The 144,179-nt window shown below is 39.0% G+C and overlaps 3 protein-coding genes across 8 annotated transcripts; all 3 read left to right on the forward strand.

Annotated features, from left to right (window-relative positions):
* The first annotated feature begins 19,617 nt into the window (after positions 1 to 19,617).
* LOC117328931 (SLAIN motif-containing protein 2-like) lies at positions 19,618 to 47,592 on the forward strand. Of its 3 annotated transcripts, XM_033886556.1 has the most exons (10): positions 19,618 to 19,998; positions 26,937 to 27,082; positions 29,206 to 29,223; positions 36,307 to 36,444; positions 36,747 to 36,938; positions 37,337 to 37,381; positions 38,540 to 38,647; positions 40,402 to 40,500; positions 40,857 to 41,187; positions 41,628 to 47,592. In XM_033886556.1, the coding sequence occupies exons 1-10, from the start codon at positions 19,706 to 19,708 to the stop codon at positions 41,701 to 41,703; spliced, it is 1,446 nt and encodes a 481-aa protein (XP_033742447.1). In that variant the 5' UTR covers positions 19,618 to 19,705; the 3' UTR covers positions 41,704 to 47,592. The 3 variants fall into 3 exon arrangements, with proteins under 3 accessions (XP_033742447.1, XP_033742449.1, XP_033742448.1); XM_033886558.1 differs by lacking the exon at positions 38,540 to 38,647; XM_033886557.1 differs by lacking the exon at positions 29,206 to 29,223.
* Positions 47,593 to 51,468: 3,876 nt separating this feature from the next.
* LOC117328933 (sushi domain-containing protein 2-like) lies at positions 51,469 to 90,452 on the forward strand. 4 transcript variants are annotated; one of them, XM_033886561.1, is made up of 19 exons: positions 51,469 to 51,874; positions 64,327 to 64,454; positions 64,977 to 65,309; positions 65,862 to 65,963; positions 67,477 to 67,642; positions 67,883 to 68,140; positions 73,021 to 73,193; positions 73,909 to 74,075; positions 74,502 to 74,783; positions 75,126 to 75,397; positions 75,880 to 76,017; positions 77,044 to 77,238; positions 78,855 to 78,997; positions 80,742 to 80,868; positions 81,444 to 81,677; positions 81,795 to 81,980; positions 85,784 to 85,927; positions 87,482 to 87,502; positions 88,390 to 88,487. In XM_033886561.1, the coding sequence occupies exons 1-17, from the start codon at positions 51,805 to 51,807 to the stop codon at positions 85,909 to 85,911; spliced, it is 3,102 nt and encodes a 1,033-aa protein (XP_033742452.1). In that variant the 5' UTR covers positions 51,469 to 51,804; the 3' UTR covers positions 85,912 to 85,927; positions 87,482 to 87,502; positions 88,390 to 88,487. The 4 variants fall into 4 exon arrangements, with proteins under 4 accessions (XP_033742452.1, XP_033742454.1, XP_033742450.1 ...); XM_033886559.1 differs by having other exon boundaries at positions 51,470 to 51,874; positions 85,784 to 85,907; positions 88,390 to 90,452; XM_033886563.1 differs by lacking the exon at positions 87,482 to 87,502 and having other exon boundaries at positions 88,390 to 88,499.
* Positions 90,453 to 96,831: 6,379 nt separating this feature from the next.
* LOC117328934 lies at positions 96,832 to 101,155 on the forward strand. Its single transcript, XM_033886564.1, has 7 exons — positions 96,832 to 97,231; positions 97,695 to 97,820; positions 98,215 to 98,350; positions 98,655 to 98,905; positions 99,137 to 99,359; positions 99,792 to 100,122; positions 100,382 to 101,155. The coding sequence occupies exons 4-7, from the start codon at positions 98,814 to 98,816 to the stop codon at positions 100,621 to 100,623; spliced, it is 888 nt and encodes a 295-aa protein (XP_033742455.1). The 5' UTR covers positions 96,832 to 97,231; positions 97,695 to 97,820; positions 98,215 to 98,350; positions 98,655 to 98,813; the 3' UTR covers positions 100,624 to 101,155.
* Positions 101,156 to 144,179: the final 43,024 nt, after the last annotated feature.

Raw genomic sequence — 144,179 nt, forward strand, 5'->3', positions numbered from 1 at the left:
CAAATAGTAAATCAGTAGTATCATCATGTATATCGTAGTCAAATAGAATATAGGGGAACATGATTAAAATATATTTTTCGGCCAATATATGCTCCCAAAAACAGAACTTGTCTGTCTGAATGTCTGGACAATCTAGGTCGACATGCACGACCACGGCATCTTTGATTCGTTTTGGACATAGTGACGCAATAGCCTCCTTCGATCAAAATTGTTACTCCTTGTCGTTGGCACTTAAATGTTAAAAGGCAACAGTTCGCTGATGTTTCCCGTTCTTTTCACATAACACAAACAGTCTTTGGTACCAAGTGACAAGCTCACAAACCGGAAAAGGTTCAATTAATTCCCAATCAGATATTCCGGTCTTGTCCGGCCTTTACTGCATCCCGCAAGTGGATTTGAAAGGGCGCTGGTGTATGCTGAGTGAACGGTTTTGTGTTTGAGTCTTTCGTAAGCTTTATGACAGACCCATTCATAAGTAATGAAGTCTGATGTTCACATGTGTTAGACATGCATTGCTCCAAAAGGTAGTCCTTTAAGCGATCAGCATTTTCCGCTGGCTGTAGCATTTTTTCAGAGGCGGTGGTGGCTGTTGGCATGTAGGGCCAAAGAATGCCGTTTCTTGGCAATTCGGTAAGAAGGAATTGGCATCTATGAATGCTGAATGGACTTTGGCTCCGACGGTTGGGAATTAATCAGGGATAATACCGCAGGCACTGAATACTTCGCGACAACGGAAGTAGTTTGTCCGATGAATCTGTTATGGATGCCATCTATCTGGTCTCCTTTGTGTTACCTATCTTGTCTTTGACGATCAAGCGAAACATGGTCGCACCAAGAATTTTGATACCACCATACGTAGTATCTGTATCTTTATAGCCAGAGTCTGATTGAGACGCTGCCTGTGTCTCTTGCAAATGTAAAGCCTAGAAAAGCGTAATCCGCAGAGGTGACTTTAGCCGCTTCGTCAACAAATGGAGGTTTGGAGTGTTGCTCCAGAAAGTGTATCATGGTCTGTTTCTTTGGATTTGTCCTTGCTTCTACATACAATTTCAAAATGATGTTCGGACTTATCATGCCTACTCGTTTGTCTGCAGACTTTAGACTCAGATTTACGTATGAGAGCATATGCAGGGGCATATTTGCCGTGACCCTTTTTCCTCAATGAGCACAATGCTCCGCTTTCTTGGTTGTGTCGGTCTTTAAGTCTTGCATTTCCGGTCCAAGCTACTGACAGCTTCAACTGGATGATAATATAAAAGCCTGGAAGGTGCACGCTAACCGTCTTCTTTTTTGCCTCAACAAATTGAACACGTCGTCGAGGATCATGTTCTGTTTTTGTGCCCTAGAAAATCGAGCTGCATTTCTGGATATGTGATTCCCCACGTACATTAATGTACGTACAGTTCGTCATACGTGATGGCTTTGAGTGTAATTAACATTGGCTGTACAACCAGGGGCAATTAATCACAAACTTGCATATACCGGAATTTCCTTAACGTTTAGCACCGTAACTCCAGTTTCATCACGATCTTCTCGCATATTGTGTAGCGTCACTCTCCCTACCATAGTGTTTTCCTCGCGTATTTGCTTAATGGCACCTGAAACTTCGTCCACGATTTTGTCAACGAGACTATCGCTGGTTGACATGTGAAGTCTTTCCGCAATTGTTCTTAAAAGCATTTTAGTAGCTGGACGACTTTATCACCTCCTGTGATTCATGTGGCACTGACATAGTCCGGCCACAGCGAAAGGAAATACGCCCACTTTTAGCTAAATTCTCTGGCACTGAGCTTGAGTCGCTTAACATACCAAAACCAGAACACGCTGCTAAAGTTGAGAATGATTAAAATGAAGTGAGTGCCGTGATGATAGTGACATCCTGGTCATCAATGACATAGTCGCAGTCCAGGGTAGGCTACAGTTGTCGTGAGATCATATGGCGATGATTGAGTTGAGTGATCACACCGTGTTCATTAATATTCCGTTTACTTATAAAGGTATTTAGTCAACAATGAACACTGTCTGGAAAGACAAAGTAATTGTATAACGTCTAATTACAACATAAAATGCTGTAATTGTGCTTTTGACACATAAAACGCCTTTCCTGTCTTTAAGTGGTGTAATCCACAATTGTTTAGAGAAGTAAAGAAACCAGACGCACCACAGGACGGACGGCATGCCTCAAGCTAATGTAATAAAAGACGGAAACAGCATATATTGGCCTAAAACTATATTTTAATCATGTTCCCCTATATTCTATTTGACTACGATGTAGATGATGATACTACTGATTTACTACTTCTCTCCAATATTACAATTGTTGGAAAGATGAATGCTTGATATTGAATTATTAATATTTGCAGAAAAAGTAGCATCATATCAACAAACTTATTTTGTGTGGTAAAATTTAATATTCCACTTTTATTTTCAACAAAAGTGCTACCGAATCAGCCTCGTAACTGTTGTGCAAGCCTACATCATCAAAAGATACGATATGTTTGTCGGGCCAACAAACGGCAGAGGAGTGGTAATATAAAGCAATCATGGTGTAACTGTACAACAGGTAGAACTACAGCCTAGCTGTAAAGAATACGTGGCATGCACCATCAACCTTAACGAAAAGGATACTCTACGATTCTACGCTGCCTATACAGAAACCCAAACAGCACAGAAAACAACAACAAAAATATCAACGAAGTCTTCCCTGAGTAAGGAAAACACCACGATTCATACAAACTTGTCGTAGGAGACTTCAACCGGAAAGAGATAGACTGGGAAAATAAAATCACTTCCGTAGGAGTAAACCACCCAGCGAGCAACTGTTTGACGCTGTTATGGATAACTACTGGTACATGTACCAACACGTAAAAAAAACATACAAGATAGCGAGACAACCAAATCCCATCGATTCTGGACCCACTTTTACAAATAAGGAAAATGTGATAAGCAACTTAGAGTACAGGAAAGTCTTGGAAAAAGTGACCATGTAATCATAACATTCAACTTTATATGTTATTTAAACTCAACGGGGGAGACCCTATGCCAGATGGAAATAACAAAACCTTCCACAAAGGCAACTATTCCTTCGATTAGAAATGAAATCCTTATGATCAACTTGTCTGAAATTGAACATAAACAGGATGTAAATGAGGCGTGGAAAGCCCTTGCTGTAACTCCCAACAACATTATTGAAAAACATATACCCGAGAGCAAGAGAAACAACCTCACCGTCAAAAGTTTGCCGAACCTGGACTAAACATCACGTGAATCGAGATAGGAAAAGGCCAGAAAGTAGGACCAAGTATCTACACTGTAAATTATCTGCAAGTTTTGAGAGATACAAATCGGCTAGGAATAATCATATTAAAGTGTCGAGAAAATCAACATACAACTACGAAAGGGATCTGTCAGGAAAAATTAAGACCATCCCAAAACTTTTCTGGAAACACGTCAGAAGTAAAACCAAGACTTTGGTGCAGCGAGTAAGCAAGAAAAAATGTAGACCTATCTAAGAATAACAAAGAAACTGCAAATGAGCTAAACGATTTTTTTTCCAGTGTATTAGTCCGAGATGACAACAGTGAGCCAGCAGAACTAAGGGAGAGAACCGCAAACAAAATTGATTCCTCAGATCTGACATATGTACAAACCCTAACAAAGCCCCGGAACCTCCAAAATGTATCATTGAAACCTGTGAGGAAATTGCCAAACCACTATAAAAAAAATACAAGTCGCTAGGGGCCTCATTACCACGTGACTGGAAAGAAGTCAAGACAGTTTCATGCAAATTCTACATATATATATATATATATATTTATTGCATTTTTTGCCAGTGAAATATAGAAATTTATCAAACTAATAAAACTTATATTTTCACTGCAGCGATGAGCAGTGAAAATATAAGATTTTGCAGTGAAAATATGTTTTCCGTTTTTGACCAATCAGAGCGGACCTTTGTATTCACCTCGTTGAAACTTGCCAATTTTTCCAATCGAAGCGGAGATAGATAAATTGGTTATTTTGCTGTATTTCTGAAATTTTCAGACTAGTTTGAGACAAAATACTCACTTGACATTAGCTTTTCATGCACAGATTCTCCTATAACAGCAGAAAACGCTTAAATTGCGTTGATCAGGCCTTTCAAAATGTTGCCGTAAAGTTGACGTTGAGTAACGTCACAAAGAGATGACGTCATTACTGATTCCCGCACTTTTTAACACTATTAATTTTCGATGTTTTTAATTTTGTTTTTAGGTTTATGAAATGCAATTAAAAGAAAATTGAATGGTTTCCCTTTAAATATAACATATATTTCACTCGTATGACAGAATAATTCGATATTTTTCACTCGTGCTTCGCACTCGTGAAAATATCGATATGCTGTCCTACTCGTGAAATATATGTTATATTAAATGGGAAACCATTCAATATCCTGTATATTTGGAGGGAAACAATCTGCTATCAAAACACCAACACGGTTTTCGTCCAGGTAAATCAGATACCACATATATATTAGAAACTTTGGAAAAACTGGAGCAAATCACTCCGCGAGGGACAAAATGTCGATGTCGTCTACCGTGATTTTAGCCAGGCATTCGACAAAGTCTGTCACGGGCTATTAATCTACAAACTATAAAACTACGGAATCACAGGACAAATTCTTAACTGGATCAGATCCTTCCTGTTTGGGCTTCCCAACAAGTGGTAATTAAAGGAACTCTCTCAAAGAAAATACCAGTGCTTAGCGGTGTACCACAAGGGAGTGTACTATGGTCAATACTGTTTCTCGTACACATCAACGATCGATATGCCAGAGTTACTGGGATGTACCGTAAAACTATTCGCAGACGACGACAAACCATCAGTCAGTAATTCAACCGAAGAGAAAAAAAAACAGACAGCTGGGTGTGACCCATATGTGTGTGTGGATAGAGAATTGGACGATGGAACTTAACATTGGAAAATGCAATCACACCGAAATTGAACAAAATCCTAAATCGTCATGTTATACTAGTACACTAAATCCAAACGGAAACACCACAACCATCACGAAAGTTACGACTGAAAAAGACCCTGAGAGTTCACATTGACGACAACTTAACTTTTCCACACATGCTAAAAAAACAGCCAGTATTCAAGCTAACCGGAAAGCCGAGCAAGTCTTCATGAGTTTAACATTTATGGAAACCAACATGTTTGTTACATTGTATATATACCCAACCTGGAACATGCCATTTGGTCACTCCTCGTTATCAAGGACAAAATCGCTGTAAAAAATAGTTCAGAAAAGAGCTACCAAGAGAGATTTAGGTCCTACTCAGCAAGGTCCAGAAAACTAGGTCTACCTACCCTAGAATACAGGAGAGAGAGCAGATATGATGCATGTGTACAAACTCATCACTGGCATCGATAAAGCTTGGAAGAGTCAAACTATTTCAATATTCCGACTATAGTTCAACAAGGGGTATTTCCACACACACAAAAAAACTAATCAAAAGGCCGTTAAAGAAGCAGAGCACCGGCAATTTGTTCAATGACCGTGTCATCCAGCCTTGGAATAAACTGCCAGAAGAGGTAGTATCGGGGGTTCATGTAAGGCACCAACCATTTAACTTTAGGGGGGGAGGGGGCTGGGACTTTTTTGAAAAAATAGTTTGTTGGCAGTTTTGACGAAAAAAAAATTGTTTGTAAATTGGAGCTAAAAAATGTTTGCTCCTTTAAGATTATGATAAAAAAAGTTTGATTTGATACATTTAAAAGATTTAAAGAATCCAAAAATCAATTTTTTTTCGGGGGCTTTACCCCAAGTAGGTCATAATGTTTTTACTATCTAATACATATGTAATTTGTTTGTGAATTTCTTCATAATTATATATCAAAAATTATTGTGTCAAATCCATTCTTACAATAGCATGATAAAAGTGATCGTGATGTATTAAATTGTTGTTTTGTTTCAATCTGTTAATACTTAATATATAGTATCGCTTTATTTTATTAAACTTATTGATCACAACAAAAATACTTAATTGTCTCCCTTTACTAGGTGAGCAATCAAGATATTTTGCTGATATTTGACATACATTAGATCTGTATCCTTCTTATCAATTAAAAGATGGACTGCTGTACAGGATGAATTATCAAACTTTATAAACTTATATAGATAGCAACAGGTGATGAAATCACAAATATTAACACTGTATTTTAAAAACGAATGAAATATGCAAAATGCCAATGGAAAATTAAATATATAAAAAAAATGAAAAGTTCAAATGGAAGTAAAAATATTAAAGAGTAATTAAACATTATTATAACGGATTGATGAAAAAAAATGTTTTTGCTGAAATGTTTTGAAAAAAAAGTTTGCCTTTCATTTTAGGCAGAAAAAAAATTTCAATGTCAAATGAGAATTGACGTTTATGCTTTTATAAAGTAAAATCTGGTCAAATAAGCGCTCGCACTACCTGCTATAGACACTTGTGACCATAACAGCATGGTTATTTTGTGCAATATGTCTGATCTATATGAGCTTTATTTGTTTTCTTGAAACTTGCATTTTACGCTTGTTTTGCCGAAATTAACAGGTAGCTTAATAAATTAAATGTCAAAATCAAGACCCATGGATAACCATGACACATATTAACAATTGGTCAAGTTACTTCTGTTTAATTGCAACAGAATAGTGATTTTACCTGGATAAATATCACTTGATTTACTATTTACATGAACCTTAAGGAGAGATTCACACAAACATTCTCACCATCATTCTGGCCATAAAACAAGCTGCACATACTCTACCGATTACAACTACTACAACTAATAACAGTAACTAAACCAACGTTATGGTATATGTCTGTTTAAAAAAGGTGAGGACCCAACCCTACAAATGATGAAATGACAGATGGACAATATTTTTAACCGTTTTTTAGCTCACCTGGCCCGAAGGGCCGGTGAGCTTATGGCATGGCGCGGCGTCCGTCGTCAGTCGTCCGTCAGTCAACCTTTCCTTTAAATCGCTACTAGTCCTAAACCACTCAGAGGATTTTGACCAAATTTGGTCTGAAGCATCCTTGTGTAAAGGGAAACCAATAAACGGTGGGTCTGGCCCCCCAGGGGCCTTAGGGGCGGGGCACAATAGGGGAAATATAGCAAATTCTTTAAAATCCTTCTTCTTCTGTAGAAATGAAGGGATTTGATTCATATTTAGTCTGAAGCATCCTTGGGTGAAGGGGAACCAATTTTGTATAAACGGTGGGTCTGGCCTCCCAGGGGCATGAGGGGCGGGGCCCAATAGGGGAAATAAAGCAAATTCTTTGAAATCCTTCTTCTTCCGTAGGAATAAAGGGATGCATATTTGGTCTGAAACATCCTTGGGTGAAGGGAAACCAATTTTGTATAAACGGTTGGTCTGGCCCCCCAGGGGCCTGAGGGGCGGGGCCCAATAGGGGAAATAGGGTTAATCCTTTAAATCGCTACTAGTCATAAAGTTATAAATGAATTTGAACCAAATTTGATCAGAAAATTCTTGGGAGAAGGGGAACAGAGTTTGCATAAATTTTTGCTCTGAACCCCAAGGGGCCTGAGGGGCGGTGCCAAATAGGGGAAATAGAGCTTAGTCTTTAAATCACTACTAGTCATAAAGTTTTTAATGGATTTTAACTAGATTTGGTCAGGAACATCCTTGGGGGAAGGGGAACAGAGTTTGTATAAATTTTTACTCTGAACCCCCAGGGGCCTGAGGGGCCGGGCCAATTAGGGGAAATAGGGTTAATCCTTTAAATTGCTACTAGTCATAAAGTTATGAATGAATTAGAACCAAATTTGGTCAGGAACATCCTTGGGAGAAGGGGAACAGAGTTTGTATACATTTTTACTCTGAACCCCCAGGGGCCTGAGGGGCGGGGTCAAATAAAGGAAATATGGTTAATCCTTTAAATCGCTACTAGTCATAAAGTTATGAATTAATTTGAACCAAATTTGGTCAGGAACATCCTTGGGAGAAGGGGGAACAGAGTTTGAATAAATTTTTACTCTGAACCCCAAGGGGCCTGAGGGGCGGGCCAAATAGAGGAAATATGGTTAATCCTTTAAATCGCTACTAGTCATAAAGTTATGAATGAATTTGAACCAAATTTGGTCAGGAACATCCTTGGGAGGAGGGGGAACAGAGTTTGTATAAATTTTTACTCCGAACCCCAAGGGACCTGAGGGGCGGGCAAAATAGGGGAAATAGAGATTAGTCTTTAAATCGCTACAAGTCATACAGTTATGAATGAATTAGAACCAAATTTGGTCAGGAACATCCTAGGGGGGGCCAAGGAAATGGGTTTTTAATGTTCAAAATTTGAAGAAAATTGTAAATTCTGGGAAGGGAAAGGGAAATTTTTGAAGGGTTTCGGGAAAAATGAAGCCTTTCGACGTTAAAGAAAGATTACAATTTCGGAACCCGGGGGGAAGGGGAAATTTCTGAAGGGCTTAGGGGCCGGGGAATAGGGGAAAGGTAACCAATTGCACTGGGAAATTTAAGATTGAAAATTTTCAAACCCTGGGAAGGAAAGAGTTTAAAATTTTTCCTTAAAGGGGCCGAAGGGGAAAAAAATTGTCAATCCTGGAAAGGAAATTAAAATTTTTCCCCGGGGGGGGCAATTTGAAATTTTTTACCCCGGGCCAACAGTCTGGGTAGGTTATCTTTTTTTGCAAATTGAGAATTGGGAGAACATTGAAAACAGAAATTTTTTGACCCCAAGGGGGGGTAAATGGAAAAGAATATTTAAATGTACAGACATTGAGAAAACCTTTGTAAAATAATTTTACTCTGAACCCCCAGGGGCATTAGGGGCGGGACCCAATAGGGGAAATAAAGCAAATTCTTTGAAATCCTTCTTCTTCCGTAGGAATAAAGGGATGCATATTTGGTCTGAAACATCCTTGGGTGAAGGGAAACCAATTTTGTATAAACGGTTGGTCTGGCCCCCCAGGGGCCTGAGGGGCGGGGCCCAATAGGGGAAATAGGGTTAATCCTTTAAATCGCTACTAGTCATAAAGTTATAAATGAATTTGAACCAAATTTGATCACGAACATTCTTGGGAGAAGGGGAACAGAGTTTGCATAAATTTTTACTCTGAACCCCCAGGGGCCTGAGGGGCGGTGCCAAATAGGGGAAATAGAGCTTAGTCTTTAAATCGCTACTAGTCATAAAGTTATTAATGGATTTTAACTAGATTTGGTCAGGAACATCCTTGGGGGAAGGGGAACAGAGTTTGTATAAATTTTTACTCTGAACCCCCAGGGGCTTGAGGGGCCGGGCCAAATAGGGGAAATAGGGTTAATCCTTTTAATTGCAACTAGTCATAAAGTTATGAATGAATTAGAACCAAATTTGGTCAGGAACATCGTTGGGAGAAGGGAAACAGAGTTTGTATAAATTTTTACTCTGAACCCCAAGGGGCCTGAGGGGCGGGCAAAATAGGGGAAATAGAGATTAGTCTTTAAATCGCTACAAGTCATACAGTTATGAATGAATTAGAACCAAATTTGGTCAGGAACATCCTTGGGGGGAGGGGAACAGAGTTTGTATAAATTTTACTCTGAACCCCCTGGGGCCTGAGGGACGGAGTCTAAGAGGGGAAATAGGGGTTAATCCTTTAAATTGCTCCTAGTCGTAAAGTTACGAATGAATTTGAACCAATTTTGGTCAGGAACATCCTTGGGAGAAGGGGAACCGTGTTTGCATAAATTTTTACTCTGAACCCCCAGGGGCCTGAGGGGCGGTGCCAAATAGGGGAAATAGAGCTTAGTCTTTAAATCGCTACTAGTCATAAAGTTATTAATGGATTTTAACTAGATTTGGTCAGGAACATCCTTGGGGGAAGGGGAACAGAGTTTGTATAAATTTTTACTCTGAACCCCCAGGGGACTGAGGGGCCGGGCCAAATAGGGGAAATAGGGTTAATCCTTTCAATTGCTACCAGTCATAAAGTTATGAATGAATTAGAACCAAATTTGGTCAGGAACATCGTTGGGAGAAGGGGAACAGAGTTTGTATACATTTTTACTCCGAACCCCAAGGGACCTGAGGGGCGGGCAAAATAGGGGAAATAGAGATTAGTCTTTAAATCGCTACTGGTCATAAAAATTTTCATGGATTTTAATTAGATTTGGTCAGGAACATCATTAGGGGAAGGGGAACCGAGTTTGTATAAATTTTTACTCTGAATCCCCAGGGGCCTGTGGGGCCGGGCCAAATAGAGGAAATATGGTTAATCCTTTAAATCGCTACTAGTCATAAAGTTATGAATGAATTTGAACCAAATTTGGTCAGGAACATCCTTGGGAGGAGGGGGAACAGAGTTTGTATAAATTTTTACTCCGAACCCCAAGGGACCTGAGGGGCGGGCAAAATAGGGGAAATAGAGATTAGTCTTTAAATCGCTACAAGTCATACAGTTATGAATGAATTAGAACCAAATTTGGTCAGGAACATCCTTGGGGGGAGGGGAACAGAGTTTGTATAAATTTTACTCTGAACCCGAAGGGGCCTGAGGGGCGGAGTCTAAGAGGGGAAATAAGGGTTAATCCTTTAAATTGCTCCTAGTCGTAAAGTTACGAATGAATTTGAACCACTTTTGGTCAGGAACATCCTTGGGAGAAGGGGAACCGTGTTTGTATAAATTTTTACTCTGAACCCCCAGGGGCATTAGGGGCGGGACCCAATAGGGGAAATAAAGCAAATTCTTTGAAATCCTTCTTCTTCCGTAGGAATAAAGGGATGCATATTTGGTCTGAAACATCCTTGGGTGAAGGGAAACCAATTTTGTATAAACGGTTGGTCTGGCCCCCCAGGGGCCTGAGGGGCGGGGCCCAATAGGGGAAATAGGGTTAATCCTTTAAATCGCTACTAGTCATAAAGTTATAAATGAATTTGAACCAAATTTGATCACGAACATTCTTGGGAGAAGGGGAACAGAGTTTGCATAAATTTTTACTCTGAACCCCCAGGGGCCTGAGGGGCGGTGCCAAATAGGGGAAATAGAGCTTAGTCTTTAAATCGCTACTAGTCATAAAGTTATTAATGGATTTTAACTAGATTTGGTCAGGAACATCCTTGGGGGAAGGGGAACAGAGTTTGTATAAATTTTTACTCTGAACCCCCAGGGGCTTGAGGGGCCGGGCCAAATAGGGGAAATAGGGTTAATCCTTTTAATTGCAACTAGTCATAAAGTTATGAATGAATTAGAACCAAATTTGGTCAGGAACATCGTTGGGAGAAGGGAAACAGAGTTTGTATAAATTTTTACTCTGAACCCCAAGGGGCCTGAGGGGCGGGCAAAATAGGGGAAATAGAGATTAGTCTTTAAATCGCTACAAGTCATACAGTTATGAATGAATTAGAACCAAATTTGGTCAGGAACATCCTTGGGGGGAGGGGAACAGAGTTTGTATAAATTTTACTCTGAACCCCCTGGGGCCTGAGGGACGGAGTCTAAGAGGGGAAATAGGGGTTAATCCTTTAAATTGCTCCTAGTCGTAAAGTTACGAATGAATTTGAACCAATTTTGGTCAGGAACATCCTTGGGAGAAGGGGGAACAGAGTTTGTATAAATTTTTACTCTGAACCCCAAGGGGCCTGAGGGGCGGGCAAAATAGGGGAAATAGAGATTAGTCTTTAAATCGCTACAAGTCATACAGTTATGAATGAATTAGAACCAAATTTGGTCAGGAACATCCTTGGGGGGGGGGGAACAGAGTTTGTATAAATTTTACTCTGAACCCGAAGGGGCCTGAGGGGCGGAGTCTAAGAGGGGAAATAGGGGTTAATCCTTTAAATTGCTCCTAGTCGTAAAGTTACGAATGAATTTGAACCAATTTTGGTCAGGAACATCCTTGTGAGAAGGGGAACCGTGTTTGTATAAATTTTTACTCTGAACCCGCAGGGGCATTAGGGGCGGGGCCCAATAGGGGAAATAAAGCAAATTCTTTGAAATCCTTCTTCTTCCGTAGGAATAAAGGGATGCATATTTGGTCTGAAACATCCTTGGGTGAAGGGAAACCAATTTTGTATAAACGGTTGGTCTAGCCCCCCAGGGGCCTGAGGGGCGGGGCCCAATAGGGGAAATAGGGTTAATCCTTTAAATCGCTACTAGTCATAAAGTTATAAATGAATTTGAACCAAATTTGATCACGAACATTCTTGGGAGAAGGGGAACAGAGTTTGCATAAATTTTTACTCTGAACCCCCAGGGGCCTGAGGGGCGGTGCCAAATAGGGGAAATAGAGCTTAGTCTTTAAATCGCTACTAGTCATAAAGTTATTAATGGATTTTAACTAGATTTGGTCAGGAACATCCTTGGGGGAAGGGGAACAGAGTTTGTATAAATTTTTACTCTGAACCCCCAGGGGCTTGAGGGGCCGGGCCAAATAGGGGAAATAGGGTTAATCCTTTTAATTGCAACTAGTCATGAAGTTATGAATGAATTAGAACCAAATTTGGTCAGGAACATCGTTGGGAGAAGGGAAACAGAGTTTGTATAAATTTTTACTCTGAACCCCAAGGGGCCTGAGGGGCGGGCAAAATAGGGGAAATAGAGATTAGTCTTTAAATCGCTACAAGTCATACAGTTATGAATGAATTAGAACCAAATTTGGTCAGGAACATCCTTGGGGGAGGGGAACAGAGTTTGTATAAATTTTACTCTGAACCCGAAGGGGCCTGAGGGACGGAGTCTAAGAGGGGAAATAGGGGTTAATCCTTTAAATTGCTCCTAGTCGTAAAGTTACGAATGAATTTGAACCAATTTTGGTCAGGAACATCCTTGGGAGAAGGGGGAACAGAGTTTGTATAAATTTTTACTCTGAACCCCAAGGGGCCTGAGGGGCGGGCAAAATAGGGGAAATAGAGATTAGTCTTTAAATCGCTACAAGTCATACAGTTATGAATGAATTAGAACCAAATTTGGTCAGGAACATCCTTGGGGGAGGGGAACAGAGTTTGTATAAATTTTACTCTGAACCCGAAGGGGCCTGAGGGGCGGAGTCTAAGAGGGGAAATAGGGGTTAATCCTTTAAATTGCTCCTAGTCGTAAAGTTACGAATGAATTTGAACCAATTTTGGTCAGGAACATCCTTGTGAGAAGGGGAACCGTGTTTGTATAAATTTTTACTCTGAACCCCCAGGGGCATTAGGGGCGGGGCCCAATAGGGGAAATAAAGCAAATTCTTTGAAATCCTTCTTCTTCCGTAGGAATAAAGGGATGCATATTTAGTCTGAAACATCCTTGGGTGAAGGGAAACCAATTTTGTATAAACGGTTGGTCTAGCCCCCCAGGGGCCTGAGGGGCGGGGCCCAATAGGGGAAATAGGGTTAATCCTTTAAATCGCTACTAGTCATAAAGTTATAAATGAATTTGAACCAAATTTGATCACGAACATTCTTGGGAGAAGGGGAACAGAGTTTGCATAAATTTTTACTCTGAACCCCCAGGGGCCTGAGGGGCGGTGCCAAATAGGGGAAATAGAGCTTAGTCTTTAAATCGCTACTAGTCATAAAGTTATTAATGGATTTTAACTAGATTTGGTCAGGAACATCCTTGGGGGAAGGGGAACAGAGTTTGTATAAATTTTTACTCTGAACCCCCAGGGGCTTGAGGGGCCGGGCCAAATAGGGGAAATAGGGTTAATCCTTTTAATTGCAACTAGTCATAAAGTCATGAATGAATTTGAACCAAATTTGGTCAGGAACATCGTTGGGAGAAGGGAAACAGAGTTTGTATAAATTTTTACTCTGAACCCCAAGGGGCCTGAGGGGCGGGCAAAATAGGGGAAATAGAGATTAGTCTTTAAATCGCTACAAGTCATACAGTTATGAATGAATTAGAACCAAATTTGGTCAGGAACATCCTTGGGGGGAGGGGAACAGAGTTTGTATAAATTTTACTCTGAACCCCCAGGGGCCTGAGGGACGGAGTCTAAGAGGGGAAATAAGGGTTAATCCTTTAAATTGCTCCTAGTCGTAAAGTTACGAATGAATTTGAACCAATTTTGGTCAGGAACATCCTTGGGAGAAGGGGGAACAGAGTTTGTATAAATTTTTACTCTGAACCCCAAGGGGCCTGAGGGGCGGGCAAAATAGGGGAAATAGAGATTAGTCTTTAAATCGCTACAAGTCATACAGTTATGAATGAATTAGAACCAAATTTGGTCAGGAACATCCTTGGGGGGAGGGGAACAGAGTTTGTATAAATTTTACTCTGAACCCGAAGGGGCCTGAGGGGCGGAGTCTAAGAGGGGAAATAGGGGTTAATCCTTTAAATTGCTCCTAGTCGTAAAGTTACGAATGAATTTGAACCAATTTTGGTCAGGAACATCCTTGTGAGAAGGGGAACCGTGTTTGTATAAATTTTTACTCTGAACCCCCAGGGGCATTAGGGGCGGGGCCCAATAGGGGAAATAAAGCAAATTCTTTGAAATCCTTCTTCTTCCGTAGGAATAAAGGGATGCATATTTGGTCTGAAACATCCTTGGGTGAAGGGAAACCAATTTTGTATAAACGGTTGGTCTAGCCCCCCAGGGGCCTGAGGGGCGGGGCCCAATAGGGGAAATAGGGTTAATCCTTTAAATCGCTACTAGTCATAAAGTTATAAATGAATTTGAACCAAATTTGATCACGAACATTCTTGGGAGAAGGGGAACAGAGTTTGCATAAATTTTTACTCTGAACCCCCAGGGGCCTGAGGGGCGGTGCCAAATAGGGGAAATAGAGCTTAGTCTTTAAATCGCTACTAGTCATAAAGTTATTAATGGATTTTAACTAGATTTGGTCAGGAACATCCTTGGGGGAAGGGGAACAGAGTTTGTATAAATTTTTACTCTGAACCCCCAGGGGCTTGAGGGGCCGGGCCAAATAGGGGAAATAGGGTTAATCCTTTTAATTGCAACTAGTCATGAAGTTATGAATGAATTAGAACCAAATTTGGTCAGGAACATCGTTGGGAGAAGGGAAACAGAGTTTGTATAAATTTTTACTCTGAACCCCAAGGGGCCTGAGGGGCGGGCAAAATAGGGGAAATAGAGATTAGTCTTTAAATCGCTACAAGTCATACAGTTATGAATGAATTAGAACCAAATTTGGTCAGGAACATCCTTGGGGGAGGGGAACAGAGTTTGTATAAATTTTACTCTGAACCCGAAGGGGCCTGAGGGACGGAGTCTAAGAGGGGAAATAGGGGTTAATCCTTTAAATTGCTCCTAGTCGTAAAGTTACGAATGAATTTGAACCAATTTTGGTCAGGAACATCCTTGGGAGAAGGGGGAACAGAGTTTGTATAAATTTTTACTCTGAACCCCAAGGGGCCTGAGGGGCGGGCAAAATAGGGGAAATAGAGATTAGTCTTTAAATCGCTACAAGTCATACAGTTATGAATGAATTAGAACCAAATTTGGTCAGGAACATCCTTGGGGGAGGGGAACAGAGTTTGTATAAATTTTACTCTGAACCCGAAGGGGCCTGAGGGGCGGAGTCTAAGAGGGGAAATAGGGGTTAATCCTTTAAATTGCTCCTAGTCGTAAAGTTACGAATGAATTTGAACCAATTTTGGTCAGGAACATCCTTGTGAGAAGGGGAACCGTGTTTGTATAAATTTTTACTCTGAACCCCCAGGGGCATTAGGGGCGGGGCCCAATAGGGGAAATAAAGCAAATTCTTTGAAATCCTTCTTCTTCCGTAGGAATAAAGGGATGCATATTTAGTCTGAAACATCCTTGGGTGAAGGGAAACCAATTTTGTATAAACGGTTGGTCTAGCCCCCCAGGGGCCTGAGGGGCGGGGCCCAATAGGGGAAATAGGGTTAATCCTTTAAATCGCTACTAGTCATAAAGTTATAAATGAATTTGAACCAAATTTGATCACGAACATTCTTGGGAGAAGGGGAACAGAGTTTGCATAAATTTTTACTCTGAACCCCCAGGGGCCTGAGGGGCGGTGCCAAATAGGGGAAATAGAGCTTAGTCTTTAAATCGCTACTAGTCATAAAGTTATTAATGGATTTTAACTAGATTTGGTCAGGAACATCCTTGGGGGAAGGGGAACAGAGTTTGTATAAATTTTTACTCTGAACCCCCAGGGGCTTGAGGGGCCGGGCCAAATAGGGGAAATAGGGTTAATCCTTTTAATTGCAACTAGTCATAAAGTCATGAATGAATTTGAACCAAATTTGGTCAGGAACATCGTTGGGAGAAGGGAAACAGAGTTTGTATAAATTTTTACTCTGAACCCCAAGGGGCCTGAGGGGCGGGCAAAATAGGGGAAATAGAGATTAGTCTTTAAATCGCTACAAGTCATACAGTTATGAATGAATTAGAACCAAATTTGGTCAGGAACATCCTTGGGGGGAGGGGAACAGAGTTTGTATAAATTTTACTCTGAACCCCCAGGGGCCTGAGGGACGGAGTCTAAGAGGGGAAATAAGGGTTAATCCTTTAAATTGCTCCTAGTCGTAAAGTTACGAATGAATTTGAACCAATTTTGGTCAGGAACATCCTTGGGAGAAGGGGGAACAGAGTTTGTATAAATTTTTACTCTGAACCCCAAGGGGCCTGAGGGGCGGGCAAAATAGGGGAAATAGAGATTAGTCTTTAAATCGCTACAAGTCATACAGTTATGAATGAATTAGAACCAAATTTGGTCAGGAACATCCTTGGGGGGAGGGGAACAGAGTTTGTATAAATTTTACTCTGAACCCGAAGGGGCCTGAGGGGCGGAGTCTAAGAGGGGAAATAGGGGTTAATCCTTTAAATTGCTCCTAGTCGTAAAGTTACGAATGAATTTGAACCAATTTTGGTCAGGAACATCCTTGTGAGAAGGGGAACCGTGTTTGTATAAATTTTTACTCTGAACCCCCAGGGGCATTAGGGGCGGGGCCCAATAGGGGAAATAAAGCAAATTCTTTGAAATCCTTCTTCTTCCGTAGGAATAAAGGGATGCATATTTGGTCTGAAACATCCTTGGGTGAAGGGAAACCAATTTTGTATAAACGGTTGGTCTAGCCCCCCAGGGGCCTGAGGGGCGGGGCCCAATAGGGGAAATAGGGTTAATCCTTTAAATCGCTACTAGTCATAAAGTTATAAATGAATTTGAACCAAATTTGATCACGAACATTCTTGGGAGAAGGGGAACAGAGTTTGCATAAATTTTTACTCTGAACCCCCAGGGGCCTGAGGGGCGGTGCCAAATAGGGGAAATAGAGCTTAGTCTTTAAATCGCTACTAGTCATAAAGTTATTAATGGATTTTAACTAGATTTGGTCAGGAACATCCTTGGGGGAAGGGGAACAGAGTTTGTATAAATTTTTACTCTGAACCCCCAGGGGCTTGAGGGGCCGGGCCAAATAGGGGAAATAGGGTTAATCCTTTAAATTGCTACTAGTCATAAAGTTATGAATGAATTAGAACCAAATTTGGTCAGGAACATCCTTGGGAGAAGGGGAACAGAGTTTGTATACATTTTTACTCTGAACCCCCAGGGGCCTGGGGACGGAGCCAAATAGGGGAAAAAGAGATTAGTCTTTAAATCGCTACTGGTCATAAAATTTTTCATGGATTTTAATTAGATTTGGTCAGGAACATCATTGGGGGAAGGGGAACCGAGTTTGTATAAATTTTTACTCTGAATCCCCAGGGGCCTGTGGGGCCGGGCCAAATAGAGGAAATATGGTTAATCCTTTAAATTGCTCCTTGTCGTAAAGTTACGAATGAATTTGAACCACTTTTGGTCAGGAACATCCTTGGGAGAAGGGGAACCGTGTTTGTATAAATTTTTACTCTGAACCCCCAGGGGCATTAGGGGCGGGACCCAATAGGGGAAATAAAGCAAATTCTTTGAAATCCTTCTTCTTCCGTAGGAATAAAGGGATGCATATTTGGTCTGAAACATCCTTGGGTGAAGGGAAACCAATTTTGTATAAACGGTTGGTCTGGCCCCCCCAGGGGCCTGAGGGGCGGGGCCCAATAGGGGAAATAGGGTTAATCCTTTAAATCGCTACTAGTCATAAAGTTATAAATGAATTTGAACCAAATTTGATCACGAACATTCTTGGGAGAAGGGGAACAGAGTTTGCATAAATTTTTACTCTGAACCCCCAGGGGCCTGAGGGGCGGTGCCAAATAGGGGAAATAGAGCTTAGTCTTTAAATCGCTACTAGTCATAAAGTTATTAATGGATTTTAACTAGATTTGGTCAGGAACATCCTTGGGGGAAGGGGAACAGAGTTTGTATAAATTTTTACTCTGAACCCCCAGGGGCTTGAGGGGCCGGGCCAAATAGGGGAAATAGGGGTTAATCCTTTTAATTGCAACTAGTCATAAAGTTATGAATGAATTAGAACCAAATTTGGTCAGGAACATCGTTGGGAGAAGGGAAACAGAGTTTGTATAAATTTTTACTCTGAACCCCAAGGGGCCTGAGGGGCGGGCAAAATAGGGGAAATAGAGATTAGTCTTTAAATCGTTACAAGTCATACAGTTATGAATGAATTAGAACCAAATTTGGTCAGGAACATCCTTGGGGGGAGGGAAACAGAGTTTGTATAAATTTTACTCTGAACCCCCAGGGGCCTGAGGGACGGAGTCTAAGAGGGGAAATAGGGGTTAATCCTTTAAATTGCTCCTAGTCGTAAAGTTACGAATGGATTTGAACCAATTTTGGTCAGGAACATCCTTGGGAGAAGGGGAACCGTGTTTGTATAAATTTTTACTCTGAAACCCCAGGGGCATTAGGGGCGGGGCCCAATAGGAAAAATAGGGGTTTATCCTATGAATCGCTATTTATCATAAAGTTATGTATGGATTTGAACCAAATTTGGTCTGAAATATCCTTGGAGGAAGAAGGGAAAGAAAGGTTATGTAAATATTGACTCTGACCCCCAATGGGCCTGAAGGGTGGGGCCAAATAGGGGAAATAGAGATCTGTCTTCATATCGCTCCTGGTCATAAAGTTTTAAATGGATTTGAACCTAATTTGGTCAGAAACATCCTTGGTGAAAGGGGAACAGATTTTGCATAAATGGTTACTGTGACCCTCCATCCCATAACTATTTATAATATCGCTGGACATTAAGGGATAAACACAAAATTATGATGTAAAAATAGGCCCAAGGGTCTTTCCCCACCCTCAGGGACTTAGTTTCTTCAAATACAATTAGGCTGTAAAAATAATCCATATGGTCTTTCAGTCCCTGAGAGAGTATGTGTATTAACAAATTGAACATGAACATTATTTTGGCACTTGGTCAAATCCAACCAGGTGACCGATACAGACCCCATGGGCCTCTTGTTAATCATAATTGTACTAAACTTGGAACCTTTAAAGAAATATAGTGCGCAACTGGAATAGTAAGTCGCCAAGTATAGAAAAAAATATCCATGCATCTGCATAAGCTTGAAAGAGCTTGCAACTACATGTATGCCAATTTAGCGAATTCGGTACATTGTATATGGTGATTTCTAAATCACGGATGAATTAAATGTAAGCGTTGTCTCCCTTTATACGATCATGGACTTGCAGGCTAAGCTCTCTGCGAGCACCTGCTACCGGAAGCTCTGTAACATACAATTAGCGTTACGCATGCTCGACAACAATATCAATATGGCGACTAAACATTGAAGTCTTACTCATGTTGTGTGTATTTCGGCGTTGTTTCTGGTATTTTCAACGCGATGGATTCAACCGATTCAATGATCGACCCTCAGGCAGAAGTTCAAAAGTTGCAGGACCTTGTGAAGAAGCTTGAGAAACAGAATGAAGTGTTACGAGGCCGACAAAAACTTCAACTTGAGTCATTGCAAAATGGGGAAATAGAACCAGTGAAGATTTTGCCAAACCATAACAATAATATATCAGATAAATTCAATAATGACAAAGCAAGGACAAAATCTGACTCTAGTGATATTTTTGAAGATGAAGTGATAGACCTGGAAAAGCTCTCTTTTAAGGATGACGAAGACAGCTGGTAAGTTATATACAGTATTAAAGGCACAAAACAGTATCATTGTCTAGACATATCAACAGATTTAGTATATGATGAGAAAGTGTGCTATCTTCGAGTAGACCAAGTACATATAAAGACCCCTTCCAACTTACATCTGATCGTCGTTCATAGCAGTAACAACTCGGATCTGATCGTCGTTCATAGCAGTAAAATAACCATAATTGTTTCTCTGGCTCAACATACACGATATATGTATAAGATAGTTTTGACAGATGTCTATATCCATATATTATGACACAATAAAAACATTCTAGTCTCTTATATGAGTCGGATATACAATATTTTCTCAAGTATGATCATGTTTATATATAAGTGTGTCCTTACCTTTAGCTTTGGCCCCATGTAAAGGCAAGAAACATAACCTGATAACAAGTGCTAGTGCAAAAATATTAATCGAGATTCCTTGCAACTTGTCAAGTATCTATACACTACACAGCTGTATTCCTGTATCATATCAATATCACAACATATATTCTGATGTCACTTGCTGTATTTGATATATCTTATCTATATATTCTGGTGGTGGGGTGGCACGATGGTAACACAAGTACATGTACACTTGCCTTTCACCAAAATAGACAGCCAATTGCAAGATTCATTTCTCTGGTCAGACATGGAAAGGTATATACAGTGTACCCTCGACCTATCACCACCCGAATCTACCGCAACCCTCGCATATCGGTACCGCCACCTACACCCCTAGAACGGATTTCCCTTCTATATAATTCCCTCGTTAAGTTCGCCACCCTCGCATACCTCCGCTACGTTCATAACAATACAAACGTCCCGAATCCCTATATATTACCCTCAACGATATCGCCATTTCTGCGATCGAGGAACTCTTTAGTGTTTAGTGGAAATCGTTGTAAGATTTTTCAAAACATTTGATAAAACCACCGAATCGGACTTGATCCAGTGCCGCGTAATTTCCAATAAAATTTGACAGATTGTAACAGATGGCATGAGACAAAAGCAAAGTAATGACTTTTTTCAGAAATTACATATATGTACACAACTGTAAATGTGTATTTGTAAGCTACGAAATGTACGGTCATTACCATGGTGTTTTATATGTTAACTCATTGTGTATTTATTAAAACGTTGGTACAACATTATCTTTTACTGTTGTATTTTTCATGATTCGATACTAACGCCACCCTCGTTATACCGCCATAATTGACACAGACGAAATGTGGCGATATAACGAGGGTAGACTGTATATATATAAGGAGAACAGTGACTGCTGCCTGACCATGAACATGTTGTCTCTGAGTACTCGGGTCTCCTCGAGCTCCTTTTGCTTCCATTTGGACCAACAAGTGATTTATATAAGTTTTAACTTTGTTTTGCAATTATTACCGTTGTAAAATAATTAATATAATAAATTAAGTCTATATTTACAATGTATATTTGAAGCGGCTCGTCAATTTTATAAGTTACATCTGAAACTTGTGATAATATGCTTTAATTGAACAGTGGCATGCATGAGCCGCCAATACTTAACTAACAATCTTCACTAGTACTTGCCCTTAATTATTTCCTTTGAAGATCTTTTGTGATTTATGTATAGAAGTCATTTCAAAATACAGGTGGACCCCATGTTTAGTCTTGACTGTAGAGGTGGGCGGTATTGATGTGAAATGGTTGCGATCAGAGCCTTTAAATGTTCATCATAAATTTTAAAATTTTGTCACAATTGCATTAAGCCATAATAAGATTTCATGATATAGTCAAATTTCAGCTTAACAATCTTCATTGATGAACAGATCATATATATCAATGACAGTTTTGCCATTAATAATTAAATGGCAAGATAAAGGTAAAATATAGTTAAGAGTATAATGATGTGGAATTCCTGTTCTCTTTTGAATTAAATGAAAGTACATGAACATAGAACTAAACTTTCCGGATTTTAAAACAACCATCATTGTTAATGTTGACATCTCATAATTGATTGTCGGAAATTGGTTGCCTTTTAGATAAGATATAATCAATTATAATCCATCATTGGGACAAAACTAAGTGTTATACACTTTCTTTTGGACAGCTAGCGAATCTTCACTTATCTGTTAGCTGTAGGGCCAGACTAGATCAATATTTTGTTTAATCCCTCAGAGCTCAAGTATATAAGTAATATAAATTAATGATAATCAGACCTTTAAGGAAAACTCACTGGCATTTGACAGTGGTTTATGTAATTATGTTTCTTGATCTGACTGTATATACATTGTACATGTATACAGCTAGCTACTGGTAGATTGTTTTACATCAGCTGATTTTAGTTCCCATACATGTTTGTAAATTGTGTTGACATATATATATTGTGCATTTCTATATATTTTTTCATGGTATATACATGTATATAATATTCATCAGAATGCATTGAAATAAGCTTCTATTTTAAATTCAAGGGGCAATAAAAAATATAACTCTGTAACTGACAGCTCTCAGAAGATCTGGATCATGAAAAGCTTGAATATTATAATCATTATATCTTATACCACTGTACATGTACAGGAGCTATTAGTATTACATTGTACATGTGCATAGATAATGTGCCATGAATGAAGCCATGTAATGTTGTATGACTAGCTTTAGGGAATCTATATAACTTATAAATCTGATCAGATATGATATCAGATCATTTGTAATGAGCATCACAATCTACAACAGCTCTTATAACACCATTGCAAGTTAAGGCACTTGTAGATGTATATGGTTGATAGAATATGTATGTTTAGAGATTGTACATCAGAAAAGCAGAAAGTATTTGATGCAGTTAAGAGTCCTTATATTAAAGACATATATATACATGCATGTATATACTGTTCTAGCTTTTGAGGCCAGATAAGGAGCACACCGCATCAATCCCCTAATTTAAAAAAAAATGCCACATACCCTGCCCTTATATCCTGAGCACCCTGTCCCTATATCCAGCGCCCTGTCCCTATATCCAGCGCCCTGTCCCTATATCCAACGCCCTGTCCCTATATCCAACGCCCTGTCCCTATATCCAGCACCCTGTCCCTATATCCAGCACCCTGTCCCTATATCCAGCTCCCTGTCCCTATATCCAGCGCCCTGTCCCTATATCCAGCGCCCTGTCCCTATATCCAACGCCCTGTCCCTATATCCAGCGCCCTGTCCCTATATCCAGCGCCCTGTCCCTATATCCAGCGCCCTGTCCCTATATCCAGCGCCCTGTCCCTATATCCAGCACCCTGTCCCTATATCCAGCTCCCTGTCCCTATATCCAGCACCCTGTCCCTATATCCAACACCCTGTCCCTATATCCAGCGCCCTGTCCCTATATCCAGCGCCCTGTCCCTATATCCAACACCCTGTGTCTCTAGGTTTTGTGTTTAAATATATAATTTGCTCCACTCCCCTGTCAGTAATACTTACTTGAGAAGCCACATGTAGTCAGTTACTAATTCGGTAATTGTCCCCTTATATTACTGTAATGTGTAGGATAGATTTGTTAGCATGTGTAATTTACTAGATAGGTTACAAAGATGAAGTCACACACATTTACTCACATTACGGTATTGGAATAGTATTTAAGTTGTGGAATTAGTCTGCATACATCACTGTAAAGCTGTAGGTATACAAATTCGTGATCAGTTAAATATATACAGTACAGCAGTGCTGCTGACTGACTGTGTGGAGGAGGTGATTAACAGGTGCTGTGTTTCTAGTAATTACTGACTAATTGGGTCCGACCACATCTGTTTGGATCATTGCTGTAGTTTTACATAAACATGTACAGTGTATACCGAGAAAGCTATCATTCCAACAGTTGGGATAAAAACTGTCTTGTAAGAACTATGTTCCTCGATCTAGCGCTCTATAGCTAGATCCACTACTACTTGTAAGCAGACACAACTGAAGGTTTTCAAATTTATATTGCTCTACATGTTTCCGATCTCTTGTCTATTTTCTGTAATTATCTGCTTTGTAATTAGGTTGTTTAAAGTAAATATTACTTATTAACATACACTAGATATATCCAGCACACATGGCTTAAAATTATAGATTTGGTACATAATGTTATATTTTGTAGCTCCGATCATCACCAGGCAAACTTAATTGTACAGTGATATATGTATAAATTAAAGAGGCAAAACAATTTTTTATATGAATAATAATTATATAAGCATATGGCTTTAAATGCTTCCTTCCACCATCAACTTTTAATCTTTTAAGGATACTGATTTGCTTAATATATAATATAAATAGCTAAAATGACAAAGAGTTTTGAGATACATAATATACCTGTTTATATATATATACATGTATATCTATATGCACAGGCCTGTATAGAAAGCATCTACATGTTAATGCATGTTTACACGGTATATATTTTTGCCAGCTGGCTCTTAGTTAGGCAGTGTGGCAAGTGAAATTCATAAGAATAAATGATGAAATATATACTTGATAGATTAACTATGTACCACTGCATGTACAAGTATATATTTTAGCATCCTTGGGTAGGTATTGATAAACTGTTTTTTATCAATTAAAGCTCAACATTTAGTTCCGTAATCGTGAATGAGCATATAAATATATTTAGCTTATGATCAGGAGCTAGAGATCCATTGAATTATGGAGTATGACTTTTTCAGAAAATTTTTAACTCTAGATCTCTTTAGTTTCAATTTAAAAAGGACATGTACTATTTTGTATTTATTTTGACAATGTTTTGACTTATAATAGATTTGTGATCATGATTTGACTTCTAAAATAATTAATATTGTCACAACCAAATTCTAGCACTGTGTAATTATAATGATCTAGGTTCCCAGATGGTTCCAAGTTCATGCATGCATTCACATTGCCCAAGTAAAATACACATAAATTGTACATATAGGGGAATGGGGATAGTCATGACACTTTGTATTATTGTGGAAAAATCAACAGAATTCTTGAAAAACAAAACTTATTGTGAAATCCTATTCGTATCGAGGAGCTTATATATGTTGACTCTAAAACATTGAGTGATGTCTTCCGGCAATTCAGTGGTTGTTTTTTTACACAGTTGACCTGGTATTCCAGTTTGCATTGTCACACATTTGTGTATAAGTATACATGATCATCTGAACATATCAGATTACCCTTTTGTAAATTCAATTGAGTTTTAGTTTTGTTCATCAAAAAAAGAGAATGGTCAGTTGAAGTACTCTACGTGAATCATAGCATTGTTGTTAAGTGTTGTGTTTAAGTAGTGGTTATATACATTATATAATTACAATACATTGACAGAATGTTACAAAACTTCCCAAGTTATCATCAGTCTTGTGCACATGGTTATCCTCCAGTACATTTATAAGATGTCTTCATCATCAGTAGGTAATTATAAAATCAATCATAGACTGATCATAATCATATTTCATGATGAAAAATCATGCACGGAAATTTAACAGAGTTTAATTTGACTAGTGGATGAATGCATATGGCACTGACTAGATCTGTGAGTGTACATTCCGGTAGGTATACGTAGATTAAAGGTTAAATGTACATGTATCGATTACGTTGTCAATACATATATATACTACATAATTGGCAATTATTTGTTACTGGATCACCTAATATCATATAATAATCATTAAATTTATCTAGTGATAACATTAAGTCATATGACTGACACAAACATAGATGTATCAGTATGGTGTAAACAGATGTAGCATTAATATAATGGTGTGGGATATATATATTGTAATAATGTGAGACTGTATAATTATAATTACTGGGTATTGGAGATAATGGAATTGGTGGGTTGTTAATACATATTGTAATGGTTTTATACAGTCTGTAGTTCTATCTGCAACAATTTTTTGTTGGGGTCAAATTAAGTAAAGGGCAAGATATAAAATATAGTACATACTTATCTAAAGCCAATAAAACGAATTAGCGGAATCATCGACAGATAAATTAGTGCACCAACAATGCTAGCCATATAAAATATTTAAGGTAGCACCATATGCATTAGCCCATTAGATTTAAGTGAAATTTAGATTTGTCCAGCACGAAAAAATGCTAAAATAAGATAATACTATTAAAATGTGTACTTTTACAGTTATGATACAGGATACACACTAATTAGGAAAAACAATATATACAAGATGTTTGTACATGTTTATGATCATGTTTCTTTGTGATTAATTACAGACGAATGATGCAGATTAATTTTAAGGTGTTTCTTTTATCAATAAAACATACCTGTAGCATTTACATATATATTTCTGTAAGATTAAAGTTCAAATTTCTGATTGTATCTGTAATATATATATTGACAAAATATACCAGTCAGTATCTGTGCATGTGCAGCTTGATTTTTATCAAAAGTGTAGTGTACCGTACGTGTGTTAAATGAGAATGATTCGATAAAACAATGCAAAATACTATACATGTATATACATATATATAGCTGCTTCATGAATTCCCTACAACTCAAAATCAGCTATAGCTATATAGATATAGAGAGATTTTCTCTTTAGCTTACAAGTGTTGGAACACCAGATGATCCGAAAACCAAATGTCTGCAGGGAATGAAACATAACGTCTGACACAAGAATGTCCAGACATCAGAAAATTAATCAACTAAACAAAGCTCTGTCTTAAATTGCTGTCATAGCTAGATATGTTACTTCTATAGCTTGAAATTAAGTACCGGAATGTTGATGAAACTGGGGCCAGATGAGATCTTCCAGAGAGAGAATTCGAATACATGTGTCAACCAGTAGAATTCTGGTCAATTCTATAATACTGACTCTGATAAAGAGATATTTCTTGAGCTCAAGCTTTTATAATGTCTGACAAGTATATATCAGAACTAAGTTCAGTAGGCATTGAAGAAAAATAATGACATGTTAAATAATTAAACACGATTTCATTTGCAGGTTGTACTCATCACCTAAGCCCCCTACGCCCCTACAGTCACGAGTCAGTCCATATAAATGGGTGCGACAGGAGTTTGACCATCCAAGTCCTGAGGTGGAGTCAGTACGCAAATCTCTCATCCACAGACTGGATGAGGCTGCTCGCAGTACGTATACATTGTATACCAAAACACTTGGATGTATTGGTCAAGCAAGTCTTGTATTTGTCAACTTAAGAATCTCCCGTCTCGGGTTGAGATCTCGTTTCTCACCTCCGAGGGCTTGACATTTCTATTAATCATTACACATGTCTGTCGATTATAACTAGGTGCACGTTTAAGGTGAACTATTTATTTTTTTCATGATCGAGTCCCCTTTCCGATGATGTCCTTGCAATTAATTGTCTTTCATGAATAAAAGGAAGTTGTTAATTATTCTACAATATCACATAGCTAAAGTCATGTTTTTGTAATGGAATAGAATATCCTATGTTATTACTGTAGTTGTGTTGTGTACCTACTACTCATATTGTGTTGTACTTAATTGTCTTTACCATCTGATCAGATAGGTGATATATCATAACTAGAAGCTGACTTAAGGATTGGGATTTCTGAAATAGAGGGAATTTTGTTGTTTTAACAACAGAGTTGAGACAATATTGAATAATGAACATAGGTATAAAGGTATGGTGATCGTTGTTGAAATTGCTCTGTCGTAACCTTTAGGCTTAGTGTATTTATATTCATGTATATTGCCACTTGTGAAAATCATGAAGAATTTGCCAGTTATGCAGGTAAAATTTGCCATGTATGTATTAGATATCATATAATTATATTGTAACTTATATTATGGTTTTATCAAAGTGGGCGTTACATACATGTGTAGGGAGATGTCCTTGGAGACAAGATCAGAGCTCGAGCTTGAGGTATAGCTAGTGATTTTCACATGAGGGATAGCTAGAGCAGATATGTTCTGTCTGCTAGCCCTCTCGCTTTATCGTATTATGGTGAAATGTATAGTTATTACAGAAATTATGACAATTGGTTTTACCCATCATGATATATAGAACTCCTCTGTGGAATTCAGGGAAAGCTGTTACACTGGCTGAGGATTGAGGGAACATTGCAATGTCTGATATACATAGCAGCAACTGAATCAGATGTAGACTGCAAATATATGTTTCTAAACACAAAGAATAAAACACAGAGTATACATTTCCAGATGCAATGGAAATTCCAGGCTATTTATTTCCTTCACAGATTAGGTAAACTATAGGCATATTAGTCTCACAGAAAGTAAAACACTAGACTAAATATTTCCACTCAGAAGATATGGTATTCTTGACTAAATATTGCCTTCTCCTATACACAGAAAGTAAAACACTAGACTAAATATTTCCACTCAGAAGATATGATATTCTTGACTAAATATTGCCTTCTCCTATACACAGAAGATAAAACTCTAGACTACCTTGATAAAATATTTCCACACAGAAGATTAAAGCAGGTAATTATATAAATCTCTGGACTATATATATATTTCCCACACCGAATCTAAAAATCAAGACTAAGTGTTTCCACAAAGAATGTGAAACTCTTAACTATATATTTTCACATCTTAAAGGAGGTTAAACTCTAGACAAAATTATTTCCCATGCTAAATATAAAAGTCTATACTATATATAAAACTTAACTATATATTTCTACACAGAAGGTAAAACAATAGGAGGCAACAACACAATATCATGAGGCCAAATTAAAGAAATAAGGGAAATATTTTCAAAAAACCAAATACCGGGTAATGATAGATATCGGCTTGAAATTTTTTTCTTTTTTTTTTAAACATTTGATGTTGTGATAAAAAGCGTTTTATTAATCAAGTGCTTTCACTCATGTACTGTCTGATAACTTAAATAAGTTCTGAGATGTAATTTTTCACATTTTTCCATGATAGAAAGATGAAAATAGCTTTCAAAATGGATCAATAATACATAACTCATGATCATGACCCTTTTCAAAAACAGTGACTCCAGGTCAAAAATCCTACGAAAACTACTGTTTTTTATTAAAAAAGGACAATAAAAGGACTAAGTCACAAGTGTCAAGCTGCCTGTCCCTGTGAATATTGATAGATCCAATAAGGAATAAACCAGCTCATTATAAATGGGAAAAACCACATGTACATGTACACCGTTCAAAAAATAATTACTACAGGATTGTGGGATATTGTGGGATACTTTGATTCATTCTCTATTATATTCAAACTATAATTGAATATATTTGAATTTCAGGAGAAAGTGAGGAAGCCAGTAAGTGTATTGTGTGTCCTAGATATTGAACTCTTTTCCTCCCCTCCACATGAATTATCTCCTGAGTGCTGTTCTGTAGTCTGTAGTTTTCACTCACACGGGAAATGCCCACCTACACATGTGCTACAATCAATACAAGCTGCTTTACATGATGGGTGACAATATAAGGGACGAGAAACCCTGCTGTACATGGAGGGTGACAATGTTAGGGACATGAAACCCTGCTGTACATGGAGGGTAATAACATTAATATTAGGGACGTGAAACCCTGCTGTACATGGAGGGTGATAATATTAGGGACTTGAAACCCTGCTGTACATGGAGGGTGATAATGTTAGGGACTTGAAACCCTGCTGTACATGGAGGGTTACAATATTAGGGACGTGAAACCCTGCTGTACATTGAGGGTGATAATATAAGGGACGTGAAACCCTGCTGTACATGGAGGGTGATAATGTTAGGGACTTGAAACCCTGCTGTACATGGAGGGTGACAATATAAGGGACGTGAAACCCTGCTGTACATGGATGGTGATAATATTAGGGACAAGAAACCCTGCTGTACATGGAGGGTGACAATATAAGGGACGTGAAACCCTGCTGTACATGGAGGGTTACAATATTAGGGACGTGAAACCCTGCTGTACATTGAGGGTGATAATATAAGGGACGTGAAACCCTGCTGTACGTGGAGGGTGACAATGTTAGGGACGTGAAACCCTGCTGTACATTGAGGGTGATAATATAAGGGACGTTAAACCCTGCTGTACATTGAGGGTGATAATATAAGGGACGTGAAACCCTGCTGTACATGGAGGTTGATAATGTTAGGGACGAGAAACCCTGCTGTACATGGAGGGTGACAATATTAGGGACGTGAAACCCTGCTGTATATTGAGGGTGATAATATAAGGGACGTGAAACCCTGCTGTACATGGAGGGTGATAATGTTAGGGACGAGAAACCCTGCTGTACATGGAGGGTGACAATATAAGGGACGTAAAAACCCTGCTGTACATTGAGGGTGATAATGTTAGGGACATGAAACCCTGCTGTACATTGAGGGTGATAATATTAGGGACGTGAAACCCTGCTGTACATGATGGGTGACAATATAAGGGACGAGAAACCCTGCTGTACGTGGAGGGTGATAACATTAGGGACAAGAAACTCTGCTGTACATGGAGGGTGACAATATAAGGGACGAGAAACCCTGCTGTACGTGGAGGGTGATAACATTAGGGACGTGAAACCCTGCTGTACATGCATATGGAGGGTGACAATGTTAGGGACGAGAAACCCTGCTGTACATGCATATGGAGGGTGATAATATTAGGGACGTGAAACCCTGTTGTACATGGAGGGTGACAATGTTAGGGACGAGAAACCCTGCTGTACATGCATATGGAGGGTGATAATATTAGGGACATGAAACTCTGCTGTACATGGAGGGTGACAATGTTAGGGACGTGAAACCCTGCTGTACATGGAGGGTGACAATGTTAGGGACGAGAAACCCTGCTGTACATAGAGGGTGATAACATTAGGGACGTGAAACCCTGCTGTACGTGGAGGGTGATAACATTAGGGACGTGAAACCCTGCTGTACGTGGAGGGTGATAATATTAGGGAGGTGAAACCCTGTTTCTGCTAAAATATTGTAGTTTTAGTAAATGATGGTATTATGTCTATTAATGTGTACTACAATGCGTGGAGTAATACTTAACGTATGTAGATCAGTGTTTTTATGTTACCCTGTCATATAATAAGGTAAGATTATATAACAGGCAGTAATTGTTTGGTATGTCTGTGGACAGTTTGTCCATATATTAAACACTCCTCCATTTTAGTGAAGTTCTACATCAATACTTTTAGTGAAAAAAAATACTTGAAATATCAGTAATTATACAATGCACATGCCACATTACAAGAATTTCTTATGTGTTCACAATTTCAGTAAATTAAAAGTGATTGTATGTGTTAGTAATTTTAACTATTTGTTTCCTCTAAATAATTTATTGATTCTGCTAAAGATGTGCATACATATCAACACTTTCAAATTTTTGCACCTTGTATTTTCAAGCAAATTATGATATATAGATTTCAGAAAAAAGTATTACTAAAATCTGTATAGTTTATCACTTGAAAATATGAGGTGCAAAACTTGAGAGTACATGTATATACAATGTACAAATCTTTAGAAAAATCAATTTTCTCAAATTTGTAATTTGGATAAAACACATTTATATTAAAATCCTCCTAAATGAAACATACATGTATATACTTGGTATCTTCAATGCATTGAATATTTAAAGGGAAATGTGGATTTAATGATTGTTTAATTTGATAGGAAATGTTCTAATAGCTATAGCCTAATATCTTATATGTTATGATGTATGTTGTAAATTGATTTGTGTAAGATTGCTAGGCCATAGCTACTACACAATGCAGGGAAAATGTACTTAATTATACATGCTAAACCTGGTTTATTTCCTTATATTGTTTCAAACTTTAATTTAATCAATTCATTAAAATTAGATCAATTAAGATAATCATCAGTAATCATCCATTTAATCTGACAATTCTGAACTTCTAAATTTTCTACCTGAAAAAGATAGCAGATAGAATGGTTCTGAAAAAAAGATGTAGATTTTGAGCCAGGTGCTGAGCAGTTGCCATGCACGTTTTTTCCTATATCACACCTAATACATACACGAAAACACTGTTATTGATTCTTTACTGTGGCTAGTACATATAAACACACTGGTGTTTTAGAGGTCTCAGAAGAGATTTAGCAATCATTGATTTGTTACAGATTCCAATTAAAACGAAGAAGAAAGAAAAAAAATAGATGGAAAATTTTGTTTTAGCTATACATGTTATAATGATTAATAATAACTTATACATTGATCAATAAAAAAACTGCAGTATCTCAAAAATGTTGTAAATGCAATGACAAGTATGTTGATATGTATGTACCAGATTATATTCTGTCCAATGTTTCCATTAACGTTCATTAATGTGGACCAGGAAATAAATGCTTCAATTCAAGAAGTGGTGATCACATTCTGAATGACTGGTGACATATCAATTACCAGAACATTTTTGGTGGTTAAAATTCTCAAGGTTTTACCAAAATCCTGAAGCTAAAAGGATATAATCATAATGATTGTAAGATTTTTAGCCCACCATCATCAGATGGTGGGCTATTCAAATCGCCCTGCGTCCGTGGTCCGTCGTCCGTCCGTCCGTCCGTCCCTCCGTCCGTCCGTAAACAATTCTTGTTATCGCTAATCCTCAGAAAAAACTGAAGGGATCTTTCTCAAATTTCATATGTAAGCTCCCCTTGGTGCTTAGTTATGCATATTGCATTTTGAGACCAATCGGAAAACAACATGGCCGACAGGCAGCCATCTTGGATTTTGACAATTGAAGTTTGTTATCGCTATTTCTGAGAAAGTACTGAAGGGATCTTTCTCAAATTTCACATGTAGGCTCCCCTTGGTGCCTAGTTATGCATATTGCATTTTGAGACCAATCGGAAAACAACATGGCCGACAGGCAGCCATCTTGGATTTTGATAATTGAAGTTTGTTATGGCTATTTCTGAGAAAGTACTGAAGGGATCTTTCTCAAATTTCATATGTAGGTTTCCCTTGGTGCCTAGTTGTGCATGTTGCATTTTTAGACCAATCGGAAAACAACATGGCCGACAGGCAGCCATCTTGGATTTTGACAATTGAAGTTTGTTATCGCTATTTCTGAGAAAGTACTGAAGGGATCTTTCACAAATTTCATATGTAGATTCCCCTTGGTGCCTTGTTATGCATATTGCATTTTGAGACCAATCGGAAAACAACATGGTCGACAGGCAGCCATCTTGGATTTTGATAATTGAAGTTTGTTATCACTATTTCTGAGAAAGTACTGAAGGGATCTTTCTCAAATTTCATATGTAGGTTTCCCTTGGTGCCTAGTTATGCATATTGCATTTTGAGACCAATCGGAAAACAACATGGCCGACAGGCAGCCATCTTGGATTTTGACAATTGAAGTTTGTTATCGCTATTTCTGAGAAAGTACTGAAGGGATCTTTCTCAAATTTCATATGTAGATTCCCCTTGGTGCCTAGTTATGCATATTGCATTTTGAGACCAATCGGAAAATAACATGGCCGACAGGCAGCCATCTTGGATTTTGACAATTGAAGTTTGTTATCGCTATTTCTGAGAAAGTACTGAAGGGATCTTTCTCAAATTTCATATGTAGGTTCCCCTTTGTGCCTAGTTATGCATATTGCATTTTGCGACCTATCGGAAAACAACATGGCCAACAGGCAGCCATCTTGGATTTTGACAATTGAAGTTTGTTATCGCTATTTCTGAGAAAGTACTGAAGGGATCTTTCTCAAACATTTTTGCAAGTTCTCCTTGGTCTGTAGTTCTGCATATTGCATCTAATTCTTGGGACCAATAGGAAAACAACATGGCCGACAGGCAGCCATCTTTGATTTTGACAATTGAAGTTTGTTATCGCTATTTATCAGAAATTGCTGAAGGGATCTTTGTGAAATTTCATTTGTAGGTTGCCCGCTGTACCTAGTTATGCATATTGGATTTTGAGACCAGTCAGAAAACAACCTGCCCGACAGGCAGCCATCTTGTATTTTGACAATTGAAGTTTGTTATCGCTATTTTACAGAAGGTAATGAAGGGATCTTTCTCAAATTTCATATGTAGGTTCCCGTTGGTCCCTGGTGTTGCATTTTGGGACCAATCCGAAAACAACAGACAGCCATTATCGCTAAATCTTAAATTTTATATATAGGTTCCCCTTGTTTGAAAAGTACTAGAGGGCTGTTTCTGAATTTACACAGATTAGTAAGACTTAGAGGAAGGGAAAAGTAGAGAAAAGATCAATCTGACATGGAACCTATAAAGATCATTCAATGGTGGGCGCCAAGATCCCTCTGGGATCTCTTGTTAGGTCATCTGACCCGAAGGGTCAGGATGACCTATAGTCATCATGCTTCGTCCGTCGTCGTGCGCCGTCCGCCGTCCGCCGTGCGTAAACTTTTCACATTTCAAACTTCTTCTCAAGTTCCATCAGTGGGATTGAGTTGAAACTTGCCTGAAATGATGCTGGGATGGTCCTGACCAAGTGTTGTTATTTTTCGGGTCAGTCTGAAATCCAAGATGGCCGCCACAGCCGCCATTTTGAAAACACATTTGAAACTTCTTCTCAAGTTCCACTGGTGAGATTGAGCTGAAACTTGCCTGAAAGTATCCTGGGATGGTCCTGAGGAAGTGTTGTTATTTTTCAGGTTGGTCAGAAATCCAAGATGGCCGCCATGGCAACCATCTTGAAAAACACATTTTAAACTTCTTCTCCAGTTCCACTGGTGCCATTGACCTGGAAATTAGTGAGGATGTTAAGGAAGGAGAGCCAACAAAGTGTTGTTATTTTTTGGCCCCGTAAAAACTTCGACATGGCAGCCATGGCGGCCATTTTGTAAAATGATTGCGCAATCATGGTTCTTCTAAACAACACCTATTTAAAACTTCTTCTCAAATTCCACCAGTGGGATTCAGCTCTTACTTACCAGAAATGATCCTGAGATGGTCCTGAGGAAGTGTTGTTATTTTTCGGGTCGGTCAGAAATCCAAGATGGCTGCCATGGCAACCATCTTGAAAAACACATTTTAAACTTCTTCTCCCGTTCCACTGGTGCCATTGAGCTGGAAATTGGTGAGGATGTTAAGGAAGGAGAGCCAACAAAGTGTTGTTATTTTGCGACCCCGTAAAAACTTTGACATGGCAGCCATGGCGGCCATTTTGAAAAGTGATTGCGCAATCATGGTTCTTCTAAACAACACCTATTTAAAACTTCTTCTCAAATTCCATCAGTGGGATTGAGCTGCAACTTGCCTGAAATGATGCTGGGATGGTCCTGACCAAGTGTTGTTATTTTTCGGGTCGGTCAGAAATCCAAGATGGCCGCCATGGCAACCATGTTGAAAAACACATTTTAAACTTCTTCTCCAGTTCCACTGGTGCCATTGAGCTGGAAATTGGTGAGGATGTTAAGGAAGGAAAGCCAACAAAGTGTTGTTATTTTTCGACCCCGTAAAAACTTTGACATGGCAGCCACGGCGGCCATTTTGTAAAGTGATTGCGCAATCATGGTTCTTCTAAACAACACCTATTTAAAACTTCTTCTCAAATTCCATCAGTGGGATTGAGCTGCAACTTGCCTGAAATGATGCTGGGATGGTCCTGACCAAGTGTTGTTATTTTTCGGGTCAGTCCGAAATCCAAGATGGCCGCCATATCCGCCATTTTGAAAACACATTTTAAACTTCCTCTCAAGTTCCACCAGAGCTGTTGGGCTGAAACTTGCCTGAAATGATCCTGAGATGATCCCGACCAAGTGTTGTTATTTTTCGGGTCGGTCCGAAATCCAAGATGGCCGCCATAGCCGCCATCTTGAAAAACACATTTTAAACTTCTTCTCAAAATTCACCAATGCTATTGAGCTGAAACTTGCCTGTAATCATTCTGATATGATCCCGACCAAGTGTTGTTATTTTTTCGGGTCGGTCCGAAATCCAAGATGGCCTCCATAGCCGCCATCTTGAAAAACACATTTAAACTTCTTCTCCAGTTCCACTGGTGCCATTGAGGTGGAAATTGGTGAGGATGTTAAGGAAGGAGGGCCAACAAAGTGTTGTTAATTTTTCGGCCTCGTAAAAACTTTGACATGGCAGCAATGGCGGCCATTTTGTAACATGATTACGCAATCATGGTTTTCCTGAACAACACCTATTTCAAACTTCTTCTCAAATTCCACCGGTGGGATTCAGCTGTAACTTACCAGAAATTATCCTTAGATGGTCCAGACCAAGTGTTATTATTTATTGGGTCGGTCAGAAATCCAACATGGCCACCATGGCCAACAGTGCCACTATATACTTGCTACAGAGAATGCATACTACAATAATATAAGGGTTTTAATTTAGAGTCAGATGACCGTTAAGGCCCCTGGGCCTCTTGTTTTGTTCATGGAATAATGGTTGTTTTTCAGTGTCGAGGAGCTGTAGTACGCCAGCCTTCCAGAGCCTAACCACACCCTCCCCCACACGAGGTTACTCCCCTATGAGCCAGTCAGCTGATAGTACCCCTCTATATAACCACAAGCCTGTGGTCAAAAAAACACATGCTGGTGAGTTGTCAGGTGTTTGACTCCACAAATTTCCAACTTTATATCAATTTAATTTTTAAAGGTTTCAATTGTCCTGTGGTGGGTTTTTTTTTACAAAGAAAGTGATAGTTTCAGCTGTAAGAAAGGAAACAGATCTAATGATTATGATAAATGCAGTGAATATAAAATAATATATTATATAATAAAACATGACTTAGGGGAAGAATAATTTAAGTTTTGCATTATAACAATACCTGTTAGTGTATGTGCTGCCCCAGCCCAGTGATTGATATTCCCACTATACAGAGGTTGATAATTTACAGGTAAAATCAGTCGCCTTGATACAGGAACATTTACACGGCCAAAGAAGAATAGAGAGCCACCACCTCCTATTGTCACCCAGGGTAGCTGGAGTAGCCAAGAGGATTCGCCACGGAGTGCTGACAGTTACCGTGACGATGACAAACATCCTGATGTGGCAGACATTGAAAACCTTGCAAAACAGCAGGAAGAAAGTATGTGTCCACTTAGTATGGCAGTAATGAATTCAATACATACAATATTTTACAAGGTAGTCAAAAAATACATAGAGAAGTGACCATGTAGAAAAATTACATGGGCCACATTAATATTGATACTGTAATGATACAAAACCAGTGAGGCTAAAACCTTTCGCCCCAAGTAGAGTATAGACTTATTGCAGGACAATAAAATATTGGTAAACTTATTGATTAACGGGTATTGGCTAATTGTCAGATAAATATGGAACTCTTTTAATTTGATTTGCTAAAAACTTGATATTTCATAATTCATCAGTTTTCTTGTGAAATAAATGTGAACTTGTTTTCGTATTTTGAGTACTTTAAATGATAAATGTATTATAAAGGTAATTTATATCATTTGTCTTTGCCAGGTTTACGACAGAGTTTGAGCCAGACCCAGTCTTCCCCGCGAAGAGGTAACAATTCCTCCTGTGTATATATATAGGTGCTAATTTAGAACATTGTGGGATTAGACAAATCATGTCATTTGATGTAGATGTCATATAGGTCAGAGGACTTCCATTTAAGCTGCTTGAGCTTCTTGGGATGCACAGATATTGTTTAAATAAAAGAGATGAGAAGATAAGCTATTTCTATTAATGTTTCTGCAAATTACCTTATTTTGTATGTTTATCCAAAAGAAAATTTCATTTACGTCATAGGGGAAGTAACTCTTCCAAACTTTTGACGATAAAATGATATAGAGTTACTTCCCTTCTCTACTCAGTAGTTCCTTGATACAATATAAAAGTACACTTAAGTTGCAAATAATAAAAATAAAGTAAGAAAATAGCAATCAGACAAATTTAACAGTGTATAGGCTTTCTTTATGAAGTAAAATTGAAGCAAATATTAATAAGAAAATCCATAAGCTGTCTCTTTACAATGATAAATTTAAAGACAATACACTGACATCTTATTGTCACTTAGAGAGTTGAACCAAATCAAGTGCTATAAAAATCAGTTACATAGTTCATGATTGATAAAATATGCCTCATCAGATCTCAGTCATCACCTTCAGGCAGGGTTTTACTTAAACATAGAAAATCATAGGCTACTAGTATTTATCATGAAGATTTCGTGTTTGGATTTCCGCAACGTTAACGCTGCTCATTATGTTCCTTCCAATATACATCTATAATGTACAGTAGGAAACTTTTGCCACAATTTAACTCGTGCTTCTTTTGACACTTTTGACATGTGAGAATATAAGATTGTTTTAAAGTGTGATGTTAAAAGGAGGTTGGATCAGAGACCCCAGTTGTTATACTTGGTTCCCTTAACACTTCCTAAAAACAGAAGTTTTATGTTATTAAGGAGTAGAGAAACCTGGGTGAAGGTTTACTTATATACTTATATCTATACAGTTATATTAAATCAGCATTCTGTAAGTTCCTCAGATATTTTTTTTTTCTTCAAATCTCTGGTAGCAGACAAAGACAACTTTGATGTGCTCCAAATAGTATCCTGAACCATTTCACCTTCCCGCCAAATATTTCCTTTGGTACGGTTTTTCATCGTTTTGTATTTGATGATTTTAGACTCTTTTATTCCTCTTTGTCCTATCATCACAGGAAAACGGTCTCGGCAACCTGCTCAGTCTGTTGCCGTGGGTAACAATGATATAGATAACAGTGCCTCAAATATGGGTTCAAATCGCTCAAGTCCCTGTAGGCAAGATGGTAAGAGGTCACAGGATCGAAAGGTCCCTGCATGATTATAGATGCTTCAGTGGTTCGGTGTCCATATTGAATGATTTGTGTGACCTTTAGGTCCCAAGCATGAGACAGTTACCAGGTATAAGGGTGCTTGCAGTAACATAGAAATGCTTTACTCGTGTCTATTTGTAGTTTTAATGACATCTAGTTATCGTTTTGTATACGTTATGTATTTTCATTTGTATGTGAACACTTTGTGATGTGTAATACAACCTTCAAACATGAAAGCAAACCTTTAATGTCTACATTGTCTGATATTATATACAAGTTTAAGGCCAGAAAACAAAAGCTGTTAAAACACAATGAACATTTCATGTTAAACAGTATTCCTTTGATACATATGCAGTGCATAAATTTATTCAAAAGTGATTAAAGACATATGAATGTAGTAAATGCAAACACTGGAAAAATCAATCACAGAAATATTGTTTTAAAGAGAAAAAAAATCAACTTCAATTTTAATAGATTATTTAATACAGAGCTGATCACTGTCAAAGGAATGTAATTTCCTACTGTTGTCAGAATAAAGTCTATATTAAGACAGTCGTCAAGGATCAAAGTCAGTGTCCTGTGTGAGATAATCACAAACAACCACAGATCGAATTCTTTCTGAACTCTCCATAATTATATTTTGAAAGCTCTTTTTGGAAAACAAGTTTCTGAGATTAACCAGATTCCTTTGTGTAATTAATATAATTGTAGAGTATTGGACAATCATGGGGTCTAAAAATCAAATTAATCTTGTAGACTTATATATTATGTTGAATTTTTGTACAGAAATTGTTGTTATTGTAAACATTTGTTTTGTCTGTACAATGAAGTGATGTTGTGCCTGTAGTAGTCTGTGTAGTTCCTATATTTGTGTTGTCATAGTGTTATAGCTATATATAGGCTACATATATCATGTTGATTTATTGGTACGTAGAGTTGAAGACAGAAGGATAGTTGGTGGATAATCTGTTCTACAGTACTATATATATAACATTAAGTGTCCATGACTGAAAACTTGACTTCCACCTATGTACCTCTTCCACTACTAATTCTGGAACACACCTGTGTTATATACCTGTAGTAGTACTGGATATATAAGGATACATGGCAACATTACAAGTTTTGACTTTAAAATCAGATTAAAACATTCATTAACTGGTATAGCAAATTTTACTTTGAAGGTGATGATATCATACAATCAAAATGTGTTCTTTGGCAAAATAATTTTGATATTAGTCCACAAAACACCATGTTTATATTGTTATATTTTGATATCATACAATCAAAATGTGTTCTTTGGCAAAATAATTTTGATATTAGTCCACAAAACTCCATGTTTATATTGTTATATTTTGATATCATACAATCAAAATGTGTTCTTTGGCAAAATAATTTTAATATTAGTCCACAAAACACCATGTTTATATTGTTACAATAATTCCAATTTTCAGAAGTCCGATATTTTAACATTTATTAGATTTAAATCTGATTTGATGAACAAGAGCCTCATTGGAAAAAACAGAACTGTAGGTTACATTTCTCGGAAACACAAACTGCAATTTAATTACCTCACCTTGAAAACCGAACTAGTAGAATACCTTTCTGGAAGGCTAGATTGGATTTGAAATATATTTATGTTGTACTCAGATATACAAACGCTGAAATAAGAGTTGATGTCAAGATGTTTATTGATATAGAAGTAGTTGAGGTGTGTGTTTGGTTTCTAGGTGAGCGAAGGAACAGCCAAAGTAACAGTATAGGGTCAGACATAAGTAGTCCTCCAGACAGTCCTTATGGGAGTCAGTATCTGAATCCTCCAAACCAAGGTGGGTGTAGACAATTATCTATAACACATCATAGAGGAAATGTTTTATTGATATTGTCTAATATTTGAGGATTCAAATAGATTATACATGCAAGTCTTATTTTTAAAAATGATTTCAATAAAAAAAGCTTCTCGACACTGCAGTCATGCAAGGCCAAAATGATCCAGTAATGTATACCTTTTTATTTTTCACCAAAAAGTAAGCAATGAAAATACTTAAAATTTCTTTTATAATTCCTTTATTTTCTGCCAATAACTTTCTTTTATAATCCCTTATTTTCAGCCTATAATTATATTAACTTTCCAGAGATTTCATACATGTAAAATAATACATATTACCTTACATATGCTACACAGGAGAAACACCAGGGTTACGGAGAAGTTTACCAAATGTCTCTAGAATAAACCAACCGCCTGGCTTCCACTCCAGTGATCCTTACTTAGATAATAATTCATCTGGAGGTAGTGATGACTATGATCGTACGGCTCCAGAGCCCCGCCAGTTATCACGCTTACAACCACAGGTGCGACCCGCCTCTCCCAATGTGAGTGGTCTGCGACAGCCTAACCAGGTACGGAGAGGCCTGTCTCCACAGAGGACTGGGCTCCCCCAGCCTGCCCGAAGGTCCATACCACGCCCTGGGAGTGCAGGAGCTGGAGGAAAGTCTGGGATAGCCACACCCAGGAGGTCAGTATCACAGAGAGTGTGGGAAAAGCTGTAACATTGTAACAATTGTGTGGCTAGGCTATCAGTGCATTAGATTGAAATGCTGCAAGCATAGTTTTAACTGCAACAAAAAATGTGAAAATCAACTTTCAATTTTGTGAAACTTTTGTTTTTGTTTTTTAATTCTGTATTTTAACATTTCTGTAATATAATTGAGGATAGTGCTCTGTCTTGCTGTGACATTTTTATTTTACATAGAAGTTTGACAGTTTTTAGAGGGAAAAAATGTTTGCTTTTTAGTTTGCTTAACTAATTCACCATACAGATGACATATAATTCTTATTGTGTATTGTAATCATATAAATCTGGATTCATTGTCCCTAGTTCAGTGAGTTACACTGTAGTTGATATCGGTAGTTGTATTTGTCTTTAGAGATTTGACATAAAGGCTTTATTTACAGGTCGGCTATACCGTCACCACGTCCGACTGCTGCCTCTAGATCGAGTGACGAGAGCTGGAAAGATGGCTGTTTCTGATAGCCTGGGTACTGTATATGCTGTTCTGATAGAACCTTTATGATCTTTTGATCCGACTTCATTGTATGTACAGTAGCAAACTCGGACAATCTGGAAAAGACATATTTTTGTGATTTCTTTCGAAATAAGTTTTCAGGAGGCTTTTACATATGAAACTATTAAGTGTTGTCTGGTTTTATGGATTTATTTCATGGGATTTTTGAAGACTTCTTAACTGAACAGATGTGCGGCCAATCAGAACTTACAAACAGGAAATGGGAGTGTCACCCAACACTTGGATTAGTGTCAGAGGTATTGAGTAACAATGTCCGACCATAAAATGGTCATCTATGGAATGACCAGTATCAGTAGAAAAGAGCGACCCTAGATTGTGATGAAAGGCATGTGGAAACATCAGATGAAGAAGTGGCAGAAATTCTAACTTCTGTTTTATATCATTGTTTTACTAAGGTTTTTAGTAGAAAGTATATCATTACTAACAATGTTTAATAAGTGCAATACTTTTTCATCAGAAATTTTAACCAGAAATCCCAGCTACTTCCTGCAAGTCATGACATGGTCGACCCAGTATGTCTGACGGACATGGTCGACCAAGTATGACTGATGGACATGGTCGACCCAGTATGCCTGATGGTTTGTTAAGGATGATGTCATAGTCAGGCATGTCAGATATGTGGGACAAATCCAGTGATGGAGTCTTGCATTATTCTAATGATAACATGCTATTGGTTACTACAGGCTTGCTACAATCAATTCCATTTTAAGGGAAGAGGTAAATTATCATGAACTCATTTTACCTGTATAATATTGTGTATATTGGCTTCAAAGTTTTGTGATATGTTTGGATTATAGTTTCACGATTTTTAATTGCTTCCAGATCAGATTGTACATTTTCGTCTATATTCCTGCAGTCATCAATGTTAGATTTTTCCGCTCCAGTAATGATACCCCTGCTCGCCATCGAGAGAGCTTCTCTAGGTTTGCCCTTTTCTCTGTAAATGGTTTCTGCATCCTTTTGAAAGCCGTATCAAATTTCAGTACTTAGCACAAAGTAAAATGTTTAATATGTTGAAAGAAATTAATTTCAGTTACAAATATTTTAAAAGTACAGAAAATTTTACAAGGAGGAAAACAGCAGGAGGTATACTGTAAAGCCAGAATAAAGGGTGATTATCTATACCATGTACAATGTACATACCTAATCGGGCCAGTTAGATAGTAGGCTGAGTAGCTCAAACTACACGGGTAATTGTCTGTAAGATGTATGTGTAATTTTGTCTGGTTTGAGTGCATATTTAATATTCAGTCTGCTTCCATAGATATGCAGAAGCTACCACACAAAGTTATTTAACCGCTGCACATAGATTTGACATGAATCACTTAAAACAAATAACCATTGAAAGAAATATTTATTCCATGATATAAAACAATTACAGATGATCCAAAACCTTAGATCTAGACAAAACCCAGAAGGAGTCAGATATTTTGCAGAGTACTTTATTTACGTATGATTACCGGTAATTTATTGTGTATTGGTGAACTTTTATTGTTGTAGATATACTAGTGTATTGAGTACAAGGCTACACGAACAAAAAAAAACTAATTTTATACTTCATCCTGTGAGTAAAGTGAGTTGCCATATATGTATATGTAATTATTATTCTCAATTATTTGAGCTAAATTACCTTTCAAATATAACATTATTAATTATGGTTTGTGTATGACACATGATAATGACATCAGGAGTATATTATTTGAAATTGCTTCAATTTTACATAACGATTTTAATGGCAAACCCGCAACAGTAATATGTATTATGTTTTATTGATATAAGTTAAAGTTGTTTTTTTCATCTGATATGATAAGTTTTATCATAATATTACAACATGATTACAGCATATGTACAATTGATAATTTTTTTTTTTTTTTAAGTCTTGGTTTTTATGCAAGTTTTATCATGATATCACAACATGATTATATCACATGTACAAAACTTCACCAGAGACTTGAAGTTTCTTCAGATGATGTGTTTTGTGTATGTTGATCCTTACCTAACAGAAGTAATCGTACAAGGGTAATTTAGATTTAGTGTGTGCATATATTATATCCTGTACAATCATGTCAAGACAAAGTTTGCCTTTCATTGTTCAGCAACTTGTGATATTCATTAATGATCAATAGTCGGAACCCTTCCTTGGTCAAATCTGTTGTCCTGGTCAGGTTTCATACTGTACAGTTTTTTTGTAGGTATCAGTTTTGTATCATAGTTAGAAATGCTGCAAATCCATGACTCTATGTCAGTCTTTTAGCTTGAAAGTATTATATAATGTTATAGCTCTGAATGTATCGGTAAGAACGGTTCCTATAAGGTACCAATTTCTCCGGATCATACATGAACTTTAGAATCCTTGTTTAGCGGAATTACTCAATTTTCCAAAACTGCTGTTAAGGTTCCCAAAAGAAGCATTTCATGAGATAAATACTGATGTATTGCCATGATTGTGTTAGAAAGTCTCTAGTGTATATATTCGAGACATGAAAGTATTGAAACACTTCCACATTACCACATTGCTGTAAATATTAACTCACTCTCGCTGTATGTTAGAGCTCTATAATGAAGAGCCTGTTTCTAATTGTGAATGCATGTTGAAAAATTGTGTGAAGGTTGGATGATTTAAAGGGAGGTAACTATGGACACTGGTATAAATAGTCATACATAAATTATTGAGTGTATCAACACATTGTCTCATTTTCTACAGAATGGTTTGTTTGTGTTATTGATGGGTAACCTCTATATATATGGCAGATATCAAAATACTTATTTATAGCATCAATTAGTGAAGGAAATCAAGTCATATTATAATATGTAATTATTAATATTAATTATAATCTAATAAATACATGGACTGATGAAAACAGTGATTTAGTGTGGATGTCTTACTTTAATTTAGATATTTAATCCTCTTCAGTACAGAATCATTAGATGTGTAAGTACGATATATTCCAGATAGAGAAATTGATCTAATATCACTAAAATATCAAACATGTACCTACTTTTATCCCACTTTAGTTCTTTCCCTTTACATTATTTGAAAATTGGTGAATTCAAATGGGGAAATAATACTAATTTTATATTTTACGACTCGTAAAACAATTTATACCTTGTGAAAGTATAATTATGACTTTACTGAATATTTGTACGAAAATACAACTCAAACCTTTGCTCATCTTGCCATAAACAAACTCTCACCACAATTTAAATGTTGTTGTAAACATGTTGATCGTGTGAAAATGCTTTGTATTTCTCAGAAATTCTTGATCTTTAAGATTTAGAAAATTATCAAAATATCAACACCATGTTGATAATTCTTGCAAGGTTATTCGAAATTGTGTATATAAAGTTGGGGTTCGACTCAATTCTGACAAGTTTAAATGTTCATTTGATCAAATATAAGTGTTTTATCACCACCCACAGTTTTGTCTCTGTCAATGCTAGATTATTACAGATTTGGCTCCGGAAGTAAACATTATTATTGAAGGAATAAGTATAAATAATTTGAGATCTTACTGTCTCTTGCAAAATGATAATATGAACTTTTCAAAGGTACGATTTGTACTACCTTGACAGGAAACTATACTCCCATAAGGATGCAGGTACAGTTGAGCCCTCCTGATTACTGTGTTATCAAACCCCACCCCATTTCCCTGTTTCAATGTCAGTTATCTTAAAATACCTTAAAGTATGATTATAGTAAATCTTTCTTAATGTCCACATAATGTGATAAAAAATACATTACTACAGCCATGGAATTGATTCTAGATCCATTTTCAATTAGACTTGAACATAGAATTAGGATACTGGTATCATGATTTCATTTAGTCAAGTATTTATAACTTATATTTTACATATCATTTATATTTTATTGATCATGTATCATGACTTATGTAATTTTGAGTTCCTGATAAGTATAGTTTCACATCAGGTCAATAAGTATACATTTTGTATATCTATTATTTGGATCAAGAATAAGCCTTCAGAGTAATATACCCAACACCAGCTAGGGAGGGAGGTATTGTCATCAGCATTATTGAAGACTGTTCACTATATAGATAGCTGGTGTTATTGGTAGATTTTGACTCCCACTTATCATTCATATGATTTGTTAATAGAGTGTAAAAGTTAAAACCTCCAGTCTAATTAAAATAAGATCCGTCATTGTTCATCATCTGTTCTTTGTTACGAAGTACCAAACACAGGCGTGATGAGATATGATAATCTAGACTGTATTGCATCAAATATCATTGCTAAAGTTTGCTTTAATCATTGAATAATTGTATATTATAATCCTACCATTCTGAAGAATATTTTATCGTAATTAGCTTATAAAGCAGGGGATTTTCTTATGTCCTCCAGTCATTAATCACTTATGGTTTAGCTTTGCTATTTTCGTCATCAGGGAAAATGTGAGGAATTGAGGTCATCCATAGAAATAGTGCTTTTACTTGGATTATGTAGGTGTATTTTAAAGTCTGTATTACGTCATTTGTATCTTTAAAGGTTTGGATATATATTCCATGGTTATGTTTTAATTCCCGCTTCCTGTATTTCACGTGTCACCAACTGGTGTGGCGTGCAAGTGTCACTATAAGGACATTTATATTATTTTAATCACATGATCTCATTAATTTAGGTAAATACATTTTATTTAGCCAAGGAACTGTCTGTGTGGAGAGAATCGGTTAAAGATGTGTGGAAGAGGTTTAAAACCAATGATTAATTATGACTAATTGGAGAGCAGTTGTTAGGTAGATTGGCCTCTGTCTACCTTCTGAGGATTTTACAAAAACACAACCAAGTAAGACAAATAAGGATGTGTTACTGGTAAGAAAATATAATGGGCATTTTCAATACCATTTAAAAGTATTGCACGAAAGTTTTCAGACAGAATTGTAAAATACGAAAGCTACTGTACATTAGCAGTCCTGTTGATAGTCGTTACGTATGTTTGGTGTGAGTTGAGTAATCGACAGTTCCATGGTTTCATATGTTTTACTATTTACGTTGGTATTGTTCTATATCAAACACCGGGGCCGACTCTTCATTGCCTCGTGGTATATAGACTGTTTGGACTGTCACATGTTAAACATGTATCATTATATGAGGTAGTGAAGTTACACCCATCCCAATTAAATCTCGGTTGGTGCTTAGATTCGTTACGAATTATGAATATGTCCGTAAAAAATAACTGTCCGAGATAATGAAAAGGAAGGAATTGTGAAAATTAGAAAGTGAAATTCAATTTTAACATTTAAGTAGCTTGAAAATATTTACCCACTTTCATTTTTGGACAAAAGATGTTGGTTAATTTACCATGTTTATATGTTTGATGTTATCCAGTGGTGAGTCCTTATCTTCCTCCTTTTTGTTTTGGTTGGAGGAGAATTACATTAGGCTCGTATAAAGCATACCTTGTGTCGGAGTCGTTAAAAGTAATAATTCGGATCCGAAATTGCAAAGACGTAGTTCTTATCAATGATTCCATATATTATATTATAACATCAATGTAGATTTACTTAAAATCCTTTAAGTTGTTAGAAAGGACAAAATGAAAGACCATATTCAGTGATATAGACAATGCCACTGACTTTCTATGAGCGCGACGACGTAAGAGTCGGCCAGGTGCTTTGAGATGTGTTACCCCAATGTGTGTGGCCGGTTACTGTGTTAATGACCTATACTTTAATCATAGTATACAGTGGTGGAAGACCTTATAGTAGACATACCGAGAAAACCTCTGTAAATGAACAAATCTATTATAAATATGGCGAGGCTTCAGGAGCTTTGTCATCAAATCACATGTCAAATAAACATGTACTTTGAAAACCCTCTCTTGAATTGTTAACTTGTTATTTCAATGTCTTCCCTTTCGTTATCTGCATTGCTGGAATTACTCCCATGACAGCCTGTCAAAAGCTTCCTGTCGTGTTAACCTCTAATGTTATTGGAGTACACTGGAATGTGTCCATCCGCGTTACTCAATTGTTTGTTTGTTTTTGTTTAACGTCCTATTAACAGCCAAGGTCATTAAAGGACATGCCAGGTTTGGAGGTGGAGGAAAGCCGGAGTGCAAGGAGAAAAACCAACGGCCTACGTTCAGTACCTGGCAACTGCCCCAATTAGGTTTCGAACTCGCAACCTAGAGGTTGAGGGCTAGTGATAAAGTGTCGGGACACTTTAACCACTCGGCCACCGCGGCCCCTCGTTACTCAAGGGGTTACGTTTATTTTCGCTCCCTGCCCCCCTTGAATATGTCCTACCTCGATAGTCCAGGGATACATTCACTATACACATCCTTTATACTGCATGAGGTTGCGTTTTCTTTCGCTCTCTGAATAATAATCGTGAATCTCATGGCAAAATCGAAGGTTCAGTCACCGCCATTTTGTGGATAAAAAAGAATGACTAGTTTGTTCCTTTGATGTACAATAACGGATGCCGTGAAAGCTATTAGTTGTTTCTCCTCTTTTCCTAAACGAAGTATATCAGCTAAGCGATTTGTCAGTTTTATATTGACACCGATGAAATAACTTATCGCATGCCTTCAATTTTGCCATGACATATTCCAGTGGCACAGAGAGCGAAAATGAACGTAACCGCTGGAGTATCGAGGGTGACGGACACATAGATTATTGGAATCTCCCCTAATTTGAGGATGTGGCAGAACTAGAGGAAGAATATCACCGCGAGGGTTGGGGATTTATCATTCACTACCTCAAGGTAGAAGATGGTTATTTATTTCTACCATCATGCTATCTTATTTATATATTGCAATACAACGCGATGTTGACGTGCCATGATTTAATTTTCGACATGACGTCATTGTATTGTTGCCAGCACGTGTTTTATGTCACACCCTTTTAGGTAAACAGAGAAATCACACCTATGTGGTGACAGAACAGGTAAAACGAGAGACAAATATGTGAATGATTGCAGAAAATGCCACTCTTTGACATGATAGCATGACACTCTGGTACATACATGTACGAACAACAGACGAACCTGTCCTTACCGCCAGAAGTTACCGTTTAGAAGAAAGAAAAGATAAGAGCCTTAATTCATTTCCGCCTTACGAAACGTCACAACAGGACAAAGTGTATCTATCGCAGCGCAAGCACAGACACCCAATATACCAGAGAGTGATTGTGCGGACAAACTAATAGTTATTTCTGTATGTAGAGTATCTCCAATATGTTTATTGTTGTACATGTATAGATAACGCCTTCTACCCGCTCTATTAAAACCCCATCCAACGATGAGTCAACAGATAGTCGTTGTTTATCTAACGAATACAGGAGACGTCATATTTGAGATAAGGTTGAGATAATAAAGTGAAGTGTTAGATTGGTATGCAGATCCTTCATCGCCATATAAGCCCAAAAAGTTCTTGAAATGCACACACAGAAATAAAAGTTGACAAGAAATTATACTTTTAAGAGGAAAGGTTCTAGAGTGCCTGAACTTGACGAGTACGTTCTATTTTGTCGATATATTTTGATATCTTGGCTTATCCTAGTAGAGAGTACAACACGAATTGAAATCAGACAACGCGAAAGCTACCCCAGATATAGCAGATACTGCACAAATTGTGACGTGCTTCACATTTTGTCAACTTGATCATGGTTTCAAATGTCAAACATATGTTCAAGTGTAGTATTTTACGTTTTGCAGAACAACATATTTCTAGTAAGCATGAACATTTTTATTTATTCCAACCTTAACTTTAACTTTTCTTGCGATAAGCAAATTGTCATCATCATCGAGATGTTTTTGTGAGGATTATACAAGAGACACAAGCTATAATTTTTTCGAAACAAAATGAATTATACCCATACATCTATTTCGTCCTTCTAAGACTCGTCAGTGACGCTGAGGGTAGTAAACGTTGAAAATAGGCGACGACCAAAATTTGAAATAGAACAAAGGAAGTGTCAAAATATGAATGGGAAGGTACAAAACATAACTCAATCAATTCTATGATCTTCAATGTTTTTATAATAACACACTGTTTATTTGTACAGATAAAAATTTTAACGCCTGAGTGTTGATGACAATAGATACAACGGTCAGACAAAATCTTAGTATAGGTAAGATAACTTCTATTCAATTTTAACGATGACTAACAAAAGCTAACAAATCTCAAAATAATGAGAATATGACTTGTTTATCATTTCTGACTCAGATCATTTAGATAATTCAGTCCATGAACGTCCCGGTTAGGGTTGGTATATTTTTGTTTAACGTCCTATTAACAGCTATAAGGTCATTTAAGGACGGACTCCCGTACATGTAGCATGTATGTGTGGTGAGTGCGTATGTGTGTTTTGGGAGGGCTGCGGTTTGTTCGAGTCTCCTTATGATTGTCCAGATCTTTTGTCGATTTATAGTGCTATGACACTAAAGCATACTGCCGAAGACGACTAGCAGGACATCCCACCCGGTCATATTATACTGACAACGGGCAAACCTGTCGTCCCACTCCCAAATGCTGAGCACTAAGCAGGAGTGGCGACTAACATTTTAGAGACCCTTGGCATGTCTCGGCCAGGGAGACAGAACCCAAAGCCTTCCTCACAGGAGCGAACGCTCAACTAAAGGTCAAAAGTGAGGCATTGTCAAGGGAGACATTAGGAAAAATAAAGTTAGAAAGAAGTGAAAAGATAAGGTCCCAAATTTGAGGACAACAGGTACAAGTCTTACGCCCTACCTGCAGGGCATTCCCGGTTAGGACACTGTTGACTAAATTGTCTTTATCAGTTCTCTCTCACCCTTGTATCCAGCCGACCTGCCATAGATATAACGAGATAGTCTAAGCTGGTTTTACAGAACTGTTGTGAACCCACAATATATATTTTACAGAGATAGCGTCCCTGATGATAAAATGTGTGGGTGACAGTCCACATAAATAACTGTTATCGCCTTCCAGTTTGTCAGGTCTCAAATATTCCATTATCAGTTCTATTTTCGGGTAGCTTTTATTTAAACGACCTAAACGGTAGTTTCACGCTCACCACAGTATCGACTCTTGGAGATCTTTCATAACCGAAACTATTGAAGTAATGCTTTATATTGCCAATGTCTTTTAAAACAATACTTACATTGTCAATGCATTTTTAAGTAATAATGCACATTGTCATATTTTTATAGTTATACTTACATTATCAATGTATTTTGAAGTAAAACTGCATATTGCCATTGTATTACATGTGCAGTTGTATTTTGCAGGAATACTGTACATTGTCATTGTATTTTGAAGTAATACTGTACATTGTCATTGTATTTTCAAGAATAACCAATTTTCTAACTTAATGCATACACATTAAATCATGACAACACAAATGTAGCTAATATCAATCCTTACGAATTCATTGTTTGACTAGATTATTAACGTTACTATATTCCATGTATCTTCATTGGTCAGACCTAGCAGGAGGTGTGGTGAATAGATGACTTAATTAGATGGATTGGTTTAATCGTACAGAACGCTAACGGAAAGCGAGCCGGGTTTTCCATAGTGGGGATATTTGCTGAAATGATTAGGAGAGCTTTGATAAGTATAGTATAATATTTATGAGGTATTGAAGATGTGTGTTGGGTATTTTATCGGTGTTAGGTCATGATGTGTGGAAATATAAAGAATGTAATGCATATTAGTTTCGCAGTACTACATCTACCCTGAACATTCATTTTAGATTCAGATAAAACATTAAATGATACAGAAATAGATTGTATTTCTGTATTTTGTGTTGTCTAAAATTCTATGACAAAGGAAGCAATCTATACGACTAATACTGAATATCAAGTTCAGTTCTTTATTACTTCAAACCTTGTGGTTCATCAGTACAAGTGCATCCTCCTTCCACACTGACTGGACAGATTCCTAGATATACTGCTATTGGTCGCCCACTACTGAATACAGCAAGACGAACAAATCCTACCTGATAATCAGCTCTGGTAAACAGGTGATAACGGTCGCGTCCGTCTACCTCGACCTTTCGTTATCTCCAAACCCACAACCTAGCGGATACCGCAAGACATTCAAGATGGCGGCGTCCTCGAGCAAGATGAAATCCAAATGGATATTGTTTGCATGCTTATTTACGCTCGTCAAAGGTTTGTATATTTTTTAATCACATGTTCTTCACAATACACTAGTGCCTTAATCAATTCCGACTTAACGATCGTCGCTTTTTGTATTGAAGCTAGAGGTTTAGGCCAATGTGCATCTAATTCGTGAAAGGTGTGCACAACTTACCTGTGTTTATAATACGTTAATACACATAACCTGTATGTCCCCTACAACATCAATTAGACAGCAGGCCTTGTTAAGTCATCACTTTGTCTATTTACAGTGAAGTTAATTGTTGTGTCATCTCACCGTGCGTGTTTCAAACGCGCGGGATTTCTCCTCCCAGTAAGGCCGCATGACATTTCACTGTCACTTTTTAACCAGAATACCCTTAATAATAAATATGATATACATATATATACATTTATAAACTATATGTGATATTTAATACACATATTTACGTATTAATAATTTTTGTTTCCTTCACTATACACATTAGCTCGTGAATTATAGTTCTGGCGGGAATATCGGTGTGCACTTCCAGGTGTAATCTTTGAGTAAACACTACCTGATATATCGACTTATATAGGTCTACATTTAGTCGCTTTATACACAAGTAACACATCCATATTTAAATTTGATGTACTGCTTTGTTTAAACATAACTGGTAATGACATGTCACAAAACAAGATAACAAAACGAAATTCCTAACGGATATCCCACTGGTTACTGTAGTGGCAATACAGATTTAAAGATAATCAACCTATGAATGTGTGTAAACAATCTCGAGTCATATATCCCAGAAAAGTTTACAGATTCTATAAAATCTAGCTATTCAAATTACATTTATTTGATTGAATTGATTATTCTGCCAGTGGACTGTAAGTCCCCGGGGTTTGACGTTACTTTACTGTGGATTGTAAGTCCCCGGGGTTTGACGTTACTCTACTGTGGATTGTAAGTCCCCGGGGTTCGACGTTACTCTACTGTGGATTGTAAGTCCCCGGGGTTTGACGTTACTTTACTGTGGATTGTAAGTCCCCGGGGTTTGACGTTACTTTACTGTGGATTGTAAGTCCCCGGGGTTTGACGTTAATTACTGTGGATTCTAAGTCCCCGGGGTTTGACGTTACTTTACTGTGGATTGTAAGTGCCCGGGGTTTGACGTTACCCTACTGTGGATTGTAAGTCCCCGGGGTTTGACGTTACTTTACTGTGGATTGTAAGTCCCCGGGGTTTGACGTTACTCTACTGTGGACTGTAAGTCCCCGGGGTTTGACGTTACTTTACTGTGGATTGTAAGTCCCCGGGGTTTGACGTGTACTGTGGATTGTAAGTCCCCGGGGTTTGACATTACTCTACTGTGGATTGTAAGTGCCCGGGGTTTGACGTTACTTTACTGTGGATTGTAAGTGCCCGGGGTTTGAAGTTACTCTACTGTGGATTGTAAGTGCCCGGGGTTTGAAGTTACTCTACTGTGGATTGTAAGTGCCCGGGGTTTGACGTTACTCTACTGTGGATTGTAAGTGCCCGGGGTTTGAAGTTACTCTACTGTGGATTGTAAGTGCCCGGGGTTTGACGTTACTCTACTGTGGATTGTAAGTGCCCGGGGTTTGAAGTTACTCTACTGTGGATTGTAAGTGCCCGGGGTTTGAAGTTACTTTACTGTGGATTGTAAGTGCCCGGGGTTTGACGTTACTCTACTGTGGATTGTAAGTGCCCGGGGTTTGAAGTTACTCTACTGTGGATTGTAAGTGCCCGGGGTTTGACGTTACTCTACTGTGGATTGTAAGTGCCCGGGGTTCGACGTTACTTTACTGTGGATTGTAAGTGCCCGGGGTTTGACGTTACTCTACTGTGGATTGTAAGTCCCCGGGGTTTGACGTTACTTTACTGTGGATTGTAAGTCCCCGGGGTTTGACGTTACTCTACTGTGGATTGTAAGTCCCCGGGGTTTGACGTGTACTGTGGATTGTAAGTCCCCGGGGTTTGACATTACTCTACTGTGGATTGTAAGTGCCCGGGGTTTGACGTTACTTTACTGTGGATTGTAAGTGCCCGGGGTTTGAAGTTACTCTACTGTGGATTGTAAGTGCCCGGGGTTTGAAGTTACTCTACTGTGGATTGTAAGTGCCCGGGGTTTGACGTTACTCTACTGTGGATTGTAAGTGCCCGGGGTTTGAAGTTACTCTACTGTGGATTGTAAGTGCCCGGGGTTTGACGTTACTTTACTGTGGATTGTAAGTCCCCGGGGTTTGACGTTACTCTACTGTGGATTGTAAGTCCCCGGGGTTAGACGTTACTTTACTGTCGACTGTAAGTGCCCGAATTTTGACGTGTACTGTGGATTGTAAGTCTCCGGGGTTTGACGTTACTTTACTGTGGATTGTAAGTCCCCGGGGTTTGACGTTACTTTACTGTGGATTGTAAGTCCCCGGGGTTTGACGTTACTTTACTGTGGATTTAAGTCCCCGAAGTTTGACGTTACTTTACTGTGGATTGTAAGTCTCCGGGGTTTGACGTTACTTTATTGTGGATTGTAAGTCCCCGAGGTTTGACATTACTCTACTGTGGATTGTAAGTGCCCGGGGTTTGACGTGTACTGTGGATTGTAAGTCCCCGGGGTTTGACGTTACTTTACTGTAGATTGTAAGTGCGCGGGGTTTGACGTTACTCTACTGTGGATTTTAAGTCCCCGAGGTTTGATGTTACTTTATTGTGGATTGTAAGTCTCCGGGTGTTGACGTTACTTTATTGTGGATTGTAAGTCCTCGAGGTTTGACGTTACTCTACTGTAGATTGAAAGTCTCCGGGGTTTGATGTTACTTTTCTGTGGATTGTAAGTCTCCGGGTGTTGACGTTACTTTATTGTGGATTGTAAGTCCCCGAGGTTTGACGTTACTTTACTGTGGATTGTAAGTCCCCGGGGTTTGACGTTACTTTATTGTGGATTGTAAGTCCCCGAGGTTTGACATTACTCTACTGTGGATTGTAAGTCCCCGGGGTTTGACGTTACTTTACTGTGGATTGTAAGTGCGCGGGGTTTGACGTTACTCTACTGTGGATTTTAAGTCCCCGGGGTTTGATGTTACTTTATTGTGGATTGTAAGTCTCCGGGTGTTGACGTTACTTTATTGTGGATTGTAAGTCCCCGAGGTTTGACGTTACTCTACTGTAGATTGAAAGTCTCCGGGGTTTGATGTTACTTTTCTGTGGATTGTAAGTCTCCGGGTGTTGACGTTACTTTATTGTGGATTGTAAGTCCCCGAGGTTTGACGTTACTTTACTGTGGATTGTAAGTCCCCGGGGTTTGACGTTACTTTATTGTGGATTGTAAATCTCCGGGGTTTGACGTTACTCTACTGTGGATTGTAAGTGCCCGGGGTTTGACGTTACTTTACTGTGGATTGTTAGTCCCCGGGGGTTGACGTTACTTTACTGTGGATTGTAAGTCCCCGGGGTTTGACGTTACTCTACTGTGGATTGTAAGTCCCCGGGGTTTGACGTTACTCTACTGTGGATTGTAAGTCCCCGGGGTTTGACGTTACTCTACTGTGGATTGTAAGTCCCCAGGGTTTGACGTTACTCTACTGTGGATTGTAAGTCTCCTGGATTTGAAGTTACTTTACTGTAGATTGTAAGTCTCCGGGGATTGACGTTACTTTACTGTGGATTGTAAGTCCCCGGGGTTTGACGTTACTTTACTGTGGATTGTAATTCTCCGGGGTTTGACATTACTCTACTGTGGATTGTAAGTCCCCAGGGTTTTACGTTACTTTACTGTGGATTGTAAGTGCCCGGGGTTTGACGTTACTTTACTGTGGATTGTAAGTCCCCGGGGTTTGACGTTACTTTACTGTAGATTGTAAGTCCCCGGGGTTTGACGTGTACTGTGGATTGTAAGTCTCCGAGGTTTGACGTTACTTTACTGTGGATTGTTATTCTCCGGGGTTTGACGTTACTTTATTGTGGAATGTAAGTCCCCGGGGTTTGACGTTACTCTACTGTAGATTGTAAGTCTCCGAGGTTTGACGTTACTCTACTGTGGATTGTAAGTCCCCGGGGTTTGACGTTACTCTACTGTGGATTGTCAGTCCCCGAAGTTTGACGTTACTTTACTGTGGATTGTTAGTCCCCGGGGTTTGAAGTTACTTTACTGTGGATTGTAAGTCCCCGGGGTTGGACGTTACTTTACTGTGGATTGTAAGTCCCCGGGGTTGGACGTTACTTTACTGTGGATTGTTATTCTCCGGGGTTTGACGTTACTCTACTGTGGATTGTAAGTCCCCGGGGTTTGACGTTACTTTATTGTGGAATGTAAGTCCCCGGGGTTTGACGTTACTCTACTATGGATTGTCAGTCCCCGAAGTTTGACGTTACTTTACTGTGGATTGTTATTCTCCGGGGTTTGACGTTACTTTATTGTGGATTGTTATTCTCCGGGGTTTGACGTTACTTTATTGTGGAATGTAAGTCCCCGGGGTTTGACGTTACTTTACTGTGGATTGTCAGTCCCCGAAGTTTGACGTTACTTTACTGTGGATTGTTAGTCCGCGGGGTTTGAAGTTACTCTACTGTGGATTGTAAGTCTCCGGGTGTTGACGTTACTCTACTGTGGATTGTAAGTCCCCGGGGTTTGACGTTACTCTACTGTGGATTGTATGTCGCCGGGGTTTGACGTTACTCTACTGTGGATTGTAAGTCCCCGGGGTTTGACGTTACTTTACTGTGGATTGTAATTCTCCGGGGTTTGACGTTACTTTACTGTGGATTGTAAGTCCCCGGGGTTTGACCATTACTCTACTGTGGATTGTTAGTCCCCGGGGTTTGACGTTACTTTACTGTGGATTGTAATTCTCCGGGGTTTGACGTTACTTTACTGTGGATTGTAAGTCCCCGGGGTTTGAGATTACTCTACTGTGGATTGTTAGTCCCCGGGGTTTGACGTTACTTTACTGTGGATTGTAAGTCCCCGGGGTTTGACGTTACTTTACTGTGGATTGTAAGTCTCCGAGGTTTGATGTTACTTTACTGTGGATTTTAAGTCCCCGAGGTTTGACATTACTCTACTGTGGATTGTTAGTCCCCGGGGTTTGACGTTACTTTACTGTGGATTGTAAGTCTCCGGGTGTTGACGTTACTCTACTGTGGATTGTAAGTCCCCGGGGTTTGACGTTACTTTACTGTGGATTGTAAGTCCCCGGGGTTGGACGTTACTTTACTGTGGATTGTAAGTCCCCGGGGTTTGACGTTACTTTACTGTGGATTGTTATTCTCCGGGGTTTGACGTTACTCTACTGTGGATTGTTATTCTCTGGGGTTTGACGTTACTTTATTGTGGCATGTAAGTCCCCGGGGTTTGACGTGTACTGTGGATTGTAAGTCCCCGGGGTTTGACGTTACTCTACTGTGGATTGTCAGTCCCCGAAGTTTGACGTTACTTTACTGTGGATTGTTATTCTCCGGGGTTTGACGTTACTTTATTGTGGATTGTTATTCTCCGGGGTTTGACGTTACTTTATTGTGGAGTGTAAGTCCCCGGGGTTTGACGTTACTCTACTGTGGATTGTCAGTCCTCGAAGTTTGACGTTTCTTTACTGTGGATTGTTAGTCCCCGGGGTTTGAAGTTACTCTACTGTGGATTGTAAGTCTCCGGGTGTTGACGTTACTCTACTGTGGATTGTAAGTCCCCAGGGTTTGACGTTACTCTACTGTGGATTGTAAGTCTCCTGGATTTGAAGTTACTTTACTGTGGATTGTAAGTCTCCGGGGTTTGACGTTACTTTACTATGGATTGTAAGTCCCCGGGGTTTGACGTTACTTTACTGTGGATTGTAATTCTCCGGGGTTTGACATTACTCTACTGTGGAATGTAAGTCCCCGGGGTTTGACGTTACTCTACTGTGGATTGTCAGTCCCCGAAGTTTGACGTTACTTTACTGTGGATTGTTAGTCCGCGGGGTTTGAAGTTACTCTACTGTGGATTGTAAGTCTCCGGGTGTTGACGTTACTCTACTGTGGATTGTAAGTCCCCGGGGTTTGACGTTACTCTACTGTGGATTGTATGTCGCCGGGGTTTGACGTTACTCTACTGTGGATTGTAAGTCCCCGGGGTTTGACGTTACTTTACTGTGGATTGTAATTCTCCGGGGTTTGACGTTACTTTACTGTGGATTGTAAGTCCCCGGGGTTTGACATTACTCTACTGTGGATTGTTAGTCCCCGGGGTTTGACGTTACTTTACTGTGGATTGTAATTCTCCGGGGTTTGACGTTACTTTACTGTGGATTGTAAGTCCCCGGGGTTTGAGATTACTCTACTGTGGATTGTTAGTCCCCGGGGTTTGACGTTACTTTACTGTGGATTGTAAGTCCCCGGGGTTTGACGTTACTTTACTGTTGATTGTAAGTCTCCGAGGTTTGACATTACTCTACTGTGGATTGTAAGTCCCCGAGGTTTGACGTTACTTTACTGTGGATTGTAAGTCCCCGGGGTTTGACGTTACTTTACTGTGGATTGTAAGTCTCCGAGGTTTGATGTTACTTTACTGTGGATTGTAAGTCCCCGAGGTTTGACATTACTCTACTGTGGATTGTTAGTCCCCGGGGTTTGACGTTACTTTACTGTGGATTGTAAGTCTCCGGGTGTTGACGTTACTCTACTGTGGATTGTAAGTCCTCGGGGTTTGACGTTACTTTACTGTGGATTGTAAGTCCCCGGGGTTGGACGTTACTTTACTGTGGATTGTAAGTCCCCGGGGTTTGACGTTACTTTACTGTGGATTGTTATTCTCCGGGGTTTGACGTTACTCTACTGTGGATTGTTATTCTCTGGGGTTTGACGTTATTTTATTGTGGAATGTAAGTCCCCGGGGTTTGACGTGTACTGTGGATTGTAAGTCCCCGGGGTTTGACGTTACTCTACTGTGGATTGTCAGTCCCCGAAGTTTGACGTTACTTTACTGTGGATTGTTATTCTCCGGGGTTTGACGTTACTTTATTGTGGATTGTTATTCTCCGGGGTTTGACGTTACTTTATTGTGGAGTGTAAGTCCCCGGGGTTTGACGTTACTCTACTGTGGATTGTCAGTCCTCGAAGTTTGACGTTTCTTTACTGTGGATTGTTAGTCCCCGGGGTTTGAAGTTACTCTACTGTGGATTGTAAGTCTCCGGGTGTTGACGTTACTCTACTGTGGATTGTAAGTCCCCGGGGTTTGAAGTTACTCTACTGTGGATTGTAAGTCTCCGGGTGTTGACGTTACTCTACTGTGGATTGTAAGTCCCCGGGGTTTGAAGTTACTCTACTGTGGATTGTAAGTCTCCGGGTGTTGACGTTACTCTACTGTGGATTGTAAGTGCCCGGGGTTTGACGTTACTCTACTGTGGATTGTAAGTCTCCGAGGTTTGACGTTACTTTACTGTGGATTGTAAGTCCCCGAGGTTTGACATTACTCTACTGTGGATTGTTAGTCCCCGGGGTTCGACGTTACTTTACTGTGGATTGTAAGTCTCCGGGGTTAGACGTTACTTTACTGTGGATTTAAGTCCCCGGGGTTTGACGTTACTTTACTGTGGATAGTAAGTCTCCGGGGTTCGACGTTACTTTATTGTGGATTGTAAGTCCCCGGGGTTTGACGTTTCTCTGCTGGTTGACTGTAAGTCCCCGAATTCTTTGGGCGGGCTTTGTCCTCGAGGTTTGTCGTTACTGTTATTGTTAGTTTTAAGCCATCGGCGTTTGTCTGAACCTGAGTCCTTAAATTATGTCGTTAACCTGATGGTAGTATTTTAGTGCACGAGGTTTGTCGTTGCTCTGAATGTGGACTTTGAGTCCATGAGGTTTGTCGTTACCCTGATTGTGGGCTTTGAATCCACGATGTTTGTGGTTACCCTGATTGTGGGCTTTGAGTTGACGAGGTTTGTCGTTACCCGGATTGTGGGCTTTGAGTTGACGAGGTTTGTCGTTACCCTGATTGTAGGCTTTGAGTCCACGAGGTTTGTCGTTACCCTGATTGTGGGTTTTGAGTCCACGATGTTTGTCATTGCCCTGATTGTAGGCTTTGAGTCGACGAGGTTTGTCGTTACCCTGATTGTGGGATTTGAGTCCACGAGGTTTATGGTTACTAGTACGCTGATTGTGGGCTTTGAGTAGACGAGGTTTGTCGTTACTCGGATTGTGGGCTTTGAGTCGACGGGGTTTGTCGTTACCCGGATTGTGGGCTTTGAGTCGACGAGGTTTGTGGTTACTCTGATTGAGGGATTTGAGTCGACGAGGTTTGTGGTTACCCGGATTGTTGGCTTTGAGTCGACGAGGTTTGTCGTTACCCTGATTGTGGGTTTTGAGTCCACGAGGTTTGTCGTTACCCGGATTGTGGGCTTTGAGTCCACGAGGTTTATCGTTACCCGGATTGTGGGCTTTGAGTCCACGAGGTTTGTCGTTACCGTGATTCATTACTGATGTATAGTTTCGGTCATTTCCCTGACCTTCGTAATTGTTTCTCCATACTTTTGGCTCACAGCATGATTTATGAGTCCTAGACGGTTAAAACATCTCAATATAGTTGTTTTACACCCATTGTTCGAAGTATTCTTATCTAATATAAAATTGAAATTGACAGGTAAATGTACTGTTAATGCCTGTTGTATAAAATTTTGATAACATTGCCCAGCAACACATTACAAATGCTGTTTGTTAGATACAGTCTTATCCTATGCCCCATTAAATCACATCCTTCACTAAGGGATCGCTTTGTTAGTTACCTTGTATGTGATCATTACGTTTTTTAAATCCCCATTTTCGTTTATTTAAAGACTTTCCAATAGACGCTTCAGACATGTTATACTGTTAATGAAACTATCTATTGTAGGCTGTAGATCAATACAATTCAATAATAAACTATCTGTTGTAGGTTTCAGATCAATACAATTCAATAATAAACTATCTGTTGTAGACTGTAGATCAATACAATTCAATAAGAAACTATCTGTTGTAGGTTGTAGGTCAAAACAATTCAATAAGAAACTATCTGTTGTACGTTGTAGATCAATACAATTCAATAAGAAACTATCTGTTGTAGGTTGTAGATCAATACAATTAAATAAGAAACTAACGGTTGTAGACTGTAGATCAATACAATTCAATAAGAAACTATCTGTTGTACGTTGTAGATCAATACAATTCAATAATAAACTATCTGTTGTAGGTTGCAGATCAATACAATTCAATAAGAAACTATCTGTTGTAGGTTGTGAATCAATACAATTCAATAAGAAACTATCTGTTGTAGGTTGTAGATCAAAACAATTCAATAAGAAACTATCTGTTGTAGGTTGTAGATCAATACAATTCAATAATAAACTATCTGTTGTAGGTTGTAGATCAATACAATTCAATAAGAAACTATCTGTTGTAAGTTGTAGATCAATACAATTCAATAAGAAACTATCTGTTGTAGGTTGTAGATCAATACAATTCAATAAGAAACTATCTGTTGTAGGTTGTAGATCAATACAATTAAATAAGAAACTATCTGTTGTAGGTTGTAGGTCAAAACAATTCAATAAGAAACTATCTGTTGTACGTTGTAGATCAATACAATTCAATAAGAAACTATCTGTTGTAAGTTGTAGATCAATACAATTCAATAAGAAACTATCTGTTGTACGTTGTAGATCAATACAATTCAATAAGAAACTATCTATTGTAGGTTGTAGATCAATACAATTCAATAAGAAACTATCTGTTGTACGTTGTAGATCAATACAATTCAATAAGAAACTATCTGTTGTAGGTTGTAGATCAATACAATTCAATAAGAAACTATCTGTTGTAGGTTGTAAGTCAAAACAATTCAATAAGAAACTATCTGTTGTAGGTTGTAAGTCAAAACAATTCAATAAGAAACTATCTGTTGTACGTTGTAGATCAATACAATTCAATAAGAAACTATCTGTTGTAGGTTGTAGATCAATACAATTCAATAATAAACTATCTATTGTAGGTTGTAGATCAATACAATTCAATAATAAACTATCTGTTGTAGGTTGTAGATCAATACAATTCAATAAGAAACTATCTGTTGTAGGTTGTAGATCAATACAATTCAATAAGAAACTATCTGTTGTAGGTTGTAGATCAATACAATTCAATAAGAAACTATCTATTGTAGGTTGTGGATCAATACAATTCAATAATAAACTATCTGTTGTAGGTTGTAGATCAATACAATTCAATAAGAAACTATCTGTTGTACGTTGTAGATCAATACAATTCAATAAGAAACTATCTGTTGTAGGTTGTAGATCAATACAATTCAATAATAAACTATCTGTTGTAGGCTGTAGGTCAAAACAATTCAATAAGAAACTATCTGTTGTACGTTGTAGATCAATACAATTCAATAAGAAACTATCTGTTGTAGGTTGTAGATCAATACAATTCAATAATAAACTATCTGTTGTAGGCTGTAGGTCAAAACAATTCAATAAGAAACTATCTGTTGTAGGTTGTAGATCAATGCGATTCAATAAGAAACTATCTATTGTAGGTTGTAGATCAATGCAATTTAATAAGAAACTATCTGTTGTAGGTTGTGAATCAATACAATTCAATAAGAAACTATCTGTTGTAGGTTGTAGATCGATACAATTCAATAAGAAACTATCTGTTGTAGGTTGTAGGTCAAAACAATTCAATAAGAAAGTATTTGTTGTAGGTTGTAGATCAATACAATTCAATAAGAAACTGTCTGTTGTAGACTGTAGATCAATCTGTTGTTAACCTTAGGAACCCTGTCCATCTTCCAGTTTCTATTGGAAAAATCATATTGGATGTTTTAAACTTGACTATGGATTGTCTTTCTTTTGGATTTAGCTTTACCAGGGTTTTTTTTTTTTTTTGAAAATAGAATAGGTACGTCCTCTTGAGGAGCTCTCTATATCGTTAAACCATTTATAAATAAACCGGTCTTGCAATCTTTGTTTTACAATAAGTTCCAAATAATTTCTATTAAATCTACATGTGTTTTGGAAATCCCAAATGAAATTTTAACCGATTTCTGTAAATAAAGTATCAACATTCTTTAACGTTTTGAACTCCATTGTTTAATTTGTTTGTAAATCAATTATCAAGCTATACATATTACTTGGTAGATTGTTACAGTAACACGTTATCAATTTATGAGTGTAGGACAAAAGCCCCCCGGACATTAGCCCCTAGGACAAAAGCCCCTCTGGACGAAAGCCACCCCCCCCCCCCCCCCCCCCCCCCTCCCCTGTCATAGCTGTCTTCAAAAATTAAGTACTGATGGTTTAAATCAGTGAAATGAGATTTAGAAATAGTTGTTGGAAGGGATAATGCCCTTTTGTGGCGCGATCTGCTTTTTCATCTATTAAATTTGACACTTATGCTCATTTTTGCCAGTGAAATATAGAAATTAATCAAACTAATCAAACTTATATTTTCACTGCAGCGATGATCTGTCATACTCGTGATCGATATTCTGTCATACTCGTGAAATATATGTTTTATTAAACGGGAAACCATTCACTATCCTCTATTTATTCCATTGTGTATATTTTGTCTGATATATATAACCGTGACACATATGCCCCAGGATAACAAAGAGACAATTCGTGTGACAGGGTGAATACCGCGTTAGCCAGAGTATAGGGTATCTGTGGTACCTGGGATCCCGGACATTGACCTAATAGAACGGTTATCGGTGTGTTTGCTTTGCAATCCAGCAATGCCGACACGTCCCGATATGGTTTCCGATGTCTGTATGACTGTTAGCTGTGAATTATCATTATATCTTTACTCGATTATCTATTTTACAAGATAGGTTATTTTATTACGATATTATCATGTAACTAAACATTAATTATATAATGCCAATTTTAGTACTTGAACACCTCAGTTAACACCCTACACCACAAATAATACTCCAACATATTAATACATAGAACATTATAACCCATCCACAAGTTATATTTAACAATACATGTGTACTACAATGGTCATTTAAATGACTATTAAATACGTATGAAACATAAACAATTGCATATTAAAACACGAACTACAAGTTGCACTCCCGGATGTCATTTTGATAAAGTCAGTGGTTATATCAAGGTCTGATGTCGCTATATGTTGGTGTAAATTATTTTAGTATGTTGCCATAATGTGAGATAGTAGAAAGCCATGTAATTGTAGGTGTCGAATGGTCAGCTGTTTTGCTACACGTTGCTGGCCTCAGTGTACATTTATTCGGAGAAAAAGAGGTTTTATTTATTATCTAGCAATTACATACACATACTTGATTACTGATAGAACCTTAGTGAGTAATTGTTAACTGGGATTTGAATGCCATTCTGATCGATTGTGATATTTATCATCATTTGAATACAATGAAAATAAGCCTTAATTTATCACAAGAACCACCAGCCATATATGTTATTTCAAGTCAGTGATGATGTTAATGGTTGTGAGTTGTGTCCACCAGGTCAGGGATCGTCATTCTACGACAAAGGTTCCGTAAGTTTAGACGCTACCGTCCACAAGAAGGCAAGGGTTGACCTACCACAGGGCAAACATTTTGCTTTCTACGGCGGCCAATACTCGAGCATATGGGTAAATACATTGATTACCATTCTGTGTGTGACGTGATCAAGTACCACTTAAATGTCTCAATAATATCGCCATAATATCGCCGGTTAATAACACCTTGTTTGAGTTATATCAGAAATTTCACCTTTGTATCCGATCATGTTGTGTTATCTAAATTTGTCCTTGCTCGAACTGTCACTGAAATAATCAAGATATTTTGTGGTGTTGATTTCAATTCTTTTGTTTTACATTGGTAACTCGTATTATTTGATTTAACTAGAATATTTGCAATTTCGTTCCAATAACGGTATGGATTATACCGATATCTATTATAATTTCCGCCAGTGTATCTGTGAGCTGGTTTTAGCATATGTATACGTTTTGCTTATTTTACACAGTTGTAACTTATAATTGTTCGATAGCGAGTTATAACATATCTATTGTTATCATATAGTGTATTATAGCTTACCAACACCAACACTGACATATGTATTTACTTAAAACCTCTTTTTTTCGAAATTTAAACCAGACTCTTTTATATTTCAGCTAACAACTGATGGTTTTTTATCTTTCGACGAGAGAGCAGAGTATTCCAATACCGACTTTAGCACCGGAGATGTTAGGCCGTCCTCTGACTACCCGATCATCGCACCTTTCTTTCACAGCGGTGAAGCACTGGACTCGCACAGCGGGGCTGGGACAATATACTACAGGACGCTCGACCCAAGTCAGGATAGCGCAGAACTCAATATGTTTGGTGTCAATATATCCAATGCTGTTGTAGGAATCAAAAACTTCCAGCCAACTGGAGGAATCATTGTCACATGGGATAATGTGGCGGATGCTATTGAAATCAGCAATGGATGTAACCCGTGCAAGGTAATGCAGTCGAGTCTACTGGTATGCTAAATCATTATTGAGAAAATCATGGCAACATTTCATGTTTGACATCGAAAAGAATCTAGACATGTTTGATGCTCGTGGATGTGCTGGTGGGTCCGTTGCCTGGTGGTTTCATTGATGTACCTGGTGGTCCGTTGATGTTCCAATGTGGTTCCGTTGAAGTGTCCGGATATTATCTAAACCCTGCAGAACACTTAATATCCTTCTCGTTTTATCAATTATAAATAAGACCTGTTTACATATCGCTCTTCTATTATCATTTTTGTCGTTTTATTGTAAATCAGTTTGCCTTTGGTGTAATTCTCTCGCCTATGTTGTACGACGGACACCTTGTCTAACCGTGGTAACCTCAAGGTTCATTTTTATGATGTATTACAAGCTATTAAGATGTATATTGATTACTTGCCTATAACTCCGAGATTTGAATGACGTAATATGTGCGTTATTTGAGATACTAGTAAAAACAATGTCTACAGAGACAGGATAACATAATGATATCTATTTTAGTTCCAATGAAATATTTTTCAGAGGAGCAGTTTTCAAGCTGCTATTTTAACAGACGAGAGAGCCTTTACTTTCGCCATCTTCAATTATGGACAAATGGATATAGATATAAGGAGGTATTATCAGGTATGTTGGTAATGACACTTCGTTTTATTCTTTACTCATGTTTTTGGAGAATGCATGTAATTTTACTTAATGTATTGGTTGACTTAGATGAAGTCTTCATTTTTAACACAGATATATGTATGTATAAATACGAACTGTTAGTTGTTGTTATTTTTTATGTATAAAAATGAGCTGTCATCAGGACATCAGGCAAAGCCTATATAAGTCTCCATATTTAACTTCGGTATGGTACTGTCACTGAAATTATCAAATAAACATATGCATGATACATATATAAGGTCTCTATGCCCCTACCAGACCATCTTCGCTAGCCAAGGCTTCTGATTACGTTACACTCCACGAACCCTTGGCAGATATAGGCGTCAGTTCTGGCCCTCTAGCGGTGATTCGAAATTACCACCCTTCACGCATGAAATTTTCGACCAATCAAAACAAGCGTTACCGATTTACTTCATCGGTGATGTTTACAAACACACGTCGAGGTTTGGTGTCATTTCGATGAGATATGTGGTCAATGACGTATATGAATTGATCAAACACTGCGAATGTTCCCCCAAAGATTGTGATTTTTGTATTAAGGTAAAATGCCATGACATAGTCGGCAATGTAGCTCTGTACTGGGTGCCGCATTTTTTGTTTACTGCGAAACCAAGCCAGAATGTAAAACGCGATTTGATTGGGTGCCCTGGGATTCCAGGGCGCGACGGTTTGAACACGACTATATCCGCCAAGGGTTCGTGGAGTGTAACGTAATCAGAAGCCTTGGCTAGCGAAGATGCTACCAGACACGATATACAAACATAACCTTTAATCAGATATTTTAACGTCAATAATGTACTCAGATATAAATTGTAATAAAATACATTTATTTCTTCATCACTTTCATGACATCCATTGTTTATATTAGAGTGGTTATGAGTAATGTTCAAGCCAATCACCTGATTAATCGTGGATAGTTAGGGTTGGATAGTAGACAGATTGAAGTGATAACGCTCAACAGTTTCTTCATCGAGGAGACAATTACATATTAGAGAATCTTTCAAATTGTTAAGAGGGCAGAGTTCAAATTGCTGACTGCATTTCTAAGTTGAAATATTATTTTATTTGTATTTCAACTGTCATCATTTGCACAAGTTTTTGTTGTAGTAGCGATTTTTTTCCATTTTTGAAAAGTAAATATTCAAATTGTGATAGAGAGAAAATAGCTACTATAAAACTTCTACTGTTCTACATATTGGGATATTGAAATATCTAGTATCTAGTATGGACGGTTCATTACACGAGTATTGCCCTAACCACACCCTTTTCTACCGTTACTATGATCTTTCTCCCTGTGTCTGATGTCTCTTAGTCTCACAGATATTCTACCCCATCTTCACGTGAATCACAGCTCTCAACAACAAGCACATGCATAAAAGGTAGTTATCTATACCCAATGCACTTAAATGAAATACTTCCCAGAAGTGTTGATCAGACACAATTACCAATGTTTTAATGCAATTTTGTTTGACAGAGTGGATTTAATGCTGGATATGGCGGTGGTTGGACAACAGCCGTGCCACAATCAGAGCTTAACCGCGCACAATCACTGAAAGGAAGTGACGTGCAAGGACGGTACTACTTCCGGGTCTGTGCGGATAGAATAATTAGAGGGGGATGCCGGGACAGAAATTTGCAAAGTAAATATTATTTTACATATTGAATGAATTTCTGAATACATAATATCTTTTTTTCCCCAGATAAATGCAAGGTATTGTGTATCATATAAGATAACTACATGTACTACATTAACATATTTCACAAGCAATGAAACATCGCTGTTTGGTTTTCTTTTCTTTCTTTTTTTAAACAAAAACACGTTTCATTATGTAATCATACCTGTATAACGTTGTGATTGTGATTAAATTCCCATTCTGTAGCTGACGGTGTTCCCCTGGAGATGTGGCCTAGTTTCGGCGGGATGTATGGCGGGCAGACGATAGAGATGTCGGGATCCTGCATTAACCCGGATGAGAGCATCTCGTGCTCTTTTGGCAATTCACAAGTGGTTTCTGACGGCATCTACATCAACTCTATGAAGACGAAATGTAGCGTGCCGAGACTTCTGGAGAGAGGACGTGTAACAGTCTCACTGAGACACGGCAACGGAAGAGTATATTCTGGGATAATAACGATAGGTTCGTACTCGGTACACCTCTATTGACCTCTATAGTAGAGAGTACGTACTCGGTACACCTCTATTGACCTCTATAGTAGAGAGTTCGAACTCGGTACACCTCTATTGACCTCTATAGTAGAGAGTACGTACTCGGTACACCTCTATTGACCTCTATAGTAGAGAGTTCTTACTCGGCACACCTCTATTGACCTCTATAGTAGAGAGTTCGTACTCGGTACACCTCTATAGTAGAGAGTACGTTCTCGGTACACCTCTATTGACCTCTATAGTAGAGAGTACGTACTCGGTACACCTCTATGATAGAGAGTTCGCACTCGGTACACCTCTATTGACCTCTATAGTAGAGAGTACGTACTCGGTACACCTCTATTGACCTCTATAGTAGAGAGTACGTACTCGGTACACCTCTATGATAGAGAGTTCGTACTCGGTACACCTCTATTGACCTCTATAGTAGAGAGTACGTACTCGGTACCCCTCTATTGACCTCTATAGTAGAGAGTAAGTACTCGGTACACCTCTATTGACCTCTATAGTAGAGAGTACGTACTCGGTACACCTCTATTTACCTCTATAGTAGAGAGTTCGTACTCGGTACACCTCTATAGTAGAGAGTACGTACTCGGTACACCTCTATTGACCTCTATAGTAGAGAGTACGTACTCGGTACACCTCTATAGTAGAGAGTACGTACTCGGTACACCTCTATTTACCTCTATAGTAGAGAGTTCGTACTCGGTACACCTCTATAGTAGAGAGTACGTACTCGGTACACCTCTATGATAGAGAGTACGTACTCGGTACACCTCTATTGACCTCTATAGTAGAGAGTACGTACTCGGTACACCTCTATTGACCTCTATAGTAGAGAGTACGTACTCGGTGCACCTCTATTTACCTCTATAGTAGAGAGTTCGTACTCGGTACACCTCTATGATAGAGAGTTCGTACTCGGTACACCTCTATTTACCTCTATAGTAGAGAGTACGTACTTGGTACACCTCTATTTACCTCTATAGTAAAGAGTTCGTACTCGGTACACCTCTATGATAGAGAGTTCGCACTCGGTACACCTCTATTGACCTCTATAGTAGAGAGTACGTACTCGGTACACCTCTATTGACCTCTATAGTAGAGAGTTCGTACTCGGTACACCTCTATAGTAGAGAGTACGTACTCGGTACACCTCTATAGTAGAGAGTACGTTCTCGGTACACCTCTATTGACCTCTATAGTAGAGAGTACGTACTCGGTACACCTCTATGATAGAGAGTTCGCACTCGGTACACCTCTATTGACCTCTATAGTAGAGAGTACGTACTCGGTACACCTCTATAGTAGAGAGTACGTACTCGGTACACCTCTATTTACCTCTATAGTAGAGAGTTCGTACTCGGTACACCTCTATAGTAGAGAGTACGTACTCGGTACACCTCTATGATAGAGAGTTCGCACTCGGTACACCTCTATTGACCTCTATAGTAGAGAGTACGTACTCGGTACACCTCTATAGTAGAGAGTACGTACTCGGTACACCTCTATAGTAGAGAGTACGTACTCGGTACACCTCTATTGACCTCTATAGTAGAGAGTACGTACTCGGTACACCTCTATGATAGAGAGTTCGTTCTCGGTACACCTCTATTGACCTCTATAGTAGAGAGTACGTTCTCGGTACACCTCTATGATAGAGAGTTCGTACTCGGTACACCTCTATAGTAGAGAGTTCGTACTCGGTACACCTCTATTGACCTCTATAGTAGAGAGTACGTACTCGGTACACCTCTATTTACCTCTATAGTAGAGAGTACGTACTCGGTACACCTCTATTTACCTCTATAGTAGAGAGTTCGTACTCGGTACACCTCTATGATAGAGAGTTCGTACTCGGTACACCTCTATTTACCTCTATAGTAGAGAGTACGTACTTGGTACACCTCTATTTACCTCTATAGTAGAGAGTTCGTACTCGGTACACCTCTATAGTAGAGAGTACGTACTCGGTACACCTCTATGATAGAGAGTACGTACTCGGTACACCTCTATTGACCTCTATAGTAGAGAGTACGTACTCGGTACACCTCTATTTACCTCTATAGTAGAGAGTACGTACTCGGTACACCTCTATTTACCTCTATAGTAGAGAGTTCGTACTCGGTACACCTCTATGATAGAGAGTTCGTACTCGGTACGCCTCTATTTACCTCTATAGTAGAGAGTACGTACTTGGTACACCTCTATTTACCTCTATAGTAGAGAGTTCGTACTCGGTACACCTCTATGATAGAGAGTTCGCACTCGGTACACCTCTATTGACCTCTATAGTAGAGAGTACGTACTCGGTACACCTCTATTGACCTCTATAGTAGAGAGTTCGTACTCGGTACACCTCTATGATAGAGAGTTCGTACTCGGTACACCTCTATAGTAGAGAGTACGTACTCGGTACACCTCTATGATAGAGAGTTCGTTCTCGGTACACCTCTATTGACCTCTATAGTAGAGAGTACGTTCTCGGTACACCTCTATTGACCTCTATAGTAGAGAGTACGCACTCGGTACACCTCTATTGACCTCTATAGTAGAGAGTACGTACTCGGTACACCTCTATTGACCTCTATAGTAGAGAGTTCGAACTCGGTACACCTCTATAGTAGAGAGTACGTACTCGGTACCCCTCTATTGACCTCTATAGTAGAGAGTACGTACTCGGTACACCTCTATTGACCTCTATAGTAGAGAGTTCGAACTCGGTACCCCTCTATAGTAGAGAGTTCGTACTCGGTACACCTCTATTGACCTCTATAGTAGAGAGTACGTACTCGGTACACCTCTATTGACCTCTATAGTAGAGAGTTCGAACTCGGTACACCTCTATAGTAGAGAGTACGTACTCGGTACCCCTCTATTGACCTCTATAGTAGAGAGTACGTACTCGGTACACCTCTATTGACCTCTATAGTAGAGAGTACGTACTCGGTACACCTCTATTTACCTCTATAGTAGAGAGTTCGTACTCGGTACACCTCTATGATAGAGAGTTCGTACTCGGTACACCTCTATAGTAGAGAGTTCGTACTCGGTACACCTCTATGATAGAGAGTTCGTTCTCGGTACACCTCTATTGACCTCTATAGTAGAGAGTACGTTCTCGGTACACCTCTATGATAGAGAGTTCGTACTCGGTACACCTCTATAGTAGAGAGTACGTTCTCGGTACACCTCTATTGACCTCTATAGTAGAGAGTACGTTCTCGGTACACCTCTATTGACCTGTATAGTAGAGAGTACGTACTCGGTACACCTCTATTGACCTCTATAGTAGATACCACGCACTCGGTACACCTCTATTGACCTCTATAGTAGAGAGTACGTTCTCGGTACACCTCTATGATAGAGAGTTCGTACTCGGTACACCTCTATAGTAGAGAGTACGTTCTCGGTACACCTCTATTGACCTCTATAGTAGAGAGTACGTTCTCGGTACACCTCTATTGACCTCTATAGTAGAGAGTACGTACTCGGTACACCTCTATTGACCTCTATAGTAGATACCACGCACTCGGTACACCTCTATTGACCTCTATAGTAGAGAGTACGTACTCGGTACACCTCTATAGTAGAGAGTTCGTACTCGGTACACCTCTATGATAGAGAGTTCGTTCTCGGTACACCTCTATTGACCTCTATAGTAGAGAGTACGTTCTCGGTACACCTCTATGATAGAGAGTTCGTACTCGGTACACCTCTATAGTAGAGAGTACGTTCTCGGTACACCTCTATTGACCTCTATAGTAGAGAGTACGTACTCGGTACACCTCTATTGACCTCTATAGTAGAGAGTTCGTACTCGGTACACCTCTATTGACCTCTATAGTAGAGAGTTCGAACTCGGTACACATCTATTGACCTCTATAGTAGATACCACGCACTCGGTACACCTCTATTGACCTCTATAGTAGAGAGTTCGAACTCGGTACACATCTATAGTAGAGAGTTCTTACTCGGTACCCCTCTATTGACCTCTATAGTAGAGAGTACGTACTCGGTACACCTCTATGATAGAGAGTTCGCACTCGGCACACCTCTATTGACCTCTATAGTAGAGAGTACGTACTCGTTACACCTCTATTTACCTCTATAGTAGAGAGTTCGTACTCGGTACACCTCTATGCTAGAGAGTTCGCACTCGGTACACCTCTATTGACCTCTGTAGTAGAGAGTACGCACTCGGTACATCTCTATTGACCTCTATAGTAGAGAGTACGTACTCGGTACACCTCTATTGACCTCTATAGTAGAGAGTTCGTACTCGGTACACCTCTATTGACCTATATAGTAGAGAGTACGTACTCGGTACACCTCTATTGACCTCTATAGTAGATAGTATTTACCCGCTAAGGAACCATACTATCGCTTCAGATAGATTGTCTACAATAAGTATAGCAATCAAAACAATCCTACCAATATATAATTTCGAAATAGCTATGCTATTGGATTGTACATGTATTGCACACAAGTGAGTAGCACTTTTAAGTAAGACGTTATTCATAGTGAAAGCTGAAAATGCATACAAACTGCCTATTACAGTTGTTTCATCCCTGTAGAGATTATCTATACCAAATATTAAAACAATTATTTTAAAATTGCAGATATGTGATAGAAATAACACGGTTTATTTGCTGTCTTACAAAAATATCAAAAGATCTCATACATTATGGCAAAGTGTGTGGTATTCTATTTCCTCCTTATTCCTGCTGTTATGACTTGTATATGTTTTTGAGATCTGACCATTCCTGTCGTACGGTATTGTGTTACATTTTATCTGTGTGGTATTGTTTATTATTTGTGACCTTTTCTGTGTTCGATGGTTAACAGTAAGTCCCGGTAGGATGAAGGACCCACTCCATTCTATTGATACGCCCGGCTCAGGTTGGAATACCACAGACACAGCCACACTGTCGATGACCTGGGATTCAAGTCTTCTTTCAGAACAGCGAAATGCTAGGGTTACCATCAAACTCATTGGCTACAGAGAACGTGGTTCGAAGGTAGGTCTTTTATTCTAATGAAAATTATTATAGTGAGTATTCTCAATTGAAGTATAACCTCCTTTCTACCACAATAGATGGGTGTTATTCAACTCCCAAGGCATGAAATAATCATTATAAATGTTGAATAACAAACAATTTATACCAACACATGTAATAAACTCTAAATGGATTGACAAGGTGACCTGTGACCGGGACTATTCTTTAATTACTTGGTTCACGGAGTCCTTGAAATGATAACGCACAAGAAGTATTTTGCAGTTGTTTTCATCATTTTTTAAAAAATAATACTTTTTAAATAAATTTGTATCAACTTATTGCTTTGGAAATAATAAACATACTTATAAAAAAAACATGGATCATTTTGTTTTTATTTTGTAATGATTTTTAGTATTTCCATACATTTCTGAAATGGCCAGTTTTGCATATTGATTAGCCGCATTTCGCGTTTAACCATATCCTTACACCCCACCTGACATCGATGACACAATACAGGTAAATTCCTCCTCGGACTAGTTTTTCGATTGTTGTACACAGGTCACACACACTCACAGTTGTGGTATGTCTTTCACTCTCGTTAGTTAGTTTTCCAAAGTTACACAAAACACTCGCTAAAGCTTTTGAAAAATAATCAACGAGAGTGAAAGAAATACCATATACAACAACAATACGTTGTGTAACCTCTATATACTATTTAAGTGTTTTACCTGTATAGGCAGAATGGGTCGAGTTGGCTGTCTTGGGCTCAGGCCCAAACGCCATGAACAACGGAAGGTACACTTTTAACACACGTGACCACAGATGTTCGGGTGACTTGTGTGATGTGGAGACTGGTGTGGTGGAGGTACGGCTGGATGATCCTACAAGTGCCACATCCCATCTGTATGTATCCATTACACACATATTTACGGTTTAGAATATGTATTGATGAAAAATGTACAATATGGACTTTAGCTTCAATGCACCTGTATGAACCACGAAATCAATTAATTACTTTTGTATCGCTTTCTTAAAATTCATCAGTTTAAAAATACAATACTGATAACACTTACTAAAATATCCAATCTTTTTAAGTTATGATTGTTATTGTCGAAAAAAATAAGTTTGTCCATACGTTTATCCATATAAAAGGTGTGTGGATGTAATTTGTACATCATATTATATCATAGGTATGTCTGTTTCCAGAGGAAAGGTTATTTCCTTCCTGTAATAAGTTACTTTATACATGCAATTAAGACAGTTCATCATGAAAATTTAAAGTATCTCAATCACGTCTTGTAAAGGTATTTCTTGCTTTCTTTCTTGCAGTTTCCTGGTGAGTCGTGAACTACCCCTTGGATGGTTTGTCAACAACGACATGATTCAGAGATATGGTAATCATTGGCCCCACGACAAGTGTATGTTATGGTACAACAACGATAGACAGGATATGGCCTGGCTTCAGTCACTCCCTTACTGCCCCTGTAACCTGGGCCAGGCCCTTGTAGATATCGGCAGATTCCAAACCGACCCAGGATGTGATATGTTCAGAGGAAGCAAATGCACTTACCATATCGGAGCAATTCATTGTGTAAGAGCAGTGAAACCTACGTAAGTTTTCCCTTGTAGCTTTTCCATCGCTGCTTCCAAGTGTGTGATACAGATGCAAAGGAAACAGCTTAAATATGCTTACATTGTAAAGGGTAACTGCCTTGAATCATTGATATATATTGGCACATTGCAAAGTGAACTGCTTCGAGTCATTGTTAATCATTAGTACACAAGGGTTATTTTCGTACTGACCATCTTGTTTTCGGTTGTCATTTTGTGGTAGAAATAGAAGAAGAAAGCAGAACATGTAATTTTGACCATTACTTTATTCCGGCAATTACATTATTGCCGTTAGAATTACATATCAAAGAATATACATACATCCAATGCATTGTTTGGTAGGCCGCTAGGATCTGGGAACCAGTGTTGTTATGGGCCTGATGGTGCCCTGCGGTATGCCGCTGATACGTTCCAGGGTAGCACTCCGGACAGGAGTCATGCTTGGGGTGCTTTCCCGTACGGCCGGACAGACCTCGTGCCCAGCATGTCCCACTGGGTCAAGGACGTGGTGACCTTTTACTACTGTTGTCTGTGGACGAATTACGCTGACTGTGATTACTACATGGACCAGCGGGCCACTAGAGACTGTACTGGCTACTCACCGCCAAGAGCAGGTACGCCATTAAACCTTCTCTGGTGTAAAGTTGTATATTATATACATGTATTATGATATATCTAAGATTGTTTTATGCTGTAGTATTCGTTATAAAAATATCACTCAAGTTCATTTGAAAATATTAGAGTTGTCTCAAGGACATTTTTTGTGACGTCACAATGTGATTAGAGTTCTACTTGTAATCACAGGTCAGTTAAATGTGGAAATATTCTAAAATGTGATAGGAAATTTAAATGATCACATAACTTGCATTTTGCTATCGTGTCATATGACCATGTAGTAAAATAACGTGATATGATTACATCTGTACATGTATATAAAAATAGTGTAATTTATTGATTAAAAAGTAAACATCCTAGAGTCAACAAATAAACCGACAGAAATTTCTACAAAATAAAAATGAGAAATCGTGCTTCATTCAAACAGTGTAATCTATATAGCATAAAGCATATAACTGATTCGGAATAATTTCCTTACCAGCTGCCATATACGGACAGGGTCACGTGAGAACACTTGGAAATCGTTACTATCGTGTTTACGGTGCCGGTGACTTCATTCTCTTGGAAACTATGTCCAATGATGTATCTATTCAGGGAAGGTTTTCGAGACAATATCAAGGTGGGTCTTTGATATTCCTATGTAAACATTGGTTAGTTATTAATTATTGATATTTAAATGTTCCTCTTGTCTAAATATTCTGTGCATTGAATTAATCTTTGGTATTTTTTTACATTTACATGTACATATTTGTTCTTTCACATCTTATTATGTAGTTGATAATAGTTGTTTCCTTCTATGGTTGTGTAGTGGTGTTGAATCGTTTCTTTTTTATTTGTTGATGTGCATTTGTATGTTATAGTTTCCTTTGGTTTGTATATAATTGTTTCCTTCTATTGTTTCGTAATTGTATCTTATTATTCCCTTTTGTTTAATATTGCGTAGTTGTATATTTTTGTTCCCCTTTGTTTTTCTTTGTGTGTTGTATATTATTGTTCCTTTTTGTTTGTTAATGTATAATTGATCATAATTGTTCCCCTTTGTTTGTTGTTTTGTAGTTGTATATACTTGTTTTGTTTTATTGTTGTGTATAATTGTTCCCCTTTGTTTGTTGTTTTGTAGTTGTATATACTTGTTTTGTTTTGTTATTGTGTAATTGTATGTAATTGTTTCCTCATCTTGTTGTGTAATTGCTGAATTTATCTTTTGTCTAATTACAATGTATTTATTTTGTTATAATGTATTATAATTAACTCATCATTTGATATCATGATATAATGTGTATTTTGCATATTTTTGTATCTAACTATTATTTGTGATAATTGTTATAATAGACTATAACTTAACTTGTATTTGATATTATATTATATTGTGTAATGCTGTGTGGTTACATTCATCGTGCATAAAAGTGTGAAGTTGTGTGTAAAATATTTTAATAATTTTCACTGCACAGCTCTTTCACTGTCTAAAGCTTTGGGAAGTCTTACTAGTTATTTTTCGGTTTGCTCTGTATAAATATTAAGAACAACCATCTATACACTAGGAGCTTAAATATAACAGTGCTGTACACATCCATGGTGTACACATATACACATATAATTAATTTGTGTAAATGTTGGTTTTACCACATCTTCCCTTTTTATACAGACACGTCCTCCAAACAACAGACATCAACGACTTTGAACTCCTCCGTATTCCTGTCCAGCATAGGCGTATCATCAGGCAAGGAGATTGTAGAGATCAAACTTGACCGGAACAGCCCTCGACGCATGCTTAACGTCCTAGTCAACAACACTTTCCAGTTTTTTGACTCAGAACCCTTATATATGCAGCAGTTTTCAGGTAAGTTACCTGGTAAATCAAGGAGGTATTTAGAAAACATTGAGCCAGCTGATCTATTTTACTGTCATTTTATGTAAGATAGTTATGGCATTTTCCCCATGTTTTATACACACATTAGGTACCGGGGTCCTTACTTCTCTACATTTTACCTGAAAGGATAATCAGTGTTAAGAGTTACACTTCCCTATTAAATGCATTTGTGTTTACCTATAGTTTGCGTATGGTAGAATATAAAACATGTTTCTTTTATAATTGTCGTTTTATAATGTTATATATAGCAGGGTTGCCAACCTGTAAGTAGCCCAATGTTGGAAATATCTCACATTGGGCTCTTCTAATGTGTGAGACTTTTTGACGACGTCGCGGCGTTTTATTAAATGATTTAATGTTGTAGAAAAAACATGAGACATTAACAGATATTTGAGCCATTTATTTAATATGTCTTCTTGCTTAGAAATCTCCTCCTCTGGAGCAAGGTGGTAGTCAATAATTTCCTCAAGTGAATCCTTCTCCTCATCCTTGGTGACATCTAATCTAGTTGCCAGTTGTAGAACTAAAAGAACCAAATAAGTTTCAAATAGTTTGTGTAAGTTGATTATTGGTAGTTTTATTCGATAGTTCAGGGTTAAGATTATAAAATGTTTTGAAGCAATGGATAACTGTGCTATTTATTTATATTATGTAGACGTTTGAGATTTTTGGATTTAATTTCTAGTAGATAAAGTATTTCACCATACCACTTTCTGATGACATTTTAGCTCTATGGCTATGTACCAAAAAAAGCCATGTCAAAGAAGGATCATGCAGGGGAAGCTTTGCATTAATTTTGTCTGTCACTGCCATTTTTAGAATTTCACCACTGTCCTGCAAAATCAAAAATAAAATGCGATTACTTATGAATTATCTGTCAAAAGTTGAATATCTAACTGTAGTAAACATTTACCTGAAAAACCAACTCAATGCCAACTGACGAAATGTGGCGTTCTATATCATATACCGCGCTTGATCTGATCGAAAAGTTAGCTTTAAGCAACTTGCAGTAGGCATGCTCATTTCCGAAAACACTTTTCGAAATCCAATCGTGATTTTCCCCCATGCCTTTTAACTTGGTGAGCATACTGGACCAGATATCGATCTTTTCCTTTTAGGCGACGGCATATTTCACGAAATATCAAAGAGGTCGTTCCCTATTAAATGCATTTGTGTTTACCTATAATTTACGTTTGGCAGAATATAAAACATATTTTTTTGATAATTGTCGTTTTATAATGTTATATATAGGATACGAGTTCTTACATTCCCTATGTACCTAAAAAGTACGTAATTTTAAACATATTCATCACAGATACTTTCAAGCAAGGCTTATTAAAAAACACAATGTACACAAGGCTAATTATATATATATAAAAAAGCAAAGTACACAAGGCTTATTATATAAAAAAAAAAGTACACAAGGCTTATTCGGAAAAAAAATGATTAAATATTTCAAAATATTAATGATTGATATAATTTAAATAAATTTCGATTATTAACTGATATTGTGACGAGGAAAGACAAGTAAATCATCAATACTATTTTCCATGGTATTGGTAATTCGTGGTTTTCATTCTATACAGAGATGACCATTGTGAATTCGCCTAATACAGCTGGGAATATCAACTCGAATTTCACCGTTATTCTGAAGAACGGGATGGGTGTTCAAGTGGTGGCCGCTAATGGTATGCTGAATGTCTTGGTGATGGTTCCCTACACAATGAAGGTAAGCTTGCTTAGTGATTATGAATATCTAAACCTAACAAATACAGATAATAAAATTATCAGTGCGTAACAGATAATCGGCAAATTCAATGCCAGTTGAAAAATCTCAACTATACGCGTGGAAAATGATTTAAGTGAATTAGGTAGCGATAACACGTATGGAAATGGTTTTGTCGGGGGTCTGAAAGGCGGGGCAAAAGGGAACACTTGGAATATATTGCTATGAACGACTTCTTATCTTCCTCCAGAATTTGTCTAATTTGTCTTTGACTGACTTCACAGACTTCGCACTAGCTTCTTCTTGTACCTGTAGCTTAAGTCTCTGCAAAAAATCACCAATTTAGTGTTACCTCTGCCTAGTTGTGTGGTAGTATGTCCCTTTCTCAATTAAACAAACTACAGCTTCTAGGTCTTACCTTCCTCTGACGACCTATTATATCCAGTCATATCACCGCGATGACACATAGACTTGAGTGATTTCAGCCTATCTTCGTGTGGCATTCCTGACAGTCCTAGGGTCTGCTGAGTGGCTCTCATCTGTTCTTCCACCATTTCAATACGCTATATCGTCAGGAAGTACGATAGAGCTTGTGTAAAGAGTTTTGTACGGGTGTATAAAGGTCTGCGTTTTAGTACATACTTGGAGTTTACTTTCATGGCTTGTTAACAGTTTGCTGAAAAAGAAAACTCTTTGTATTTGTTCAAGTATCTGCCGATCAACTCATTTGTTAATTCTGGATCAGGATAATGCTTTTGTATATGAATATGCTTGCACTTCTTTGTGTGGATTCTTAGAAGCCAAGTTTTGCTCCAAAGCTTATTGAGGTCGGTCTGAAGTGTGATCTTATCGTTTTCTCCTTCATGATCTTCATGCGAGCAATATACTGATGAGTCCACTGTGTTAAACTATAGAAATGGAGGTTTTAACTATAGAAATCGAAGTGTTATACTATAGAAATGGAGATGTTATACTATAGATATAGTGATGTCATACTATAGAAATGGAGGTGTTATACTATAGAAATAGTGATGTCATACTATAGAAATGGAGGTGTTATACTATAGAAATGGAGGTGTTATACTATAGAACTGGAGGTGTTATACTATAGAAATGGAGGTGTTATACTATAGAAATGGAGGTGTTATACTATAGAAATGGAGGTGTTATACTATAGAAATGGAGGTGTTATACAATAGAACTGGAGGTGTTATACTATAGAAATGGAGGTGTTATACTATAGAAATGGAGGTGTTATACTATAGAAATGGAGGTGTTATACTATAGAACTGGAGGTGTTATACTATAGAAATGGAGGTGTTATACTATAGAAATGGAGGTTGTTATACTATAGAAATGGAGGTGTTAAATAACAGAAATGTAGATGCTAAATTATAGAAAGTGCGGTGTTTAACTATTAAAAGCAAGGTGTTTTTGTATAGAAAGGGAGACGTATTACAATAGAAAGGAAGGTGTTTTACTATAGAGAGGGACCTGGTAAATTATAGGGATGTGGAATATCCCCATAAGTCTATTGCTGTCACATAAATGCATTCAGACATTACTTCCAATACTATCAACAACATATATTCATATATAATTTGTTGTAAACGCTTCAGAAATTAGTTAACATGACAACTATCCCATTCAATTTTTGTAGTCAATAAGATCCTTGTGAAATGAAAAAAAACCAAATGTCCCGGTTGCTAGCACTTTAAACGTTACGATTTTCTTAACTTCTGTACAGGGTCAGGTTCATGGACTTCTGGGAAAGTGGAATGACAACGGCACGGACGATTTTACGTCCAGGAGTACTAACCAGATCGTAACATCAACAGACAACCCGACATTCTACAACCAGTTCACGTATTCCTGTATGTATTATACGTGTAGTTCAAATAATTCTGACCTGTCAGCTGAAGTATGCTTTAGGTAGCGGATGATAGTCAGAATTCCTTTCTATATCGAAATACGAAATTTAGCCGCCCCAGCCTGACGTCGACCGGCTGTCATATACACGTTAAAAATGGTCTTTTCAAGACGGCGGGCTAAGATGATCAAAGAAGTTAGTAGTTTGTGTTAAGCAATTAAAACGTTTATCCTAAAAAAACATTCCCTAACGGGTACACGACTGTGAAAATGCTAACATACGTCAATCAAAAGGAGATATATTCGACAAAACAAGAAATTCATACTATTATCCTCTACTATAAGTGTATTAAAGCTGATATGTTGAAAAAATTATTCGGAAAAGGTGGATTTGTATACGGTGTTTATTCGTATGCAACACGTATTTAAAAGCATGTTAGTTTCTTTCTGTATAACTATCTTCTTTATGTATCACTTATAAAAAGAAGGAAAACATTTTTTGTTCAGATGCAAGTTTGAAAATGATAGTGTGAATGCTGCCGACTTCATTGTGCTTTACTTTATCATGTCCTCATTGTAGGGAGTGTGAATGATTCTACAGACTCAATCCTACCTCACTACGTTTCTCCGAAAACTCCGTCCGACCTTACGAACAACGTGCCGTTCCCTATGACACCTTCGTTAATGCACAGCGTGTGCTTTACACAAAAAGATTGCCAATTTGACTATCAACATCTCAACAAAAGGGCACAAGCCACACAAACGAGAATGTCTGCTGAATGGTTCGCAGAGGTACAATCACTAGTAACACCCGGTAAGTTTGGAAAGCTTAATCGTTATCTTGTAAACATCTGATAATACATGCTAATATATCAACGAATCAATATAGTTGTTCTCCTTATGTTGACCATTGCTGTTGTTTCCTTTTCAGTGCGATCGTGCGGACTGTTGAACGTGCCCCGTAGTACAAAGAGTAACTTCAACTACAGCCTGGGCAGCATGGTGACTGTGACTGGCTGTAGAACAGGTCAGCTACAGGGAGACTCAGCGTACACCTGTGAGGCAACGTCCAACATTACTCAGACCTGGAGTCCATCCGTCTCCGCTGTCTGTGCAAGTAAGTCACACAATCGCCAATTAGACAACGTTCAAAATGTATGAACACTATGGGGTGTATGACCAAAGCAATCGTGTACACATCTTTGGTAATGTTTCTTTTTATACACACTGTCCTCTGTACAATATAGAAATTACCTAAATATAAAATCCTTAAGAAATGAGATTTACATTGAAACAGAATTAAATGAAAGTAATAGTATCTGTGTAACTGAAACACACCTTACACCTGAAATACCAGATTCTGAAATAAAAAAATCCATCTTACTCTTTTTCTCTTTTAGCAAATCTGAATATCTAAATATATAAATGTACTTTATATCAATATCTACTACTTCTGAAAATACTGAACCTAAAGCTATACAGGCTTTAAAACAACAGTTATATCTTCTGAACGCCAAAAAACCTGCTTGACAAGATAATATGATTCCCATGATAATCAAACAATTACATCCATCATTTTTCCTCTAACTCTTCTATTATAATTACATTATTACATATAACAGAATTGCAAAACACCAGTATGGCTTTACGCCTTAAGTTTCAACTGTTAATCAATTATATATTTATCATGCCATTATTAATTGTATTTTACCTAGATCAAAATAAATAAATCAAATTTATATCCTGTGACATACGAAAGGCTTTTGATTGAGTTTTGCATAATGAAATGCTCTACAAACTGGAATCATATGGTGTTAAAGGTAATCAAATATCTTTAAGTGTTTTCATTTTTATCAAATAGAAAACAGAGTTCTATTTCATTTTTATCAAATAGAAAACAGAGTTCTAACTGAAGTTTATGCATCAACCTTTGACCCTGTTTAAGCAGGACCTCCACAAGGCTCGGTCCTAGGTCCATTTTTGGATCTGATATATATTAACGATAGTATTGATTGTGTTTCCAGTAAAATTACATTATATGCAGAAGACACTTCTCTCTATGATGCATGTGATGATAATTCCATTGAATTGAAACAAAATCATTCAAATTATTAATATTAGGGGTAAGGCTACAAAATCAGACATCAAATTAGCAAGAATCATCCTATCATTTTTTTTTAAGATGGACTGATAATTGAAAACAATGCGGGTGATCTTACACTTAGTGAGGATGTTAGATGGAACCAACACATGTCTAGAGTATATAAAAAATCATTTTACAAAAATAAATAGAAGTTGTTAAAAATCCTTAGGTACTATCTATACTACATAAGACCAAGTTTAAATATATTATAATCAAAGAATTACAAAGAATAATTACAGGTCTACGCAGAGGAACATACCACATTATAAATAATACAAGGAATTATAATGGGCAACTTTGAGCTACAGAAGAAATAAACATGAACTTATTTCGATGCATAGAATAATGAACAATGAAACTCCACATTACCAAAGTCTGCAACAACTGATTTTTTAAAATTTTGTGGCAGTCGTGACACGAATTATATTATAAGTTAAGATCATTTAAATCCTAAATGTGTGAATACAACCGGTCTTTTGAAACTGCTTAACATTATTTTTCAGAATGTAATATGATTATATCCGCCACACTTTCCAACAAAATTTCAATCCTTACACTCATAATCTGTCTATATATAAATGTTCTATCACATGGTTGTAATAGTTGTAATGACATACCGAATAGAGAAATATCATCACGTGTGTTAAGCTTTATATTGCAATCAAATAGATTTCATTGATATCAATATAACGATTCTGACTTACTCTTGTAAATCTTGTAAATCATGTGCATTTTATATCATTATCAAGCTATCTACTGAGTTATGTCCCCTGGCCCCGCTTGTATAAAGAAATCTCAAGTTGAGATTTTCTCAAGTTGAAATTTCCTTAATTGAGATTTCCTCAAGTGTGACTTGTATAAAAATTCCTCAAAGAACTTGAGGTCGTCCTTAGCTGAGGAAAAGTTGAGATGTTTTTGCGATGATGTTAGTCCAACTGAGAACTCTTTTTTGAATTTAGGTAAATAACTCGTCCGTAATTACGGTAAACAGCGCGATTGTTTTCCCGTAAAACGTCAAGTCGCGAGTTAAGGTGAAGGTAAGTCTACTTTTGTCGTCTGCGTTAACCTAAATAACCACCAACAATGTCTGCTTTCAATAGTAAGAAAGCGAGAGTGCCAATTGGACAGAGGGTAAGAAAGTGGTACTTATGTAGAGTGTGCAAGAGAGGGAGGGTGTTTTGATCAGTAAATTGGTCTGTATGCGGGGGAAATACGGGTATATCTGTTAAAACCAAAGAGAAAAAAGGGAGGAGGTTGCCGCTGCTGTAAATGCGTAAGTACAATACATTATTAATTTAATGAGGTACATAATTTACCGATGTGTACGTGTAACACTTGCATCAATATCGATATCATATTTCTACATGTACGTTGTACGCGTATCTTCTGTGGGCCCTACTCGTATGTGGTCACATATATATATCTATATTAACCTCTGTTTACTGCCATTGCAAAATTCGTTTACTACAGTCAGTAGGCTAGGTATTTTGAAACTATTTCATAAACTCAAGTGTTCAGTTGTTTGCCAAAAGTCATGTATTGTCGCTTAATTTCGTTAATTATTTGAATTTTTTAAAAGAATCAATACCAGGTGATAAAAAGGCCTACCACAGGGGCTTGGCATGATTTTCCAAATGATAGTCCATATATATATATATATATATGTGTTATAGACACTGTAGTTTATATATTTCTTATCATTGTATATTTAAAGCAGCTTGAATTTAAAAAAAATGAAATAAAGCATCAGTATCTGAACTGTTTTAGAATGTCAAAATAATTGAATGAATATTTCAGCAAAAGTCCAAATCATGCTTTATATTTTATGTTTTAGATCAGATACAACTTCACTAATATTGTAAGTTTATTTTCTGAATTGTGTATTGCAATGCACGTCAAATAATTTCTGTATAAACCAATGTTTACAAGGAATTTTATTAGCTTGGTGGCATTATTTTGGACGTGACAGTTTGTGATTTTGCTTGATTTTTTTATGCACGTCGCATAATGAGCTTCGGGTTCACTTTTACATTAAAATATTAGCCGGATGTTGTCGTCATGAAAAATGCGAATAAAAGTTTGCCTGCTATCCTGGAGAAATCTGCCTTCACCCTTGATGCTTCGGCCCCGGATGGCATACGAATGTACCCTATTGCCAAACCTGCGATTGCTGAACACACAGCATATACTGTTCTGGAAACTTAGCTTTCGGATATTCCAATTGAATCGCCGATCAATTTAAAGAAAGATCCCGTATAGAGAAATCGGAGGGTAAAAAGCACTTGCCGCAGCGGTGATAGGGACTGATTCCTCCTTGTTGGCCTTGCAATAGCTGTGTATATCTAGTGATGTATACCAATGTATCAGGCGAAAACCTGAAACGACTAAAAGTTTCCTCACTTGACATTCCTCCGAGACTTACTCTGGGCAAAAACGATTTCTCCTTTTTTGTCTTCTTCCGCGTTTCAATCGACCTAAATTCGCCATCTTTGAGGTTACTCTGTAGCTACCTCAAATATTTGAGGAAAACCTCAAATTTATTTGAGGAAAACTGCATATTTTACCTTTGAACAAGTCTCAGGATTTGAGGAAAAACTCAAAATTTGAAGTAAGTTGAGTTTGAGGAATGGTTTTACAAGCCATTTTGAGGAATCTCATGTTATTTGAGGAAATCCTCAGATTTGAGGAAATCTCAACACTTAAGAAGTTTTATACAAGCGGGGCCTGCTGGACTACAATGATGAAATGTTAAAAAGACAACTTGTTTTCTGTTATAGACATTCCTTTGGATGAGGCTGATATCGGAATGATTGTTGGTATTGTCGTGGCTATCGTAGTGGTTCTGGCGGTAGCAGTCTTCATCGCTATCATTCTCAGGCGCCGAAGCCGTAAAGACAAGAGGTAGGGCAGCATTACTTCAGGTATATATCGCGTGTCTTTGACAAAAATATATAATGTATATTTACAAACTCATATCATTAGCTAGAGCTTACTATACCAATACTCTGGAAGTCTCCATATGTACATATGCAAATGTAAAAAAGAAAGAGCCTAATTTACAATTTGATTTGTCATAGTTTATCCCATAACTACGCTTGTTTCATTCCAATTACCTTTATTGCGAATTTCTTTTCCCAAACACACAAATATGAAATTCCATTTTGGAACACTTGTCTCCTTTCAGTAAACTGATAGGCCTAGAGAGCTGGCATGTAAAACACACAAACACACGTGGAATAAACACATTCCTCAGCACTCCAGTTTGGTTTCCGAAATATTTGTTGAAATGCATCGTATCTTCAATGAATTAATCTCGGGCTGAAATTTTAGGCATCATTATGAACAATGATAGCATACCTACAAAGTCCAGGAAAGGTCCAATAATTGAATCTGACCGCGATAAGTCTAGTATTCAGCTGTGACGTTCGACTTCGCTGTGTCGTCTTTGAATATTTGCACAGAGTCATTTAAACAAGTGTTCTACTTATAAAACACCCAAACACAGTGGTTGGCTGATGAATATACAAATATATGACGTTTGACAATAGTCGTCTATCGAAAAATTATAATTCAATTCCCTTCATTAGGAAATATATTTTGTCGCGTAATGATTCGGCTCACAGAATTAGGTTGCTACGTTGGGAGAATTTGAACAGGACAACTCCGTACTTTGAAGGTAAAAAAGCTATGGATAGACATGGTCCTCAAGGGTGACAGTTGTTTTTCATGTTTAGCTAACTCGAGTTATTGTTAATTTTCAAATTAAGAAAAGGCGCTCGCTAAAAATCGTCTTTAATAAATTTGAAAATTAGCTATCTCCAGTTAGATAAACATGATAAACAACCGTCTCTTATTGGTAAACCTCTGAATATACATATATAAATGCAAAGTGCTGTCGAACTGTTGATACTTGGTCATATAATCAAATCACTCTTACTCTAGTGGATGAGTGTCTTGACAGTACATGTCGACTCGACATAGCCTTTGATACATGTACCCATGGTTATATCCGGATAGTATGTCTAAAGATTAACCTTTTATTATGTTTGGTGTATGAAATGATAAGCTTAATAAACCATGAGGAGGCCTTTATGAACATTTACCGACTGCTCACATGGCTAGAGATGAAATTTTGTCACGTTTTTTAGGAAAATCATATTTGATTGCTAAAAACCAGCAAATTATGCATCAGTCTTTGTTGCTTTCATCTTCTATACTTTAGATTGATTTAGATATAATATTTGATCAAAGTTTACCTTTTGAGACCATAATGAGATGCTCTTAACTCTCTATATTCTGTCATTGACCACTCATAACGGATATATAGGATGACATTTATAATCAATGCTATGTGATTTCCAAAACCCTAAAGCCTTTCAAAATGGAGAACATGACGATGCTTCTGTATATCAATAAGTTAACAAAAAAGAACTGAATTGTTGCACTAGACGTCACCAATATTTGTCTTGCTTTAGTCAAAGTGTACCGGACGAAGGGTGAGTAGGATTCCCGCCCTATATGTTATTCCGCTTAGAGGCTATGCGGTAGTACCCTGGTGCTGGGTTGTCCCTTTACCATCTGTATCTCGCTGTGTCTCAAATAATACTTAATCATATAAAACATATAGCCATGTATGTACATGTTCAGAATGATATAACGGTATCACATTGTTAATTATGCCTATAAGTTATGTTTATTAAATATTATTAAATATATTATTTGCATGGCCATATGAATGTGATATTCGAGTAAAATATTGGTTTGCATGAAGCAAGTTATTGGTGCTTTGATTATATTACGTATGCTATTTTTTTTTTTTTTTTTTTTGTTATATTTTCTTACTGGTGTACAATTTGTAGATTTACGTACATTATTATTGTTTTGCATATTCAGACACATACAGACCATTGCGAATTATGTCAATGAGAATACAATTTGATCATAACATTGTTATGTATATCGATTGGTTTATTTTCTATTTTCTATTTAAGTCATATAATGAGAGTAAACTTTTCATAACAATTTTTCAATAATATTAAAAGAAATATTGATAGCTATAATTGATTTGATAGTACCCTTTCACCTCCAGTCCACGCTGAATTCATGTTGCTATATATACCAAACATGAATTGCACTCTGACTACCTATAATGTACTCTTGTTACTGCCAAATACCCGTGTTTCCCCATATTTATCCCTTGAGTGAACAATACATACGTTTATTGCTGCAATACACCAACTATTTTGTGCTTGTTTCTTTATTTTTGTTAATATGAATATGAAACTATCATCAAGTTCCGTGTATGTATTTAAACTTGTATTTAATCATTTTACCCCTTAAGATGTATTGATTAATGAAGCCAATTCTTTTTCGTGTGATTTAGAGGGAACTTCTCAGAAGACAGAAATAACCCTGTCTCATCTGGGGAATATGACGCACATTATTCAAAGGTAAATCGAAGAGAGGAAGTTGACGTACCGAGGAAGAAAGACAGGAAGAGCAAGGATTTGGACATGTAACCACACCACAAACCAAACTACACTTGTGAAATAAAATTACGGATTGAATGGAATGAAACGAATTGAGATGATGTCGGCAGCGGAAAGGAGGATACGGTTATACGGTTGTGTGACCGGAAGAAGAACATTCGTTTTTGAATTCTGTCATATTGGAAATCAGAATTCGCTTAATGATAAGTAAACGCATGTGGTTCTTTGCTCATTTTTCTTATCTTAAACAAGTGTACTGGAACGAAGACGGACATGGTTTACTGCTCCAGACCGCAATGATTCTTCTTTGTCAATGTACCAGAATGCTTTCGATCAATTATATTAATAGCAATGTATCATTAGTTATTTCGTCAACATATTTGATTATAGAAAATTATAATATCAAAGTTCAAGTAAATTTATCTTTTCGATCCCATGATATCAATTCTTTGTTTATTAATTATCAATGTTCTGCGTTAAAATCTTTCCGCATTACTAATGCCTAGTAATAACGAACATTTTGTTTTTAATTATAGGGATTAGAACATTCTCATGTAGGTAAAGCAGTTGATTTTAATTGGTTCGAAGTCGATTCAGTAAGTAAAAAGTATTTAGAATAACGCCAACTAAACTGATACTTATTTTTATATGGAGCGCAATCTGCCTTAAACAACGTCAGATTTTCTAGCATTTTGAATGTCTTCAATGCTGTTCTATTTATCATGTTCATCAATTTTCAATCATTATCATTTTGTTTGGTCTGACTTACTCGATGAAATTTCCTGTTATACATCACTGATTATATACTGTTAACTGTATAGTTTAGTATAGTCAATGTTTGTTGCAGTGTGCTCCATTATGTTGTTCGCGAGTGTGCGTTTCTCATTTTTGAACAAAGACTAACAGACTGCAAGTGCCTCCATCCTCTAGATTATCGCACATATACAATGATCATCGATACCACTCTGAACACTTGTATACATTGTATACGATATGTGGAATTCCATAAAACAACTGTATGCTTTACACCATAAGTAATTATATGCCTTCTATTTATGTAAATGCATGTACGGTCATACTTTTTTAAGCTTGTAAATGTTGTAGACCCACTAGATTTTATATAACACAACAAATTACTGAATGCTATAAGATACGACTGTTTGTTATCATATCTAGGCAGCATATTGTATATCGGAGTATACGTATATTTCAATAATGTTATTGTACCTGACCTGTATTCAGCTCTGTGTGTGGAAAGATAATTACAATGTACGCCAGGTTAGCTGTCTGTGTATAAAATTCGTAAATACTTACATATAAAAATTAAAAGCGAGTTTAAAATGTTTTGATAGAACGTCTTCTAATATTTTGATATCAACTTTTCGCGATAGGCATGCAATATTTTTTCATTAGAAAAGCGTGTGTCCACTTAAATTTTGTTACACGTTTTATTCACTGATGTTCCATTTGCGTATAAATTGTATTTCCAGCTTTGAAAGTTCGCTACTGTCGTATCCAGTGTGTAACTGTGTGAAAACGATGTGAAATTACGTACGTGTTTGGTTATGTGTCAACGTCACGTACGCGTTTGGTTATGTGTCAACGTCAAGGACGTGTTTGGTTATGTGTCAACGTCACGTGTGCGTTTGGTTGCGTGGCAGCGTCATGTACGAGTTTGGTTATGTGTCAACGTCATGTACGTGTTTTGTTATGTGTCAATGTCATGTACGTGTTTGGTTATGTTTTAGAAGCGTATTTTTACTGAAGTACTGTTAAATATATAGACTATTAAAGCGAATTTTCTTACATCATTTTATATCTATATATTTATGTGTATATTTTGGTTTGTATCGAGACGTTCGCTTCATTACCTATAAAGCATACCATGAGGTTTTACATTTGTAATTAAAAAGGACAATTGCCATTCAATATTGGAAATAAAGTAAAGATGACGTCGTTTTTTGTTGTTGTTAATACATGAACGTGACTATCTGTAGATATCGTAGCCCCTTACACTACTATATGTACTCTTTACTTACAGTTAATGAGCTAATCAAACATTAATAGCAATATACAATTCAAGACATCATTGTGTCATTGTCATGATCGATCAGTTTTATTTATATAATGTACCCCATGTTCATAAAACTGGACTATTATAGAGGGACTGGAGTCGTCTTTGATAAAGTGACGTACACTAAATCTTTGATCAATTCCCAGACGTTATTTAAGTAAAGGGGCGTAACGATCTTATAACAATGTACATATAGATCAATTTGTTTATTTAAGTGTCATATATCACAATTACATTGTACAAGTATATAGTTACAAAGTATAAAACATAGTTTAATATCGAGGATAAGTCATTTTAACTATGATAAGATATAAAAAGTGGATATTCTGAAAAAGAACTGTTACAATAATATATATAGATAAATAAAACCAATCACAAAATCACAAATTCCAATCTAAAGAGCAGGTGATTGGGACAGCCCCTACTTACCAAACTATCTGAAATCATACTGTCATATACATAATGACTAAAAGACAATTATTGCATAAAAACACATTATGTCTTTTAAAGTAGTATTGGATAAAATAAATAAATAAGCATAATAAATATATATAAGTATGGATAAAAATAAAAGTTTCTTGTTAACTGCATAGTTGTGAAATTTAGTTTCCCAAGGGTTGGGGAAAGCCCTACCAGCGAGGTGTGCTAAGTTCACTCTAAGCTAGATACAATTAACTAATCAACTACCATACTTAAATTAACTTACAAGTTAAAGAAAATGTAATTATATGTGATATTCAGCCTAACATAGCTTACAAGACACTGTTTAAAATTATCATTCACATAGGCTGCTACGTCTTCTGTACATGTTATATAAATGACTTGCAAGTGGAATTTGTAATTCCTCGTTGGACATTAAAAACTTAAATTTGTCGGTGTTATCAAAACTGCTAGAATCGTTTCTGATATCAATCGCTTCATTAGACAAGGATGGTCTGATGTCATTATATACATTACACTCAATTAAAACGTGTTGTTCATCCTCTATGCAATTATTTACATTTGTACATATCTTAAAAAGACGATCCTCTAATGGAATCACAGGTTTGGCGTATCTGCCAGTTTCCACTGCTAGAGGTAGAGAGTCACATCTAAGATTAAAAAGTACACTTCGTTTGCTCCTTTGCCTAATGAGTTTTACATACGGATCTGGAAATAGCTTCCATTTATAAGTTCTGTAAGTTCTCAGTTTGTTCCCGTTCATATTGTTTCTATCATTCCATATAGATTTGTACCAATCATCAGCATCTGAAGAAACCAGTTTTTTCTTTCACTCGTCTAATCTTGTGTTTAATAGAAAACGATGAGTTTACAATCTCATTCAAATTTTTGTTGTCAATCATTTTTTTTTGTCCTAGAACCCCATGATTTTTTTAAGCTAACGGACCACCGACGCACTTTTTTGATGAGCCTGCTATCATCACAATATTTGATTCTTAAAAATAAACGTATCGTTTCTAAAACCTGATTTACATTGCTAGAGTGCCATCCCATATCACCTCTGAGTGCTAAATTATTCGCGGCACGGGAGGCTCCCAAACATATCTACTTGCCTTATGTAATATGACAGAAACCTCTCTGTATTCATTTATACACCATAATCCACATCCATCAAAAAGTACTGGCTCAACTAAAGTTGTACATAGCTTGTTAAAGACGTCATAAGACATCTCACCGGCAAGTGAGTATTTTAAATACAAAGTTATTAATGCTCTACTAGCATATATATGTTAGCCCTGTCGCAAATAAGGTGTGGGGGGGGGGGGGGGGGGGGGAGGATAAACACTATTTAGTGACGTGACAGATCGTCGTCATATCAACATCAACAAAGTTTATTTTACTATTCAGCTGCTATTATGTAGATTTACGAAAATAAGTCATCCTTTTTACAGTAAATTTTGGATTTTGGATTTCATTTCAGAATATTAAATATTTTAATGTTCAATAGGCAAAACCTACAATATGCCTTTCCTCACCGTTATAAACAGTTTACACACATCATGTTGTTCAAAGATATCGATTTAGATGATAAATAGAAATTTTGTGCGATAATGTCGGTATTTTTGTGACTATCCACTTCACAGTGATAAAACAGATATATGTTAGTTGGCTACTCGTAGTTCGGGGGTTAAACAGATAAAATGTCGATATGCTCGCTGTACTGTCGTCTTGTTAGTCAAGAACAGTCAGCTGATTCCTGTTTGTGGGTTGTACATTATGTATGGCAATACCATAGTTAGATACAGTTAAATATATACTTTTCAAACCTGAAAGGAATTTCCGAGTCATCTCTAGAATAAAAATATGCATGTAGGTATCATGTTCTAGACATGCACTTAGAAAGGTGTGGGTACCTAATGTGGACACGTCGTGGATCAGTATCATTCAGGGATGGAGCTTATCAGAGGATTTCTTTGGTTAGGTATGAGAAGGCAAAGGAGGAAGGATCGCAATCGTGATTAATACATGATAATGTTTACTTATATATCTACATTATATAGCATATATTATAACAAGGATTTTGGATGACAGTCTCGGGTGGGTTTAAAAACTTATTTTTACTGTTTTAACGGATACCACTGAGGGAAACAGACAGATTACTAGATTATTCTTGTATAAAGGAGTTCTTGATAATGGCGTACTAAAACAATATAGTTTGGCAAAGATTATAATAAGCATTACAATTAAAGTAATGTAGGTGTGAGTTAATTAACTCAGCATGAAAATGACACTGATAATTAACAATTTTGAAGGAGATTTTATGCAGATGTATTTTTACATGTACATTGTACTAGAAGTGAAGAAAAAGTTTCGTTTCTCATATATCAAAAAAATTCTCTGTGTAGAATGTGCCTGAACGTTTTCACGTACTGCATAACCTCGAGAGATTTCTTGTTTATAATCCAGTATTCTTCGAATGTAAATTCGCTGATCTTTTTTCTTTTTTTTTTCATAGATATAATTGATACGATAGAAAACAACGTTTTTACTGTTGCTGGGTTAAAGATTTCACTACTAATGATGGCATTTTGTTAGAGTTATCGCCCTTCCAGCGATATCGTTACAAAAAACGGACAATCTTGAATGGCCTTCAATGTGTCAATACAATACAGCTATCACTGCTGACTCTCCATCAAATCCCTGACCTACTAACCACGTATATGAATATATCATGTCATCATTGATAATTTTCACGGTTTAGTAAGTGAACCGTGACGGACAGGTACCACGGTAACCTTTTTAGGTATATTTGTATTACTATCCCTGAAGGCTTCGGTCTCTATCTTGGAGTAAGTTCCGTTTGATATACAACTGACCTATAAAAGAATAAAATATTGATATAAGAATACCAAGAAACTTTCCATTACTTAATCATCGTATCTTTGAAAATGATTATAATGTCATCTTTACCTTTTGTTATTATGTTTATTTCGCAAGAGAAAACAGTTTTTGTCAATGTATGTATTCATATACAGTATGTGTACTAGAAAGGGATTCCCCTTTAATAGATTGAGCTAAAAGCCAAGGAGAAATTAGGGTTACCCGATAGACAGGAACAGTAATAAAGGCTAATCACCATGCCACATGAAAATATCGCAATTAGGAATAGTATGGGGGGGGGGACATGTCAGTAATATACATTATCGATTTCTCCAATACCACAGGCCTAAACATTGATCAGAAACATGGAATTAATCTGGATCATTTACTTTAGATCAAAGGTAACCAGCACATGAACATGAAGTTTATAGATTTATGAGAAATGATAAACAAGCAATGTTTTAAGAAAACAAATAATTAATCATTATGGTTCATTGAAAATGTACAGCATAATTATAATATTTGTTTTTAAATATGCGTACGAGGTTGGGGAAGAAAAACATAAATACGTAGAATATATACGTCCATACTGTTTATCATCTCAAATTACAATCAATCATTATACTATAAATTATAACTAAAGGATTTCCTATCTAGACTTTTCTCGAGATATAAAATCATTTCATTGATTCTACAAAAACAATCGCGAAATATTGACACCCCAAAACGATTGCAGCAGAGAGCCCAACTAAGTTAGTACATGCATCGTAACAGAAACGGCTGACTTAGGTCAAGATAATACCTTAAGGACAAACAATGCTGTTAAAATACAAATCGTATTATTTTAGTATCAATTAACATTAATTAAATGTTCCTACATGAATGCTTGGTGATGAAAACCAGTTGTGGTGTGCTAAGTGATAAGCAAACATTTATTTTACGAAATAACTTGCTAACCAATATGTACTAGTATGTCTCACCAATATTAATACTTCATTGTGCAATATTAATCCGAGATGGTTGCACATGTTGTTCAAACTGATGCCATTCTGTATATATTTCTGGACAATGTACATGCTTCACCCTGACCATTGCTTACCAGCAGGTTAGCGGGCACACAGTTAAAAACATAAAAAATGATGCAGTCATGTCAGTAATGTTAATACAAGTGATGGCACAAAGAAAAATTGAGTGCGATCACAATCACAACTGGCCCTAGTTTCACCAACGGTCCTTAACTAAGGGAATTAAAGCATTACAGAATGTTAGGGGGGGGGGGGGGGGGGGGTCTTAGTGAAGGAACCTCCCGTTAACTCTGGAACGATGATGAAACCCAGGACATTGCACATTATTTTGATATAGCTTTGTCAAGAAGTTGAGATTGAGAAGGTTATCTAGAAATACAGCCAGAAACGGGATAAACTAAAACGATTTCACAATAACAGAAAAGAAAACGTTCTAAAGGAGGCTAAAGAGGGCATGCAGAAAAGTAACATTCAATCCACCATGGAATAAAAAGATAGAAACAAGGAAATCTACCTGCAAAAAACATGTTTTATGTTAAAAGCTAGCATAGCGTATTAATGATATATAATTGTAGTGTACATGTATATAATTGTAGTGTACATGTATATAATTATTCAGTATTCTTAAATACTCTTTACATGCTTTAGCGGCAAAGTATGTTTTGCTGTTATATATACATGTATAACGATTTGTCACTATGATCGTGTCGGGGCCGACCACCACCGCGCCATTGATGTTGCAATGTGGTATAGGATGCTGATATTTCTGGCTAGGCGTTTAGGTGCCGTATATCGTCAGTTCGATGCCGGAACACGAGTCAAAGAATTGATTTCCTTCGTCATTTGTATTTCTATGTGTTGTGTATATACTGTACTAGTGTATTCCTTGCTATGCAAAATCAAACAGATTTTCCATGCTAACGTACATGTCTTGCACGTCTATTATTTTAGATTAATACAACATCAAATATATATCTACAACCAGGTGGAAGCAGCAAATTCCACTTCACGTTTTTCTCACCTTTCATTAACTACAAATATTTAATTATTTGATCAAATTTCAACTGATGTTTTACATTAGACTCTATCGTCATTAAGGTACGATGTTGTGTTTTATCATGTCTATGCTGTTATGTCACGTCAACCTATATATGAGCCGCCGGCTGGCATTTAGGTCCTTAAGTTCTATCCAATGAAAACGGAGAAAAAAGGGAATTCCGTCAGAGTTATTATTTCCATTCTATTTCCGTTTCGCGCGAAAACGGGAATCCCACTTGCGTTGCAAAAACACAAAATGCAGCTGATATACTTTGTTATAGATGAACTTTAAATACCTGTCCTTAAACTTTAGATATGTCGGTTAATTTTCCATTCAATAACATTAACGGTAAATGTAAATAAAAGTGTTTATTCAACAAAAATATCGACACGAAAGGGGTTTCCCCGTTTTCTGCCGAACACACTTCCGGTATTTACGTAGTTGTTTACATTCGCTACGAAGATGGCAGATGGGAGTGTTTAGGTCTAACGCATCAAGAAATCGTATATGATGTCTCTTCCGCCAAATTTTAACGTAGTCGGATGTGATAGCGATTTAGCAAGTGAGATAGACGATGATTTTAGCCATTTCTTTCCGTGTACAAGTCGGGTAAACAGTGGTACAGCTGAAGAGGTGAGTTCTGTCTCCGGTAATCAGGATGAAGATGTTGATTTTGACTATGACATCGAGAGTGATAATGATGATGATGATGTGAGTAACGGCATTAGCGTTATTAATTCGCCGATTCTACATACTCGGATGAGAGTTTTTATCAGAAATGACGTTGAAAGGGACACAGAAAATGATTCTGATCAAGACACACTACGCAGTGATGACAACGAGGTTGATGATGATGATGATGATGACGACAAAAATAACTCGGACGAACGTGACGCACAGCGTAAATGTAAGAAGGGGTGTCTGTCCAAATTTCCCAATATGGATATCAAAGATAACAGATTGAATGTGCAGGGAATGGAGAGAGATGGCAGGGACATGTTAATTATTGGACAGCTCCAGGCATGTGGCATGACAAGGGGAATACATGGTCAAACTAACGTCAAACGGCATCGCTTTGACTACCAATTCCAGAACACAAGTGTTTGCAAGGCTTGTTTCCTTTATGTTAATAACATAAATGCACATTACTTGAAAAACATCAGGGCCCATTTCGTCAAGAATGGTGCTGTTCCACGGATACATGGAAATACAGGGAAAAAACCCAAAAATGCAGTGACCTATGATAATGTTCAACAAGTTGTCCAGTTTATTTCAAGGTAAGTGCTGTGCCGTATGTGTACTTATACACAGGTATTTAACATTAAAAAAAAAAATAAAAATGAAACCCATAGTTCTGTATGTAGAATATTCATACTTGTCGTGCATGTCATGATTAACATCAAACTATCTGTGCAGTCTGTATTTTGTTCTCTTTTGCTGGGGAAAAATAAATAAATAATACAACTGTTAGTAATTTAACTTAACATGTGCAAAACTTAATTTTAAAAAATCATCTCAAGTCACCTTGATTAAATATAAACATACCGGGTACATGTATTTTGAAATATAATAGCTATATTATTTATTTACATACATTCAATTGTAATAGGTCACAGTTTGATACAGACCTTGTCTGTTTCGAAATTTCCATTATACATATTTTACTATCAGCACAATGAGATATTTGGAAATGAATTTTGATGTTAATTATTTTTTAATGCAGTTACATTTATCTGTTAGGTATGCAGATGAGATGGGATTGCCCCAACCTGCTGCACCACGTGGACGGGACAGCTTTCCACCAATATATTTACCTGGAAGTGAAACCTATCTATCTGTCCATAAGAAATACAGCCAAGTATGTATGTAAGTATTATCCTCATAATGAAAAAAGTACTTGGTAATCAATTCATACAGCAATCCATGATAAACCAGTGTCAATTTTCACTGTTATGAATTAAATATTGTCTACAGATACATTTAATTTATAATCATAAAACATTTGAAATAATGCCTTTATAAATTGGTTTAGCTATAAGAATATTTTTTTTAACTATGTATGCTTTAATTATAAACACAAACAAGCTGCTAATAAATTATCTTCCATCACTAGATATCTTAGAATTTGTCCAAATTATTTGTTAAAATGAAAATAATATATTTCAAACTTTGGAAATGACATTGAATTATTTGGTTTTAGTATTGTTTATAATCGTCACCCTCCAATTTTATGATCTAGTGACATATCTATTTTCAACAGTGAAAGAGAAAACCGATGCCTATCTGAGACCACTTTCAGAAGAATATGGCACCAGTGTCTCCCACACATCCAGTTCATGTCCTGCAAGACAGATGTATGTCACAAATGTGAATCCTTTAGGAATCGGATACAGAAGGTAAGAACCTAATCAAAACAAGTCTAATTTAATATCCATGGACATTAAAACCAAAATATCTTAATATATTTGAGTTCTAATTTTAGATAAACAGATAGTGATATTGTTATAATTCTACGTTCATATTCATTCATAACAATAATGGTATGAATTTATTAGTAAAATTACAAAGAAAACTTTTATTGCTTTAAACATCTTGTTATACATTTTTATAGGTTCATTATATACATTTTGTATGTACAATGTATATAGAACATTTTGATGACATGTTAAGATAAGATTTTTGTACATATATTGTATCTAGGCCATCACTGAGGCAGATAAAATGGAGGCTAGCACAGACTTTGCAGAACACATTTAATCAGCCCAAAAGGAGAGAGACCATTATCGACAAAAATGTCATGCTGCTATTGCAGGTCGTCATGGTCATCCGAAGTCTACTGTTCCTGTTCCTCCAACATCCATGGACCTAAAAGATGTCCACTACACATTTGATTATGCTCAAAGTGTACTTCTGCCCAGTCATTGCAGACAGGAAGGAGCTTTGTACTTCAGGTAAAAAACAATTTACTGTCTGTTAAAAGGGAGAAGCAGTTGTTAAAACAGGTTACATTTAAAACCATTAAATCTCTGTAGTATTGGATCATATTTCATAAAATGTAATTCATGTATTAAAGATGTAAAGTTTCAATCTTGAATATCAGAATAAAAAAATATCGGATTGAAATTAAAAGAAATGATCTTGAACACTATGCTTCTCTGATATTGTACAGCTTTTTCTTTCAGGTCACCATATAAAGCTAATCTATTTGGTATTTGCAATGATGGTCGGTCCCTGCAAACAAATTATTTGTTTGGCGAGGATCAGTCCATTGGTCTGGATGGTGCCCAGAGCCACTCGGCCAATGCTGTTGTATCTATGTTGCACCACTTCTTCGAATACCATGGGGAAGGAGAAAAAACTGTGTACTTGAATGCAGACAATTGTGGTGGCCAAAATAAGAATCAGGTATGGAATATTTGTTGTTGAGTTAAGAAAACACCTTAAAGGAGTGTGGCACATCAGTTAAGATCATTTGCCAAGTTGAACTGAATTCATTCAAAAAAGTCAGCAGTGTAAGTTTCTGTTTATCACAAAACTGGTAGTTATGCAAATATAAGGAGCAGGCTGTATGTTTCTTTGTACTGAAACAATTATTCAGCATTACATAATCATTATGACATTATAAGTTACGTATTTTTGAAGCTGTTGAATGTTGATACCCACTCATCTCCGATTTCTCCAAAATTTTGTAATTGTGAAGTCACAATAGTGTTATTATACAGGTGTTTTATTTTTGACATGCTAGTAGAAAGCAGGCCAGTAATATAATAAACTTAATAATACAGGTTCTTACACTGCTTTATACAATGAACCTAATTTTATTTTTTTATGATTCAGGTTGTCACAAGCTATTTGGCTTGGAGAGTGGCAAAAGGATATCATGATGACATCCATCTACATTTCATGAAGCCATATCATGCCCGTTGTCTTGTGGATGGGATGTTTGGTATTGCCCGAAGGAAAATCAGACGCAATGATGTGGATAGTTTGTCTGACCTGAAGATGACAATTCATGCTTCATCCACACATAACCAGGCAGATTTATACAGCGAGATGTCACCAAATTCGTGGATCTGGAGAGACTGGAAACAATTCTTCAAGCCTGTATTTAGAGCGGTTCCTGGTATTGGGAAATACCATCACTTTCACTTTGCTTCCACCACTTCAGGTACATGTACTGCTATATTTACATATTTCAATCCATTTAATTTATATAATGTACTGCGCTTTCATTATCAATTACCTCCATGGGTAATTCCGCTAGATTTATGAGTCTGATTCTAATGATGTATTTGGTATGTGGGGCATGCAGAATTTTTATCCGATTTAAAAATAAAATGGTTTTGTACAGGTTTTTTTATTTTTATGTGTATCCCTTTCAAAACTAAGTTCAATTACAACATGCCATTCCTGTTTCTTTCTTTCAGGAATGGTTACTGTTAAAAAAGGTGTTGACGGGGAGACAACGCCAGTGAGGCTTGTGAAGAGGGGAAAGATTATTCCACAGGGTTTGCCAGTGAGACTGGAGGCAAAAGGTTTTTCCGCAGAACGTGCATGGTACCTGTACAAAAATATCAGGCCTTTTGTAAAGGATCCGTCTAAGGACCTTCTATGTCCCCTGCCCACTGTCCCACAGCCCACCTTTAGACCCACCCACACAGAAGAATGAACTGAAAGTTGAGATCAAAATTGTTATTGATGAAAACTTAAATACTGTACTCATGCTTTTATTTTATATTATGAAATGAGCATTGCTTGTTAGGATACAGTTAAATACAATTTCAAAATAAATGTTTTATCTTCTTACACTACATGTAATTAATTGTAACAATATAATCCTGATGGAGTCCTGGAGTTCACTTTGCAATCTGTTTCTACCAAATAAAATATAAAATGATTGTTATTTGTATTAGGTAAGGGATGTGACTGATTGTTTTTGTATTAGGTAAGGGATGTGACTGATTGTTTTTGTATGTAAGGGATGTGACTGATTGTTTTGTATGTAAGGGATGTGACTGATTGTTTTTGTATGTAAGGGATGTGACTGATTGTTTTTGTGTGTAAGGGATGTGACTGATTGTTTTTGTGTGTAATCACAAGGGATGTTACCTGTTTATTGCAAGATACATGTTTGTGTTCAAGTTGATATGTGAATCACAAATTTTATCCTTGTAAATAAATGAATCATGACAACTGAAAAAGGACTTTTTTCTTTTTAAATGACTATAGATATAATAACAATTACAAAATAACAGTCTTCAATTCAAGACCTGTAACAGCAAAGCATTATGCAACTGTCTGTGATAAATGACGTTGCAAAAAATGACGTCAAAAATGGCACTGGTAAAATGACGTCGTTATTAACGCCAACGTCATCTAGCATACCAAATGCGACATATATTCAATGTAGCGTCAAATCGTCAGTTATTGACACACCAAAGCTATTTTTACACCAATTTAACCGCCATTATCTCTAGATTATGAAAATACCAAAAACTCAATTTTGATTTTTTATGCCTTAAGGACCTAAATGCCAGCCGGCGGCTCATATATAGGTGTCAGATTTATATAAGTGTCTCTGTCACGTCACCCTATATATATATAGGTGTCAGATTTATATAAGTGTCTTGTCACGTCACCCTATATATATATAGGTGTCAGATTTATATAAGTGTCTCTACACGTCACCCTATATATAAAGGTGTCAGATTTATATAAGTGTCTTGTCACGTCACCCTATATATATATAGGTGTCAGATTTATATAAGTGTCTCTGTCACGTCACCCTATATATATATAGGTGTCTGATTTATATAAGTGTCTTGTCACGTCACCCTATATATATAGGTGTCAGATTTATATAAGTGTCTCTGTCACGTCACCCTATATATATATATAGGTGTCAGATTTATATAAGTGTCTTGTCACGTCACCCTATATAGGTGTCAGATTTATATAAGTGTCTCTGTCACGTCACCCTATATATATAGGCGTCAGATTTATATAAGTGTCCTGTCACGTCACCCTATATATATATAGGTGTCAGATTTATATAAGTGTCTTGTCACGTCACCCTATATATATATATATAGGCGTCAGATTTATATAAGTGTCTTGTCACGTCACCCTATATATATATAGGTGTCAGATTTATATAAGTGTCCTGTCACGTCACCCAATATATATATATATAGGTGTCAGATTTATATAAATGTCTTGTCACTAGTTTATGATCCGGTCTTGTGTCATTTATATGTTGTATTTATAGTGTTAAATGGAAATCGACAAATACAACACAGTTTAAACAAAACCGGACAGCTGATTTGAGATCTTGTACGTCAGATTTTTATTATATTTATTTAGAATGATATCATTCAGTGTAATATTGGATGGGGTAGTCACTAGATTCTTATTTCGCTTTTCATATAATCGCTGTTTGATCAGTTATACAGGTCTGTGAATTTAGGTTACTGGTTTTAAAACATTTAAACGCTGCGACAAGCAAAGTGACAAATACCTTAAATTGTCTGAATTACTTACCGCTACACACAAAGATTCAAAACAAAGTGTTGTCTACTCGGAGTAAAACCTTACAGCAGCTGATGAAGTCAAGTGTTCTGGTTTTAAATCTGTTTTATGTCATGTTTTGTTCGAGTTAAGGATCACCCAGTCGGCAGTTTTGCTTTTTCTTTTGATTTCGTTGACAGGTAGTCTCCCCCGACGCACGTCATCACCATAAACATGATGTTTTGATGCTAAAAATTAATTAAAAGAAAATATTAACTTTTTCACAGACACAACATCTGGAGTCTTTTTCGCCTTTTTAAGTGACCGTATAGATTATGAAACATTATCATTATCAGCAGTAGTTTATTTGTAGACCCGTGTAGCCCCACTGAACACCCAAACCGGACATCAATATGTTTACGTGTCTCGGCTTCGTTACCTATCCGTCTATAGACTATGGAAGATTCGATTGGATTCATCTGGGAAATTTACTCCTTGTCTTCAGCCACAAATATAACATAGGGATGATTATGAGTATTGATACTGAAGATCGATCAAGCGTTTGATTTTCAATTCATCCGAATTCCCCCAGCTTGTTTGTGCTGCGATGACTTGGCTGCAATTAGGACGTGGTCACGGCGAGGTCACGGCGAGGTCACATGGGGTGATCATCTCATATATCATGAGCGTGGTACTAATAACCACAGGGGACATACATAATTAACCGGACCGGCTCTGTCTCGGGAAAACTCAAAACCTTTTTAGAATGTCCATCCAAACCCAGAGTTCGTACCACTTTAGACTAACGATTTTATGTTTTGAAATAAAACAATCTGCATGGTGCGTGATGTCATGCTGACGTGACGTCGTGCTGACGTGACGTCATGTCCGATGCTGTTTATCCTCTTGGTTTTGTTTATTTTGTTTAACGTCCTATTTATAGCCAGGGTCATTTAAGGTTTTGGAGGTAGAGGAAAGCCGGAGTATCCAGGGAAAAACCACCGGCCTACGGTCAGTACCAGGCAACTGCCCCACGTGGCTGCCCTGCAGGTAGGGCGTAAGAATTGTACCTGCTGCCCCCATTGCATGATCGTAAGAGGCGACTGAATTTGGGATCTTATCTTTTCTTTTCTTTCTTACAAACTGTCTTCTTCCTAATGTCTCCCTTGACAATGCCTCACTTTTGGCCTTTAGTTGAGCGTTCGCCGCTGTGAGGAAGGCTTTGGGTTCTGTCCCCTGGCCGAGACATACCAGAGTCTTTAAAAATGGTAGTTGCTACTCCTGCTTAGCGCTCAGCATATAAGGAGTGGGACGACTGGTTCACCCGTTGTCAGTATAATGTGACCGGGTGGGGTGTGCTGCTGGGTGTCTTCGGCAGTATGCTCCAGTGAGGTAGCACTATAAATCGGCAAAAGTTCCGGCCTATCACAAGGAGACTTAACACGAACATACCGCAGCCTCCCAAAACACCCATACGCACTCACCACACACATTCATGTCGCACGCACGGGAGGCCGTCCTTAAATGACCTTAGCTGTTAATAGGACGTTAAACAAAATAAACCAAACCAAACCAAAGCCCCACGTGGGTTTCGAATTCACAACCCAGAGGTGGAGGGCTAGTGATAAAGTACGGCGGCCCCGGTAATCCTCTATTAAGGTCAGAGGTTATGTAATATGTGAGTAAAGAAGATATTACTATTGCTGAGTTCATACTATACAAGGTTCATAGCTGAATATTTCACTTACAATCCCTCAATCATACTCGTATGTTGTTACTGCTGATCCATTTAGATAACGTTACAAAACGTCATATTGGCACAGCGCTGTTTTATGTAACGTCAATTTATTGTACCGTATTTACACTGATAAACCATGCTATTGGTATATTTTCCATTGTTTTAATTATTTTGTATTTTCATGAAACTCTTTCCGTAGATAAACAAAAGAAAATATCGTCTTTATTTCTTTGGTCTGTCACGAAATTAACATTGACAAAGTCAATTGATAAGATACGACAACTGTGTACATATCAACATAAAAAGGTTTTAATCCCAAGGTTAGCCGGAGTCCTTCATGCCACGTACATTTCTGTAATGAATAATTACACCGACTCAGAAGGTACAAACTCGGAGTATTAGTTTTGATATTAAGTGTCTAATATCGAAAATTATCAAATTGACAAGTTTGGACGGTTTACTGTATATGTGTACTTCCCATTGTGTACACACTCGTTCTGACTGTCGCGATGCCCTTGCTGTCTTGTGTACAGAAATACTAGGAAACAGAATACTCAACAAATAAGTTTTAAATCAATTTTTTTTAGATTGTGTTTATGTCCTATGCTGATTCCGTCACTATTGACTACCAATATCACTTTCTCACCAGACACATGTGTGATGGAATTCCAACCATTTTTCTACATGCCCTGTATTTTCAATTTCAATTTCAACAAATTTTATTGACATAGAAAGAAAGTCAATAGGATTAGACATCAGGCATAGCCCATCTAAGTCTTCTCCTTAGTAACAACAGGTGGTAAGAAATACAGACAAATATAATGTATATGTACACATTGATATGACAATTGCCTTAAGGGGAAGTAACTCCTTGAGGTTGTTAGACGTATTCAATGTTGTTTAAGATAGTACACCTTTGGTTATGTTATCAGTGAATAATACAAAGAAATAAAATATTAATATTCATATAAATATACTGTACCGTTAAACATAAATATTTGGTGATATTGAATTGCACACCCCCAACCCCCACCCCCCAACAGATATAGGCCACACACAGTTCATATGCATAACACACTGGCCATCCACAGATGAGGATCAAAAGCCAATTTTAGCATTTAGATATATATTTTTTTGAAGTAGAGTTACACCAACTCTTGCAAATAATATGATAATTTCTTAATCCAATTGAAAGGAGTTACTTCATATTGATGGTTATATCATAAAAAAATATTAAACAAGTGTTTTAATTAAATTCAATTTACCCAACATTCAACAAATATGGAATAGTATAATTATCTACCAAATGCATAATCCAGGTATACTGTGTACTGCTATATCATTAAAGTAAAGTACACCAGGGGTTGACTCAGTAGATGACATAATTTAATCAACAATTGATGGTAATATATAGTAACTTAGTAATGTAAAAAAAACAAAACCTGTATCAGTTAATAAATAATGTCTGTTACAACGTTTATCTTTGCATAATCATGAGTTGTTCATTCTGATCACATGTAAGTGTGGGAGAATTGGATATATAATAAGCGTCGTCATCATACAGTAAGCGTCGCCATTATACAGTAAGCGTCGCCATTATACAGTAAACAGCGCCATCATACAGTAAGCGCCGCCATTATACAGTAAGCGTCGTCATCATACAGTAAGCGTCGCAATTATACAGTAAACAGCGCCATCATACAGTAAGCGTCGTCATTATACAGTAAGCGTCGTCATCATACAGTAAGCGTCGCCATCAAACAGTAAACAGCGCCATCATACAGTTAGCGTCGCCATCATACAGTAGGCGTCGGCATCATACAGTAAGCGTCGCCATCATACAGTAAACAGCGCCATCATACAGTAAACAGCGCCATCATACAGTAAGCGTCGTCATCATACAGTAAGCGTCGCCATTATACAGTAAGCGTCGCCATCATACAGTAAACAGCGCCATCATACAGTAAGCGTCGTCATTATACAGTAAGCGTCGCCATCATACAGTAAACAGCGCCATCATACAGTAAGCGTCGCCATTATACAGTAAGCGTCGCCATTATACAGTAAGCGTCGCCATCATACAGTAAACAGCGCCATCATACAGTAAGCGTCGTCATTATACAGTAAGCGTCGTCATCATACAATTAGCGTCGCCATCATATAATAGGCGTCGCCATCATACAGTAAGCGTCGCCATCATACAGTAAGCGTCGCAATCATACAGTAAGCGTCGCCATCATACAGTAAGCGTCGCAATCATTCAGTAAGCGTCGCCATCCTACAGTAAGCGTCGCCATCATACAGTAGGCGTCGCCATCATGCAGTGAGCGTTGCAATCCTTCAGTAAGCGTCACCATCATACAGTAGGCGTCGGCATCATACAGTATGCGTCGCCATCATACAGTAAGCATCGCCATCATACATTAAGCGTCGCCATCATACAGTAAGCGTCGCCATTATACAGTAAGCGTCGCCAATATACAGTAGGCGTCGCCATCATACAGTAAGCGTCGCCATCATACAGTAAGCGTCGCCATTATACAGTAAGCGTCGCCATTATACAGTATACAGCGCCATCATACAGTAAGCGTCGTCATTATACAGTAAGCGTCGTCATCATACAGTAAGTGCGCCATCATACAGTAAACAGCGCCATCATACAGTAAGCGTCGCCATTATACAGTAAGCGTCGCCATCATACAGTAAACAGCGCCATCATACAGTAAGCGTCGTCATTATACAGTAAGCGTCGTCATCATACAATTAGCGTCGCCATCATACAGTAGGCGTCGCCATCATACAGTAAGCGTCGCCATCATACAGTAAGCGTCGCCATCATACAGTAAGCGTCGCAATCATACAGTAAGCGTCGCCATCATACAGTAAGCGTCGCAATCATTCAGTAAGCGTCGCCATCCTACAGTAAGCGTCGCCATCATACAGTAGGCGTCGGCATCATACAGTGAGCGTTGCAATCCTTCAGTAAGCGTCACCATCATACAGTAGGCGTCGGCATCATACAGTATGCGTCGCCATCATACAGTAAGCATCGCCATCATACATTAAGCGTCGCCATCATACAGTAAGCGTCGCCATTATACAGTAAGCGTCGCCAATATACAGTAGGCGTCGCCATCATACAGTAAGCGTCGCCATCATACAGTAAGCGTCGGCATCATACAGTAAGCGTCGGCATCATACAGTAAGCGTCGCCATCATACAGTAGGTGTCGTCATCATTCAGTAAGCGTCGTCACCGTACTGTTAGCGTCGTCATCATACAGTAAACGTCGCCATCATACAGTAAGCGTCGCCATCATACAGTAAGCGTCGCCATCATACAGTAAGTGTCGTCGTCCTACAGTAAACGTCGCCATCATACAGTAAGCGTCGCCATCTTACAGTAAGCGTCGCCATACTATAGTAAGCGTTGCCATTATTTAATAGCTAGCGTCACCATCATACAGTAAGAATCGCCATTATTTAACGTTTTTATTTCGTTCCTCTTGATTACTTCGCAGAAATAAGCTTGTCCCTTGTCATGAATAGTGGTATAGTTTAGTAATACATGTAATAACAGTTTGTATGAAGTGTTGGCGTTTAGTCAGTTTACGCCAATCAGTTGCATTGTAACCATTTTTACTTGGGTTATATTGGATACGTAAAATTGGCATTACAGACCCGCAAAATATTTTTTCAAACAATGTTTTGAGAAATTACTTTTGTAACGCACGTGAAATACTTGCCTGTCCATTTGTAAGTACGCGCATTTATATTGACGGAATTGTGTGGTGTGGTAAAACCACACGGTATTTCATATTGCGAGATGTAAATCTAACTTATTTTACATCTCGTACTTAAGAACTTAGTTAGAACAATGTCGTCTTCTAACAATAACGACCTCAATACAACGAGCACCTCTTCAATATAATTTTTTCTTTCTTCTTTTCTCAGCAGAGGCCGTTATGATATGTGCGTTTTGACAATCACCAGTTCACGTGGTAGGCCCGGTGAGAGAGGGAGGGATGTATATACGCGATATCCATACACGTGTAAAATTCCCACACAAACTGCAAGCGTTGCACTTCACATGAAGACCTAATCAACGTTTACGGGCCTCTTGCCTGTCATGGTCCAAATTAATGCTATACATGTACATATGTGTCCTCCATCCGATCACTTCCGTACGATACAGTCCGTTTGGTTGACTATTTCGAGCGCGCGGTGGTTCTCGGAAAAGTTATTAGGATAATTTTCGATCGAATGAAATGCCACGTTCTGATTAATTATGGAAGTATCAGTTTAATATTAACTTATCAGGGAAACTAAACATCGATACTGTCGTTAGTTTGCTTGTTTATGTCTTTGTAACTGACTTTAACTGGCAACATCATACAAAACAACATGTTAAGATCCGTGAGCGAAATCTTACCGCAATGTAACATTCTTTCATCTTGTCTAATGGAATGAGACAGACGTAGTAACAACATCTATAATCGCACAAAACTTGAAAGCTTTCCGTAATATTCGTTCCCAGCGACACGCCTTTGCCACGCCTACTTATTGTAGGTAATATGCTAACCACGCCTATTTGGCTTCCCATGTTCATGAAATACATCTGCTCACATAGCAGCAATGTACTCTATTGCTCATTTGTCTGCTCACATCACAGATTTACCACTGCTTTCCAACCTGGCCCGACTACTGACCCAGTAACTTGGTATGGTATAAATGTATTATTATATATATAATATTAGTTTAGGATTGTAATAAGAATGGCTATACAACAATCGAAACACCCCGAATGTGGTACGGTATGACACTATTTATATAGTGTTCTCGTCCGTCTGATTGGTCTGTATCTTTTGTCTCGTGTGTCTATCTTACTCTCCTAATTAGATCCATCGGCCTAGCTGTCAAATTTAAATAGATCATACACAGTTTTGTGTAGAAATAATGTTTAAAAAAGTGACCAGAGTAATCATACTTTAGCACAATGCTTCCAGCGTAAAATGCGCGAAAATAGTATCACCGCTAAAAACGTACATTTACAGTACTCGATACCACGTCACAAATACTGCTATAACTACATGCAATCATTTAAGATTATTGGAGGCAATCGGTGTAGGAAATCATGGAGAAATGTGCTCACTACTTCAAAATCACCAAAATAAATATGTTGATTGTTTATTTCTTTTTTAGCAACTTTGTTTTCATCATTTCGATTCTGAACACAGAACTGTATCTTCACATCGTGTCATTATTCTGAGTTGTGTTCCAAACAAGCTGCAGTGTAGGTTCTGTCTCCTGTCCGTGAAATGCCACTTTCGACATGACGTTCAGCAAAACGGCGGTAATGAGTACAGTGCGTTCGCATGGTGGCAACACAACATTAATTTGAACCTCACCATGCAGGCTGTTGTATCCAGGTGTGCAGGCTGTTGTATCCGGGTGTGCAGGAAGTTGTATCAAGGTGTGAATGATGTGTATCCAGGTGTGTCCAGGTGTGCAGACTGTTGTATCCAGGTTTGCAGGATGTTGTATCCAGGTGTGTCCAGGTGTCAAACTGTTCTATCCGAGTGTGCAGGCTGTTGTATCCAGGTGTTCAGCTGTTGTATCCAGGTGTGCAGGCTGTTGTATCCAGGTGTTCAGACTGTTGTATCCAGGTGTGCATGCTGTTGTATCCAGGTGTGCAGGCTGTTGTATCCAGGTGTGCAGACTGTTGTATCCAGGTGTGCAGACTGTTGTATCTAGGTTGTGCATTATCTAGGAACTGTACTGTACACTTCAGCCATTTGTCGTTAGCTTACCTCGTGGGGAAGTTAAATATGCACCCATTTCCGCAATATTCACTTTAGTTTTTTTTACAAAATACTCACTTGACGTTAGCTTTTTTGTGCAGAGATCATCCTGTAACGTGAGAAAACGCTTAAATTACGTTGATCAGTCCTTTCAAATGGCGCCGTCTAGTTGACGTTTCAGTAACGTCTCAACCAGGCGACGTCATAATTATGTAACCAATTCCCGCGCTTATTAATCCGCTGAGCCTTTTTTCATTGCGTATACGCTAATTTATTCGCAGTAAGAGTTTACTAAGCTGAAGAATGGAGAGATGTAAATGAACTGTTATATACCTGTATCACTACATCTATATAAGTATACATATAGTACCATTAATATACATCTATCAACATACATATATATGTTTAGTGTTCCATTTCAGTCGTGAATATCAATATGAATGAGAAGCTATCCTCATACTGTATCCGTGTAGTCGAAGTTTAAACTATCATAGAAATATAACACCCAAGCACTATCATAAGATTCCCTGTGGAATGTGAGTATATCGACGGTACTTCCTCTGTAGTAAATCATGAGAAGGCGTGTCTGTGATGTAGGGCGTCCTATTTGTCGTTCATTAGTCCTGGAGCCGTGACGGTGGTGGGGACCACTGCCTCCTAGTCGGGCCACACGACGTCAGATTACATCTCTGAGAAGTAGTAGTGATATATCATTTGTATCTCTCCAGAGAGCCCAGTCAGCTTACCACAAAGTGACCGCCACCAGTTCTATAGATCTCATCCCCAGATCCCTGTCTTAGACTTCCCCCTGTCTCCAGAGTATTAAAATTATAAATAAAATTGAACTTTATGATTTTTGTCTGTAGGTTATGTCCAATTTCCGGAATAACATTTTCCATGGTAAATTGTTTCATGAAAGTGTAAAGACCACTTCTTAACGGCTTTTGAAAACAGAAAAAAACTTATCAATTACAATGTACATAATAGTTACACCCTATATCAGGACAATTCTTAGATATTAAAATATATTGAACATATTATCTAGTTGTCTGACCGACCAAAGTATATCTAGTCACACCTTTCTCTTACACTTAGTGTTATTGTTGATATACGAGGACGTATTATAGCTCTCGATAGTCATTTTGGTAATAAATACTGGCCTGTGTCACACACATTGGTAATACATACTGGCCTGTGTCACACACATTGGTAATAAATACTGGCCTGTGTCACACACATTGGTAATAAATACTGGCCTGTGTCACACACATTGCACGTTTTAACTGAATGTCGACGGGGAGGAGACCGACGACAACGATGCCTAGCAAACTGGCTATGGTTCACAAATTGCTGCAAGTGTGACGCAACAGGGGAACAAACACCTTTACATAAACAGATTGTATAGGAGTTCCCAATCGCTGTATAATATATACTATACTGATTGTGTACATGATCTTCATATTGATAGGCACATTCACCACGATTCTTTTTGTTCCATAAGCAATAGTTTTACTTAATACATTGACACTAAAAATCCTATTAGTTGCAGTGCCTCACATTCTATATCTCTGTAGACGAAGATGGTTGGATGATCGTGACTCCGCTGTAGTCACATCAAGGACATAACAAACTTCTGTTTTTATTAATACGGCAAAGTAAAAACAAAAACAAAAACACGTCACAACATTTGCGTTTAAAAGAAATCTAATGCACTCCTATCTTAAAGCTACCAAGGAGTCCTGAGTCTCAACATGGGCTGTAATCAGAGGCGGAGTTACATCCTGTTCGAGAAGTATCTGTCACTGACGGACGACGTATTACTGGCAAAACACGGTAACTGACGGACGACAAAATACTGCTAAACGCTGTCACTGACGGACGACGTATTACTGGTAAAACGAGGTCACTGACGGACGACGTATTACTGGTAAAACACGGTTACTGACGGACGACGTATTACTGGTAAAACACGGTCACTGACGGACGACGTATTACTGGTAAAACACGGTTACTGACGGACGACGTATTACTGGTAAAACACTGTTACTGACGGACGACGTATTACTGGTAAAACACGGTTACTGACAGACGACGTATTACTGGTAACACGGTTACTAACGGACGACGTATTACTTGGTAAACACGGTCACTGACGGACGACGTATTACTGGTAAAACACGGTCACTGACGGACGACGTATTACTGGTAAAACACGGTCACTGACGGACGACGTATTACTGGTAAAACACGGTCACTGACGGACGACGTATTACTGGTAAAACACGGTCACTGACGGACGACGTATTACTGGTAAAACACGGTTACTGACGGACGACGAAATACTGCTAAACACGGTCACTGACGGACGACGTATTACTGGTAAAACACGGTTACTGACGGACGACGTATTACTGGTAAAACACGGTTACTGACAGAGGACGTATTACAGGTAAACACGATCACTGACGGACGACGTATTACTGGTAAAACACTGTTACTGACAGAGGACGTATTACTGGTAAACACGGTCACTGACGGACGACGTATTACTGGTAAACACGGTCACTGACGGACGACGTATTACTGGTAAAACACGGTCACTGACGGACGACGTATTCCTGGTAAAACACGGTTACTGACGGACGACGTATTACTGGTAATACACGGTTACTGACGGACGACGTATTACTGGTAAAACACGGTCACTGACGGACGACGTATTACTGGTAAAACACGGTCACTGACGGACGACGTATTCCTGGTAAAACACGGTTACTGACGGACGACGTATTACTGGTAAAACACGGTCACTGACAGAGGACGTATTACTGGTAAAACACGGTCACTGACGGACGACGTATTACTGGTAAAACACGGTTACTGACGGACGACGTATTACTGGTAAAACACGGTCACTGACGGACGACGTATTACTGGTAAAACACGGTCACTGACGGACGACGTACATGTATTACTGGTAAAACACGGTTATTAACGGACGACGTATTACTGGTAAAACACGGTCACTGACGGACGACGTATTACTGGTAAAACACGGTTACTGACGGACGACGTATTACTGGTAAAACACGGTAACTGACGGACGACGTATTACTGGTAAAACACGGTTACTGACGGACGACGTATTACTGGTAAAACACGGTTACTGACAGAGGACGTATTACTGGTAAAACACGGTTACTGACGGACGACGTATTACTGGTAAAACACGGTAACTGACGGACGACGTATTACTGGTAAAACACGGTCACTGACGGACGACGTATTACTGGTAAAACACGGTCACTGACGGACGACGTATTACTGGTAAAACACGGTCACTGGCGTACGACGTATTACTGGTAAAACACGGTTACTGACAGAGGACGTATTACTGGTAAAACACGGTCACTGACGGACGACGTATTACTGGTAAAACACGGTTACTGACGGACGACGTATTACTGGTAAAACACGGTTACTGACGGACGACGTATTACTGGTAAAACACGGTTACTGACGGACGACGTATTACTGGTAAAACACGGTCACTGACGGACGACGTATTACTGGTAAAACACGGTCACTGACGGACGACGTATTACTGGTAAAACACGGTTACTGACGGACGACGTATTACTGGTAAAACACGGTTACTGACGGACGACGTATTACTGGTAAAACACGGTTACTGACAGAGGACGTATTACTGGTAAAACACGATCACTGACGGACGACGTATTACTGGTAAAACACGATCACTGACGGACGACGTATTATTGGTAAAACACGATCACTGACGGACGACGTATTACTGGTAAAACACGGTCACTGACGGATGACGTATTACTGGTAAAACACGGTTACTGACGGACGACGTATTACTGGTAAAACACGGTCACTGACGGACGACGTATTACTGGTAAAACACGGTCACTGACGGACGACGTATTCCTGGTAAAACACGGTTACTGACGGACGACGTATTACTGGTAAAACACGGTCACTGACAGAGGACGTATTACTGGTAAAACACGGTCACTGACGGACGACGTATTACTGGTAAAACACGGTTACTGACGGACGACGTATTACTGGTAAAACACGGTCACTGACGGACGACGTATTACTGGTAAAACACGGTCACTGACGGACGACGTACATGTATTACTGGTAAAACACGGTTATTAACGGACGACGTATTACTGGTAAAACACGGTCACTGACGGACGACGTATTACTGGTAAAACACGGTTACTGACGGACGACGTATTACTGGTAAAACACGGTTACTGACGGACGACGTATTACTGGTAAAACACGGTTACTGACGGACGACGTATTACTGGTAAAACACGGTAACTGACAGAGGACGTATTACTGGTAAAACACGGTTACTGACGGACGACGTATTACTGGTAAAACACGGTAACTGACGGACGACGTATTACTGGTAAAACACGGTCACTGACGGACGACGTATTACTGGTAAAACACGGTCACTGACGGACGACGTATTACTGGTAAAACACGGTCACTGGCGTACGACGTATTACTGGTAAAACACGGTTACTGACAGAGGACGTATTACTGGTAAAACACGGTCACTGACGGACGACGTATTACTGGTAAAACACGGTTACTGACGGACGACGTATTACTGGTAAAACACGGTTACTGACGGACGACGTATTACTGGTAAAACACGGTTACTGACGGACGACGTATTACTGGTAAAACACGGTCACTGACGGACGACGTATTACTGGTAAAACACGGTCACTGACGGACGACGTATTACTGGTAAAACACGGTTACTGACGGACGACGTATTACTGGTAAAACACGGTTACTGACGGACGACGTATTACTGGTAAAACACGGTTACTGACAGAGGACGTATTACTGGTAAAACACGATCACTGACGGACGACGTATTACTGGTAAAACACGATCACTGACGGACGACGTGTTATTGGTAAAACACGATCACTGACGGACGACGTATTACTGGTAAAACACGGTCACTGACGGATGACGTATTACTGGTAAAACACGGTCACTGACGGACGACGTATTACTGGTAAAACACGGTTACTGACGGATGACATCATCATCATCATACTTTATTTCCTCCGGTTGGAGATTTTAAATACAAGGAAATCGACATAAAAAAAGTAAATGAAAAGAGGAATTAGAAGAAAACGCGAAAAAAATATGTATATACATCGCGATGCAAGCGCGGCATTGAAAGGGATTTTCATGTCCGCGCGAAACAGTTACGTTGGGTTAAGTCAAGACATTACAACAGACATCGCGTAACACGAGCGACAAATCGAACAGATTTCATGAGGAATTGTTCATAGTCTGTATCGTCAATGAAGGGAATTCTTGTATTGGCTCCTAATATGGTGCGGGTGAAGGCAGTAGCATCCATTCTCTCAATGAAATGGAATACAGTTGGACCGAAGGTGATGAGAATGTCTTCCATAAAGCTTTGTTTTAGAGCAATATTGACTATACAATCAGCACACAGATGAATTGCTGCGACATCATGAGACATTGTGCAGAGTGGGCATTGTTCATCGGCACGGCCACTAGGCAGAGCCAACACAGAACATATATAATAAATGTTTTGCATATCGGACGGAGATTCCGCAGCATGCCACAAGCTATATAGGTCATATGAGCAATGAATCTTTTGGAAAAAGGAGAAGTCATTATCATTTGCCATACGTTCCTTGAGAGCCGAGTTTTCGTAGGACCTAATAGTGGATTTCACTATGCGTTTCCATTGGGACTTGGTTGGAAATATGTAAGACCGTAGATATGTCTCCAAATAATAAAGAAGATTGTATTTCCGGAGTACTTTAACTATATCAGGGAAATATCCTTTATGGTTAGCTGGTGTGTTGGGTAACACTGAAATATATAAATGTAGGCGTATGGTAAAAATTTGCTTCGGCAGATAGGATTGGTCCATCGCTATCATTTTTTGTAGAAACAGTAGTTTCCTCCGGTCGACTTCTGCTGAGATTCTGAAAAGACCAAGTATAGATTCGGCTATATCTGACCTTGTACGACGTGGTAAACCCAGTATGAGTTTTACAGCGTAGTGCTGAAAACAAGCAATCTTGGAGATTTCTGTTACAGTGAGATTAGTCCAATGTTCACACCCATACAGAATCGACGGTAAAACGACTTTCTTATAGAGACTGGTTTTAACGACAGGACTTATTGCAGATAAGGAGGGAGCTACACCAACAATAGAATGTAAGGTTCTTCTACCTTTATCACAAGCATTGGTGATACGTTCGGTGTTAGACAGTTTGGACGAAAACACTGTACCCAGGTGAGTTTGGGAGTGTGAGATATCTAGGGTGTGATGGCCTAGTGTCCATGTTTCATTCGGATTCCTTGGAATGTAGTTTCCGATTACTAAAATTTTGCACTTTGTATCACTGAACTCGAACTTCCACTTCATGCTATATTCCTGACAAATGTTCAACAGGTGTTGTAGCGAACGCGGAGATGTGCTGATGAGGGTGATGTCATCTGCCAGAGTTGGATTCCCAGAAGGGACCCTATCGATAACAGCGCCATGTTTGCTTTTACTTAGATAGTCAAGTAGGTTATCAATAAACGTTTGATAAAGAAAAGTAGATAAAACACCACCTTGTCGGACTCCAGATTCAACGGGAAACCAATGTGACGTGATACCCTGCCACGTCACGACGCTCGACATACCCTTGTACGCCTCGCGAATGGTGTTAAGCAGATGGCCTGTGATGCCGACATTAGTGAGTTTACGAAAAAGGCCTGTGTGCCAGACGGTATCGAACGCCTTTTTTATATCCAGGAATGCAACAAACACTTTGCTTCCTAACTCTATGTTATGAAAAATTGTTTCTTGGAGAGAAAATGTGGCAGTTGTACAACTGAGAGACTTGCGGAAACCGTTCTGTTGGTCGTTTGGAAATGACAAAAGTGAAGTCTTTAGACTGTCATGAATTCTGTTGTTGATCACCGATTCAAAAAGTTTGTATGTACAGCATAAAAGAGTAATTGGCCTGTAGCTTGCGGGATCACCGCGAGATTTGTTACCGCCTTTGAATATGGGAAGAATTATACCTCGTTTCCATACATTGGGCACGTGCTCATGCTCCAGACATTTGGCGAAGAGTTTTTGAAGACACAATATCAGGGTCCGTCCTCCATATCGTAAATATTCGTTTTGAATAAGATCTACTCCGGGTGCTTTGTTGAATTTCAAACCTCGGATAGCGCACTCAACTTCGTCGAAGTTTATATTTCTGTTTAGATCATCGTGATCGAAAATGTCCTTAGGGTCATCAAGTTCGGCGTCGAACATTTCTGCCGGCCTAGAATTAATCTTATAAACAGACTGGAAGTAATTACCAAAAGCTTGCGCAATATCGACGGGAGAGCGTAAGGTTTCGTTACCGACCTTAAATGGTGAAACTTTGAGACGTGAAGGACGTTTTAGAAGCTTCAGTGCTCTCCAAAATGTCTTGCTGTCAACATCTGCAGCGTCATTCAGATCTTGGTGAAGACTTCGTAGGTGTTCATTATAGGCTGCGCATTGAGTATTCTTGAATATACGTTTCGCTAGTTTATATTCCCGGTAAGAGGGATGATCGGGTCCACGTGGTTTACCTTCAGACATCCACTCTCTTCGTCGCGCACGAGCAGTCTTGTGGGCAGATTTCACGTTGATGTTCCAGTAAGGCTTCAACTGTGGGTTGTATCTTGACATAGGGATACACGAATATGCACAAGCGATCAACGCGTCGGTAATAAGCGTATGGAACCTGTCAATATTCGCTGGTTCGTTGATTTCGAAATCTTGAAAAGACCGTAGGGTGCTGTCAACAGCGAGCTGATATCGGATCAACTGATCTGTAGAACATTTACTCCAAAGAGGGTGTGAGGTAGGGGTTGGAAGTGCAGATCGTTGGATCAAAGGAGATTTGATAACACATTCCAGAACTGCATGATCTGAGGCGATATCGGCATCGGCAGAGGAAAAGACTCTGCATGATTGAATACAGTCGAGCATCGTGTCTGTCACAAGAATATAATCAATGGTAGTTTCAAGAGGTAGGTACGTATAGGGAAGGCCACTACACAAACCCGATTTGTTAATCGGTATAAGGTTGTTGGATGAGATGAATTCGCGAAGTAGGCTTTGCTTACGACGCGCCGAGTAAGAAACAGGTAAGGTGTCATATTGTGCGTTGAGGTCGCCAATCACAGTCACATCTCCAAGCTCAGAGTAAAAACGGACGATATCACTAAGAGTTTCGACCGCTTCGACATATTGGTTAACGTTCGAGTCGCTGGGCATATAAACACCAAACAAATAAAGAGGCGTGGAATTACCTCGATGTATATTTAATCCAAAGATGTGATTAGACCGGTTGATACCAATTCCCTCCACGGTGTAACAAAGATTTTTGTTTACTAAAAATATCAGGCCACCGGACCCACAACAGATAGTTTCATAGTTCGCGTCCGTGGAACTCGGATATGTGTCAAAATGTTCGTGGATACTATTTGGAAAATCAGCACATTGCTGCGAGAGGCGTAGTTCACAGAGGAAAGCTATGTCGTATGAGTTCGCTGACAGTATGTTGTTTATACAAAAGGATGATGAGATGATCCCTCTGACATTCCAAGTGAGAATAGATAGTGACATGATAATCCAAAGACTTACCGAACACGAGTAAATGTTAATAATATTGCTGGTCATAGCTTTCTTTAAAAGAGTTCACTGGATTCGACGATACTTTGTCACGCCATAACTTGTTACGGATCCATCTCCTACATTTGATCTCCCTTGGCCAAAAGTCATCGCTTTCAAGCATACACGCTTGATCCTTCGGTACGGAAACTTTTGCAGAAAGCAAGCCGTTTCGCGAGTTGAAAATGTTAATTCGCGATACCGAGACACCAGCTGATGTTAGGTATTTTTTAATACCTGTTTCAGTGGAAGATTCGCCGATGTTACCAATGTAAAACTGGACAGATTTGGCTCTACGGGCTCCCACAAAAATGTCACTAGTTGTCGAATTATCCAAATCGTGTGAGGAAACTGTTGGCCGGGCTTCTCGGCTAACGACCCTAACGGGGATTTTATTTACGGCGTCGGCATAGTCAAGAGGAGGGGAAACTTTGTTTTGTTTTCCCTTGGATTCTATAGTCGACATGTTACGACATGACAGCCTGCAATCAGTATCAGGACATGAGGATCCACTAATGTTGTTAACTTCGTTGTCGGAAGGAACGGGATGAGCGGCATATGTACTCGATAGTTCATTGCGCGTATCGTCTGCCGTAGGAGAGGGCTCACGTATGTGTGACTGGCCATGTTCAACAATAGCACGAGTACGCGTGTCGGTGTGGCTATTGTTAGGTGTTCGCGACCCACTACAGGTAGCATTTACCTGTCCGTCGGTAGGTACAGGGGCACCAACAGGGGGGTTGCTCAGGTGTTTTGAAAAGTTCCTTTGATTTTTCTTAAGATCTACAACAACTGACGAAAGAGAATTCACTTTTGATGAAAGTTTTTCTACATCCTTACAGAGATTATCGCGATCATAACCGTTTCCAGATGATGGCGCGGACGATAAAGCCTTTAGACTAGAGCTAAACTTAGTTAGTTTCGAGCGCGACTCCTCAGTATGACCCTCTAATTTAGTCTTGAGCTGTTTGTTATTTTGCTCAAGTTCGATTATCTTACGTGCAGATTCTTTTTCACGTTTAAGACAAAGTTTTAATTCCTTTTCAAGGGAAGAGACCCTTTCAACCAAGCTGTGTACAGTGCTTGCCAGCTCCGTAACACTATGGTCGACTAGCACTGTGTCAACGGACGACGTATTACTGGTAAAACACGGTTACTGACGGACGACGTATTACTGGAAAAACACGGTTACTGACGGACGACGTATTACTGGTAAAACACGGTTACTGACGGACGACGTATTACTGGTAAAACACGGTCACTGACGGACGACGTATTACTGGTAAAACACGGTTACTAACGGACGACGTATTACTGGTAAAACACGGTTACTAACGGACGACGTATTACTGGTAAAACACGGTTACTGACGGACGACGTATTACTGGTAAAACACGGACACTGACGGACAACGTATTACTGGTAAAACACGGTTACTGACGGACGACGTATTATTGGTAAAACACGGTTACTAACGGACGACGTATTATTGGTAAAACATGGTTACTAACGGACGACGTATTACTGGTAATACACGGTTACTAACGGACGACGTATTATTGGTAAAACATGGTTACTAACGGACGACGTATTACTGGTAAAACACGGTCACTGACGGACGACGTATTACTGGTAAAACACGGTTACTGACGGACGACGTATTACTGGTAAAACACGGACACTGACGGACGACGTATTACTGGTAAAACACGGTCACTGACGGAGGACGTATTACTGGTAAAACACGGTAACTGACAGACGACGTATTCCTGGTAAAAAAAACGGTCACTGACGGACGACGTATTACTGGTAAAACACGGTTACTGACGGACGACGTATTACTGGTAAAACACGGTTACTGACGGACGACGTATTACTGGTAAAACACGGTCACTGACGGACGACGTACATGTATTACTGGTAAAACACGGTTATTAACGGACGACGTATTACTGGTAAAACAAGGTTACTGACGGAGGATGCACTACTTGTAAATAACGGTTACTGACGGAGAACGTTCTGTTTACCGTCCTGTATTAACAGCCCAGTCGCACTCAGTGCCACTTTGTACCACTAGGTAACGGTACTCTTGTCAGATTTATGTCCTCTATCTACTACCAAACTTTTTAAACTCTCGGTTGAAAAGCAGTTCCTGTGGTTTTGATATCATGATTCGAAGATGCGTCTCTATATTCACGAGAATATCAACGAAATCACGTTTTGAATCGTAAATAACTGTATGTAAATATCTTTCACAATAATCACAAACTGCACGAACAAAGTCACTGTAAATACATGTAGTTCTCACAAGTACGGTGTGTTGATATCAGAGAAGTCATAAACAAAGATCTTCATCGCGCCAAGAGATATATGTTCTACGCCTCTTTGAACACAGACCACACAGGTGTGTTGGTCTAACCCTCCTGTATATCGCTCTTATTGAGATGCTCACAACATTGCTGACGAACCACATCCAGTTGTTAAGCCATTAACTATGTATCTTAACAGTTTGTTAATCTCAGAAAATTCATAGTTCTACAGCACCATCAACCCCGCCCTAAACTCTACCACGTTTCTATGTTCTTAGAATCAACCCCGCCCTAAACTCTACCATGTTTCTATGTTCTTAGAATCAACCCCGCCCTAAACTCTACCATGTTTCTATGTTCTTAGAATCAACCCCGCCCTAAACTCTACCATGTTTCTATGTTCTTAGAATCAACCCCGCCCTAAACTCTACCATATTTCTATGTTCTTAGAATCAACCCCGCCCTAAACTCTACCATGTTTCTATGTTCTTAGAATCAACCCCGCCCTAAACTCTACCATGTTTCTATGTTCTTAGAATCAACCCCGCCCTAAACTCTACCCTGTGTCGTATGTTCTTAGAATCAACCCCGCCCTAAACTCTACCATGTTTCTATGTTCTTAGAACTATAAATGGCAGGGTGCAGCGATTCCAGAACCATGACAAACAATGCAAATATATTTCCATGGAGGCGAATTATTTTTAAAATATACGTGAAAACAGAAAAAATCTTAATGTCTTAATTATGAAAGTTTGGAGAATATCTCATAACATACACGTGTGGAGAATTTTTTTCGGAGAATATCTTATTATGTAAACATCATGAGAATATCTGGTTATGTCAACGATCGGAGAATGTTTTAATAATGTTTACGTTATGAGAATATCTGATAAAGTAAACGTTATGAGAATATCTTCTTAATGTAAATGTGATGAGAATATCTGATGAAGTAAACGCTATGAGAATATCTGATACAGTAAACATTATGCAAATATCTTTTGATGTAAATGTGATGAGAATACCTGATAAAGTAAATGTCATGAGAATATCTGATAAAGTAAATGTGATGAGAATACCTGATAAAGTAAACGTTATGAGAATATATTTTAATGTAAATGTAATGAAAATATCTGATAAAGTAAAGATTATGAGAATATATTTAAATGTAAATGTAATGAAAATATCTGATAAACTAAACGTTATGAGAATATCTTTTATAATATATACTACAATTTACCAGCTTCTGGATACATGAGAAATAAATTATTTCCTCTGATAAGAATGAGAAGAACTTGAGAACGACCAGAGAACAACATGAGAAGAACTTGAGAATAACTTCTGGTGGGAAACTGCACGTGCTGTGACGTTTCTGCCGAAGAAAAGACGAATTCCTGTGATTGACTGTGACAGAGACTAGATTAGAGTTTGAGAAAGTTATCTGACGTAGGTGCCTGTAGATCAATAGAATTGTACAGTGAATATGCCATTTTCTTTGTGTACATTACCAGCTGATCCACCTTATCTGTCGTGGCACGTAAAACACACACTCAGTTATACTACTCCGCCCACAATAGTCCGTTCAGATTTCTTTAACTTTTTAATTAAACGCGCATTATTTGGAAACAGAAACATAATTTCAGTCATGCATATGCATATCTAGACTAAATTGGCATTATGCATATTTTGTTTGTTTTGTTTTTTAAATTCATTGAACACTAAATATTACTCCGCCGACATTGGAATGAACATCAACATGAGCTTCGTTGCTGTTGAAACTTGTGTAAGTCGACAATGTTATTGTTTATAATTTAAAAATGTCCTTCAATCAAAAATAAATGATGAGTAATATATAGATGATAAAAAGACAATCACACCTTTTTTTAGTGGTTTTCATAACTGCGATGGCCCCTCAATCTCATCCACGAGCTCACGAAGAGAATATTATTCTCACGACAATCACTGAAAAACCAGTGTGATAATCTATAAATAATGTTAACGTTATTAGCATACCTTATAATGTAAACGTTATGATAAGATGTAAATGGTATGATAAGATGTAAACGTTATGATTAGATGTAAATGGTATGATAAGATGTAAATGTTATGATAAGATGTAAATGGTATGATCAGATGTAAATGGTATGATAAGATGTAAATGGTAGGATAAGATGTAAATGGTATGATAAGATGTAAATGGTATGATAAGATGTAAATGGTATGATAAGATGTAAACGTTGTGATAAGATGTAAACGTTATGATAAGATGTAAATGGTATGATAAGATATAAATGGTATGATAAGATGTAAATGGTATGATAAGATGTAAACGGTATGATAAGATGTAAACGGTATGATAAGATGTAAATGGTATGATAAGATGTAAATGGTATGATAAGATGTAAACGTTATGATAAGATGTAAATGGTATGATAAGATGTAAATGGTATGATAAGATGTAAATGGTATGATAAGATGTAAATGAGAAAAAGTAAACGTTATGCACAGATTATATTCTTTAAACGTAACAAACAAGGGTCCAATGGGCCCGAATCGCTCACCTGCAATGCAGTGATCTTTTCATATATGGATCCTGCAGTTATTTGAAAGCATGCTACAGGACTAATATAATGTCTCTCGGCACTTTGGCTATTCACTAAAAGTCATTTAGAGATTTAAGCATACTAGATCAACGTGACCTTGAATGTGAGTCAGGGTCATTCATTTGAACAAACTGGAGAGCCCTTTACCCCAGCATGCTACAGGCCAAATATTAGGTCTCTGGGACTCTTGGTTATTGAGAAGAAGTTGTTTAAATATTTCAGGTTTTTTTACTCCTGTGACCTTGAATGAAGGTCAAGGTCATTCATTTGAACAAACTTGGTAGCACTTGACCCCAGCATGCTACATACCCAATATCAACTCCCTGGATCTTTTCGTTATTGAGAAGAAATCATTTAAAGATTTTAGCCTTTTTGACCCCTATGACCTTGAATGAATGTCAAGGTCATTCATTTGAACAAACTTAGTAGCCCTTCACCCCAGCATGCTACAGACCCAATATCAACTCTCTGGGACTCTTGGTTATTGAGTAGAAGTCATTTAAAGATTTTAGCCTTTTTGACTCCTGTGACCTTGAATGAAGATCAAGGTCATTCATTTGAACAAAATTGAGAGCCCTTCACCCCAGCATGCTACAGGCCAAATATCAACTCTCTGGGACTCTTGGTTATTGAGTAGAAGTCATTTAAAGATTTTAGCCTTTTTGACTCCTGTGACCTTGAATGAATGTCAAGGTCATTCATTTGAACAAACTAGGTAGCCCTTTACCGCAGCATGCTACAGACCCAATATCAACTCCCTGGGGCTCTTGGTTATTGAGAAGAAGTCATTTAAAATTTTAGCCTTTTTGACTCCTGTGACCTTGAATGAAGATCAAGGTCATTCATTTGAACAAACTTGGCAGCCCTTCACCCTAGCATACTACATGCCAAATATGAGGTATCTGGGACTCTTGGTTATTGAGAAGAAGTTGTTTAAAGATTTCAGTTTTTTTTACTCCTGTGACCTTGAATGATAGTCAAGGTCATTCATGTGAACAAACTTGGTAGCCCTTGACCCCAGCATGCTACAGACCTAATATCAACTCCCTGGGGCTCTTGGTTATTGAGAAGAAGTCGTTTAAAGATGTTAATCTTTTTTACTCCTGTGACCTTGAATGAAGGTCAAGGTCATTCATTTGAACAAACTTGGTAGGCCTTTACCCCAGCATGCTACAGACCTAATATCAACTCCCTGGGACTCTTGGTTATTGAGAAGAAGTCGTTTAAAGATTTTAGCCTTTTTGACCCCTGTGACCTTGAATGAAGGTCAACTTTATTCATTTTAACAAACTTTGTAGCCCTTCACCCCAGCATGCTACAGGCCCAATATTAGGTCTCTGGGCCTTTTGGTTATTGAGAAGAAGTTGCTTGAATGGAAAAGTTGACGCCGGACAGACGGCCGGACGGACGGTGAAGGTGTCAGACGACGTCTTATGTGAATCTGGAAGGGCAGGTGAGCTAAAAACTATATATGTACATACTCGTTTTTTACCCGGAAACAAATATTGATGTTGTATTTTAGTATGCTATATGTCAAACAATATTGTCTATGTTTCTAACACAGAGAAATCATATAATTTGTCACATGGTGCTCGTAACTTTCAAATCCTCCTGCCTTTGATCGTGCGCATTACGGCTTTAAACTGATACAAACAAAGCTGCAACCAAATCAACGTTAAACAGCCCATTCTGTGCCAGTAGATGAGGATCCTGACCAGCATATGTCTTCATCTTTTAACCAAGCCAGAGTAAAGACAGGTAATCCAGTATACAAGAGACTCACAACCTTCCTATAGACAAATGGACACATTTACACATGTTGAAATTAAGAAATTTATTTGATAAATAATAGTTAAAAAGATTCACCCTGAATTTATTGTTTTGCGCCCGTCCCCAATTAGTATTCTCTTTGGCCTGTTAAAATCTGTCAGTGGTTCTGTAGTAGTAGTCTTTAACAGGAGAATTTGACAACGGAAGAGTGTTTAAAGGTAATGTACCGCTAAACACTACTATCATATTCGGCATTTTATAGCTAGTTTGGGAGACTAATATGCGGGTATCCATCCTCCATTTCTTCTTGCCAAACCTTCCAGATTCCCATAAGACGTCGTCTACTGCGGGTAAACGTGGCACCGCCTTATAGTGAAGTAAGAATGGGGCCGTTAACGTCATCACGACTTGACAAGTTAAACTGATAAACAACGGGGGACTATCATGTACTTATTGGCCTAGTGTTACAACTATCATCAAGTCTATTTTCGCTGTTTTGTTCCATTGAAATGAAGAAGTAAGAGCTGGTTCAGTTGAACTTTTAATTTTTTTTAATTTTCCAATATAAGCCCGATGTGTTCCGTACGACTCCCAGGACCTAACTCATTATAAAGCATGCCTATTGATGTGAAACACAACACAGGTCAATCAAATTAGGTCAGTATTAAACTGACCAGGCGGACTAGTATGGTCATCCTCTTATGTAACATAAAGGACAATCTGCTGAGTTGTTATATCTATACAAAAAATGGTAGTGTACAGAAAAAGTGATGAATTGGTAGTGAACAGAAAAAGTGATAAAATGGTAGTGAACAGAAAAAGTGATGAATTGGTAGTGTGGAGAAAAAGTGATAAATTGGTATTGTACAGAAAAAGTGATAAATTGGTAGTGAACAGAAAAAGTGATAAATTGATAGTGTACAGAAAAAGTGATAAATTGGTAGTGTACAGAAAAAGTGATCAATTGGTATTGTACAGAAAAAGTGATAAATTGGTAGTGAACAGAAAAAGTGATAAATTGATAGTGTACAGAAAAAGTGATAAATTGGTAGTGTACAGAAAAAGTGATCAATTGGTAGTGAATAGAAAAAGTGATAAATTGGTAGTGTACAGAAAAAGTGATAAAATGGTAAGTGTACAGAAAAGTGATCAATTGGTAGTGTACAGAAAAAGTGATAAATTGGTAGTGTGGAGAAAAAGTGATAAAATGGTAAGTGTACAGAAAAGTGATCAATTGGTAGTGTACAGAAAAAGTGATAAAATGGTAGTGTACAGAAAAAGTGATCAAATGGTAGTGTACAGAAAAGTGATCAATTGGTAGTGTACAGAAAAAGTGATAAAATGGTAAGTGTACAGAAAAGTGATCAATTGGTAGTGTACAGAAAAAGTGATAAAATGGTAGTGTACAGAAAACGTGATAAATTGGTAGTGTACAGAAAAAGTGATAAATTGGTAGTGTACAGAAAAAGTCATAAATTGGTAGTGAACAGAAAAAGTGATAAATTCGTAGTGAAACAGAAAAAGTGATCAATTGGTAGTGTGGAGAAAAAGTCATAAATTGGTAGTGAACAGAAAAAGTGATAAAATGGTAGTGTACAGAAAAAGTCATAAATTGGTAGTGAACAGAAAAAGTCATAAATTGGTAGTGTACACAAAAAGTGATAAATTGGTAGTGTACAGAAAAAGTGATAAAATGGTAGTGTACAGAAAAAGTGATAAATTGGTAGTGTACAGAAAAAGTGATAAAATGGTAGTGTACAGAAAAAGTGATAAATTGGTAGGTACAGAAAAAGTGATAAAATGGTAGTGTACAGAAAAAGTGATAAATTGGTAAAGTACAGAAAAAGTGATAAAATGGTAGTGAACAGAAAAAGTGATAAAATGGTAGTGTGGAGATCTGTGTAAAAGATCCCTCATAAACCACAGATCTGGGTAAAAGATCCCTCATAAACCACAGATCTGGGTAAAAGATCCCTCACAGAAATGCATGTGTAAAAACTCTTCAAAAGCTAGTTGCATGTAGATGAAAGTTGTTAAACGCGTATGCACGTGCTGTGATTGACGAGGTTGTATTTACTGTGTATATAGAGTCTGATGTGTCAAACAAGTGCGTTTTATTTTTTCTAAATCAGTGTGATTCCTGAAATGATTCCTGAAACAACATCATCGCCAATGTCGACATTGCAACGGAAAGGACTAATTCTCAGTAAATGTCATAGCTTGTTTTTCAACTTAACGAGTGAATATTACCAAAGGTTTTGATAGATTTGTCAGATCACATGGTATGCATGTCTCTGTAATCAACTACGTACGTTAGTAACATTATATATAACGGAAACTCCCATCCTCACCACGCACTCTTTGACTCAATATCATATCTCGATGCACATTTTACTGAAATATGGTACATATGATTTCTTTGTGTTTACAGAGATATTTATATTGTCTTACTTGATATATCTAAGCATTGAACTATTTTGTATGGTATTTACGATCTATTTGAATGTCAGGGATTTGCATGCAAACAACATTTATATTTACATTCCTTTTACTTTTTTTTTATTTTCAAAATTATTTTATTTATATTCAAAATTTATAATTCCCGCCTTACCGACAGTCACCAGATTTTTTGTCACTCGTTGGAACAGCCGGAAGATGGTCGCGTGTTTTTTGGCAAACAAAATAGTACATGGACAATTTAAAAAAAGAAACTCAATTTTGTTAATCATTTTCGTATCAACGTAATGCGCAAATGGCTTATTTTTTATAACAAATAATGTAGACAAAATAATTAGTCGTTAAACTAAATTATAAACAATGTTTATTGGATATTGTAGTTCCGGTTTGTGTTGTATTAAATGCTGATAAGTGCAGCGCGTGATGGATGGCATTTAAACGTACATCAATGCCAGACCTCTCAAACAGACTATATAGTGACAATGCCAGACAAATGTAAATATTATTCGACATCAATTGGTACATTGTAATAGTAAATGTATCCCTGTGGTACATTGTAATAGTAAATATATCCCTGTGGTACATTGTAATAATAAATATATCCCTGTGGTACATTGTAATAGTAAATATATCCCTGTGGTACAGACTCCCATCATGTAGGTACATTGTAATAGTAAATATATCCCTGTGGTACATTGTAATAGTAAATATATCCCTGTGGTACATTGTAATAGTAAATATATCCCTGTGGTACATTGTAATAGTAAATATATCCCTGTGGTACATTGTAATAGTAAATATATCCCTGTGGTACATTGTAATAGTAAATATATCCCTGTGGTACAGACTCCCATCATGTAGGTACATTGTAATAGTAAATATATCCCTGTGGTACATTGTAATAGTAAATATATCCCTGTGGTACCGTCTTCCATCATGTAGGTACATTGTAATAGTAAATATATCCCTGTGGTACATTGTTATAGTAAATATATCCCTGTGGTACATTGTAATAGTAAATATATCCCTGTGGTACATTGTAATAGTAAATATATCACTGTGGTACATTGTAATAGTAAATATATCCCTGTGGTACATTGTAATAGTAAATATATCCCTGTGGTACATTGTAATAGTAAATATATCCCTGTGGTACATTGTAATAGTAAATATATCCCTGTGGTACATTGTAATAGTAAATATATCCCTGTGGTACATTGTAATAGTAAATATATCCCTGTGGTACAGACTCCCATCATGTAGGTACATTGTAATAGTAAATATATCCCTGTGGTACATTGTAATAGTAAATATATCCCTGTGGTACCGTCTTCCATCATGTAGGTACATTGTAATAGTAAATATATCCCTGTGGTACATTGTTATAGTAAATATATCCCTGTGGTACATTGTAATAGTAAATATATCCCTGTGGTACATTGTAATAGTAAATATATCCCTGTGGTACATTGTAATAGTAAATATATCACTGTGGTACATTGTAATAGTAAATATATCCCTGTGGTACATTGTAATAGTAAATATATCCCTGTGATACATTGTAATAGTAAATATATACCTGTGGTACATTGTAATAGTAAATATATCCCTGTGGTACATTGTAATAGTAAATATATCCCTGTGATACATTGTAATAGTAAATATATACCTGTGGTACATTGTAATAGTAAATATATCCCTGTGGTACATTGTAATAGTAAATATATCCCTGTGGTACATTGTTATAGTAAATATATCCCTGTGGTACATTGTAATAGTAAATATATCCCTGTGGTACATTGTAATATTAAATATATCCCTGTGGTACATTATAACAGTAAATATATCCCTGTGATACATTGTAATAGTAAATATATCCCTGTGGTACATTGTAATAGTAAATATATACCTGTGGTACATTGTAATAGTAAATATATACCTGTGGTACATTGTAATAGTAAATATATCCCTGTGATACATTGTAATAGTAAATATATACCTGTGGTACATTGTAATAGTAAATATATCCCTGTGGTACATTGTAATAGTAAATATATCCCTGTGGTACATTGTTATAGTAAATATATCCCTGTGGTACATTGTAATAGTAAATATATCCCTGTGGTACATTATAATAGTAAATATATCCCTGTGGTACATTATAATAGTAAATATATCCCTGTGATACATTGTAATAGTAAATATATCCCTGTGGTACAGACTCCCATCATGTAGGTACATTGTAATAGTAAATATATCCCTGTGGTACATTATAATAGTAAATATATCCCTGTGATACATTGTAATAGTAAATATATCCCTGTGGTACATTGTAATAGTAAATATATCCCTGTGGTACATTGTAATAGTAAATATATCCCTGTGGTACATTGTAATAGTAAATATATCCCTGTGGTACATTGTAATAGTAAATATATCCCTGTGGTACATTGTAACAGTAAATATATCCCTGTGATACATTGTAATAGTAAATATATCCCTGTGATACATTGTAATAGTAAATATATCCCTGTGGTACATTGTAATAGTAAATATATCCCGTAGGTACATTGTTATAGTAAATATATCCCTGTGGTACATTGTAATAGTAAAAATATCCCTGTGGTACAGTTTACCATCATGTAGGTACATTGGTATCTGATTGTGCCATTTCAGAACACATCAACATCCCTGTCAAGCGTATATTGATAACCTGTATGTTTTCTAATTTGATGTAGAAACAAATGCAAATGTTTTTGTTAAACAGATCTTTCTAAAACTGATTTCTTAGTTGATCTAGACTATTGTTATTACCATTTGGTCGACAGTGTCCTACTCCTAGTCAATCAAAAGACAGGGTGATGAATTTGGTTTCCGAATCAGTACTATAGTGTTGATCTCGGTTACCATTGAGCGGTTTCGAATTGACAAGTATCATTCAATCAGACTTCAGACAGGTAACCATCTGTAGGGATACACTGGTAATCAGACCATTTCGCTCAACAATTCCGTACATTTAGTTTAAAATGAAATAGAGACGACAACGCACATTTTAATAAACTATCATTGTAATCACTGTGACAATAATAAAGTACTAACACCACGAAGGAACATGTATGTCCAGTGCATTTTTACTCTAAATTATTCTAGGATTCAGTCGTATGTATAGGAGTTATTTAGTAACAGTAGACATTGTCCTCGGACATCAGACTTATATGTTGTCATTTAAAGTTAGTTTCAGGCTTTTATCGTGGGTTTTTAAATTATTTTATTCTTCAGTGATATTTTTAAATTGTTGAAATGTCCGACATTTGTCTCCAGACGACTTCATAGCGATATCTCTTGCTACACGACGTTTAACGTTTTAAAGTGGGATGGAATGGTCGTTTTAAAACTATTTAGTTAAGGAATAGTTCTTTTTATTATTATTATTACAAGCCAACCGGTCAAAAGTATTTATATATTAAAGTATTTAAAATGCTGAAGTATCCATCCACGTAAATATGGTATATCATATACACGTCTCTTCCAGAAGAATCAGTCGTGGATACATTTATTATGAAGTGTTTACAAAGGGATACGATAGTAACGTGACCCTGGGGGTCAGGGTCTGTTGAGAGTAGCCAGATCACACCTGCAGACCAGTCAATTTTAAACAAATATGCACCCTGTACATGAGAAGTACAAATATACTTGATAGAACTATCCCGTGAAGTAATTCGAGTATGGTTGGGAAGATGAATTATTTATATGACCATATCCGTAAACTGTAAAACGAAAGTAGATCTTGCCCAACTACATATAGATTACGATAGCTATGAATTAAATCAGTGTTACTTTCCATTGTAATTTAGCACAATGGTGTCTCAAAAATTGCGAAAATAATCTGGTAATGTTCAATGGTCTTCTGTTTTTATTATCGTCGTGTTTTCTGGGTCACGTTCTAATAACCGACGCCACGAAATGTCATACAGCTAATGGACCGAAGTGTTATCAACTCCAAACCTCCACTTATCGACTATAGATGCCTGATTCTATAGTATGTGGGCTTCCTACGTCATCAAATTCGTTTCCCGCGAAATTACTGGGAAATCTAAAACAATTCTTTAAATGCAATGAAGCGAAAGAAATAGAAAACGTCTAAATAAAAGCATCGTGAACAGTATTGAGTACAACGATAAAGTTCATTGTAAATAATTGCTACTATATGCTAACCTAAAGCATAAGTAATTTAAATCAAATTATTTTAAAATCCATATTTCGTTTCTATTATAATCTTAATATTTGTATCACAAGATCATTTAGAAGCTTTACAGTACTTACTCTTCCAAACGCACAAATGCTTTGATTTTAACAAAGATGGCGACCTGAAGCTGCGAGGCGGTTTGGATTGGAATTAAATTGCATATATTTCGGCAAGTAAACATCGGACAATGTTCCCGTATGGTCAGATCATCTAATTTTGTCATTGTGTATTTAGAACAGTTGTTGTTTAGTCGCTACGGTCATTAACATAAAAATTCGGATTATTATATAAATACTTATTTAATTATTACGATTTGTTAGAATTTATCCCTAATCCTATGCTATAGTTATGATCCTTTTGAAGCAAGTAGACCTGAAAAACTTTAATTATATGTGATTATATATAAAAGGAACAGACTGAAGCAGGCGAAGTGGATGTTATCTTACATACATTGTTTATAGGCATAACAAATGTATTAGTAAAATGAAGAAAAATCATTTTCAGAGTAAACCATATTGAGGAGCTGGATATGTTTATATTTATAACAAATAAATGACACGTGAATGAAATATAAATAACATATAATTTGGAAAGATAAATAAATGATATAAATGTCATGTTTCGTGGAGGATGGCTGTGGGACTAGATAGGTATTAATGTAACAGATAATAATGTCGTTGTGACATGCGGTCCAGTGTTTGTTGTCGACAGTACTCCCCAGCAGTTGCTCAGATTGATGAACTCTGTGTGTTGTAGTAGCCTGGTGCCGTGATTGTCCTAGAGCGCCACTCTCTCAGTCTCACTACAATTATACGACCAATATAAGCTTCAATTCCACCACAAACCTGACCTTTAGAGGCCATAGGCAATTTGAAACTTTTGGAAGCCCATACCAGACGTTCAAATGTCAATTATTCAAAGACTCTCGGTGTTTCATTCCTCATCCGTGTCTCGGTATAAGACGTCACCAGAAAGGTCGTGTGGTACACTGTGGACTGTAGGCGGCGACCCACAGACTGTATGGTACACTGTGGACTGTGACGGCGACCCACAGACTGTATGGTACACTGTGGACTATAGGCGGCGACCCACAGTCTGTATGGTACACTGTGGACTGTGACGGCGACCCACAGTCTGTATGGTACACTGTGGACTGTGACGGCGACCCACAGACTGTATGGTACACTGTGGACTATAGGCGGCGACCCACAGACTGAATGGTACACTGTGGACTGTGACGGCGACCCACAGACTGTATGGTACACTGTGGACTATAGGCGGTGACCCACAGTCTGTATGGTACACTGTGGACTTTGGCGGCGACCCACAATCTGTATGGTACACTGTGGACTGTGGCGGCGACCCACATACTGTATGGTACACTGTGGACTGTGACGGCGATCCAGAGACTGTATGGTACACTGTGGACTGTACGCGGTGACACACAGACTATATGGTACACTGTAAACTGTGGCGGCGAACCACATACAGCGTGGTACACTGTGGACTGTGGCGGCGACCCACAGTCTGTATGGTACACTGTGGACTGTGACGGCGACCCACAGACTGTATGGTACACTGTGGACTATAGGCGGCGACCCACAGACTGAATGGTACACTGTGTACTGTGACGGCGACCCACAGACTGTATGGTACACTGTGGACTATAGGCGGTGACCCACAGTCTGTATGGTACACTGTGGACTTTGGCGGCGACCCACAATCTGTATGGTACACTGTGGACTGTGGCGGCGACCCACAGACTGTATGGTACACTGTGGACTGTGACGGCGATCCAGAGACTGTATGGTACACTGTGGACTGTACGCGGTGACACACAGACTATATGGTACACTGTAAACTGTGGCGGCGAACCACATACAGCGTGGTACACTGTGGACTGTGACGGCGACCCACAGTCTGTATGGTACACTGTGGACTGTGGCGGCGATCCAGAGACTGTATGGTACACTGTGGACTGTGGCGGCGACGTACAGACTGTATGGTACACTGTGGACTGTGACGGCGACCCACAGACTGTATGGTACACTGTGGACTATAGGCAGTGATCCACAGACTGTATGGTACACATGTGGACTGTAGGCGGTGACCCACAGTCTGTATGGTACACTGTGGACTGTGGCGGCGATCCAGAGACTGTATGGTACACTGTGGACTGTAGGCGGTGACCCACAGACTATATGGTACACTGTGGACTGTGGCGGCGAACCACAGACTGTATGGTACACTGTGGACTGTGGCGGCGACCCACAGTCTGTATGGTACACTGTGGACTGTGGCGGCGAACCACAGAATGTATGGTACACTGTGGACTATAGGCGGCGACCCACAGACTGAATGGTACACTGTGGACTGTGACGGCGACCCACAGACTGTATGGTACACTGTGGACTATAGGCGGTGACCCACAGACTGTATGGTACACTGTGGACTGTAGGTGGTGACCCACAGTCTGTATGGTACACTGTGGACTGTGGCGGCGAACCACAGACGGTATGGTATACTATGGACTATAGGCGGCGACCCACAGACTGTATGGTACACTGTGGACTGTGGCGGCGAACCACAGACAGTGTGGTACACTGTGGACTGTGGCGGCGACCCACAGTCTGTATGGTACACTGTGGACTGTGGCGGCGAACCACAGAATGTATGGTACACCGTGGACTGTAGGCGGCGACGTACAGACTGTATGGTACACTGTGGACTGTGACGGCGACCCACAGACTGTATAGTACACTGTGGACTATAGGCAGTGATCCACAGACTGTATGGTACACATGTGGACTGTAGGCGGTGACCCACAGTCTGTATGGTACACTGTGGACTGTGGCGGCGATCCAGAGACTGTATGGTACACTGTGGACTGTAGGCGGTGACCCACAGACTATATGGTACACTGTGGATTGTGGCGGCGAACCACAGACAGTGTGGTACACTGTGGACTGTGGCGGCGACCCACAGTCTGTATGGTACACTGTGGACTGTGGCGGCGAACCACAGAATGTATGGTACACTGTGGACTGTAGGCGGCGACGTACAGACTGTATGGTACACTGTGGACTGTGGCGGCGAGACACAGTCAGTATGGTACACTGTGGATTGTGACGGCAACCCACAGACTGTATGGTACACTGTGGACTATAGGCGGCGACCCACAGACTGAATGGTACACTGTGGACTGTGACGGCGACCCACAGACTGTATGGTACACTGTGGACTATAGGCGGTGACCCACAGTCTGTATGGTACACTGTGGACTTTGGCGGCGACCCACAATCTGTATGGTACACTGTGGACTGTGGCGGCGACCCACAGACTGTATGGTACACTGTGGACTGTGACGGCGATCCAGAGACTGTATGGTACACTGTGGACTGTACGCGGTGACACACAGACTATATGGTACACTGTAAACTGTGGCGGCGAACCACATACAGCGTGGTACACTGTGGACTGTGGCGGCGACCCACAGTCTGTATGGTACACTGTGGACTGTGACGGCGACCCACAGACTGTATGGTACACTGTGGACTATAGGCGGCGACCCACAGACTGAATGGTACACTGTGTACTGTGACGGCGACCCACAGACTGTATGGTACACTGTGGACTATAGGCGGTTACCCACAGTCTGTATGGTACACTGTGGACTTTGGCGGCGACCCACAATCTGTATGGTACACTGTGGACTGTGGCGGCGACCCACAGACTGTATGGTACACTATGGACTGTGACGGCGATCCAGAGACTGTATGGTACACTGTGGACTGTACGCGGTGACACACAGACTATATGGTACACTGTAAACTGTGGCGGCGAACCACATACAGCGTGGTACACTGTGGACTGTGGCGGCGACCCACAGTCTGTATGGTACACTGTGGACTGTGGCGGCGAACCACAGAATGTATGGTACACTGTGGACTGTAGGCGGCGACGTACAGACTGTATGGTACACTGTGGACTGTGACGGCGACCCACAGACTGTATGGTACACTGTGGACTATAGGCAGTGATCCACAGACTGTATGGTACACATGTGGACTGTAGGCGGTGACCCACAGTCTGTATGGTACACTGTGGACTGTGGCGGCGATCCAGAGACTGTATGGTACACTGTGGACTGTAGGCGGTGACCCACAGACTATATGGTACACTGTGGACTGTGGCGGCGAACCACAGACAGTGTGGTACACTGTGGACTGTGGCGGCGACCCACAGTCTGTATGGTACACTGTGGACTGTGGCGGCGAACCACAGAATGTATGGTACACTGTGGACTATAGGCGGCGACCCACAGACTGAATGGTACACTGTGGACTGTGACGGCGACCCACAGACTGTATGGTACACTGTGGACTGTAGGTGGTGACCCACAGTCTGTATGGTACACTGTGGACTGTGGCGGCGAACCACAGACGGTATGGTATACTATGGACTATAGGCGGCGACCCACAGACTGTATGGTACACTGTGGACTGTGGCAGCGAACCACAGACAGTGTGGTACACTGTGGACTGTGGCGGCGACCCACAGTCTGTATGGTACACTGTGGACTGTGGCGGCGAACCACAGAATGTATGGTACACCGTGGACTGTAGGCGGCGACGTACAGACTGTATGGTACACTGTGGACTGTGACGGCGACCCACAGACTGTATAGTACACTGTGGACTATAGGCAGTGATCCACAGACTGTATGGTACACATGTGGACTGTAGGCGGTGACCCACAGTCTGTATGGTACACTGTGGACTGTGGCGGCGATCCAGAGACTGTATGGTACACTGTGGACTGTAGGCGGTGACCCACAGACTATATGGTACACTGTGGACTGTGGCGGCGAACCACAGACAGTGTGGTACACTGTGGACTGTGGCGGCGACCCACAGTCTGTATGGTACACTGTGGACTGTGGCGGCGAACCACAGAATGTATGGTACACTGTGGACTATAGGCGGCGACCCACAGACTGAATGGTACACTGTGGACTGTGACGGCGACCCACAGACAGTGTGGTACACTGTGGACTGTGGCGGCGACCCACAGTCTGTATGGTACACTGTGGACTGTGGCGGCGAACCACAGAATGTATGGTACACTGTGGACTATAGGCGGCGACCCACAGACTGAATGGTACACTGTGGACTGTGACGGCGACCCACAGACTGTATGGTACACTGTGGACTATAGGCGGTGACCCACAGACTGTATGGTACACTGTGGACTGTAGGTGGTGACCCACAGTCTGTATGGTACACTGTGGACTGTGGCTGCGAACCACAGACGGTATGGTATACTATGGACTATAGGCGGCGACCCACAGACTGTATGGTACACTGTGGACTGTGGCAGCGAACCACAGACAGTGTGGTACACTGTGGACTGTGGCGGCGACCCACAGTCTGTATGGTACACTGTGGACTGTGGCGGCGAACCACAGAATGTATGGTACACCGTGGACTGTAGGCGGCGACGTACAGACTGTATGGTACACTGTGGACTGTGACGGCGACCCACAGACTGTATAGTACACTGTGGACTATAGGCAGTGATCCACAGACTGTATGGTACACATGTGGACTGTAGGCGGTGACCCACAGTCTGTATGGTACACTGTGGACTGTGGCGGCGATCCAGAGACTGTATGGTACACTGTGGACTGTAGGCGGTGACCCACAGACTATATGGTACACTGTGGATTGTGGCGGCGAACCACAGACAGTGTGGTACACTGTGGACTGTGGCGGCGACCCACAGTCTGTATGGTACACTGTGGACTGTGGCGGCGAACCACAGAATGTATGGTACACTGTGGACTGTAGGCGGCGACGTACAGACTGTATGGTACACTGTGGACTGTGGCGGCGAGACACAGTCAGTATGGTACACTGTGGATTGTGACGGCAACCCACAGACTGTATGGTACACTGTGGACTATAGGCGGCGACCCACAGACTGAATGGTACACTGTGGACTGTGACGGCGACCCACAGACTGTATGGTACACTGTGGACTATAGGCGGTGACCCACAGACTGTATGGTACACTGTGGACTGTAGGTGGTGACCCACAGTCTGTATGGTACACTGTGGACTGTGGCGGCGAACCACAGACGGTATGGTATACTATGGACTATAGGCGGCGACCCACAGACTGTATGGTACACTGTGGACTGTGACGGCGACACACAGACTGTATGGTACACTGTGGACTGTGGCGGCGACACACAGACTGTATGGTACACTGTGGACTGTGGCGGCGAGACACAGACTGTATGGTTCACTGTGGACTGTGGCGGCGACTCACAGACTGTATGGTACACTGTGGACTGTAGGCGGTGACCCACAGACTGTATGGTACACTATGGACTGTAGGCGGTGACCCACAGACTGTATGGTACACTGTGGACTGTAGGCGGCGACCCACAGACTGTATGGTACACTGTGGACTGTGACGGCGACCCACAGTCTGTATGGTACACTGTGGACTGTGACGGCGACCCACAGACTGTATGGTACACTGTGGACTGTGACGGCGACCCACAGACTGTATGGTACACTGTGGACTGTGGCGGCGACACACAGTCTGTATGGTACACTATGGACTGTAGGCGGGGGAGAGGATGGCGGGTATACTATGGACTGTGACGGCGACCCACAGACGGTATGGTATACTATGGACTGTATGCGGCGACCCACAGACTGTATGGTACACTGTGGACTATAGGCGGCGACCCACAGACTGTATGGTATACTATGGACTGTGACGGCGACCCACAGTCGGTATGGTATACTATGGACTGTAGGCGGCGACCAACAGACTGTATGGTACACTGTGGACTATAGGCGGCGACCCACAGACTGTATGGTACACTGTGGACTGTAGGCGGCGACCCACAGACTGTATGGTACACTGTGGACTATAGGCGGCGACCCACAGACTGTATGGTACACTGTGGACTATAGGCGGCGACCCACAGACTGTATGGTATACTATGGACTGTGACGGCGACCCACAGTCGGTATGGTATACTATGGACTGTAGGCGGCGACCAACAGACTGTATGGTACACTGTGGACTATAGGCGGCGACCCACAGACTGTATGGTACACTGTGTACTGTGACGGCGACCCACAGACTGTATGGTACACTGTGGACTATAGGCGGTTACCCACAGTCTGTATGGTACACTGTGGACTTTGGCGGCGACCCACAATCTGTATGGTACACTGTGGACTGTGGCGGCGACCCACAGACTGTATGGTACACTATGGACTGTGACGGCGATCCAGAGACTGTATGGTACACTGTGGACTGTACGCGGTGACACACAGACTATATGGTATACTGTAAACTGTGGCGGCGAACCACATACAGCGTGGTACACTGTGGACTGTGGCGGCGACCCACAGTCTGTATGGTACACTGTGGACTGTGGCGGCGAACCACAGAATGTATGGTACACTGTGGACTGTAGGCGGCGACGTACAGACTGTATGGTACACTGTGGACTGTGACGGCGACCCACAGACTGTATGGTACACTGTGGACTATAGGCAGTGATCCACAAACTGTATGGTACACATGTGGACTGTAGGCGGTGACCCACAGTCTGTATGGTACACTGTGGACTGTGGCGGCGATCCAGAGACTGTATGGTACACTGTGGACTGTAGGCGGTGACCCACAGACTATATGGTACACTGTGGACTGTGGCGGCGAACCACAGACAGTGTGGTACACTGTGGACTGTGGCGGCGACCCACAGTCTGTATGGTACACTGTGGACTGTGGCGGCGAACCACAGAATGTATGGTACACTGTGGACTATAGGCGGCGACCCACAGACTGAATGGTACACTGTGGACTGTGACGGCGACCCACAGACTGTATGGTACACTGTGGACTGTAGGTGGTGACCCACAGTCTGTATGGTACACTGTGGACTGTGGCGGCGAACCACAGACGGTATGGTATACTATGGACTATAGGCGGCGACCCACAGACTGTATGGTACACTGTGGACTGTGGCGGCGAACCACAGAATGTATGGTACACCGTGGACTGTAGGCGGCGACGTACAGACTGTATGGTACACTGTGGACTGTGACGGCGACCCACAGACTGTATAGTACACTGTGGACTATAGGCAGTGATCCACAGACTGTATGGTACACATGTGGACTGTAGGCGGTGACCCACAGTCTGTATGGTACACTGTGGACTGTGGCGGCGATCCAGAGACTGTATGGTACACTGTGGACTGTAGGCGGTGACCCACAGACTATATGGTACACTGTGGACTGTGGCGGCGAACCACAGACAGTGTGGTACACTGTGGACTGTGGCGGCGACCCACAGTCTGTATGGTACACTGTGGACTGTGGCGGCGAACCACAGAATGTATGGTACACTGTGGACTATAGGCGGCGACCCACAGACTGAATGGTACACTGTGGACTGTGACGGCGACCCACAGACTGTATGGTACACTGTGGACTATAGGCGGTGACCCACAGACTGTATGGTACACTGTGGACTGTAGGTGGTGACCCACAGTCTGTATGGTACACTGTGGACTGTGGCGGCGAACCACAGACGGTATGGTATACTATGGACTATAGGCGGCGACCCACAGACTGTATGGTACACTGTGGACTGTGACGGCGACACACAGACTGTATGGTACACTGTGGACTGTGGCGGCGAGACACAGACTGTATGGTACACTGTGGACTGTGGCGGCGAGACACAGACTGTATGGTACACTGTGGACTGTGGCGGCGAACCACAGACGGTATGGTACACTGTGGACTGTAGGCGGTGACCCACAGACTGTATGGTACACTATGGACTGTAGGCGGTGACCCACAGACTGTATGGTACACTATGGACTGTAGGCGGTGACCCACAGACTGTATGGTACACTGTGGACTGTGACGGCGACCCACAGTCTGTATGGTACACTGTGGACTGTGACGGCGACCCACAGACTGTATGGTACACTGTGGACTGTGACGGCGACCCACAGACTGTATGGTACACTGTGGACTGTGGCGGCGAGACACAGTCTGTATGGTACACTATGGACTGTAGGCGGGGGAGAGGATGGCGGGTATACTATGGACTGTGACGGCGACCCACAGACGGTATGGTATACTATGGACTGTATGCGGCGACCCACAGACTGTATGGTACACTGTGGACTATAGGCGGCGACCCACAGACTGTATGGTATACTATGGACTGTGACGGCGACCCACAGTCGGTATGGTATACTATGGACTGTAGGCGGCGACCCACAGACTGTATGGTACACTGTGGACTATAGGCGGCGACCCACAGACTGTATGGTACACTGTGGACTGTAGGCGGCGACCCACAGACTGTATGGTACACTGTGGACTGTAGGCGGCGACCCACAGACTGTATGGTACACTGTGGACTATAGGCGGCGACCCACAGACTGTATGGTATACTATGGACTGTGACGGCGACCCACAGACGGTATGGTATACTATGGACTGTAGGCGGCGACCAACAGACTGTATGGTACACTGTGGACTATAGGCGGCGACCCACAGACTGTATGGTACACTGTGTACTGTGACGGCGACCCACAGACTGTATGGTACACTGTGGACTATAGGCGGTTACCCACAGTCTGTATGGTACACTGTGGACTTTGGCGGCGACCCACAATCTGTATGGTACACTGTGGACTGTGGCGGCGACCCACAGACTGTATGGTACACTATGGACTGTGACGGCGATCCAGAGACTGTATGGTACACTGTGGACTGTACGCGGTGACACACAGACTATATGGTATACTGTAAACTGTGGCGGCGAACCACATACAGCGTGGTACACTGTGGACTGTGGCGGCGACCCACAGTCTGTATGGTACACTGTGGACTGTGGCGGCGAACCACAGAATGTATGGTACACTGTGGACTGTAGGCGGCGACGTACAGACTGTATGGTACACTGTGGACTGTGACGGCGACCCACAGACTGTATGGTACACTGTGGACTATAGGCAGTGATCCACAGACTGTATGGTACACATGTGGACTGTAGGCGGTGACCCACAGTCTGTATGGTACACTGTGGACTGTGGCGGCGATCCAGAGACTGTATGGTACACTGTGGACTGTAGGCGGTGACCCACAGACTATATGGTACACTGTGGACTGTGGCGGCGAACCACAGACAGTGTGGTACACTGTGGACTGTGGCGGCGACCCACAGTCTGTATGGTACACTGTGGACTGTGGCGGCGAACCACAGAATGTATGGTACACTGTGGACTATAGGCGGCGACCCACAGACTGTATGGTACACTGTGGACTGTGACGGCGACCCACAGACTGTATGGTACACTGTGGACTGTAGGTGGTGACCCACAGTCTGTATGGTACACTGTGGACTGTGGCGGCGAACCACAGACGGTATGGTATACTATGGACTATAGGCGGCGACCCACAGACTGTATGGTACACTGTGGACTGTGGCGGCGAACCACAGAATGTATGGTACACCGTGGACTGTAGGCGGCGACGTACAGACTGTATGGTACACTGTGGACTGTGACGGCGACCCACAGACTGTATAGTACACTGTGGACTATAGGCAGTGATCCACAGACTGTATGGTACACATGTGGACTGTAGGCGGTGACCCACAGTCTGTATGGTACACTGTGGACTGTGGCGGCGATCCAGAGACTGTATGGTACACTGTGGACTGTAGGCGGTGACCCACAGACTATATGGTACACTGTGGACTGTGGCGGCGAACCACAGACAGTGTGGTACACTGTGGACTGTGGCGGCGACCCACAGTCTGTATGGTACACTGTGGACTGTGGCGGCGAACCACAGAATGTATGGTACACTGTGGACTATAGGCGGCGACCCACAGACTGAATGGTACACTGTGGACTGTGACGGCGACCCACAGACTGTGTGGTACACTGTGGACTGTGGCGGCGACCCACAGTCTGTATGGTACACTGTGGACTGTGGCGGCGAACCACAGAATGTATGGTACACTGTGGACTATAGGCGGCGACCCACAGACTGAATGGTACACTGTGGACTGTGACGGCGACCCACAGACTGTATGGTACACTGTGGACTATAGGCGGTGACCCACAGACTGTATGGTACACTGTGGACTGTAGGTGGTGACCCACAGTCTGTATGGTACACTGTGGACTGTGGCGGCGAACCACAGAATGTATGGTACACCGTGGACTGTAGGCGGCGACGTACAGACTGTATGGTACACTGTGGACTGTGACGGCGACCCACAGACTGTATAGTACACTGTGGACTATAGGCAGTGATCCACAGACTGTATGGTACACATGTGGACTGTAGGCGGTGACCCACAGTCTGTATGGTACACTGTGGACTGTGGCGGCGATCCAGAGACTGTATGGTACACTGTGGACTGTAGGCGGTGACCCACAGACTATATGGTACACTGTGGATTGTGGCGGCGAACCACAGACAGTGTGGTACACTGTGGACTGTGGCGGCGACCCACAGTCTGTATGGTACACTGTGGACTGTGGCGGCGAACCACAGAATGTATGGTACACTGTGGACTGTAGGCGGCGACGTACAGACTGTATGGTACACTGTGGACTGTGGCGGCGAGACACAGTCAGTATGGTACACTGTGGATTGTGACGGCAACCCACAGACTGTATGGTACACTGTGGACTATAGGCGGCGACCCACAGACTGAATGGTACACTGTGGACTGTGACGGCGACCCACAGACTGTATGGTACACTGTGGACTATAGGCGGTGACCCACAGACTGTATGGTACACTGTGGACTGTAGGTGGTGACCCACAGTCTGTATGGTACACTGTGGACTGTGGCGGCGAACCACAGACGGTATGGTATACTATGGACTATAGGCGGCGACCCACAGACTGTATGGTACACTGTGGACTGTGACGGCGACACACAGACTGTATGGTACACT

Source organism: Pecten maximus, chromosome 6 (assembly GCF_902652985.1).
Source record: "Pecten maximus chromosome 6, xPecMax1.1, whole genome shotgun sequence".
Taxonomy (NCBI): Eukaryota; Metazoa; Mollusca; class Bivalvia; order Pectinida; family Pectinidae; genus Pecten; species Pecten maximus.

Excerpts from the sequence above, each read along its gene's own strand:
- LOC117328934 (XM_033886564.1), top strand. The coding sequence starts at position 98,814 with ATGGACCTAAAAGATGTCCACTACACATTTGATTATGCTCAAAGTGTA. Across the intron at positions 98,906-99,136 it reads GAAGGAGCTTTGTACTTCAG|GTCACCATATAAAGCTAATC; the intron begins GTAAAAAACAAT and ends TTTTTCTTTCAG. Across the intron at positions 100,123-100,381 it reads CTTTGCTTCCACCACTTCAG|GAATGGTTACTGTTAAAAAA; the intron begins GTACATGTACTG and ends TCTTTCTTTCAG.
- LOC117328931 (XM_033886556.1), top strand. The coding sequence starts at position 19,706 with ATGGATTCAACCGATTCAATGATCGACCCTCAGGCAGAAGTTCAAAAG. Across the intron at positions 38,648-40,401 it reads AAGTCCCTGTAGGCAAGATG|GTGAGCGAAGGAACAGCCAA; the intron begins GTAAGAGGTCAC and ends TTTGGTTTCTAG. Across the intron at positions 40,501-40,856 it reads TCTGAATCCTCCAAACCAAG|GAGAAACACCAGGGTTACGG; the intron begins GTGGGTGTAGAC and ends TATGCTACACAG.
- LOC117328933 (XM_033886559.1), top strand. The coding sequence starts at position 51,805 with ATGGCGGCGTCCTCGAGCAAGATGAAATCCAAATGGATATTGTTTGCA. Across the intron at positions 77,239-78,854 it reads ATATATGCAGCAGTTTTCAG|AGATGACCATTGTGAATTCG; the intron begins GTAAGTTACCTG and ends CATTCTATACAG. Across the intron at positions 87,503-88,389 it reads CAAAGTGTACCGGACGAAGG|AGGGAACTTCTCAGAAGACA; the intron begins GTGAGTAGGATT and ends CGTGTGATTTAG.